This window comes from Lupinus angustifolius, chromosome LG15 (genome assembly GCF_001865875.1).
Source record: "Lupinus angustifolius cultivar Tanjil chromosome LG15, LupAngTanjil_v1.0, whole genome shotgun sequence".
Lineage (NCBI taxonomy): Eukaryota > Viridiplantae > Streptophyta > Magnoliopsida > Fabales > Fabaceae > Lupinus > Lupinus angustifolius.
In genome coordinates this window covers 2,760,021-2,866,513 of record NC_032023.1, presented here as the reverse complement: position 1 = coordinate 2,866,513, position 106,493 = coordinate 2,760,021, and the positions used below count along the sequence as shown (strand labels likewise).

Genomic DNA, 106,493 nt, shown 5'->3' with positions numbered 1-106,493 from the left:
TTAAGTCTTTAAAAGTCCAAAAATAACATTTTAAATGAATGTATATTTTTCTTTAACATCTTCAGTTGTAAATTAATGTTATTTAGAATTAATCAAGATGAATTTCTTATTGGTGATGTGGCTATTTATATGAAAAAATGAAATAACTAAAACTTTTACACATGATTCAGTAATCGATGAGTTTAAGTCTTTAAAAGTCAGAAAAGTCGCATTTTAAATGAATGTATATTTTTCTTTAACATCTTTAGTTGTAAACTAATGTTATTTAGAATTAATAGCAAATATTTATTTATGTTCCTCATATTTTTCTACATTACCAGTCCAGTTCTTCAAAAATTGAGAAACCCAAAATAGTTTCCCAAAATTTCAAATGTGGGTCAAATTAGTCTCTATTTGTTGTAAAACATGCTAAAAATAACAAATTTGACATATATTTGAAATTTTTATGACGATTTTGAATTCTTAATTTTTTGAGAGACTAAACTAGCAATGTCGAAAAACATTAAGCGACTAAAATGAATATTTACTCTAGAACTAATATGTTCTTTTGAAACTTTGAAGCAATTATATATATATATATATATATATATATATATATTTTATTGAGATCATAATCCTCATCATTCACTTCATTCATAAGCTTTAATTTTGGAGCTTGAAAGATTTATTCATCTTATTCTTTGTTTATTTGAGTTAGTTGATAATTTCCTAAAATAACTTTAGATTAGTTTATGTTAAGTTAGTTATTCCCAAAACTTTCCCCTTTTAGCTTTCTTTCTGTTTTAGCTGTTGGTTTGTTTTCACCAAGCTGGTTTTCTTCTTTGTATCAATTGGGCTTCTGTTAAGCCATAATCAATAAGAAATATATGATGTATACCTCCTCTACACTTTCCAAAATTCAATTTTGCCATTCTCCTCATTTTGATTCACTTGTTCCAGATCTAGTGCAATACCATAACCATTGATTGTTCTGATCAAATCACCATAGTAAAGCAAGTATCAAGGTTTGATATTCTTCATATTTCTTTTAAAAGGTTTCTTGTTCTAATTGGGTATCTTCTTATATTTTCTTCTAGAACTCCATGGCAAATTTTGGAATCGATGAATCAGAAGGGAATTCTTCCATTCCTTTCCTCAATGGTGATCCACAAAACCCAATTAATGCATATTACCTAATCCAGGGGAGAACCTGGGGCTATTCTTGTATCACTGCCATTGGAAGGTGGAAATTACCACTCATGGAGTAGAGCCATCAAGAGAGCTTTATCATCTAACAACAAGCTCAAATTTGTTGATGGTTCCATAAGAGTGTATACCTTCACTGACCCTCACTATGACACTTGGGAAAGATGCAACAATATGGTTGTGTCATGGATCACCAGATCCATTTCCCTCAGAATGCTGAAAGTAGTATCGATATTGACAGTGCATAAGATCTATGGAAAGACCTAAGATAAAGATTTTCAAAAGGAAACTACTTTAAAATGTCAAACCTCCTTCAAGAGATCCACTCCATCAGACAGGGTGAAAGAGATGTCTCGGGATATTTTACCATTCTGAAAACCATTTGGGAAGAATTGGAATCCTTGAGACCTAGACCTTCTTGTATTTGTGAGATACAATGCAGATGCAACCTTGTTAAAAGCATCAAGGACCACCGAGAATCAGAATATGTGATATGTTTTCTAAAAGGCTTGAATGACCAGTTTCAAACCACCAAATCTCAAATCTTGTTGATGGAACCTTTACCTTCCATCAACAAGGTATTTCTTTGGTTATTCAGGCTGAAGCACAATTAGGCACTATGCAGAATAATGAAACAAAGATCTTATCCAACAAAAGGGACAATGAGAGTTGGAGGTCTGCCATTGGAAAAGACAATGCAATGGTTCAAAGGAATCAAGATGATTCTTGGAGAACTACAAGTGGCAGAAATAATACTTCATCCCAAAGAGGCAGAGGAAGATTGGGAGGAAGAGGATACAATCAAAGATTTACATCCACCAAAATTTGCACCTATTGTAATAAAGGAGGTCACACAATATACACATGTTATCACAGGCATGGATTTCCTCCCAATTATACCAAGATTAAAGAGAATGAAGGTGCAGTGAACAATCTGGTTGAAACCAAACAGTTGGAGAAGGCCAAATAGCAACCTATGCTACAATTCAATCAAGAGCAATATGCTCAATTCACCAATCTTCTACAACAAGCAGAGGTTAATTCAACAAGTAGGAGTCAACATAATGTCAACCAGTTCAGCTACAAAATTATAGAAGGATGCACTACACAAAATGATGATTCTAATCATATATCCGGTAACATCTCCTCTTGGATTTTAGATAGTGGAGCCACTGACCATGTAAGCCCTTTCATCTCTAACTTTGATATATTAAGACCTATTAAAAATATAAGAATTAAACTTCCAAATGAATCCTCCCTAATTTCTAAACAATCAGGAACTGTTACTCAATCTGCAAACCTTATACTGCATAATGTACTATTTTTGCCTGATTTACAATACAACTTAATATCTATACATAAACTTACAAGATCATTAAATTGCAGATTGATCTTTGATAGTTCTCATTGCCTTATTCAAGATATGATTACCATGAAGAAGATTGGACATGTTGAAGCATTGAATGGTTTATATACACTCACAGTAACATCCAAGTTATCTAAGCAAGTTTTATGCAATGTAAACAGAATGATTGAAAATAGTAGTAACAATGTTTTTGACTTGTGGCATTCAAGACTTGGACACCCTTCTAATAATGTTTTTCATACTGTGTCTAAGCAATTTCCTTTTGTCAAATATGATTCATCCGTGATTTGTGATTTCTGCTATATGGCAAAGATGGCAAAACTCCCTTTTTCAAAAGGTACACATAACACTGAGTCACCTTTTGACTTTGTTCACATGGACATATGGGGACCTTTAGGTGTTCCCTCCATACATGGCCATAAATATTTCTTGACTGTTATTGATGATTTTAGTAAACACACGTGGATTTTTATAATGCAATCTAAGACTGAAACTAGACATCTTGTTCATAGTTTCATTCAAATTTTTCAAACTCAAATCAACAAAACCATTAAGGTCATAAGAACTGACAATGGTGTTGAATTTAATATGGGTGCCATTTATCAAAATTTAGGAATCTTGCATCAAACTAGTTGTGTTGAAACTCCACAACAAAATTCTGTTGTGGAGAGAAAGCATAGACACTTGCTGAATGGAACTAGATCTATTTTATTTCAGTCTCAATTACCTACCCCTTTTTGGTCATATGTTGTTAGACATGTTGCTTTTCTCATTAATAGGTTGCCTAGTCTTGTCTTGAAAAATAAATCTCCCTTTAACCTATTATACAATAAGGAACCTGACCTTGATGAATTAAAGGTCTTTGGCAAGCCTTTGCTTTACCTGAACCCTTAGCAACCATAGGACAGAACTGGACCCTAGAGTAAAAAGGTGCATATTTTTAGGGTACAAAATTGGGACCAAAGGGTATTTACTCATAGATATTAGTAAAATGGCCATTTTTATGTCTAGGCATATCACTTTCCATGAGCATGTATTTCCATATGCCAATACTTTTACTGATCATAACCAATCTGACTATATGCCCTCTACTGAGTCAAACCTTGATTTTCTTCTCTATGATGACCACACCAATCCTTTGCCATCAACTTGTCAACCAAACTTTTCATCTACACCAGACAATACTAAATCCCTTATGCCTACCCTTACCCCTGACTCTACCAATGAATCCACACTTCAACCTTGAAGATCTAACAGAATCAGACAACCCCCTCCTACTTACATGATTTCCACCATAGTATCCTCACCCATACTACCCTTTCCAAGACACCCAAAATTAAACATCCCTTGTCCATTGTTTTATCCTATCATTCACTATCTCCCAAGGCTCTCCACCATGCTCTTTCTATTACCATTGCAGCTGAACCCAAAACCTATAATCAAGCCATCATGTCTCCTCATTGGATTGAGGCTATGCAACATGAGCTTAATGCTCTTGAACTCAATAACACATGGTGCATAGTTGACCTTCCTGCTGATAAGGTTCCTATAGGGACCAAATGGGTTTACAAAATCAAATATAACTCTAATGGTAGCATTGAGAGGTACAAGGCTCGATTGGTAGCCGAAGGTTATACTCAAACTAGAGGTATAGATTTTTTTGATACATTTGCCCTTGTTGTCAAACTAACAATTGTCAGGTTAATTCTTGTTATTGCCTCTGCTCAAAATTGGACTCTCCGTCAGCTTGATATCAACAATGCTTTCCTCCATGGAGAGCTTGATGAAGAGGTCTACATATTGCTCCCTCCTGGAGTCATTGGTTACCAACCAAACCAGGTTTGTAAACTTCACAAATCCATTTATGGATTGAAGCAAGCTAGTCGGCAATGGTATCACAAATTATCTTCCACTCTATTTTCTCTTGGTTATAAACATTCACAACATGACCATTCTCTTTTTACAAAAACTATTGGTTCCAAATTCACTATAATTCTCATTTATGTTGATGACTTGATCTTAGCTGGTACAAATCAAGCTTAAGTCAACTTTGTCAAAGCTCGCCTACATGCCCTGTTCAAGATCAAGGATCTGGGGCCTCTCAAATATTTTCTGGGCCTCAAAATTTCAAGATCCGGCAAAGGAATCATCATTTCATAGAGAAAGTATGCCCTAGATATTCTACAAGACACATGTTTTCTTTCATCAAAACCTTTTCCTATACCTATGGTCAGAACTTCCAAACATCACCAACAAGATGGTTCCCGTTTTCATGATCCAGCAATGTACAGGAGACTTGTAGGGAGATTTCTTTACCTCGCCAATACAAGACCTGATTTAAGCTTTGTTGTGCAACAATTAAGCCAATTTATGGCTTCTCCAACTTCTACTCATACAAAACATTAACTAGAGTCCTCAGATACATCAAAGTTGCACTTGGTCAAGGATTGTTCTATCCTTCTTCTTCTTCTCTGCAATACAAGGCCTTCTCAAATTCAGATTGGGGTGCTTGTATGGATACCAGAAAATCCATTTCTAGTTATTGTGTTTTCCTTGGCAATGCTCTTATATCATGGAAATCTAAAACGCAACAAACAGTGGCTCGACCTTCATCTGAGGTAGAGTATAGAGCCTTGGCTGCTACCACATGTGAACTATAATGGCTGACATACCTAATCCAACATATACCTATTTCATTCAAAACATCATCCCTCATTTACCATGATAACTCATCAGCTTGTCACATTGCCACCAACAATGTCTTTCATGAAAGAACCAAACACATTGAGATTGATTGCCATGTTGTGAGAGAGAGACTTCAAAATCACCCTTTTCCATCTTTTACCTATTCAATCATCTGAACAATATGCTGACATTTTTACTAAGCCATTAGATCCTCAACCTTTTCACTATTTGCTTTCCACAATGGGCATTATTGACATTTATTCTTAAGCTTGAAGGGGCTATTGAGATCATAATCCTCATCATTCACTTCATTCAGAAGCTTTAATTTTGGAGCTTGGAAGATTTATTCATCTTGTTCTTGGTTTATTTGAGTTAGTTGATAATTTCCTAAAATAGCTTTAGATTAGTTTCTGTTAAGTTAGTTATTCCCAAAACTTCCCCTTTTAGCTTTTTTTCTGTTTTAGCCGTTGGTTTGTTTTCACCAAGCTGGTTTTGGTTTTCTTCTGTGTATAAATTGGGCTTTTGTTAAGCCATAATAATAAGAAATATATGATGTATTTTATTCAATGCAATATACATATAATGGAAATGTATGGATTGACAGTGTAAGAGTTTTTACATTGTCGTTGTATCATTTCCTTTTCATTTTCAATTATCGTTGACTACTAAATAAAAATAATATAAATGAACGACGGATGATGCATTGACGGTGTATAAGTTTTTACAATGTTAGCGCATAGATATTGCACTATATATATATTATAAGCTAATTTTGATACATTAATATATAAGCTATTTGTAAGTGTTTGGTAAATTACATGTTTATAAACTTGTATTTGATAAATTATTTGATGTAATCTGATAAAATTAGTAGCTTATTTTATGCTACATCTATCAAATAGTTTATCAGCTTGTCTAAAAAAACCAATTTAATAAGCTAGCTTATTAAATCTCAATTTCAAACTCCTAGCTTATATCTACTTATGTCAAACAAAACCGTAGTTATCTAAAACCTAAATAAATTGGTAATATGTGGATTGGGCAAGAAAACATGTATTATATAATTATTTTGTTAATTTTATAATTATATAGCGATAGTTGTACCATATGTGTATTGGACAAGAAAATGAAACTTCTCATTGAAGATTTTAAAGATCTGGTTTCGTCACTCATATAAAAGAGTTATGCTCTCAACATTTTTCTCTAGAAAACATGAGTAATTAACTGGCTTGAATTATTTATTTCCCACTATCTGAATTAGGTATCATTATCCATTCAGATTTAATGCACTTAAACTTGCTTATTTCCCTATAGCCCATTTGATGATCAAATATTGTACTTTTCATTAAGAATTTTCCTTTAATGATTTAAAATTTAAAATGAAAAAAAGACTTAGCTTATTTTAAATTGTGTAACATTTTATATATGTCCATTAATTAAGGTGGACGCACGGTTGTTTCAACATAAAGTAGGGTTGGAAACAAGCTGAGTTGAATTGGGGTATAGTTTGGTTCGACTCAATAAGAATTAGCTCATCTCAAAATTCGATTAGAATTCGCTAAAAGCTATTTTCCAACTTGAAGTCGACTCAATTTGAGTTCAAGAGTTATTTGATTGGACTCATCAATTCGAAGCAGTTTGGTTCATTAGGAGTTTATGAACGGTTTAGCTTAATGTGTTAGCTCAATTAGTTCAGTTCATCAACTAGAATGATTATTATGTATTGAATATGAATAAATATAAAGATTCTGTACATGTATATGTGTATATAATCGAGCTAGTTTATGAGCTTAACTAGTCGAACTCAAAGGTAATAAAATGTGTTGTAATGGTCAGTTCAATCGAAAATTGGTGAACTGATCCTCATATTGGTACAATATGATAATTATATCATACATATAATTAAGTTAGTTAATAGTGAAAAATATTGGTCAAATTGCATCGTATTGTATCAGTCAAAACTGATTTGTGAAATCAAAAAATATTTTTTTAATAAGGCAATAATGATTCAAACTTTGAACTCTACAATTGTATGTAACATACTAACATAGTGATTGAACCATTTCAATAATTGATCTATTGTTGCAAATAATATTTATATTCTTAAACTAATTATATTTATTATAATATATAGCTAAAGTGTCATGTGATTTAATTAGTAAAACCAACTATTATTTCACTATATCAATACTTTAAGGAGTGTGATAATAAATATGGTAATAATAACACTAATCGAACTATAGTTGACTCATGTTCAACTATTTTATCTAATGAGTTACATTTTTTTAGTTAAATTCAAATCATTTGATCCATGTATTAAGTTTATCAAATTAAATACCAAGTTGAATTTTAAATGATGTCAAGTTAATTTAGTTGATTGCATTCGCTAACAAAAAGGAGTTTGGTGGTCCTTCAACTATTTTTACGTTGTTATCAATACCATATCGGTCATCAAATCGGTTAGGGTAATAATATGGTGGTATAATAGTTCAATGTGTGATTATTAATTAAATCATATTAAGGCGAAATTATATATACATACATATTATACTAGAGTGTGATATTTTTTTATTTAAACCATTTATTAAAACAAAATGTATGACTTGGTGGTATACTGTATTTTAGAAGTATAAAAAGATAATGGTTGTGTGTTATTTTCAATGTTGTGAAATCTGAGCCGGACGTCAAATCGAAAGAGCTCTCGTATTAGGTTTAAACGGTTAAACCATTTTTATACATAATTAATAATTTTTATTTATAAATATATAATTATATACAAATGTAAACTTTTATATAATTAATAATATTTTATAATTACATTGAAGTAATATCTCTTCATCTTTTCTTTGTATTGGAGTAAAACAAAATATAAGAGTATTGTTTCATTTTTTAATTTTTGAGTAAATCGTCCGGTTTATTTCTTGTTTTAATCCCGTTTAACCGGGTTTAACACGGTCGAACCGAATTTTCCCAATTCAAAGCGGTCTAACCCTCACTCAATTAAAACGGTAAACTAGAGCTGTTTTCAAGTCCGGTCAGCAGTTAACCCGGTCGACCGTGGTTTTTACAACACTGGTTAATTCCCCGTGATACCATTTCGTTAAAAGTTAAGTCACTTTAATAAATAAAAAAATTAATTGTAAATGATAATCAGACGATATAACCAATGCAGATTAGACGAAAAGTAACAAGTTTTATCTAATTTAACTAATATGATTAGATGATCGATATAATTGGTGTGTCATACCAGTACAAGAATCATTTCACTAGTTTTCCAGATGACCAATAGTTAGGTTTTCATAACTAAAGTTGTTTAGCTTAACTAAAATATGTCCCTCCAGCCTTCACTACCTAACTAACGCCAAATCATGGGCCCTGGTAGAGTCGCGTCATGCATAAGGCTCCAATATTTATGACAATGTCTCTTTATGCCCACGCCCAGAAAAAAACATCACACATTCTTTCCCTGTGGTTGTGTTTTTAGAACCACAGATTTGCTCGGTTCTTTCATATTTAATTCGTATAACTTTAATTCCTAATGGAGGGATCGTGGCCCTTCTTCTATTCTTTTTTCCTCCTAATATTATAACCAAATCTAATATATAATGGTTATCCAATCTAACATAGCCTATGTGATTTCCTTAATGCGGTGTAATTAAAGGGATACCCACTAATTAACACTTTTTAAAGTACAAGGAAAAAGATAAATATTTAGTATCTTTTTCGGTAATAAAACAAAATGATTTCTTTATTATGCACATTTTAGCCATTGTCAATAGGGACCACATTGACTTTGGATGAGTCTGATAGTACACTTATGCAATCTCGTCTCATTCATTTATTTTTGGATTTAGATTCTTATGGATGACCATTGGATCTATTATTCGCGGTTTTTGAATGTACAACATATACGCGATTACCCATATATTTAGAAAATGTTCAAAATGATTGGGAATTTTACGAAGTTGCATATCTATATCCTATAATCTTATATATTACTTTAGATAATAATTAAAATAAAAATATTAAAAACTAATAAAACATAATTTAAATTATCAGATAAACACAATTTAGTTTACCCATACAAAAATTACTCCAATATTATGTTAAAAATTTATTTAGTAATAATTGTCAAGCAATATACCATTATAATTATCAATTAACAATGTAATATTAGTATTTAACAACATAATGAATTATCATGATTACAATTATGAATTAATAATATGTCATCAGAGTTATAATTAACATTATATTACATTTGTGTTATTATATGTATAAAGGAATTTCAGGTATGAATATATGTGTGGGTCTAAGCATCTTATTACTTCAGACTCATTCAATACTGAGTTTTAAAATATCAAATCTCAATTATTTGTGGATCTAAAAATATGAAGCCAAACCCAAAATATTACTAAGAGTTTGTTTGTGAGCTGATTTTTAGAGAGTAATAAAGAGAGATTGAAGACTTGAGAATCATATTATAAATGCATTTCACGGCTAAGTCTTTCCCTTCTCTCCATTGTCCTCTAGTCACCAACTCCCAAACAAATCTAAGGGGTATAAGCAAATCCGAATATGATTGACATCCCTAATTGTGGATTGTGGGGAAGAGAATAATTTGTGAGATAATTGAAAAGCTGAAATGCTTAGAGTAAAAGTATTTATTTGATATTAGTGGCAGGATTTAGCAGCATGCCTCGATGTTTCCCGTGGCTTTTAACCATTATGTTTGGAAACTTTTGTCTCCAGTAATAAAATATGGATACCTTTATAGTTTCGAGTTGGATTTTCTTCGAGGTGCATGCATGAAAGGAAAACAAATTAGTGATATTCATTTCACAGAATAGTGAGTGTCGTGTCAGCTATTTTAATGTACAATAATTGAACCATAATTGCTATATTCTTTTAAGTTAAATAATCTCTTGAGTAAATGCAAATAAGTTAGACAAGGGCAAAAGATAAAGAGTACTTGATCTTTGATCAAAGTTTCGAGAAGGATTCGTGTCTTAATCATTACCCAAACAATAACAAAATTGTTTTTACAAATTTATCTTTGTAACACGCCATTTTTTGCTATCTTTATGAAATTATGGTAAATGATTAATACATTAAACTGAAATTCTTAGAATCAGAATAAATTTGGGTTTTTTTAAATCATTTAAATATGTGGAATATTTAAAACAATTCATTTCTCAAACAAGGCATTATCCTATCATTAATTTAGAAATCATCACAATTACTTTTAAGTATATGTTTTTAACTATAGCAGCTGCATATAGATCCTCAGTCTCCAATCAAAAATAAATTCCATGATGTAATGTAAGACTTAAAATTCAATAATAAGAGAACCACAATTAGTATATAACTTATAACAAAAATAGAAGTGAAGCTAAAACCTATGAGATTTTCTCTATATCATAATCAATAATCTTAAACAATACAATCTGGAAGCACTTAACTAGAACAACAAAGAAGATCTCCAGGTCATAATCCTCAACATAGTGGTCCGTAAAACATCACTATCATTATCACTAACTGCATCCTCTAGGGCACAGTTCAAAAATAGGGGCACGTGAAATTTGAGAGACTAAGTTACCCCAATCCATAAAAATTGATTTATATTCTCATCCAATATACATACATGCAAAAATAACAATAAAAATAAAAATAATATTGTAACTACATTTTTTTTATTGACAAATATTAGAATATTATTATTTATTATCGATGAGACTTGAACTACAACCTTATTTACTTTATTCCTTAAACACTCAACTTTAACGATCGGACTATCTTTATGATATGACAACTACATATATTATCACTTATAAATATCTAACTATTAAACATATGCATATGATTCATGATGTGGAAGTGTTTTATGCCCAATGATTTATCACTTAACTGTGATTGCAGGTTGCCCTAATAGTGTAACAACAATAATTGTCAGATGTAACCAATTTGTCCATAAAAGACCATCTCCATTTTAGGCCATCTCACCAATCCTTAAATGTGCAAAAGGTTATGAGAGATAAATGATTATTTTTATTAATAATAGCTTGAGCTTTGTATTATGAGTGTAATATCTATGTACTGTGAGGATAAAAATTTATACATACTTATATTATTAATCATTAATTTGATCAATGATTAAACTTAAATGGTAGATAATATAATGATAGTATATAAAACTTGTATACTGTTACTCCATATATCCTCATCTTTTTTTCTCTGATATAAAAAATGATTAGGTTTATCCAAACTTATTGGTCAGACCATGTTTAATAATTGAAAATAGTGTACGATAGGTAACAGTGTATATCAGTTTGGCCACACAGAATCACAGACATAATTAACATCAAATGTGCTTAGTTTTGGTTTTTCTGCTATGTAGGCTCTCCCATGTTTTATACCAAAATGCCCTTTAATAATGAACTGATTTTTATAAGTGAATATCTATTTTTATCCGACCCAGAAAAAGTTCAAACACTTTTTAAATAAAAATAATAAATTAACTTCGTTTTTATCTATTTTGATATTTTTCGGAATTTTTAATGAATAAAAATAATAAAACTATTTTTATGAACTTATATAATTATTTTCAAAATTATCAAATTAAAGAAATTAAGAATGCTTGAAATTCTTTTTAGAAACTTCACTTTACACAAAAAATAAAAGAAATTAAATATAATAAAACAAAGTAATAATAAACAAATTAAGTGTCTAAATCTAAATAATTAGGTTATCTAAAAACTCAAAATAATAATAAACAAATCAAGTTCCTAAATCTAAATGATTAGGTTATCTCAAATTCAAAATAATAATAATAAACAAATGAAGTTCCTAAATCTAGATGATTAGGTTAACTAAAAATTCAAAAAAATAATAATAATAAACAAATCTAGTTCCTAAATCTAAGTGATTGGGTTAACTGAAAATTCAAAAATAATAACAAATAAATTAATGTTGTTAGGATTCCTGAACCCAAGTGGTTAGGTTGACCAAAGGTTCAAAACTAAAATAAATTAAGAAAATGATTTTAGGAAATAAAAATTTTAAATTAGGAATGGACCACTATGAGCTCATCTCTTTTTCTAAAAAGAGAAAGAAATTTTTTTTAATATATTTATTTTGATTTTTCAAAATTTTTAATATTAAATGTATATGAAATAATTAATTTTATTTTTATCCATATTTTATATACAAAATTCAGAATAATTTAAATAATTAAATACACTAACAACCTAATTTAAATTTGAAAATAAAATAACAGAAAATTATTAAAATAATATGAAAAGATAGAGTCAAACCAGTCTATTAAGATCCTTAAAATTAAGAGATTAAATTTATTCGAATTTAAAATTTTATTAACCGAAATATAGGATTTGGTAAAGTTCACAATAAATAGAGATCATGGTGAACATAAAACACTCAAAAACCTGTGTCAAAAACGGAACAACATGCCACTGTGAGAGGAGATTTTCTTTTTTTCTGAGCGATCCAGTGCAGCCACGCCCACAATTGTGTCATGCACTCTCTACGGGCGATAAGACGCGAAGAGCGATAAACCGCGAAATTCTCAACCATTAGATCTCCATACTTTCTTTTCCATCGTGTTGAATCCATAGCTAGCCCATAAGACGCGAAATTCTCACCCAGTTTCGCTGCACCGAGCCACACTAAATCACTGCACTTGTGGGAACACGAGATTCCCTACAGATGCGCCCATGACACGGTTCTGTACATCCTACTTCCTGCGTATCATTCTCCGCCATGTGTCCAAACACTACACACCCTCAGGCCCTGTCCAATCGCCTTCTGCCACGTGTCCCACACACCCAGGCAATTCACACCCTATCCCAGCTTCCACAGTGGTAGTAATTTTAATTTGTTTTAATTGATTCTAATTAGTTCTTTTGCATACTATATTGCCAATATTAAATTTACAAATAATAAATTCGGCGTAACAATTTACTAATTATCATATAAAATATAATAATGACATAATACACAAAAATGAAATTTTTTTTAAAAAAAATGGGTAAACATAAAATATAAATAGAATCTCACTATTTTTGATGAATAATTAGTGATCTGTTTTTTTTATAATAAAATTGCAAATCACATCTCTACAAAAATTTAACACATTTTAAATCAAACATTACAAACAAAAACTTTTCAAAAATAAATTAATTTTGACATTTAATCAAAGATGGAGAGAAAGTCGCTCTAGAGACTTCTTTTTTCTCAAATCATCTTTGAAATGTCACGTTATATCGCTTCTTTTCAATCGATTAAATCTCTTAATCAATTTAGTTCCATTTTTAATTAAAAAAAATAACAAATATTAATCAAATAAAAAGTTTTTTTCAATAATAAACAAAACTTACAAAATAGATATTTTGACTAAAAAATATATTATCTTTAATTAAAATACCCTCAACTAACAAACTTTTTTCTACTTAAAGAACTACATAAGCCTCGATTCCCTTAATAGGGATACATAGGATCGGGGTCAATCTTGTCAAGCACAATAATAAAAATAAATAATTTTTTTCTTCATAATAATTAATTAATCAGATAATTTAATAAAATAATAATAATAATAATAATAATAATAAAGTCATATATTTTAATGAAGGCGGACGGGTAGGGTGTTAATACCTTCTATACCTCGTAACTGACTCCCGAACCTGAATATCAAAAATCCAAAAGCCCAAGGTAATTGAGCTTAAAATATTTTTCTAAATTTTTAACTATAAAATATAGTGATGACTCTAAATAAGTCGTGCAGTCAAAAATCGAGGTGCGACAATAAGAAAATCTAGCACTAGGTAATCTTTATTTACCCGTAGTCCATTGTTTCAAATTAGGAACCAAATTTCCTAATGCGGTCATAGGATTGTATTTTTAGTAATCATCATAACCACATTACGATGTAATTGGATTACAAGATTATTGATAAAGAAACCCAAAAAAAAACACAAATTAAACCAGACTGCAACAACAACAAAGAAGGGAAACGCTGTAAAAGCAACAGACTATATCAAAAGGCAACAATTTTAAGTTAGCCAGACATTAATATTTGCAAACAATCCAACTAATGTTACAACAATAACGACATAAATTTTTGAGTTCAATTGTTCAACTCAAAGATAAAAATAAAATATTGGATGTAAAAATATCAAAGTTAGAATCAAATGACTAAGAGTTAACTTTACTTATGTGCCTTATGGAAAAGTTTTAAAGGTTAGAGGTTATGAGTGATACTTTTATGTTCATGGCTCAACCCAATCCGAAGAAAACAAAACCACCAGACAAGGCACCAAATATCAGGGAAGGTATACCGCAAGAGAATCTTAAGGTCTCTTTTCATGACAAGATGCTAGCAGATAGACAATCGGTCCCGATAAGAAAGGAAGTCGACTTCTTGGCAGTAGGTCTTGTGCGGGTGGATTTGATTGGGGGAAGTCATCTTCTTCCTTCGGTTACCTTTAGTGTCTGATTGAAAAGAGTGAAGCTGTGATTGCATTGGGATTTGAGAGAAAAACTGAAAACTAGAACAATGTATGTAAGGACACTTTGGTCCCAAACTAAGATAATCCAAACGCGTATAGCTTCTTGGAAGGCTAATCTTCTTAACAAGGCTGGTCGTTTGTGTCTTGCTAAGTCACTTATTTTTTCTCTCCCATTTTATACCATGTAGGTCATGTGGCTTCCCCAACATGCTTGTAATAGTATTGGCAAGATGACTAGGAACTTTGTTTGGGGTGAGACGTTAACATGAGTCCTAATTTGGTGAATTGAGAGACACTTACTAGGCCCAAGCAAATGGTGGGCTTGGTCTTCGGGATTCTATAGCTACTAATATTTCTATTATGGGAAAGTTGTGCTGGAATTTGTTAACTAGTAGTGACAAGATGTGGTGTAGAGTGCTAAAGGACAAGTATCTGGGAGAGAAGGCTATGTTGTTTTCTCCTATACGTGCATCAGTTTCTTATGTTTGGAGGAGTATGATGAAGGTCTCCCTTGAGCTTAGGAATGGTTTCACCCTTCATCTAGGTAATGGGGAGGATTCCCTTTGGTACTCTAGTTGGGCTAAGATTGGTCCTCTATGCAACTACGTCACCTTTGTTCACATATCGGACACCCAGCTTCAGGTGAAGGATCTGTGGAGTGAAGGTAACTGAGACTTTAGTAGGCTTTACACTATCCTGCCTATTGAGGTGACCGAGTTTATTTGTAGTAATTTGTCTCCAAGTTCTCTAGTTGCTAAAGATGGTTGGATTTGGGATGGCCATGCAACAGGTTTTTATTCTACTAAATTAGGGTACTAGTGGCTTATGTCTTCTGAGGATGACAATGGTACTATATCTAATGTATGGCGATCTGTTTGACATCTTTGAGTTCCTGAAAAGCTAAAATTTATGATTTGGTTGGAGTTTCATGACACCTTACCCTCTAATCGTCTTCGCTTCAACATGAATATGGCTATGGGTCCCTCTTGTCTGAGATGTCAGGGTAGCATGGAGGATCTTCTGCACCTTTTCAGAGATTGTCCTGCATCTAAGCTGTTATGGTCTAGAATTGGATGGACCTCACCTTCTTTCTGGGTTGCTCAATCGTTTCGTGGATGGATTTTGGAGAATTACAACTCTCCTAATGGTCTTCTCTTTCTTGCTGGTGTTTGGTGGGCCTAGATATGGAGAAATAACTCCATTCTTAGTGATATTCACTAGGATATTCATACTATTGTTGATTACATTCATCATGACTACTAGGATTGGTGTCATTTAAGGGGTAGTACTGTGTTGGATGTTGATCCCTCGTCCATTCATTGGTGTTGCCCGGAGGAAGGTTAGGTAAAGCTTAATATCGATGGCAGCTGTCTTGGTGCTTCCAAAATCATGGGAGGCGGTGGTGTCCTTTGTGACCATACAAGTATGTGGATTTCGGGGTTCTCTACCAACTTTGGAGAAGATTATCCTATCCTTGATGAATTGTTGGCTATAGGTCGGGGTTCACAATTGGCTTGGCATGTGGGTGTGAAGAATCTCCTTCTTGAGAGTGATTGTCTTGAGGCTGTCTAGATTCTCTCCGATCATTTTCATATCCACATTAATAATATCTCCACCATTGTCTCTAAGGTGCACGCTTGGTTGTCCCATGATTGGGTAGTGCTAGTTCGATTAACACGATAGCTGATAAATTGGCTAAGAAAGGGTCTCACTCTTCTACCATCTTCTCGCTTTGGTCTTCGGCTCCACCAGATTATTCTTATCTCGTTGACTTGGATGTTTCTTTTGCACTTTAGTTTCTTTTTTTTCATTTCCAATATACCAAAAAAAATGACTACGAGTTGGTCCAGAAATATGGATAAGATAATTTGGGATATAGGAAATAATATGCCAAGAAATAGGGGACACTACAAAGGCATGTGTAGTAAAACTAACTTCTAGTTGTGAGCTTCTAGTTGTTGGCTATAAAGGTAGTTAGAAACTTCTTATTGTATAAGTAGCTTATTAAATTAGAATTGTTCTATAAAATTAACTTTATAACTTGTTAAGAAAAATTAAAAATAATTGCAAAGTACATATGATATTTATTTAGTTATTGAAAAAATAATAATTAATAATTTGAGTATTTAAATACATAGATAATTTAAAATCAATCCTTTATTTTAATATATTTTTCTAAAAATACAATTAAGTTGTATAAGTTTATAGTGTTCTTCTATTGTTGACATTATATATCTAGTGTATTTTTTGAATTCAAAAACTATCTAGTGTATTTTTTGAATTCAACTTGAATTCGTGAAAGAAGATGATGAATATGAGAAAAGTGAAATTGATAAAATAGTTGATAAATAGATGACTAAATTGGCATTTTATTTGTTAGAGGATTAAATTGAAATACCAACAAATACATATATATATATATATATATATAATTCAAATACCAAAAAATGCCTAAATCAACTTGGAAATAATTATTTTACCAAGGTATCAAATACATTCCTTGCAAAAACATATTTCTTGTTTATATTGTTCAAAAGAATAAAGATCTTTTTTATTAGTAAGAGAGAGACAAATTCTTGATTTTATTTATATTTTTAATTTTAAAATATTATTTTATTATATAAAAGAATAAAAATATATTAATATTAACAGAGAGTATCTTTAGTGTCTGATTGAAAAGAGTGAAGCTGTGATTGCATTGGGATTTGAGAGAAAAACTGAAAACTAGAACAATGTATGTAAGGACACTTTGGTCCCAAACTAAGATAATAATAGTTAACAAAACACATGACAGTTTTTTTTTTTTGTATATAACAGATACAACGAAGATGGAGTGTCTGTTTTTGAATTGTAACTATGTGGAATGCCGAAGATTTCACCCCAAAATAAACTCTCACTTTTTTCCTTCTTCTCTTTCTCTCTCTTCTTCTTCATTTTCCCTCTCTCTCCTTCCATTCTCTTCCTCTGCCTCTCTCTCCAAAACCAGAGGCTCTGGGGAACCCGTAAGAAAAAACACAAACATCATTAAACCTTAATATCCTAACTGAACATGCCATGTCTCATCTCTCTCCTCTTTCTCTTCACCATTTCTCTCTCCTCCACAACCACCACAACCCTTGCTATAACCTCTCATTTCGTTTCTTTACCTGTTCCAGGTTCTTTATTCATTCATCTCATCGTTAAAGTTTTGATTTTTACATGATGGGTATTCTTATTTTCTTCATTTCTATTTTGGGTTTTTTTTTTGTTTTAGATGGTGTTGAAGGTTTTGGTGAGGGAGAGTTTAACGAGGAGCTTCCATGGAAAGCATCAATGAGATCTTTGACAGAAGGAGGAAATGTTACTGCAAATGAGTCTCTCATATTGGCTTCGAATAGGACCAACAGAAAGGACCCCACTGAAAATCTTACGCCTTACACCGGTGGTTGGAACATCACCAATACCCATTACCTTTGGGTTAAGTTCCCATATAACTTTTCTATAATCGCTTATAATTTTTGCCTTCAAAAAATTTGGCCTTTTTGTTTTATTTTGTACAAAAAAACAACTTTTTCTATTGGTGAAACCATACAATATTTCAAGAACTACAACTTCCAAACAATTTTACTTTTGATGACTCTTGCACAATGTTATGAAAAAGCAAGGATGTCTGGTTCAAATAATCTTCTCTATTTTTTGGACCAACTATTAGTTATTTGATTCTAACTTTGATCTTTTTACATCCTATATTTTAGTTTTATCTTTGGTTGAATACTTGAACTCAAAATTTTATGTTGTTATTGTTGTAACATTAGTAGGATTGTTTAGAATTATTAATGTTTGGCTAACTTAAAATTGTTGGCTTTTGATGCAGTCAGTTGCTTTTACAGCATTTCCCTTCTTTGTTGTTGCTGCAGTCTGGTTTGTGTTTTTTGGGGTTTCTTTATCCATAATCTGTCTCTGCTATTGTTGTTGTCCAAGACAGCCTTATGGTTATTCTCGTCTCGCCTACGCCTTATCATTGATTTTCCTCATTGTTTTCACCATTGCAGCAATGTAATTCACTCTATCTCTATCCCCTTTGAACCAAATCATCTATTGTGCTATGCTATGTTTGTTTCATTAGGCATTATAAGACTCTCTTTATCATATTTGTGTTTTGTTCATGTTAGAGCTGGATGCCTTGTGCTTTACACTGGTCAAGGGAAGTTTCATGAAAGCACCCGGGATACACTGAAATATGTTGTGGGTCAGGCTGACTTCACAGCCGAAAACCTCAGGAATGTGTCAGATTATCTTAGTGCAGCTAAGACGATTGGAGTTGATGCAGTTTTTTTGCCAACTGATCTTCAGAAGAATATCGATGATGTTGTGTCGAAAATATACTCTGCTGCTGTCACTCTTTCCACTAAGACCGCCGATAATTCAGATAAAATAAAAAAAGGCCTTTATGGAGTGTAAGTACATGCTTGAATCGTATTTAGGTTTTTGAAATAACTTCTTGCTAATAATCAACTGTTCTGCTCTGTAGGGGATTGGCTCTAATTATTCTTGCTGCTGTTATGCTCTTTCTTGCATTTGTTGGATTTGGTCTGTTTTTTCCCTTTGTTTTTTCCTTTTTTGTGTGTGTTCTTGTTTCATGCTATAGTATTCCTGTAATATTATCTCATTTGCTTGCATTTTGTGGTTAAAACTTTTTGCAGTTTGTTCGATTTTTGGGCTGCAGTGTATTGTATATTTGTAAGTACATTCTTTGAGGAATTCTCTATTTCCCCGTTCCTTCCGGATTTTTATTTCGTGCTGGGCTTAATGATGTGTTTGCCGTGGCTGCAGCTTAGTAGTTATTGGATGGATTCTTGTTGCGGTGACATTTATACTTTGTGGTGTATTTCTTTCTCTTCACAAGTATGTTGATTTTTTGTACCATCTATATTGAATTTATTTTAAATTTTACCTTAATGCCATGATAAATGTATCCTCGTCTAGTGGTACTATGTTTTCACCCTGGCATAAATCTAGGGTCTCTCGGATCCGGAGTTTTGATGGCACATTTGTGAAGAATGATAAAACCATTTTTTTAACCATGAAACCTAGCTACTTTTCAGCCTTTTGTAAATCCAAAATCATCACCGCTTACTGTAGGAATTAGAGTGAGATTGACGAGTTGGTAGATGATGCAGCACATGTATCATGTTACTCCATGTTTGTATTTTTCAATCATAAACGAAACAACTCCTTCCAACTTGAGAGCAGGGGAAAACTAGATACTTTTTTATTGCCATGGATGTTTTTTTTAGTGATTTGAAGATCTAATTTATGAATACTCATAAAAAAGGGAGGTCCAGTGTACGAGCTTACTGTTGCACCAAACTCAGCCTTACCCCCGTAATCTAATTTATGAATACTCGTAAGGATACCAATTTTAGTTGCATATCTCTGCCATTTGATGAAGTTCTTTGTTGCTATCATGACTTATGTTGCATATATAAAATATAATAAAAGACCTTACTTTACTGCAAAATTGCTAGTGTGGTTGGAGATACATGCATTGCCATGGATGAGTGGGTTCAGAACCCTACAGCACATACAGCTTTGGATGACATTCTTCCATGTGTGGATAATGCAACTGCCCAGGAAACGTTTTTACGAACCAAGGATGTGACATACCAACTTGTTACTATAGTTGAGAAGGTCATTTCCAATTTCACAAACAAAGATTTCCCACCTGTTGCTGTACCTTTGTATTACAATCAATCAGGTCCCCCCATGCCTTATCTCTGCAATCCCTTTCACGGTAATCTCTCAAGTCGCGAGTGTGCATATGGGGAAGTTACGTTAGACAATGCTACAGAGGTAAATGTCCAATTAATATTTTAAAAGTTTAATCTTTATCTATTGCCAAGAAAGAAAAGTCGGGGACAACATCTGGTATCCTGCAATGTGTGCCACTACCCTATGTCATGCTTTATGGCTATTCGATAAATATTTTATGTTATCATATCTCATCATTAATCATTATGCATTTAAGTTGATCAGTCGGAATGCATGGCACAAGGTTGTGGCACAAATTCGGGGACAATTATTGTCTCAGGAAAACTTAGTCAGACATTTTATTCCTTGAAGCCTTTTTACTATGATTTTCGGCCTAAAAAGATACTGTGAAGATACTAATATCTATGAAGCAAGCATTTTACCTGATTTAAGGTATGTGTAACATTCAGATTCTGTTTCAAGCAGGTATGGAAGAATTATACTTGTCAAGTTTCACCATCGGGCCTTTGTCAGACAGCTGGTCGGATGACCCCCACCATTTACAGCCAAATGGGAGCTGCAGTCAACATCAGTTATGCTTTATATCATTATGGTCCATTTTTGGTTGAATTACAAGACTGCACTTTTGTCCGGAAAACATTCACAGACATCAGCGACAATTATTGTCCTGGTCTGCTGCGGTATACTCAATGGATTTATATTGGATTGGTTTTGGTTTCTGCAGCAGTAATGCTGTCTTTGATCTTTTGGGTCATATATGCAAGAGAGCGGCGTCACCGTGTTTACACTAAATTCGTTGCCGGCTAAACATGTTAAGTTAGATACAATATCATTCTCATGTACATTTGAGTTAAGATTGTGTGCTGTTATTTATTTTACAGTTACATGTTCCCTATACCAGAGTATATATATCTATGTGATGTAAAGTTAAATATGTTACAACTACCTATTACCTATATACTTGAGTAAAGTCTTTCAACATGCAACGGTTTACTTGGTGGGAAAAAAAATGAGAATTTTATAAGCTATGTTTGTGATAACATTTCTTGTGTGCTATAGCCATGAAGGGTCTAATATCATTTTGAAAGGATCTCAATAGTTGGTGAAATATATGTGTAATAACTTTAGGGGTGTTTTAAGGAGCTGAGGTATTGTTTTTCTACTCTAATGGGTAGAAGTTTTGTGGTATAGAGTAATGGCTCCATATATGGTGCCCTTAATATCAAGAGTATGCTGAGGCTCCAATGAAGATTAATTATGGGGCCAAGATTGATGCCAATATGATAAGTTATCTTGAACTAGGCCGTTCGTGTGTGACATGATTCGGACCACAAAACTAGGGGCCCTCTTCATTTTAATTGTACCTAATACCCAAAACACACAATCTCATACATTAGGAACCTCTAATGATCAAATGTCTGCCCATGATGAACATGTGATCTCTTTTCATGTAATTCTAAAATGTTTACCTCTCAAACCAAACCATAAGTGACTTGTGTTTATTAAATTTAACTTAAAATGTAGGTTTATAAATTTTATCATAGTTGCATGAAGGGCTAGAAACGAGTCGAACCAGAGTTCAGCTCGGTTCAACGCGATAAAGATTGGTTTAGTTCGAAACTCGACTCGATTTTGATACGAGTTATGTTTTTAGCTCGAGTTCGGCTCGGCTGAAATTCGTGAACTGTTCGACTCACTTCGAATTGGTTCATTAACTCAATTAATTAATTTTTTTTAAAGAAATATTGTTTATATATAATAACAATAAATATAAAAAATAATGCCTTTTAATCCTAACCATCAATAATTGTTTGTAAGACCTAGATCTATTGTTCTCACAAATTTTATATGAGAACTTTTCTCACTTGAGTAGCTCATATATATATATCGAGCTAACTCATGAACCTAACGAGTTGAACTGTCTCCAGCTCAATTTCGGCTCGTTTATTTAACGAGCTCAATTTTCAGCTCAAATTCATCTCATTTGGTTCATGAACCAAGTTTTTCGAACTAAATAATGAATCGAATTTAGAACGAATTCCGAGTTGGTTCGATTCATTGTCAGCCCTAGTTGTAGGAATTGCCTTACAAAATGAAATTAATACATGAAAACTGCAAATGAGTTAATATTAAATGTTATCTACAAGGTGTTGCTTTAGTGGTGTAAGTCCTCACTGGTTTCTCAAGGTTGAAGTTTCGATTCTTGGAGCAACACTTATTGGAAGGGGCAGCCACGAACCCCAAAAGAGATTATTTCCTTACGCGAAAAGGTAAAAGATACTCTTGGTAGTACCAAAAAAATATATAATTTTCCAAAAAAGAGTGATTATCCTCACATTGTTACTAAATAAAACATAATTGTGTCATTTTTAATTGTGCAAGGATCAAGTAAGACTTATGTGCACTTGATAGGCAAGGTGAAAGTGTTTAACTGAGATTCATGCCACAAATTGATTTGAAAACTCTCTAGTGCTAGAAAGTCCAATACTAAAATATAAGAAAATATATATCTTACTAAAATTTTAAATTATTTTTGTTCAAAAAATAATTTAAAATTATGATCATTAAATGTTTATTTGTGTATGAATTCCCAAAATTAATTCATGAACTTTATAAAAGGAAGGTGGATATTTCTTGATGACAATACTTTTTTGTCCACTATTTTATTTCTTGTCAATTTTCCGTTGTTAATAATAAGATAAGATGGCAAAATGAGTTGTGCAAACTTCTGTAACCATAGTCTGGTATCATAACCTTTAAGATTATCATGAATGTGATTTCTTACCATTAATAAATGTCTACATCATTTAAAAAAAATTCATAATAAGTGAAGTGATGATCTAATTTTTATATAATGTTGAAGGGTTAGTGTTGGTACAGCAGAGCGATCGTTGTGCAATATTGACCATAAGCAATCAAATAAAGGACATAAGAATATATAGAGGAGAAGAAATAAGAGAATTTGTTAATGGAGTTCGGCCAATTGTGCCTACGTCCCGGGGCGCTGAACGGCTACCAAGATATTATTAGAGGATAAAAATTACAAACCCTAGCACACTCATGGGTCCACCTGCCCATGAGATGTTTCTGTTTGATGCTTATATCTGGTACACCTTACAACAAAGGACTTGAGTCCAATATATAACATTGATATTCTACTTTATTCTAATGCTAGACAATGTGAGACTTCATACATATTTTAAACAATACCAACAGTTAGAGTATCCTATAACTCTTTATTAATGATTTTTCCCCGGTTGATTAAAGAAAATATTCTAATAGGGGTGATTACGGGTTGTGTTATGTTAGATAAGATTTTTTCCTTACCCGATCTTAAATGTTAGTCGAATTATTTTTTGAACTCAAACTCGAAGACTAACCCGACCCTAATGTTGATTGATTCAACTTTTGAATCTAACTATATACTCGATTAAATATAATATATACACATTCTATACAAAGACTTCTAAATATTACTTATCATCATAAATATATAATTTGACATATATATTTTTTTTCTTTTTAATCCATGTGCATAGTGTATATATATATATATGATGAAAATTTGAAAAATCAATTATACTTTAGACTAAAGAAATGTACACAATAAGACAGATCACGTTAATCATATTTATCTCGTACCTAATCCTAGATATTAACCAAATTTAATTTTTTAATTTAAACATAACTCTAGATCTGATGAAACCTAAATATATTTGAGTCCGATAATAATCGTCCTAAACCTAGTAAACATTTAGAGAGCTGCTCACCCTACATTCAACTGCAGCAATATAAGATTTAAGTCTTGAAATAAAGCAGGTTGCAGTCAGAAAGCTGGTCATGCAACGTGTTATTGGAACACAGGTTCTTTTGGGAAGAAATGGTTGTAGAACGTTGAATGGAAATAGTTTGAAGTTTTGAACTGTGAAGGAAAACACATGCCGTGAATTGGGGTTACGTGTCTGTTATCTGTATGGTGAGATGCGTATTATTGACCCAATCATCATTAGAAAAGGACAATGTTGATATATCAATTCACTCCTTCATTATTTTCTTTATGCCACCTACGACAAGTGTCCCATGTGAGGGAAAATAGTTTGAAATTTGTATTTTATGTTCACATTTCAAAATTATCTTTTCAATCATTTATGATAAAGTATAATTATGAAGAGTTATCTTTAACTTGATTATTTGTTAGTACTATTAAATGTATTTCTTATTTTTTTTGGCAAGAAACTAATTCTTTCAGGGTTTATGGCCTCTTCCAATAACTATTGTCCAAGGAATCAAATCATTGATCTCTCGTTCATTATAGGGTCTAACTGGGTCTTATAGAACTATATTATTTGATATTAACTAACTATTAGAGTTATATATGTATATATTAGCTGAATTTTATATTAATTATTATTAACTTTTAAATAAAATAATAAATGATAAATTATATATTGGTGGTATAAAAAACTTGCAACTAATAAAACATAAATATTACCATCCTCATTTACATTTTGGAAAATATAAAGAGGAAAAAGGACGATTTGCATGAAAACTCAAGCAAAACGGTGAAAATTGTAAAACTAATGTGAGGACAATTGAGGAAGTTTTGCAGTAAAAAATATCATTTAATTTGAAAAATAAAAATTATAAAAATACAAAGTAATATTTTATATTATTTAATATAATATTATTGAATGATGACATGGAGATAAAATCTTTTTGAGATAGAGGATTCTATTCAAATTGATGCACCCTAATTGAGGTAGAAAGAGGGAAGTACAACACTTATTCTAGGTGTCACTTCTAGAGTTTTTCGTTTTCTTCTTTGATGATATTTATGTGAGGATGTTAAAATGAACAAATGGTAGCTTGAATTGTTTTATACAGTCAAACCAACAATTTTATTGTGTTATTTGCGTAGTTTGTAACAATTTTGAATAACACGAGATAATCTTTACTGACTTAGTCACGGCTAGGTCGCTCTCTTTAAGACGTTTCATGGTACTGCTAAAATTGTGCAAGCAGACTATCAATCATGTCATCCCCAGGATAAAACAGCTCAATTATTTGTTTATACGATTTCTTACTGCACTGTAAGAATCATTCTCGAATACACCCACAATACTGACTACTAGTGTCACTTCTCGAATTCCCACTTTGGCTGTCTGTGCCAATTCTTAAGTGTCATGGAAAGAAAGGGGGAGAAGGTTGCCGGAAATGTATCGGCGGAGTATTAGGGGAGAAAGAAAAGTTGAGAGGAAACGCCTTCAACTTGAGGTGCAAGTTCTAATGAGGGGAGGATGCCTCTATTCATAGCGTGAGGCCTCTAACGGATCCCTCATCCGACAGTCCAAAACGATGGTCAAATCTCAAATGGTCACATGATCTGACGGTTGGATACATTCTCCACGCGGATCATCTGAGATCTTCTCCTCCCACTCTTCAACCATGTAGACTAAGTCTCACACGTGTGACATGCATGTGTTGGGAGGGGTTTAAAAAGAATGTTTATTTAAAAATTAAATAAATATTTATTTAAAAAGAATGTTGGGCCTAAGCCCAAGTCCAAGCTCGACCCGAACACGAACCGAGCCGAGTCGGCCAGACAGTGGCAGAGGAGGAGGTGGTGGTGGTGCACGCGCGTGTGTATGGAGGAGTTTTGTTTATGTGAGTCCTCACTCACCTACAAAACTCATTGTACCCCTTGAGGCACACCCCAATGATGAAACTTAAGGCTTATAAAGCTTTCAAACTTCCTTCCTCCAAGCAAATTGTGGGTCTAGTGAATTTTCATTTCACAAACTCAAAAGTTACCATAAATGACATCATTAATGTGCATTAAAATCACTTCAAAAACTCATCATTTTCAACAATCTCCCACTTGAAATTAAAAAACGATTTCTGGGAATTTATGTGGTCTCAATAAGATTGTGCATAAACAAATGTGTCATACGACTTAAACCTTCGTATAGTGAACGCTATCCAGCATTTTCAAAGGTGTATTCTGTAAAGGTCATGCATTTTCAAAGGTGTATTTTGTAAATCTCATGCGTTAAAGGTCATGTACGTCTATCTAGTATATTGAACGCTCTAGAAATTTATGCCCCAAAATTTCATAGGAATCAGCCCCCACTTCCACATTCACATATGAGAGTCTATCAAGAGTACTCCTGTAGCCTAGGTACTCCACTCCAATTGGAGTATAGATCTCATTAAGAGTTTAACTCATCCTTATATATATTGTAGGAATCATGCTTCTCATAATTTTATAGCATGTTCATTCTCATATCACTTCACAACTTGTTATTACATATTGAACCTATTTCTGGGGATCTCCAGCCAGTTAGGTCGGGTTACCATCATGAGTGATCCTCGTTCTAACGGCAATAGTCCCATACTCTTAGAAGTATTATAGAATTTTTCTCTAGCTAGTCCTTTCGTCAAAGGATCTTCTAAGTTATTCTCAATGCGTACATGATTTACTCTAACAGCACATGTAGAGAGTAACTCTCTAATGGTGTTGTGCTTACGATGAACTTGTCATTTCTTACCGTTATAAAAGCGGTTCTCAATTTTTGCAATAGCTGCGATACTATCACAATGGATCAACACAACTGAAATTGGTTTTTCCCATAGGGGAACCTTTGCAAGCAAACTTCTCAACCAACTTGCTTCTTCACTAGTTGTTGTTAGTGCTATCATCTCAGCTTCCATAGTGGTTTGATCCAAAATAGTTTGTTTCTTTGACTTCCAAGAAACAGCCCCACCAGCTATGCTAAATATATAGCCATTGGTTGCTTTGGAATCATTTTTCTTAAGGTATCTCATTACCCTTTCTATAGCATACCAATGCTCCATACTAGGTCTACTGGTAAACCTGTATAATAATCCCACATCATAGGCAATGTCGGTCAAGTGCAATCAGTGGCATACCGAAGGCCGCCAATGATGCTAGCATACTCAGCTTGTCTTACACCTTCACTAGTGTTCTTAAAAAGTTTTACACTTGGATCATATGGTGTGCTAGCAGGTTTACAGTCAAAATATTTATATTTCTTTAGGATCTTTTCCACATAGTGAGATTGATCCAAAGAAATTCCTTCTTTTGACCTAGTAATTTTGATACCAAGGATTACACTTGTCTCTCCAAGGTCTTTCATATCAAAGTTGTTACTCAATAATGATTTCACATTATTCACAACATGAATGTTGGAACCAAATTTGAGTAGGTCGTCCACATAGACACATATGATAGTGTAAATGTCATTTTCTGATTTGTAATAAATGCATTTGTTACTTTCATTCACCTAAAACTCATTCGAGACCATTAAGTCGTTAAATTTTTCATGCCACTATTTAGGTGCATGTTTAAGACCATACAACGACTTATTTAACTTGCAGACCTTATTTTCTTGCACATGTATTATAAAACATTCAGGTTGTTCCATTTAGATTTCTTCTTCCAAATCACCATTTAAAAATGCAGACTTAACATCAATTTGATGTACTAATAAATTATGTATCACATCAATCGATATTAGTACTCTAATGGATGTTATTCTAGTAACAGGTGAAAATGTGTCGAAGAAATCTATATTTTCTCTTTGCCTGAAACCCTTAGCTACAAGGCAAGCCTTGTATTTATCCACCGTGCCATCATGTTTCAGTTTCTTTTTCAATATCCACTTACAACCAATAGGTTTGCAGCCAGAAGGTAAGTCAGCTAAATGCCAGCTCTTGTTAGACTCTAGAGAATCCATCGCATCATTTATGGCTTCTTGCCACAAATCAATATCCAAAGAAGTCAAAGCTTCTTGGAGTGTTGATGGATCATCTTCCAATGTATAAACCATATAATCAGATCCATACTCTCTAGCAGTCCTTACTCTCTTACTTTCTCTAGGTTCTATTTCTAACACATCGTTATTATGATTACTGCTAATCACAAGTATGTGACTAGTTATTGTGCCCCCACTATTCCCTAATGTAAAAGGGAATTTTATTTCATTGAAGTCAGCATCGTTAGACTTAATGATCACTTTTGCGTTAATTTCATAAAACATGTATCCCTTGTTGTTTACAACATACTCAATGAATATACATTATAGGCTTTACTTGCGAGTTTAACTCTCTTGGGGTCTAGTATCCGGACATAAGTCAGACAACCTCAAGTACTCAAATAAGACAAGTTTGGTTATCTATTCTTAATAATTTCATATGGGGAAATTTTGCTTTTAGTCTTTGGGATTCTATTTAGCACATAACATAAAGTTAATAAAATTTCACCCTACCAAGAGGGTGTTACACCAGAACTTAACATAATAGCTACAACTAATTCAGTTAAAGTTCTATTCTTTCTTTCAGCTTTACCATTCCTTTCAGGTAAAAATGGTGCAGTTGTTTCATGAATAATGCCATTTAATTTATAAAAATTATTAAACATGTTAGAGTCATACTCAGTGCCTCTATCGCTTCTGAGTTTCTTTATTTTCTTGTTCATTTGATTTTCAATTTCAATTACATATAACTTAAACATGTCAAATGCTTCACTTTTATTTTTCATAATATATACATAAGTAAAATCAGAACAATCATCAATAAAAGTGATAAAGTAACGTTTCCAATTTCTAGTTAACGTTCCATCTAATTCACATATATCTGAGTGTATTAAATCTAAAGACTCATATTCTCGATTAACTGATTTATGTGGTCTTTTTGTAATTTTTGCTTTACTGCATGATTCACAAATTTCAAAATCATTTTTAGATAACTTTGGAATTAAACCTAAGCTACTCAAATTTGAAATTGCACGTTTATTAATATGACAAAGTCTAGAATATCTAATATTAAAATCACACAACATGTAAACAGAATCAGAAATTTTATTAATAGAAACATCAACATTTAATTTAAAAATGTCATTAGTGACGTACCCTTTCCTATGGTCTGGGTAAAACCAGCCTTATTAAGAAAAAAACCAGAAACTAGATTCTTCCTCATCTCTAGAGTGTGCATCACATATTTGAGAATCAGAGTCTTCCCATATGTAAACTTCAGTTCCAATTAACCAGTTCCAGCAACAATAGTGGTGTGGGAGTCACCCAACAACACCTTCTTATCATCAGTATCTGTGTATGTTTTGAACATAGCACGGTCATAGTAGATATGGTGGGATACGCCAGTATCTACCCACCACCCATCAGTTCCTCCAACCATAGTGACCTCAGATAATACAATCACAAATGGTTCATAAACCATGTTGGCCTGTGGAGGACGATCCATAGGTTTATTTCTGCACTTGCATGCCATATGACTAGGCTTCCCACATTTGAAGCATATGAACAGGTTGTCAGAGTCATTCTTAGCAGGTGACTTAGCATATTGGACCTTTTGGAGGTTCCAATTCTTATTTCGACTGATATTCTTAGCCATATTCTCACTACGGTTCTGATTCTTGAAGTTAGTGCCATAAGGCTTCAGAACCATTCCTGAGAATTTCTTCTTAGTGCTATTGTTAGAAACAATCAGCACCCCATCTTTCTAATCTTGCTTATGAGCCTCTTCTTCAATATGAAGACGAGTGATCAGATATTCCAAAGAGATTTTTTTGGTATTATGTCTCAGAAGGTTTTTGAAGTCCTTCCAACTATGAGGCAACTTGTCAATTATGGCAGCCACATGAAATTGCTCATCTAGGGGCATACCCTCATAAATGATCTCATGAGCAATTTTTTGAATCTCGTGGGACTGAGACTCTACTAATTTATCATCAGTCATCTGATACTTGAGGTAGCGGCTAACAACATATTTCTTAGTCTCAGTTTTCTTAATATTATATTTTTTCTCAAGTGCATACCAAATTAATTTGGCAGACTTGTATGTGTTGTAGTATCCATTTCTTCTTTTTAAGCCTCATTTGACACCATTGGATATCAGTTTTCAGAACATGGGCAACCTTTCTCATAGTGAGGAAAAATTCCATCTTATGTTGTCAACGTTTGAAATTTGTCCCGTCAACCCGAAAAGGCTTGTTCAGGTCATAGTTGTTCGGTCCAGTAATATTATCTATGAATGTCATTACAGTCGAAACGTCTTAAAATTGTTGTTTGCGTAGCTCGCAACAATTTTGAATAGCACGAGATAATCTTTACTGGCTGAGTCAAGACCAGGTCGTTCTCTCTAAGACGTTTCGTGGTATTACTAAAATTGTACAAGCAGACTATCAACCACGCCGTCCCCATGATAAAACAGTTCAGTTCTCTATTTATACGATTTCTTACTGCAGTATAAGAATCATTCTCGAATACACCTACAATACTAACTACTAGCGTCAGTTCTCGAATTCTCATAGTATGGCTACTTGTGTCAATTCTTTATCCACAATACTGACTACCAATGTCAGTTCTCGAAATCTCACTTTGGCTGCTTGTGCCAATTCTTAAGTGTCACAAAAAGAAAGGGGAAGAAGATTGCCGAAAATGTATTGGCGGATTATTAGGGGGAGAAAGAAAAGTTGAGAGGAAACGCCTTCAACTTGAGGTGTGAGTTCTAATGAGGGGATGAAGCTCTATTTATAACGTGAGGCATGCGTGTGTTGGGAGGGTTTTAAAAAGAATGTTTATTTAAAAATTAAATAAATGTTTATTTAAAAAGAATGTTGGGCCCAAGCCCGACACGAACACGAGTCGGCCGGCCGGCGGAGGTGGTGTTGGTGCGCGCGCGTGTGTGGAAGGGTTTTGTAGGTGGGTGAACCTCTCACTCACCCGCAAAACCCATTGTACCCCTTGAGACACACCCCAACGATGAAACTTAAGACTTATAAAGTCTTCAAACTTCCATCCTCCAAGTAATGTGAACCTAGTGAGTTTTTTCATTTCACAAACTCAAAAGTCATCATAAATAACCTCATTAATGTACATTAAAATCACTTCAAAAACTCATCATTTTCAACAAATTCAACATATTGTTTTAAATATTAAAGAAGAGATTAAGAGGGTTTTGAACTAGTTTTTTCATGAACTATACTAACTCTTCAAAATTTAATTATATCTTTTTGGACGATGTAGGCATCATAATTTCTCTAGTGATATATGGTTTAAGCATCATAAATCTTTAAGGCACAATATTCTCCCCCTTCATAAAATTGTGAGACATAAAATGTGAGTTTCCCATTATAAAGTGTACACCTAGATTTTAAACTTTTATAACTACATAATTTCATGATATTTGTTACTAATAAGATATTGGTTTAATGGTTTAAGGATCTCTAAAATAATTAAAAGGTTAATAATTCAATTCTAAATAGTAACATTTATTATGAATGACAGACACGATTTTGAAAGAGATTAGTTCCTTAAGAGTGAAAAAATATAGTGGTGGTACATAAAGAAGTCATCTTTTGCTAAAATCTGCCTAAAATCTGCCTATAAAAGATATTCCTTATGATATAGAATAGATCTAAAGCAAAACATTACTGACAATCTAACGTTACAAAAGTAAATAGTACATCACTAAACCACAAATCATATACGAATTGAATCTAGTGCCTTCTTTGTAAGTATATCATGTTACGTGTCGTGTTTTTGTTTCCATCCGAAATGCTAATTATTTATTAACATATGCTGCACTTAAAATCACGTTTTATGCTTCAGAGACCCGATCTAACTTTATCCGAGAATTTGTTCTTTGCTTACAATCTCGCAACTCTCCTTTATCTTCAATGTATTTGATGCCAAACAAACCTAACTTTATTTTATCTATTTCTTTATGTATACTATATGATGGAACATACCCCACATAATGGGACGAGAAAAGAGTGTATGATTCTTAAACCACTTAATTTGTTAGGCTTACATAAATTTCAACTATTCCTGGTTATATAATTATCGCCCGATTCAATTGGAAAATGGATGAACTATCCCTATAATGATTAAATATATTGATCATATTAAATATACAATTAAATTGTCAAAACCATGTTGTACCGGTTTGCACATGAGAGAATTTTATATTTTTAAAATGAGACATCAAGGATTGGAAACTTAAATTTTATAGATTTTCCTCATCATCGGAACTTATGATATATAGAGTGCCAAACTTTATAGGATAAAAGATGTATTCTATATGGGCCGATCCTTCTTTCGTGTCATGTGTGTGACTACACCAAGTGGATTGTTAGTGAATTAAAGACTTTTATTTGAGTTGAGAAGTGCAGTTACACCTTGTTTTAAAAGAGTCCTTAAATATATGTTTGCGATTTGAGTTTTGGAGGGGAATGAATAATGAAAATGTAAGGCTTCTGAATCATCATAACAATATATTTTATGGTTCTCAAACATTCTTTTTTCATCTTTTTCCCTCCAACATTTAATTCGCAGATAGTTCCTAAAATCTCGCCTCCCATGTCATTTCTATTAACAGTCTAATAGAACTTAATCTAATTAAGTCATTCTCAGGCAGCTTATGATTGTAGCTCAATACAGGGGAAAATAAGAATCTTAGCACACTTGATATTATCAAACAAATGCAACCTTGATTTATCAGTGCCTAAATTCAAAGAAATACAATTTTATAAACCAGTTTCAGCCTCACCAAACCTTGTTAAGGAACCTGATAATTAAATAAAATGAGTACCACGGATCACGACTTAAACTTATAACTAAAGCCACATTTTCATCCCTAAAGAAGAAAGGAAAACATAAAATAGAGGAATACTCAATAAAAATATTTTAACCAATATAATTTATTTATTTTATTATATTTCAAACAAATTTTTTTTGTTATATATAAAAAAAAAGATGCAACCAATTGATAACCACTTTTATTGGGTGTTTAATCCAATCTATTATACATTTCTTAAAAAATAAAGGGATAAATATAACTTCTTCCTCCCAAATTTAAAACAACTACAACACTTCTATTTTTATTTTATTATTTCTATTTCGAAATAATTTAATATTAAATAATAAAATAGTGTTTATCCAATTTGTTTTCTTATGAAATAAAGGTACAAGTATTAACCTTTCCCTCCTAATTTTAAAAACCAACTACAAGCCGTTCTCTATTTATAATTTTTTTATTTTCGAATTTAATAAATATATTTCTTTTGAAAAGTTATTATTTGTTAAAAAATAGTTTTAGATTTTTTTAGGCTGAACAAAGCTCGATGTCAACAATAGTTAAATCAATTATACTTATTATTTTATAATATTAAATATAATAATATGTTGAAATATAAATAAGTTATGAGTTTAGTTTTACACCTACTGTGATATAGCTTGTTTTTTTTTTATAATTGAAATTGTTTTTTTAACCAGTGTCTTAAGCACCTAGCATGATAAAAACAAAAAATAAAATAAAATAAGTCATAGTTACTATTAATGATTTGTTTATAAGTCATAGTTCACTTCTTATGGTGGAGGAAGATTTGTAAGCTGATTTGATTATCCATTCTGTCATAAAAAAACACATATAAAATATATTATTTTACATACTATTTATTATATTTTCTTAACGTATATAATTTTTTCCTAAATATTCATTAATTTGTTCCACTAAGACAGAAATAAGAAAGGGGAAAACGTGAAATTATATAAATTATTCACATACTTATACAAATAACCTCTAATTTATCATCTATCTTTTCTTATACTTATATAAATCACCCGTAATTTATATACATATATAAAACAAATTTAAACAAACTTTTTCATCTATCATTATATGTAATTTTTTAAACAAAAATATATAATGAATGTGAGTAAGTTAATAAAAAATACAATATAATATGGAGACAAATTTAAATAGTATAAGTGTCAATATCTTTTTATTATTTTTGATTCGTTACAAAATAAATCATCACTACTAAGGAGATGTTGTTTAAATCATTCTTATATTATTCTGTAATGAACTAAAAATAATGATGAGACATTGACTTTTGTACAATTTGGACATGTCCGTACAATATATCTTATTTTGTTTCACTTAATTATATTCATCATCTTTTTGTTTAAAAAATTATATTTATACCTCTTGTGAGGGTTAAAGGTGTCAAATGGGTCAGTCCGCCAAAGTCCAAAAATCTATAAGCCTTGAGTATCATATTATGTACTTTTTATTGATCTGGACTTTTTAGCATGGACCGATCGAGCTTTATTAAAACCATGCTCAGATCGAGCTTACCCGGATGGGTTCGGGCTACCCATTTCTTATATTTTTAATCGTTTTTGGGACCTTTGGTTTGGTAATAAGTCATATGTGAAAATTATTTAACAAAATAACTTATAATAAAAATAGATAATAAATATTGTGTTATGGACTTTGAAGTTTGAATAAGAAAATAAAGTAATATCTAAAACAAATATTTAGAATTTACAATAATGTTAGAAAGTTAAACATTATATTATTTTTCCTATTTTTTAGGATATATTTTTAAGCATAATAACAAAAAAATGTATCTAATCAAATGAGAAGACATTAAACCATATAGATTCAATTTTTCCTTTCTTAATTGTGTATTTAATTATATTTAACTTCTACAATATAAAAGACAACATAATTGTTTATCATAGGTGTTAATGGATAAAGAAAATAACACACAAGATTTAATGTGGAAAAAATCCTCAGTGTGAGAGGAAAAAAACCACGGGCGATCAAGAGCAAAATTCCACTATGTAAAAAAGAAGAGTACAAGAAATCCTCTTATAATGATGAGGACAAATGACAATATTTTTTCTCACAAATACTCTCTCAAATGGAACAAGAATTCTCACCAAGAATGCACTCACAATATATGTGTAAATGAAAGAGATGTTGTGTGTTGTGAAGATGATTTTGAAGCTCTCTATATGTGTCCTTTTATAGGCAAGCAAAGTCTTGGTATCTTGGATTCCAAGCATTGGATGCTTGAAAACAAAGCCATAAAAGTGACATAAAATGCCCTTAAAGAGAGCCATAAAATAGTCATAAAATTCTTTTAAGGCATAGTAACGAGAGGCATCTAACAATAGGTAACTTCACACAACCAAATTTAACATAATAGTTCACATGAAAGTGTTGATAAAAAACATACAAGGGATTTTCAAACAAAATGTAAAAAATAATGATCATATATTATGATGATGATTATACTTTGACATATAGAGTTCATTTGAACTTGAGCTATCCTACTAATACTATAAGTCAAAGTGATATTATTTTTTGATATTGCCCAAAATTTTATATAAAAAAGTGAAGTTACAAATTATATTATCTTAAGGAGTAAAAGTCCCAAAGAAATAAGAGATTTGATAAATGGGTTAAGTTAAAAATCATATATTTTTTTAGTAAAAAGGAAATTATAAAACCACAAAAGCTAAGACAAGGAAGATAAGTCCATGTCCAAAAGATGTTGAAATCTAGGCGGGGCTAAGTGCCAAATCTTGAACGTGTATGAAGAATGTGACCCCAAGTTTGGCCATAAAATCTGCACCATATTAGCCTCTCTAAGAACAAACATTAACTTAACAATCTAGTCATGAGTAATCTAAGCATGGATATTACAGACAACACTCAAAATACTATGAATACGAATTTGAGACCTTTCTGAAATAAGTTGAATAGCCTCTAGACAATCACATTCCAGGATAACATTTTTCAGACCCAAGTTCCAGGCAAATTGAAAACTCTGCTCCATAGTCAACAGCTCTGCTAAAATAGGAGTTCCAACTCCAAAATTGACAGAAAATTCATAAAGTCATCGACTTAAGTGATTACGAGCAACATTGTCTCCTCATATAACATTTGATTTGACAAGCGTCCAGATAACACCAATGTGTCAATGGACTCCTCGGAGAGAGTTCCATGCCCCAGATGACGTCACTTCCAATAATCATGATAGATATTGCGGATAACCAAATTAATGTCCTAAATAGTGTCACCAAATATGATGTTATTTCTCCATCTCAAAATCCACCAAACACCAGCCAAAAAATTCATACCATTGATATGTTTGGTGTTTTCTACCAACCAGTCTTGAAAAGATTGAGTAACCCAAAATGAAGAGTTATACCAACCAAGTCTTGACTATAAAGAGGAAGACTCGTGACAATCCTGAAAAATATGCATAAGATTCTCAACACCAACACCACATCTCAAACAACTAGAATCTGTTGCCATATTTCTCTTAAACCAAAGCTCATTCGAAGGCAAAGCATTATGAATTCCAAGCCAACATATTAGCTTTATCTTTTCTAGTACACTGAGACGCCAAACCCATTTCCACATATCCAGCTGAGAAACACCCTAATCCACAAAAGATTAAAGCCAACAATAATCTGAATTCGCTATATAATTACCTGATACATGTCCATCCCAAATCCAACCAATATCATCTTGTTGCGTGCCAGGAAAGTATTGTTAAAATCCTAGTTAGCTTCATTCTAAAGATCTCTTATCTGAGGCTAAGTATTTGAACTATTGACATAGTTGACATAATTTCAAAGCTTGTCCAATATTCATACCAAAAGGACTAGTCCCCATTTCCAAATGATATGTGAAATCTTCCTCTGTCTTATGGGTAGCTTTCACAATGCTCTTCCAAGTATAAGACACGATCGCTTTACGTGGAGCAAACAACAAGGAATTATCTCCAAGGTACTTATTTGAAAGGACTCTACACCACAATTTGTCTTTACGACTAATCATATTCCATCTAACCTTGCCTAGAAGAGAAATATTTTTCGTTCTTGCATTCCTTAAACCAAGCCTGCCATCATGCTTGTGATTAGTAAGAACATCATAGCTGACCAGATTAAGGCTTTCCTTATTTACATTGTCACCCCACAAAAAGTTTCTCGTCATCCTGTCAATATCATTATAGACATTCTGAGGAGGCCATATGACCTGCATAAAGTAGATAGGAATAGTGGAGATAACAGATTTAGTAAGACATAAATGCCTAGCATTGTTAAGGAGATCCAGCTTCCAAGTTTCCATTCACCTCTGGATTTTCTCCAAAATAGAATTAAAAGTAGTCGTGCTAACCTTGCCCTGAATGAGAGGAATCTCTAGATAATTACCAAGATTGTTAGAATAAATACTCATGAACTTGTTTTCCCTATGGTTTGTAACAAGTTTTGAGCACATGAACTTCGATTTTGCTTCATTAACTTTTAATCCTGAAGCCTGACAGAAATCCCTCAGAGTAGAAGACACCAACCTAACCTAAGAGACAGTCGCCTTGCAAAAAAGAAGAACATTATCAGCAAATAGGAGATGAGATATAGGAGGATCACTTTTAGAGAGCTTGATAGGATGTCATTCACCAAGCTCCACTTTTTGATTGATATAGAGAGACAACTTTTCAATGCAAAAAGCAAATAAATAGGGTGACATTGGATAGCCTTGACAAAGATCTATGTTCGGTTTAAAACCAGGAAGCCTATAATCATTCCATAGTAAAAACACTTCTCCAGAACGAATGCACCACATGATAAGACTATCTATTATTGTAGGAAACCCAAACTGAAGAAGAGTAAATTGAAGAAAATCCTAGTTGACTCTATTATAGGCTTTCTCAAGATCCACCTTAAACGTCATACCCATTCTTAGCCTTGGACTTATGTAAACGATGCATCACTTCTTAAGCCAAAATGATGTTATGAGTCGTACCTCTACCAGAGATGAAGCTACTCTATAAAGGCCCAACAAGATCATCCAGAAACGACTTCAAACGATTCACCAACACTTTAGTAATAATCTTATAGACCACATTGCAAATACTAATAGGTCTTAAATCCTTCAAGGTAATAGGATTATTAACCTTAGGAATGAGAACGATTAGAATCTCAGCAATTCGAGCATGAGAACAACCAAATTGAAAAGCATTAGAAACAAATTTCTAAATACCATCATCCAACATATTCTAATACTTCTTTAAAAAGATAGGTTGAAAGCTATCATGCCTCAAAGCTTTAAAAGTATGCATGCTCATGATAACTTTTGTAATTTCTTCCTTCACGACCGGGGCAATCAACACATCAATACCAGATCGAGACAAGACTGGAGTGTTAACCTGACATTGCTCAATGTGAACCCTAGTGTTCTCACAAAAACAACTTTTTAATATACTTAAGTGTTTCATCACCTAACAGCTCAGGATCCAAGCACCAAGTTCCATCATCTAAGAAGAGACCATGCATGTTATTTCTTTTCCGTCAAACAATAGTATGTGTATGAAAATTTAGTATTCTTGTCCCAAGAGACCATTAAATTTATAAGTTTGTTTGTATTGGATATAACAAGTATGTTAAAAAATTATGTATTAATATTAAATGATATATATATATATATATATATTAAATAGATGAAATATATTAAAATTTAAATAATTTTTTTAGTATTATGCGGGCTAGCCTACGGAAACCGACAACCCACTTAGGGTGAGTTTGAACTACAATTTAATATATATAAATTCTATATGGATTTTTTATTCCAAACTCATTTGGATAGCCCATTTTAATTCTTTAGGGAGGATAATCAATATAATATATGTATATAAATTGAAGCAAAAAGAGGTGAATATTTTGTATAATTTTACTAAAATTTATGGGATGTGAGTGTAATTCACTTTTAATAAATAAAAACAAATCACCGGCACATAAAAATGGTTGAGAATCAAATTGCAATATTTGATTAAAGAAAAATGCAATTAGGCAAATTGGTTTTAATAAAATAATTAGCTATTAAATATCTATCAAGCTCACTCACAATCACAAGTAACCAAAACCCAAAGAACACAAAAAACAGAGAATTTTCAGAGAGAGAGAGAGAGAAAGAAAGAAAGATCGAATGAAGTTGATTCTTAAAGAAGGTAGTAGACCACCATGGGTGAGTTTAGGAGCTGCTGTTTGGGTTCAAATTGCATCTGGAAACACTTTCACTTTCCCTCTTTATTCTCATTCTTTGAAATCTGTTCTTGGTTTCAATCAACGCCAAGTTACTCTTCTTGGTGTTGCTAATGATATTGGTGAAAATGTTGGTCTTCTTCCTGGTCTTGCTTGTAATAAATTCCCTCCTTGGGTTATTCTTTTCATTGGTTCTCTTGCTTCTTTTATTGGTTATGGTATTCTTTGGCTTGCTATTAGTGGCACTCTTCATTCACTTCCTTATATCTTGGTAACTTCTTTTTCTCTCTTCTTTTTCTTTATTTTTATTCAAAGTTTGTTACTTTATTGCCTTAATTCAAAATTTAATCATCTATCTCTCTCTGGGTGTGATCTAGTTTTTATGAACATTCCTTTTTTGATCTAGTTTTTATGAAGCTTGTTTTTGGGTAGTGTTATGGTTATCAAACATGGTCATAGTGTAGACTTGGTAGTTCACTGATTAATAAAAATTAATCCATGTTCCGATTGATTTACCTGTAAGAGTGCCTATATTCCATGTTCCGATTCGTATCCTTGACTAGTGAACTAGATTCTTTACCTGCATCTATTCATGCAAATGCAGGAACCCTTGTTTATTTTTTCACTATACCCAGGAGGCGAAGCAGTGGTGCTTGCTCAAGTGACACTGTTCTTCGGCGACATAGAGCTTTACTTCCAGACAACAACTTAGTGTTAAAATTATCACATTGTTGACCCATATCATATAGATTCAATATAGTTTCGTGTTGGTTGTCTGTCTAATACAACCTTAAGCTTTTATAGGGGCTTAGGACCTGCTATGTATAGCATCAAGCAATGTTACTTAACAATGTTACTCTTCCAAAAACAATGGACTTCAAACTACTTTTAACCAAAATCAAGGTTATCCAAGATCAAGTTTGCAAACACACTAAATCAAATTTTTTATTTTATTCAATTTGGGTTCCTTCTGTACATATTATCATTTGTTGTTCTCTAAATATCTAAATAAATCTTAAACTTAGCTTGATTCTTGATACAAGATCAAAGATCTCAAGATAACCACTCCTTTATCGGGATATAAATTTTTCACCTTACCAATACCTGAAATACATTTATAAACTAACACACAGGGGTAGAGGATAACCTTGTGTTGCAGTAGGAATGGTTATCCCAAAATTCTTAGAAGCCAAGATTCTCACATAAACTTGGCCCCCTTAAATAAAGTATTGTACTTCTTTGGTTTCCTCAATAAAAATCATCTAGTTTTGCCTCTGCATCGATGTACAGTTTTTCACTTGCATGGCTTGCTCTTCTTAGGTCCCCGTGCACCCAAAAAAGCAAGTAAAAGGGGATAGGAAGAGTTTCTTTCATAAACATTTTCCTTATTGCAGATGGGCCTTTGAAGAGTTTAATGCTGCATTTTCAATCCAAAATGATATGACTGAAAAGGCCTAATGACAATTTACTTGTGTATCATTTTGCAGCTATGGTTTGCACTGGTTATTGCTTCCAACAGTAGTGCATGGTTAACCACAGCAGTTCTTGTAACCAACATGAGAAATTTCCCTGTTAGTAGAGGCACAGTTGCAGGAATCCTTAAAGGGTATGGGGGGCTTAGTGCTGCAGTTTTTACTGAAATTTACAGCATAGTGCTTCATAATTCTTCTTCCAAGTTTCTGTTGCTCCTTGCCATCGGTATTCCTGTTATTTGCTTCAGTATGATGTTTCTTGTTAGGCCTTGTACCCCAGCTTCTGGTGATGACTCTACAGAAAAGTGGCATTTTCTATTTATCCAAGGTTCTAGCGTGATCTTGGGTTTATATCTTCTTGCAACTACAATATTTGGTAACATTGTTACATTTAGTGGCATAGTTTCCTATATTTTGGTGGCTGTGATGATTCTGCTTCTCATGGCTCCGCTTGCTGTCCCTATAAAGATGACACTGTTTCCTAGGAAAGCTTCAAGTTCAGACTCGCCTGAGCAACGAGTAGGATCTTCTGACTGTCTCACTCAACGAAAAGATGATAACACTGAGCCGCTGCTAGCATCTTCATCAGCAGCATCCCTTGGAAGTTTTTATGATCAGGATGATTCATCTGAGGTTGCTATGCTTCTTGCTTTGGGTGAGGGAGCCGTAAAGCAAAAGAAGAGAAGGCCTAAACGTGGGGAAGATTTCAAGTTTACTGAGGCTGTGATAAAAGCTGATTTCTGGCTTCTATTTTTGGTTTTCTTTGTCGGTGTTGGCACTGGGGTTACAGTTCTCAATAATCTAGCTCAAATAGGTATTGCACAAGGTGAGGAAGATACCACAACCTTACTGTCAATTTTCAGCTTTTGCAATTTTGTGGGTCGGCTCGGTGGAGGAGTTGTTTCAGAACATTTCGTCAGGTCAGTGACCTCTATATATGCCATTTAAATTTAAAGTATATACTCATATCAGTTAGAATCTGAAGAGATCAATCATAATGATTGACATACATAATAGATGTCGACAACTATTGCTAGACGAACATGGCACTTGAGCATTGCATGAAATTAATACATTTATTACCTTCTCATATTTAACTGAACCTTATTAATGAGGATATATTTGCTACTATCATTCAACTCCAGGACCTTAATGGTCCATTTGCGAGTTGAGATTTGGAAGGGAAGGGAGGGAAAGGGAAGGCTTTAGAGCCATCTCACAAGTATGTTTCATGTCTCAAAAATTCAACTTGCAAACAGATCCTAAATGAACTGGATGCAAACCAACACGACAATTTAGTTTGTCCTGGAACTGAATATTAGTAGTGTATTAGTGCGCCAAAGAACAACCAACTTTCTCTGCATTTAATTATTCCAATAGTTTTTAATAACTGAGAGTAATTACATCTCACTTTTTACGATTTTCAGGACAAAAACAATCCCAAGGACATTCTTGTTGACATGCACACAGACAATTATGCTCATTGTATACCTCATGTTTGCCTTTGCCATCAAGGGAACCCTTTATCCTTCAATTGCATTTCTTGGTGTCTGCTACGGAGTGCAAGTTTCTGTGATGCTCCCGACTGTTTCCGAGCTCTTTGGTTTGAAGCACTTTGGCATATTGAGCAACTTCATGTCATTGGGAAATCCACTTGGTGCAACCCTTTTCTCGGCTATGCTAGCAGGGAATATATATGATAGTGAGGCAGCAAAGCAGATAGGGCTCATTGATCCCAGTCTTTCCTGCCTGGGTCCAAGTTGCTTTAAGCTGACCTTTTTCATTCTATCCAGTGTGTGTGCTGTGGGAATCATCTTTAGCATTATCCTGACTTTGAGAATTAAGCCTGTTTACCAAATGCTTTATTCGGGAGGTTCTTTCAGGTTGCCTCAGACGTCTTCAAATCACTAGATAAGGTAAAGTTAAATAATGAATAAAGCAGAGCACTCCTTAGTTCTTTTCTGTACCAATAGTGATAGTGTTTCCACCTGATCTGCCATTGTTGTAATGCATATACAGCTGAGCATCAATCTATTAGGGGACCAAAAATTTGGGCACCGGCGCGAATGACTATCTGTTTATTAAAGTACGAAATTTTGGTATCTCACGTGTGCCTGTTTTGGTGTGCCTGTTAGGCTGATATCGATTATACTGCCTGGTAAGAAGTGAGAAAGGATGAACTATCTGATATGATCTGTATAATATGAGGATTGAAGTGAATTTTAATCTTTTAGATACTTTTGAAACTCACATGTTTCAGTATGAGATGGTACAATTTTTGTGCTTTTATCTGTATCATATACTAGTATTACTCCATTTTACTCCTCCTGAGTTTTCTTCTTCTACTATTGGTTCAATCCGGAGTCCAACAACTACTCAAAGTGTTAAGAGATCTTTATTCATTTAGCTCTTGAAAACATGTACATTTTTGTTTAAATCCCAGGGATCCTCTACTGAACAGAAACAATTCTGGTCTAGTTGTGTAGGGCCATAATAGGCGGCTTAAACTCGAGACCTCCGATTAACTCGGCTAACTGTCTAACTCCTTATCAGCTGATGACTACATTGTCTTCCTCCAAAATTCAAGGAAGAAGATCTTTAACATGCCTCAAAATGACTTAGTCACAACAACATGTGATAACTTTTAATATCTTCATTGGTAGTGTGTGCTTGGTAGATATGATCAGAGAAACATGATAGGATGAGTTGAGTTAGAAATGTACATGATATGATAGTTGCGGTTCCTTGTTCTAAGAAAATCCTTAGTACAACAAAATTAAAAATAAAATCTTTAACTAATTAGCATGAATAATACTAGAGAATAAAGTATATTCTGGTATGAGGAGCCACTAAAATCATGACATGTGTCAGATTTAATATTTTCTACAAAAATATTTCTAAAACTAAACAAAATTACTTGTTGGAAGAGATAAGTTATTTCCTGATATGGATATGTAAGATTTGTGGGGTTACCATATCATCCCTAAGAATCTAAATAGTGCTTTGTACATATCAAACCCACTTTATGGTAGCATAACAAGTTGAGCTTCAACAATAATACTATAAGACTGTTGTCTATGTTTTATTAGGATGAAGCATATATTTTGTCTTAAACTTTGTATTATTCAATGTATCTCTTGTTTCTTATTTGATTATAAAATGTAAAGTTTATATTTATTTAATTTATGTTTTATTTTTTCGACTAATAAAAAATAAATAATACATAAAGTGATACAAAGTTTGAAATGGTAGGCAGTTTTACTTCCATTTGCACTAAACAATGATGAAGATATGGAAAGACAGTTGTCAATTTAACTTTGGGCACTATTTCTTTAAAAAAAGTTCAATGCACCATAGCATAGATGGAGATGTCTTGCCTCATAAAACATTTACTTAATCTATAAGTCATTTCACATGGTTTTGCTTTCATTCTCAACAATCAATCAATCATGAATTTTAATGTAATTGATATCGTTTATATTTCTTTCCCTTTTTGATATTTTTAAATTTGAAAAATAACAAAGCACTCTTTTTGTTTTTTATAATTTAAAGATAACAAATAGTATAATGGGAGCTTAGAAATGTTAAGGATTTTTCTGCTTTTTGAGAAAATTAATGAAAAAAGAGTTAATTACACTGATACCCCATGAGTTTTAGTGAAATTACACAAATTATCCCTCACTTTTCTACAACTACACAAACCTCTCATAGTTTTTATACTTCTTTCATTACACTGACCACCTCTGTATGATAAACAAGTGTAATATTTTAAACAAAAAAATGTGATAGATGCAATTATGTTAAACAAAACGTGGTATATTGTGAGGAAAAATCCAAATAATATACAAATCAATGTATCTTTATTATGTTTGGTTATAAAATGCATTAACAATTCTAAAGAGATATTGTTTAAATTGCTCTTATACTATATCGTAACCAACCAAAAACAATAAAGAGGTATCAACTCATATATTATTTGGACTTGTCTCCACAATATACCATGTTTTGTTTAACTTAATTGCATTTATCACATTTTTTGTTTAAAATATTACACTTGTTTATCATACAGAGGTGGTCAGTATAATGAAAGAAGTATAAAAACAATAAAGTGAGGGATGATTTGTGTAATTTCACTAAAACTCAAAGAGTATCGGTGTAATTTACTCATGAAAAAATGATCCACGTTTAAGATGGATCTAGAAAAATGTATAAGGCATCATAGAAGAATGGAGAAGAAAGGAGAGGGGGAGAAACTAAGAGAGAAATTGTATTCCACTTCTTAGTAAATAGTTTACAACTGGTTTTATTGATAAGAAATTCTAAATCCGCTAAAAAATCATGTTATACGTCTTTCTTATTTTATTTTTAGAAATATTTATATAGAAAATGGTTTAACATTATACATATCATAATTTTAATAATGGGGCGATGTAATTTATCTTTTGATAAAATGAGATATTTTATTCCCTATTTTTATATGTTTCCTTATAAACTTTGCCGGGAATACCCAATGGCACAAAACCATGGCTAAGGTAAAAACAATGATATATCAATGTAAAGATGTAGTTCTTTTGATACATTGGACATTATTCAAATAACCTATTGACACTTTTTGATCTAATTCTAGGAACTGGTCTTGTCAAATAAAATATTTTACATGTTTGTATTCATATGATTATATTTTGAGATGCATCATATCCAAGTTCATATGATGATACTTCATAATATATATAAAGCATTTGCATTATCAATGCAAGAGAAAAGTAATAAGAAGATAAAGTACAAGTAAAGAGAATAAAGTTAGAAAGTTAATTTTAAGGGTTGTTTGGTACAAGAAAAGGGAGAGAAAAGAGAAAGAGATAACTTTTGTTATATCAAATTTTTGAAATGATTTTGAAGGGTAAACTTGTATTTTATAAATGCAATATTTGCAAAGATAAATAAAAAGTAGTGGAATCCACCAGATTTTTCTACCACTTTTTTATCTTTTTATTTTCTATTCAATCAAATATGAGGAAAAAAATGGAATTCTTTCATTTTTTATCTTTTTTCTTCTTAAAATCACACCAACCAAACAAAGACATAATCATATTGTGGGCCAATAACTTGTCATAAAATAAAACATTATAGAGGAGATACTAGACATGAGTCCTATTTATAGGAAACGCTAAATCCCGTAACATATCAAATAATAAAATATAATGGAAGTCATTTACTAAAAGATGCATACAAATATTTCATAACAATTAGACAATTTTTTCTGCATTTTAAGAAAGTTAATGGAGAAAGTGTGGATGAAAAGAATATTCACATTTATAAATGGACATACGTGCAAGGGTTAAAAAAATTATATAACTCCTTAATTAAAGGGGACAGGTAAGTATTTTTAGTAAGGCTTGTTGAAGATTCAAAGGTGGGTCATTTAGAGTTTTGATTTTGAGTGTAATATTTATGCATTGACAATATAAAGATTTATACATATTCAGTGTATCATTTACCATTTATTTATATTATTTTTATTTAAGAGTTAATGATAATTGAAAATAAATAATAAATAATATAATAATAGTGTAAAAACTTTCGTACAGATATCTTTTACGTTTGATTTTTATGATGGCAGTATGGTAGGTCACCAAATTGATTGGCCTTTAACAGTTTACTTTTTGTTTTGGCCCATGATGCCTCTAACCTAATTCACTCCCTATTTAGTTGGCTACTATCTCAATTAAACATAGTAGAGCATCATAAAGACTGCCACAAATCTTGATCCAAATTTTTGTTCAAGTACCCTTTTTGTTTTCTTATAAAATAAGATATGGGCTCTTATATTTTGTTCTTAAGTATATTTTTTTAAGCATCGTAGATTTGTTCTAACCTAACTATTCTATACATTGATCCAACTTTTCCCTAAAACTATCATAATTAATCTGCAAGGTGTATAAGCAAAATAAAGATTATCATCTCATATTAGTTTTCTATATCATTTCCCACTCTAGGTAAGGTAGTGAAAAATAAAACTTTTTTTGTTACAACGGAAATGATAAGCAGAAACTAAAATGCAAAAGATCAATCCAAGGCAAGAAGATGAGAACAATCAGCTGGAGCTGAAGACCAGAGCGAGAAATTGGTAGAAGAGTGAGACCCTCTTTTAGCCAAGTCGTTTGCTACCTTGTTAGTCTCTCTAACAACAAATCTAACCACCACGACCCAATCATGGGATAGCTAAGCACACACGTTAGAGACAACAGTGGAGATACTATTCTCGTGGATCTGAAAATTCTCATAGAGTATTTGGACAGCCTCAAGACAATCGCTCTCAAGAATGAGATTCTTCACACCCATATTCTAGGCCATTTTCAAACCCCCGATCCATAGTCAACAATTCAGCTGGGATAGGAGAACCTTCTCCAAAATTGATAGAGAACCCCAAAATCCACATACCTTTATGGTCACGAAGGACACCATCACCTCCCATGTCATTGGAAATACCAATGCAGTTGTCATGACATTAAGCTTTACCTGAACTTCCTCGGGGCAACACCAACGAATGAAGGAAGGATCATCATCCATAGTAGTGTTACCCCCTAAGTGAATCCAATCCTAGAAGTCATGATGAATGTAATCGGCAATAAGATGGATATCCCAAGGAATATCACCTAGAATGGAATTATTTCTCCATCTCCAGGCCCACCATACACCATCAAGAAAGAGAAGGCCATTATGACGATTATAGTTATCCAAAATCCAACAACGAAATGACTGAGTCACCTAGAAAGAAGGTGAAGTCCACCCAAGTCTAGATCATAAAAGCTTCGAATCAGGACAATCCCTGAAAATATGCATAAGATCCTCAATGTTAGCCTAGCATCTCAGACAAGAAGGATTTGTAGCCATATTCCTCTTGAAGCAAAGATCATCGTAGGGCAAGGCCTCATGAAACTCCAACCAAATCATAAACTTCAGCTTCTCAGGAACACAGAGATGCCAAACTGACCGCCAGACATCAGATAAGTTATTACTATCATCCTCGAAATACTTAAGCCACCAATACTGTGACTTAGCGAAATATAATCATGTTGCATGGTCATCCCAAAGCCAACCATCTTCATCAACCGAAGAACCTGGAGATATATTACTACAAATAAAATCTATCACCTCAACAAGCACGATAGGTTAAAGCCTACTAAAGTCCCAGTTACCTTTAATCCAAATAGCCTTCACTTGTAGTTGAGTATCAGATATGTGAACAAAGCTAACATAGTTGCATAAAGGACCAATACTTGTCCAATTAAAGTACTAAAGGGATTGCTCCCCCATTACCCAGATGAAGAGAGAAACCATTCCTAAGCTCAACGGAGGCCTTTATCATACTCCGCCAAATATAAGAAACTGATGTGCGAATAGGAGAAAACAACATAGACCCCTCTCCCAAATACTTGTCCTTTAGTACTGTACACCACATCTTGTCATTGTTAGTTAACAAGTTCCAACAAAGCTTTCCCATAAGAGAGATATTAGAAGCTCTAGAATCCTGAAGACAAATACCTTTTTTGTGTGCCTAGTAAGCACATCCCAACTCACCAAATTAAGACTCGTGATGTTGGCATCCCCACCCCAAACAAAGTTCCTAGTCATATTGTCAATACTTTTGCAAACATGTTGGGGTAGCCACATGACCTGCATGGTATAAACCAGAATAGAGGATATAATCGACTTAGCAAGACACAATTGACCAGCCTTGTTAAGAAGATTAGCCTTTCAAGTAGTCATGCGCGTTTGGATATTTTCCAAAATAGGATTGAAAACAGCTATACTTACCATCCCATGAATGAGAGGAATGCCCAAGTACTTCCCAAGATAACTAACCACTCTCACAGAGCATAATGACATGAAGTTGTTTTTTTTCCTATTAGTCACCATTATAGAACAAGTAAATTTCGATTTATCAATATTAACCTTCAAACCTCAAGCACTACAGAAATCCTTAAGAGTCGAAGACACCATCTGAACTTGGGCATTAGAAGCCTTACAAAAGAAAAGAACATCATATGCAAAGAAGAGGTGAGAGATACGCGGGCCACCCCAAGACAGAGTGATATAATTCCACTCATCCAACCCCACCTTCTAAGAGATAAGAAGGGATAATTTCTCCATGCAAAGAATAAACAAGTATGATGACATTGGATCCCCTTGGCGAAGTCCCCAAGCTGGCTTAAACCCCTCAAGTCTAGACCCATTCCATAAAAGCGACATATCCCCCGATCGAACACACCACATGATAAGACTGACTGTAATAATTGGCAAGCCAAACTGCAAGAGAGTATCCTGGAGAAAATCGCAGTTCACCATATCATACACCTTCTCCAGATCCACCTTGAAAGCCATGAGACCCGCCTTGGTTTTGGACTTATGAATATGACGCATAACCTCTTGAGCCAAAATAATATTATTAGTGGTGCCTCTTCTAGGAATGAAACTACTTTGAAGAGGACCCACTAATTCATCCAAAAAAGGATGCAACCTATGAACCAGAACCTTATTGATAAGCTTGTAGATCACATTGCAAAGACTGATTGGGCGAAGATCTTTCTAAGAAGTAGGATTAGTGATCTTGGGAATAAGAACAAGAAAAGTCTTCACAATGTGAGAATCCGAAAACCCATACTTGAAAGCATCAGAAGCAAGTCTCCAAATATCATCACCCATCAACTGCCAATCCTTTTTGAAAAAAATTGGTTGGAAACCATCCAGACAAGGAGCCTTAAAGGACTGCATACTCATAACAGCATGGGACACCTCTTCCTTGTTAGTTAGTATATTGGAAAGTGTTATCATTACCACACTGGTTATCAAACCAATTATTGGACATGTGGTTCAATCGGCGATTTATCAATTAAATTGTATATCAACAAAATTAGATATACATAGATATTATATAGTCATTATGCTAAAAAATTAATAAGGAATATAATAAATATTTTTATATACATCATTTATTAAAATAAATGTGAGATTTAGTGGTATATTATATTTTATAAGTATCAACAAATGTAACGTTTATATATTTAATCATTAGAACTTTGGTAAAAGTTAAGTTACTTTTATAAAAAAAAATGAAATTTTAAATTAAAATCGACCAATATAATTATATGATCGGTATAATTGTATGGTAAACAATTTTCCATTTTAAGGGCTACCGGTAGCATTGTATGGTACCATGCGGTTTTCATAACCATCATATTAGATGATAAGTTAATGATCACATCGTGTAATTAAAGATCAACTTGTTAATCATTATATATATACATTATTAATCACAAATTTATGTATGATTAAGCAAGTATAAATATTGGGGTGAAATTAGTAAGATTGTTGGGATTGTAAGCAAAAAATATTACAAATTCTTGGTTGTGAGTATGTCATTCATCACTTATGCTCAACTACCGTCCAAGTTCCATTAAAAGGAAGGTTAATAATCAATTTACACGTTCTTTTCTGTGCTGCTATTTATTTAAAACAATAACTTGCAAATTTATTGTGAATAATAACGTATATGTATTGGCTAATTAAATGGACAATAAGTAGTTAAACCTATCAGTACACACTTGCTTTTTATGAAAAGTGTTATTATTTTTTTTGGTTTATCATATGCATCATTGCACTTGAGGTAATTTTATCCGAGCCGGAAACCTTCATAGATATGTTGGGCTAACTCTCTTAATAAATATATTTTTTCATCCATAAGACTTAAACTCGAGGTTTTGCTTAAAAAAAACATCCACTTGCATGAAAAGTGTTATTTGAATAGTTCTTTACAAATTTGGATAACTTTGTGATTTATAAGTATTTTGCTTTATGAATAGTAAAATTATTTAAGTTATTGGGAATAAATGTTTAGGATCCTACCACGTTCAAATGCAGAATGAACATTGTATAAGAATTCAACAAATAAAATTTCCATATTAGAAATTTTAACTTCAAAAATAACAAAATATATGTGAATCATTTTTGTACAAATTTTATTGGTTAGATCCTTAAGCAATGCAACTCTCATACTTGGGGATTGACAAACATATACTTGCATGCATTGGTGGCTACCTCCAAAATATCTTGTAATTGGTACCGACCATAATAATTTATACTAGATGATAATAAATATTATGATACATGTTATGTGGTTACTTATATTTTCATAAATTGTTTTTTATAAATTATATATAATTTTTTATTACTTTCATATTCTACCTAATTCATTTTATTTTATATTAAATTTTAGTAATGAAGCAATGACAAGTTTATTATGTGTATGATGTAATAATTACTTTTCTTTATACATTAATTATTATAAATTATATAAGAATATAATTAAACTTAAAAACTCCTATTTTTAAATTATGGATTGGGTCAAGTGGCTGCAAACTACAATATTATTGGCGCAACCATATCATACTATAATATATCTATACTGGATTACAATATAATTTTGTCATACTGAATTTGAATCATATTAAATTTAAAAATATTTATTTGATCATCATAAATCATAGTACAATTGTTAACAATGATAACAAGTTGTTATCATTGAAGGAAATAAGGAAGCTATGCAACTGTGTCTAAAACCAAATTAAATAGCCATTTACCCACCACATTTATACACAACCACTCAAGTCTTAAAGTATTCACCTCCCAAACTATACATTATAAATTAAATACCAAACCCAAACCTTAACAATAGAGAACCATCCCTTGTCTATCAATCAGCCATGGACTGGTTCTCCTGGCTATCCAGGACCACTCTAGAACCGTCCCTTGTCTACGAGTACGGCCTCGCCTTTTCGCGAAATGAACTTCAGTTAGAAGATGCTATCTACTTCAACCATGAGTTTCTTCAAAGCATGGGAATTTCAATTGCCAAACATAGGCTAGAGATTCTCAAACTTGCTACAAAAGAAGATGGACCAATAATGTTACTACGTACGAAAAAACTTTCTCTTGTCCTTAAAAAATGCCTAAGGAAGTGCATGAGCATGGTTTTTCGCGACGACGACAACGGAGAGGTAAAGGAGTACATGCCACAAGAGGCAAATTGGTATCAAGGGAAATGGAGAAGGGCATTGGTGAAAGGAGAAAAGGGCATGCAAAGAAGTAGAACTATAGCATTATCAGGACCTTTAGATGGAAGAATGCATGAGAAAATTATGAGCAACAAATTGTTGAAATTGTCTGGGCCTATTGATGGAAAGATGAATGAAAGAATGATGTATACAAATAGGAGTCCAAGGCCTATTGATGGAAGGTTTATGGGCACACCAAAGCATCCAACACTAGCTTCTGGTCCAATAGATTCAAGAGCAATGGTTCATAGTAGAAGTCCAAGGCTAATGAGGTCTTCAGATGAAAGGGGTGAGAGCCCAATGGGTTATAGTAATAGTCCATATAATAATAAGACCAAAGGTGATACTGATTATGATGATGAGTATGCTATGTGGCCTACACTGTTTGAAGATCTCAAACCTACTTAATCATTTTGTCCTTGTTTTTTTGGGTGTGTGCACTTGCTTGTTTTCTTCCTCTTTTTTTGGATAGTCAATGATATTTCCTTATCTTATAGATCCTATTGGATGTGTGGTTATGTCTTCCAACATGTGTTGCTCACATGAATCAGATCTTTAAACTTTATCTGTAAATCTAATGAAGGTTTTACATATCATATGAAACATGTTGTGTGCAATATTTTATCTCCTCATAGTTCTACTTCTATGTACATTGAACCACTTTTAGCATTTATTATGTACATAAATTCAATCATAATATCATCTCATATTAGCTGCTTTTCCAAATTGATATGGAATGTTTTTAAACAATATAAAAATAATAGGAATAAACAAACTTTTGCTATATATTACAAGCGTGAAGAAGTCTTTAGAATTAGGTAAAAGAAGTAAATGAGTTTAATAGCATATAATTGAATTGACTCATAAACGTAATGCCTTAAAGTTTTTGGTTAAGATGTGATGTCAAACTTATTTATATGTCTATTTCACTTAACCGATAAAAGAACACATTAACAAACTTAACCGATAAAAGAACACATTAACAAAGATATCTCATTCCTAACAAGAGATATTATAGCTAATAAACTCATGATGGAAGCATAGCCCAGTGCAACCCAAAATGGAAGAAATCCTAACAATATATGAACTTTAAGAAATAAGAGCATTTGTGCATTTAGGCGGTCACCACAGATTCTGTCCGATGTAAAATGAAAGACTAAAATAATTTATGTCCAAATATGTAAATATTTTCATGATAAACCAAATCCCACTTTTTCAAAGATCACCAAGGTTCATTTAAATTTCTTACATATAACAAGAATATATGTTATCTTCGTAGGGATAAGTCCATAAACTTAAATGGTGAAAACTATAGTTCGTAAAATATTGTACTTTTGAAAATAAATCCATCAAACAATTCTCCATGAATGTTTATGGTTCCTTTAGAATAGTTAAAATCACAATGTATCTTATATAAAATCAGGTTACACTAGACTTATGGGATTTTTCCTACATCAAAATTAATATTCTAATACAAAAATAAAGCGCACAGAACACTTAACTATAACAGAATGATCCATAGAGCATTGTTATCACTTTTATCTGCATCCTCCAAAACATTTACCAGAAACATTATGAACAATAGTGATCCTTCACAATTTGATTTTCTAAGGAAATTAAATGTATGTAGAATCTTAACTATACTTTCATGCTAACAACTTGTTCTATTCCCTTCTTTGGTTCTTATTGTGTGTATCTAAGTCATTGTTCTGAATCATCAACTTCAGAATCTGTGACCATAACAATCTCCATATTTCGGTTTTCTTGTCTCACTTTATCATCCTTCTGATCCTTTGGAAGCACATTACAGTCAATGGTGTGCCACACTGGTCTCTCCTCTTGAAACAATCTGCATGTAAATTAAAAGCATAACAAATTACTATATGGTAGGAAGATGTTAATATATGGGCATCGCCACGCACCCCGAAAGGGATTAGTTCCTTACGTATAAGGTGAAGGGATATCCTTGGTTATACCAAAAAACTACACAGAAAGATGGAAAGAAAGAAAAGGCTTACGGGTGCTTGCATAACATAGGGCATTGAACAGTAAGTGCATACTTGCAAGTGGAAATCTCTGTGATTGAACTAACCATTGCTCTAGGCTCTGAGCATACAAACCTCACCTGTGATAAAATTTTGGAATCAGTCTAATGAAGGGAGGATTAGAAAAATACTAGATTTTATGATTTCATACCTCGGTCTCTCGTGGTTTATTTGTAAGATCACATGTGGTTCCGTTAGTATATATGTGAGCATGATACCTGAATGAAAATAATGAAGTGATCAAGTATCACATCATTTATCATGTGAAACCAATTCAGGAATTTTATCACATCATATCTTCATGCTACTTATGTTATCTATCAGTCATTCAAAGAAGGTACCTTTGAGATAGATCTTTTGACCGGGGATCCTTCAATGTAGAAATGTCAGAAAGGTTTTGGTTAAAAGCAGATGTAGCCTCTGGATCATATACTCCCAAGACAAACTCCTGGACCACCTACAACAGAAAAATGTACAGTGATTATCATACATGATTATACCATTATACAGATCTCCAATAAAAATAAAAGCTCAACAATTATACACATCAAAGTTGCTAAAAAGCACTTCTATTGATGAACAAATATTAATTTTTTTTAAAAAGAACTGTACAATCACCACAAGAATGGTAACAACGGAATTTCGATCCTCTCTTTTTAGTAAATAACAGGAGAAAGTCCTGTTATAACTTTTAACCCAAAAAAATAAGCTTTTGTTAAAGAATTCAAGATGATACCTTCTCATCCTCCAAATGTATTTGCCGTAACTTCTTTTGATAGCAAAATTCGTATGACCACCAACCTTCTTGCTGCACACATACATTAACAACAGTAAGAAAATGAGTTGCAATAGCACCATATATCTAAAAAGGACCCCCGAAAGAAGCAAACTATCAGATCATAATGAATCCTTATTAATATATCACCATTCAAGACAAATAATGAGATATAGATACTAACTCTGATAAAGCATGGACCCTTTAACACTTCCAGCAGTTCATCTGGCGTCTTCTGTTTAATCCTCTTCTCAGTTCCAACAATCATGCTGCTAATATTGGTCTGAATAACAGGCTTTCCACTTTTTTCCTTTTCCACCTTAGGCAAGTAACAGATAAATTTCTGTCCATTTTTATCCGGTATGACGATAGATTCCTGATCATCATCCTGTAGATGAAGCATCCTCAGCACATATCAAATGGTCATGGGCGTAAAATATAAAAATGAGGCTGTCACTGCCCTCCACCCCAACCAACCCCAAAAAGGGGGCAATCCAGTGCACAAGGTTCCAACTTGGTAGGGTACGAGGAGGGATAGATATATGCAGCCTTACACTCACAAACGAGAGACTTTTTCATGAATTTGAACCCGTGAGGCCGTGAGCTCCATATCACAGGACAACTATTGTTCTGCCAAGGCTTACCCTCCAACCCAACCCAAAAAAAATTGTTTACAAACGAACTTGAAAGGTCAAGTATGACCACTAGAAGGTCATTTCCATAAATTGTAAGTTACTGAGCTATTCTAGTTTCAGGCTGCAATAGGCCATTAGATAGTAAACTATTTAGATCCTTAACCTAGCAAAACGGACCATGCCCCTCTTATATGCAATCACATTTGTCATGTTTGGACAACCATAGTTTTGATTCCGAACTAGCACAAGGTGGGTATAGTGTATACATTATTTCATTCATGTAACAGGCATAAAAAATAATTCAAGACAGACTCTAAAAACAAAATCAATTTGAATGTTCAACCAACACAATACTTCCTGCAACAGAAGTGTTACGACATGAAAATTTTGATTTCATTTTCAAAACTAAAGGGGAAGTAGTATCACACTACATTCAACATTCATTTCAAGTGTAATTTAACAAGTAAAAAGCCAAACATCACATTCCAACAACTCCAACAACAACCAAACCATTTTTCCCCAACAAGTTGGACAAAGTTATAATATTTTATCATAAATCATGTCTATAAACAAACCATTTACATATGAATCCCTCCTAATAATGTTGTGTATAGTCTTTCTTAGTGTCCCTATACTTGTAGTAATCGTGCTACCCGCCATCTAATCTACTCACTTTGTCGGGACTTCTAAAGGTCTCCTTCACTCAAGCCTAAACCACTTAATGTGAGGTTCTACCTTCATTTCTATAATAAGTGAATAGGTGACTAGGTACTACTTACGTCAACTTTCTCTCTCTGTTGCATTCATTCCTAATCCTATTCTTGTGTGTCTACTCATCCAACGCCACATTATGATCTCTACTACATTTAGTTTATTTTCTCGGCTTTTATCAGACAACATTCAATCTCATACAACATAGTTGGTCCTACATATGTGTGGCAAAATTCCGCCTTTAAGTATAATTTCCAATAAGAATGAATATTCCAAAGGAAATAATAATAAATTATAAATACGACACAATTATCATAACATAATAAGTTATTTCCTTCAGCCACTAGAATTATGTGTTCTATTTAATTATTTTATACAAAAATATTTCTAAAACTAAATAGGACATGTGTCATACTTCTAGGATCATGGTACGGTATGAGGAGATTTTATTCTCTTACAATGATATTGAAAATTAAGCTTACAGGAAGAAAAGGTGAATGTTGTTGATGGAATTCAATCTTATATTTGGGTTCATGAGAGCTTCCACCACCGAATGTGGTACCTGTTTGCAATATTGGTAAAGATTTTATTAAGCTTAGATTAAAACAAAAAGTGGAAACCTAAATGGATAAAATTGAAAATACCGAGATTAGCAGGGAAGATTTGTTGAGAGAAGACGTGAGTAAGGAAAACGAAGTAAGATAACAAGAAGATTAAGAACAGTGCCTTCATCATATGTTGAATCTTTAAACCTGAGAATTGGAATAGGAATAGGAATAGGAATTGGAATTGGAATAAGGATAGGGATAGGGATAGGAGTTGGAATAGGGATAGTAGGAGTGAATTGGGATGGTGATTGGATGATGGTGAAGACGAAGACTGAGAGAAATGGGAGATTGCATCTCAGGCTGCAATAGCTTCCACGTCAGCAGACCAATTCTGGATTGCCACGTCATGGAGATCACTAACAATTTGCTTCACCAAACTATAATCAAGGTTTTGTGTTGTGCTTAATGATAGTATAATTGTATATTATTTATATTTAATAATTAAATTAGTGGATATTAAATATGTATAAATTGTTAGGCACATTAAGTTTTAACTATTATCTTTTTTTGTTTAGATTTTTATATTGTCATTGCATCTTAGAATGACAATGGGCACGGGCGGGCACGGGCGGACAAGGGTAGTAGCTACCCGCTACTTGTTTCAAAATAGAAGAGTAATACTCATACCCGTCCGTACCCGTATGGGTACCCGTGTGCGGGTATTCGCAGGTATTTTTGGGTACCCACGGGTACAATGGATACATGCGGGTTTCCTCTATTATAAATAAATTTGTACTTCTATTGTGTTTCAAATAAGATGAAACTTAATTATTTTTGTACATTTTGATTGAATATTTAACAAAATGCTAGATTTATTGGTGTTTTCTATTTGTGTGATTTTTTGTTCTCATTTCTTTAACAAAAAGTATATATTTTCTTTGTAAAACATATGTGTTTCTACACATATAATAATATTTGTAGGGTGTTCTACCACCAAACTCAATAAAATATGTAAACAAAGTAAAGAGAAAAAATATACATAGCGTAATAAATGTTAGAATAATGTACTTTTTATTTTAATTAAATATAATATATTAATCATATAAATAACGGGTACTCGCGGGTACGGGTACTATAATACTCGTACTCGCCCGTATGTACTACAGATGTTTTTAAAAACTCATTTATAATATCTGCGGGTACCCTTTTGTGACTCGTGCCCGTACGGGTTTTACCGGCGGTACCTACAGGTACGAGTTTTTTTGCCATCCCTAATTACATCATTCATCACTCATTTTAATTATCATATACTTTTAAATAAAAATAATATAAAATAAATAATGATAATATATTAAATGTATATAAATCTTTATGTTAATAGTGTATAAATATTGCATTCTAATAATAAATATAATTAAATTAAATAAATCAAATAAATAATATATCTTAAGGTAGCTATTCCATGACCATCCATGGCACTTTCTTACCCACTAGTTCTAAAAGCTTCTTAGCATGTCATCATCATTAGAGGTGTTCAAACACATACCATTCAAAAATAAAATTGAAATTCGATCCAAAATAAATTAAAATCGTAAAAATCGAATATCATTGGATTGTGTTGACTTGTAGCATTATATCTTTATAGCGAATGTAAATAATATTGTGAAAAGATTGTAGCAATATTAACTTGAATGTCTACAAATTTATCACTTTAAAATATATTAGACTTGATATTTTAGTCATGTTTATGAGTTTGAAGTGTATGTGAAAGTTTAAACCGAATCAAATCGCATATAATATTTAGATCGAAATGGATCAGATATCCTAATGTAAACAACCTAAGTTGGACCACAAGTTAATTATGTGTTTGGATCTCATGATTTTTTGCCTAACAATTTATCCAAACCGACCACGAACACTCTCAATTGTCATTATAATTAGTATAAATATCAATTTAAGTCGCTCATGTTTTCAGTGAGCATTAATTTAATTCTTAATAAATTTAAATTACTATTTTTGTCCCCAACTTTCAAAATCGTTCATCCACGTTAAGGTGGAGAAATTTGATTTGAGATGTAGGATTCAAAATTTTGTTTACCAATAAGGACTAATATAGTACTTACACAAATCTTGAGAAGTAAAGTGAGTGTTTTGGTGGAGCTGCTAAGTTCACAAATATTTTCGAACGTGAAATCACCACATAGACAATTAACATGTTACATCAGCAATTATATTGCCATTAACTATTGCGGATTAACAAAAAGACTAACATGAGTCACAACTTCAAAAAAAAAATTGCCACATGGTTAAGAACATACATATTAAATGTGCATTATCTCTCTAAGTATAAAAAATAACTTCAAATTTTCTTATTTTGAAATTGATATCCTTCAAAATTCAATGTCTCTCTTTGTTCAATTTGACAAAGTTTAAATATACACAATATCACAGTGGAACTAAGTTTAAAAATACTTGCATCAACAACTTAATAACTTATTGAATTAGATTATAAATATTTTTACTTAGAATTAAACTCAAAACATACTCATTTATTTGATCAATAATTTCAATAGTTGATTCAAGTATTGTCCTTGTTTGTAAAATCTTTTATTTTTTTAGTGATCTTGTAGATTTGGATAAGTACTTTGAACTATGACATCTATTGGATTATTAAAATTAACAAATGTATATGTCATTGGATAGAAAATGACGTAGTTATGAGAATTGTAAAGAACAAATAAATAATATAACTCTAATTAATACATACCAATGATATTATATTTTTGTTGAAGCGATTATGTACAATTACTAATAGTTTATTATAATATTTTAAAATTGTATTCTTGTCTTGATTATATGTTTTCATCTGTACGGTTTTTACACAATAATATTTTAATGATCTGCAATGAATGATAGATGACACATAAAATAATTAAATGATATTAATTGAGAATAATTACTACATATTTCATTTACTATATTTAAAATATTTTTTCAAAGTTTGATAACAACTTTAATACATAATTTTAAAGTAGAAACTAAATCATCATAATTAATATCAATAATTCTTTATTTACAGGAAAAGATGCATTTCAGAACAATCAACTTTTCTTTTTAATTAGTATTAAAAATGATTAATTTTAATATATAAATTAAATATCATCAAATTTTCTCATTAATTGTAATGTTATAATTCATCTTATTAATAATACAATTGAATTACTGACATTAACTCACATTAATGATATTAAATTAGAACATTTAAGATCTATTTAAAATAATTAGTATTAAACATTGTTACTTTTATGAAATAAATTTATTATGTATCATTTTTTAGTCAGACAAAATAACAACAAATTTTGTTATTAATTGTAATATAATAACTCATTCTCTCTAAGTTTTCTGCTATTTAATTGTGTGGATATGAGTAGAACTACCATAGTTGTTAATACTATTTATTACTATAAATGCAACTCAAATTTATCACAAGGACAATCATGAGAAGGGAAACACCCTTACACGTCTTATTGTTTAAGGCAATTCTATACCATACTTCATCCATAATAGTCATTTCCTATTGTTTAAGTCTTAATGTAATGGGTACTTACACCCTATTTTCTATAAAATAATTAGCTTATAATAAAATACATGTTTAAAATTAGTAATAATAATTAGTAATATTTGTAAAGTAAAAGGAAAATAAATCAGTCCATTCGATAATTATAGCAATTAATTGGTGATATTACGGTGATAAGAAATAAAAATTAGAATATAAAAGAGAATAACGAAAAGAAAGAGGATATGATTTTATAATAACTAGCGTGTCGACAGACACTTCTTATTTCCTAATATTAAATATTTAACAGAATCGTATTATATTTTTTGCGATAAAAAATATAAAAATAAATTGTAATTCTTTTAAAAAACTACATTGATAATATGATATTTTTAGGTATATAACTTTCTCTAACTCCTATTAATATTTTTTATTATGTATAAAACCATTGTAATAATATTTAATTAGAATGGTAAAATAGGTAATAAGAAATTACACCATATTAAATAGTTATAAGATGTTTTGGCTTTATATATAGTATAGATATATTGGTCAAATTATAATACTTTGAAATTTTAATTAGTATTATTAATTACATTTTTCTCTCTAAAAATGATAAAAATAGATTGAGATAGTTTAATATATATGCAATAACAGTATAAAAGGTTTTAAACGTTTATATTATCATTCATCATTTATATGTTAATTATTATTAATTATTAAATAAAAATAATATTAATGAATAAAAAAATAATTGTATTAATAACTTTTTACTGGTAATACATATATATTACTCAAAAATATTGTTTATAATAAATTATTTATTGATTTTCCTCAATGTAATTATCTTTTCGTTATTTGTTATCTTCAAAAATAAAAAATTGTGAAAAAAATTATTAATATATTTTAAATATATCTAACCATAATTTCATTTTACATATTTTGTTAAAATAAACATATAGTAAAAATATGTAATAGCATTGATGTTCAAATATAATCCAATTATCTAAGCATTTTCTTTTCATATACTAGCAATATGTATGACAAATGAATAATGAATGCCACCGGATGATGCAATGGCCATATATTTTTGTTTGAAAATAATCATAACATAACTCAGAAACAATGAAATTGAAAACAATAATATTAATTAAATTTGAGGAAAAATACAATGATCCACTTTATGAAACACCAACCGCTATTCATATCATTAAAATAAAGTAAAACAAAAGCATAAGTTTAATATTTATTACTTCAATTTTTTATACAACTAATATATTATAAATCAATTATAATTAATTCATAAATAATGAATGTTCCATGATACATAGACTGTCTAAAAAGAACATATTCAATGTTTTTATAAGATATTTTACATTTTCTTTATAGTGTTACTCTTTTCACACACAAAATTTGTATAACTAATAATATATGATTTTTGTATTATTTTATGAGAAGAGGTGTATGAATCTCTAACGTCTAAAATGTCCTATCCTAACAGAATTTCTTCTTTGATATTATTATTAGTTAATTTTGCATCATAGATTCTCATTCTACATAAAATGGACCATAGTTTTTACATTATCTAAAACTTTATTTCTCTCTTCTGCTTTTGTGGCTTTTACGTCAAGAATGTGATATCTTACCCATTACAAAAGCACCAAACCTTACCTTTTCTCACGTTCCAAACCTTTTTCCTCTCTCACGGTACCTCAATTTTCCTCCCAAAGTTTCAACCTTTTCCTCAGAATTTGTCACCCAGATAAGTTTTTATTCCATTCCAAATTCTGGGTTTTGCTCTTTTTCCATATCTTATAATTCTTATTAGACCATAGAGAATTTTTCTCAACCTTCAAATCTGAGTTGGGTTTGTCCTTGTCCCTTCTCTGAGTTGGGTTTTGTATTACCATAAACAATTCCTGATTTGGGAAGAAGGATGAGAAAGATGCTTTTTTTGTATTAAATGTGTTCAGATTCCTTGAATTCTAGCCATTATGATAAGGACAACCTAGTTGATTATTCAGTAGTACACACCTTTTAAGGGTTTTGAGTTTGTTTCCTCAAACCTGTCACTGTTCTATATATAAAGTTGGTCATTTTGGTCATGTTGTTTTTGTATCAATTTCACTGTTGTGTGTATTTTCCATCTGTCATTGACTTTTGAATATTCAGCTGAGTAGCTTATCTGAACCTATTCCTAACTAAATTGTTTTGCTTTGGATTGTTTATATTGTGTATGCAATTGATTTATTTTGAAGAAAAAAAGTATCTTTCTTTCTTTCTTGTGTGTTTGAGTGGATTGAATTGTGAGTGTTTTCGAGTACGGTGAGAGTGATTATCTTGGATTGGTTTGTTTCAATTATTGTTGTTGGATTGCTGAGTCGAAAATGGGGAAGAAAAAGAAGCAAGTCGGAGAAAAAAGTGAAGATAGTGGAAATCAAAGCAAAGCTGGAGATAAAAGCCCGAAATCATATGACAATGATACTTTAGTATTTATATCCATGTCTCAAGAGTTAAAGGATGAGGGGAACAAGCTGTTTCAAAAGCGGGATGTTGAAGGAGCTTTGGTGAAATATGAAAAAGCTCTCAAATTGCTTCCGAGCAATCATATAGATGTGTCCTATCTTCGGAGTAACATGGCTGCGTGCTACATGCAGATGGGACTTAGCGAGTATCCGAGGGCAATTCATGAATGTAATTTGGCTCTTGAAGTAACACCGAAGTACAGTAAAGCTCTATTGAAGAGGGCAAGGTGCTATGATGCTTTAAATAGGCTAGATTTAGCACTGAGGGATGTTAGTACTGTTTTGAAGATGGAGCCAAATAATATAATGGCAACGGAGATCTCAGATAATGTCAAAAGGGCACTCGAAAAAAAAGGATTAATAGTAAACGATACAGAAATTGAGTTGCCTCCCGATTATGCTGAGCCTCCGTATGGTTTGTCTACCAAAGAAGTAGTGAAAGAAAAGATGCACAAGAAAAAAAGCAACAAAGAGAAAGTGAAGGCTCCTGATAAAATTGTAGAAAAGCAAGCTGAGGAGAAATCCGAAGAGAAGAAAACTGAGGACCGTATTGTTGCAAAGAAGGCAGAGGAAAGTATTGCAGAAAAGATGGCTGCGGACAACACTGTACAGAAGAAGGCTAAAAAATCAAAAAAGAAGGACAGGGAAATAATTGATGAGAAGAAGGATGATGTTAAGGAGGTTGTCGGTGAAAATAGTAATGGTAAAAGTGAAGTTATGCCTAAGAAAACAGCTAAACTTGTTTTTGGTGAGGATATAAGGTGTGTTGAATTGCCAGTCAACTGCACCCTGTTGCGGCTAAGAGAAGCTATTTGTGACCGGTTCCCAAATCTTGGAGCAGTTCTTGTCAAATACAAAGACCAAGAAGGTGACTTGGTCACAATCACTTGTGATGAAGAATTAAGGTGGGCTGAAACAGGATCACAGGGTTCTATCCGGCTGTACATAGTAGAAGCCAATCCTGATCAGGATCCATTCTTTGAGAAACTTAAAGTGAAGGATGGGAAAAATGTTGGCATTGTTAATGCTTCTGAGAATCATTGCATGATGAAAGCAAATGACATTATTAGCTCATCTTGCATCGAGGATTGGATAGTTCACTTCGCGCAACTGTTCAAGAACCATGTTGGATTTGAGTCTGACAGATATTTAGATTTTCATGAACTTGGGATGAAGCTCTATTCCGAAGCCATGGAGGAGACAGTTACGAGTGAAGAAGCACAAGGCCTATTTGACATCGCAGGAGGTAAGTTCCAAGAGATGGCAGCTCTAGCTTTGTTCAACTGGGGAAATGTGCATATGTCTCGGGCAAGAAAGAAAGTGTACTTAACCGACGATTCTTCAAAAGAGCATATGCAAGAACAAATTAAAAGTTCATATGAATGGGCACAAAAAGAGTATGCAAAAGCTGGAGAGAAATATGAAGCAGCCGTTGAAATTAAATCAGATTTTTATGAAGGCTTCATGGCACTTGGACAGCAGCAGTTTGAGAAAGCAAAACTTTCTTGGTATTATGCCCTCAGTAGTAATATAGATTTAGCAACATGGCCCTCCACCGAGGTTCTTCAGCTTTACAACAACGCCGAGAATAATATAGAGAAAGGAATACTGATATGGGAAGAATCAAAAGAGCAGCACTCGAGTGGAACCAGCGATCCAAATGATATTAGATTACATTTGCAAAAGGTGGGGTTGGCATCAGATGAAGCCGAAGCACAAGAAACAAAAATGAGGTGCCAAATAAACCTCCTGTGGGGTACCATGCTATATGAACGCTCAATCGTGGAATTCAAATTAGGACTACCAGTATGGCATGAATCTCTGGAAGTTGCAGTTGAGAAGTTTGAACTTGCTGGAGCATCTCCAACAGATATTGCTGTAATGTTGAAGAACCACTGTTCGAATGACACTTCCGTAGATGGTATGTTTTCCAGCTTAGTTAGAAATTCTTTAGCCGAATAGATATATATTCATATATACTAACACACTTTCTACCAACAGGTCTAGAATTCAAAATTGATGAAATAGTACAGGCATGGAATGAGATGTATGAAGCTAAAAAGTGGCACAATGGTGTTCCGTCATTTCGTTTGGAACCCTTATTTAAAAGGAGAGCATCTAAAATTTATCATGCTTTAGAGCTTGCATGAGTTGCATGTTTGTCTGCAAATTATTCAAGAAAACAAAGCCCAACCCGGTCTGCTTCTGTGCGTGAAATGCTGTTGTCATCATGAGGTAATCGAGTGTCTGAGTATCACACTTGTAACGCTCGTGTTATTTTTTAGTTTGGTTATTATTAAACTTCAATAATCTGCCTATTTGTCCATGTTATGTCCATATTTGTAGAATGAGGATCTATGATTGCATTATGCAAAAGCATCACAAAGTTCTAGATATGCGCATCGATAAGTGGCTGTAGCATAATACTGTTAGATTTAAACATGTAAATATATGGTGAACTCTACTGATTAGGTTGCAACTTAGTAGCTAGATTACCTCCTTAATTGATTATAATTATACCATAAATTAGATATCATTATGTAGCCAAATAAAAGACATTTTTCTCAGCATTCCTTTTCAACATAAATTAGATATTAACTTAATGATTTTCTAAGTAACCTTCAGTTATGTGTATGATTGGCATTGATTACTGTTACTTACTGCCTTGATTTAATCTCTTTTTTCTGAAAATATAATTATGGTTTAACATCTTTGATCACCTTGCTTCACCTTTTCTGCAGGTTTCTTTTTCAACTTTCAAGAGTTTGGATTCTTCTACATTGTACTTATAGAAAGATAGTATTCTTTACATCTCATATGTTACATTAACACAGGTTTGCAAGTTCCTTTAGGATCTGTTTTCGAGTTGAGTTTTGGAGGAGAATGAATGGAAATAGAAGGCTCTAAAGTCATCTCACAAGTGTATTTCATGACTCTTAAGCCTTCTTTTTCCCTTCTTTCCCATCAGAAACTTAACTCGGAAATAGACCCTTACAGGTTGGGAAGATGGAGTTGCAGGAATTGCCTTTTACTTACTTTCTGCCTTTGCTCATATTTGCTTCCCTTTTATGGTTAGATTTACAGTGATTGTGGTAGGAGATTAAATTTATACCAGAAGCAGTGAGAGAGATATGTTGTTTGTTTTTTCTTGTTTTCATTGTTCTGTAATTTATTCATTTTGTAACTTACTCCTTAAGTTAGTCTTTCTACATGAGATTTATATAGTTCACATGCAATGTCTTGTTTGGTTTAAATTTTACCTTGTGTGAATTATTGGTACAAAAAGAGAAGTTAACTTTGTAATATTTCTTACAATATAACATGTTTATTTTAAAGTGTATTATTGAATATGTTTAGATATTATTGTGATATGATTTATGGTGTTGTCTTTAAAGCATACATCAAAAAGAGAGAAAAATTGCATACTCTTTTGCATTCATAATATGAGGAAATTTAGCTCCAAATTAGATACATTGTTAATTGTCTGATAAGAAAGGTTACAGAAATCAAATTTATCCTTTTGTGATATTATTTTTTGTTAAAACCAAAAAAATATACAAAATTCTGGTCATTGAAAACTGGGTTTTGTACTTTTGTTTTAGTGTGAAAATATACTTATCAAAAATCATTGCCAATCTAAGTTCCATTAACATGCCCTGAAGAAGGATATGTTATCATAAACTATAGCTCAAATCCTGTCTTGATGGGAAAAGCTCAAAAAAGAAAAGAATAAACTAGCTATTAATATAGCTCTTTAGAATGAAAATAATTATCTTTGTAAGAATTTCATTTTGAATGATTTGTTAGATGATCTCTATGGTTACTACATTTCATACAAGTTTGCCAAATTAATTTGGTATGCATTTGAAAAGAAATATGATATTGAGGAAGTTGTGACTAAAAAGTATGTTGTTAGCCGTTACTTTAACTATCAGATGACTGATGATAAATCAGTAGTCTCAGTCCAATGAAATACAGAGAATTGCTCATAAAATCATTTATGAATGTATGCCTCTAGAGAATTAAATTTGCAAGTAGAGCCTATGAATGTTATTCATTGCGTATGCTACAAATAACAAGGCTTATAGGTTTTATGACCTTAACGCTAAAGTGATCATTAAGTCTAACAATGCTAACTTTAATGAAAAAAAATTCATTTTTAAATTGAGGAATAGTGAGAGCATTTCAACTAGTCACATACTTGTGATCATAGATAATAATAAAAATGAAAGATTGGAAACAAAAAGGGTAATGAGGTACCTTATGAAAACAATAAATCTTGGATTACATTACTGAAAGTTTCCAGTTGTCTTAGAAGGATTCAGCGATGCTGATTGGAACACTCTTTGAAATGATTCCAAAGCAAACCAGTGGCTATATATTTACCATAGTTGGTGGAGCTATTTCTTAGAAGTCAAAGAAACATATTATTTTGGCTCAATCCACTATGAAAACTGAGATAATAGCACTAGTAACAGCTAGTAAAGAAGCAAGTTGGCTGAGAAGCTTACTTGCATAGATTCTCATATAGGAAAAACCGATATCAACTGTGTTGATCCATTGTGATAGTATTGCGGCTATTGCAAAGATTGAGAATCGCTTTTATAATGGTAAGAAACGACAAATATGTCGTAAGAAACGACAAATATGTCATAAGCATAACACCGTTAGAGAGTTACTTTCTATAAGAGCTGTTAGAGTGAATCATGTACACACTGAAAATAACTTAGCAAATCCTTTGACGAAAGGACTAACTTGAGAGAAAGTCTATAATACTTCTAAGAGTATGAGACTATTGCTCTTAGAACAAAGATCACTCATGATGGTAATCCGACCTAATTGACTCTAGATCCCAAGAAATAGGTTCAATGAGTAATAACAAGTTGTGAAGTAATATGATAATGATGCTATAAATCTATGAGAAGCATTAGTGCTGCAATATATGTAAGGATGAGTTAAACTCTTAATGAGATTTATACTTCAATTGGAGTGAACTACCTATATTACAAGAGTATTCTTGATAGACTCACCTATATGAACGTGGAAGTGAGGGTTGCTTCCTATGAAATTTGGAGGCATAAATTTCTAGAGTGTTCACTATACTGAATAAACATGTATGGTTTTTAACGCACAAGCTTTACAGAATACAACTTTGAAAATGTTGTGTGTGGTTTGATATTGGAGATAGAGTTCAAAACTACGAGTTACTCTACTAAAATTTGGGTCTTACTCACTATGTAAAGGTTTAGTCGTATGACACATTTGTTTGTGCACAATCTTATTAAGACCGCATAAATTCTTGGAAATCATTTTTTAATTTCAAGTGAAAGATTGTTGGAATTTGCTTTGTCGGAGGCCATTTGTGAGAACTTTTGGGTGTGAAATCTGAAAAACTCTCAAGTCTCACATAGAAGAATTATGAAAAAACAACTCCCAAGTCCCACATAGGAAAGATGAGAAACTTGAAAAAAAAAACTCATGCTATAAATAGAAGCACCCTCTCTTCATATTTTCTTGTCCCAAGTTGAGTACGTTTTCACTCAGCTTTTTCTTCTTCTTCTTCCTCATACTTCCCTCAACGCATTTCTGGCAAAGTTCTCCCACTTTCTTTCCATGACACTAAGAATTGACACATGCAACTTCAAGAAGTGACACTAGTTATCAGATTGTGGGAAAAGAATTATCACTGGTAGTCATATTGTGGATATTTCGAGAGTTGACACTGATAGCTATATTGTGGTAGGTGTATTCGAGATTGATTCTTACGTGCAGTAAAAACTCTATAACATGAAATTGGATTGTTTTATCATAGGGATGATGTTGTTGATAGTCTGCTTGCACATATTGACAATGTCACGAAACGTCTTTAAAAAAGCAATCTGACTATGACTCAACCAGTAAGTATTGACAAAAGAAATCATATATTATTTTTCTCATTTTTTTTATAAAACTAATTACATTTCTTAATATTTGTGTTTCTTCTCTTTCTCAACAACCATTTTAAAACAAATAGAGTGTTGAAAAGGAAGGAGTACTAATAGTTGGTACTTTGCACACACTGTGTCTTATAGGTACTTAGGGGTGAACATAGGTTTCTCAATCGAGTAAAACTTGTTTCTTACCTGATGTAAATGTTGACTAGTTTTTTTAATTCAGACTAGACCTTAGACTTGAAGGTTAACCCGACCCAAAATATTGGTCGGACTAGTTTTTGAACGCAAACATGACATAGATTCGATTAAATACTCACTCATCTTTTAGTTAAAATATTCTCAATATTACTTATTATTATGATGAATATATAATTTAACATATGAAATAAAATGATATATAATAGATATTTTGTTAATCATTTACATACATGTATATGATGTAAAAATAAGAGAATCAATTATATATACATTGTGACAATTAATCATTTGTACAAGAGTGTGCAAAATAACTAGCCAAAAACAATTAAAAAAACACTACAAGATTACATTAATAGATAAGTAGTTACAATAAAATGCATCATTTAATTCTGAGTTAAAGAAATATCATTATTTTATACATAATTAAATATATATTTACAAACATAAATAATGAATAATCATAAGACATGTTGAGTTATATTTATTTCTTACGTGACCCTAAATATTGATTATATTTAATTTTTGAACATGAATCCGACCATATGACTCAATAAAACCCAATCACATCAATCTGGATGACTGAATAGGGTAGGTCCTCATCATACCCCTACTGTTACCTAATTAACCTCCTCCAATAAATTGTTGTGACAACAAGGTTATTATAGTTAGCTAGTTCTTGTCTAAGGAGCTAGACAACACATGAGAAAGTTGGCACTCTTTATCAATACAATTATCTTCTATTTTCACCACTCCCCATGATGCATATTCCAATAACAAGAGGCTAAAGTAACAATGCTAATAGAGGGGTCAATTAAAAATATTTTTAATTAAGAATATTAAAATACTTTCTACTAAAATGATTGTAAAATTTTGAAAACTTTACTCATTTTGAAACATACTTTTAATATTTTATCTAACAAATTAATCAATGAATAACATAATAATAATTTGATGCTTCTCTATTGATTATTCAATCATAAAATATGAAGTATGCAATTCCAATTTTTTAATTAATCGTCATAACTTTAATTCGTGACCATTCATAATTTTTAATTAATATTTTAGGACAAAATAACAACTATTTTATATGGTATAACATTGCGAACCGTAAATGTTATCATACTTGGAGAGAGGATAACATGCTAGCTAACTTTCTGTCCAGAATCAATCAAAATACTAATTGTGTTAAGATCTGTGGCTCTATGCCTCTAGACGCGGTTCTAAATCTTAATATTAACCTCCTACCCCGTTCTAGTTTTCTATTTCTTTCAAATGTACCAAAAATAATATTGCAATTTGGATTTGGAATAAATATTATGATGGTTTGCTAGGATGTATATTCTAGATCTACATCAACCTTTTAATTTATTTTTCAACAAACAATTATTAATTACTTCAACTATGATAAACAAATGAAATGAAAAGAAGTACCTACAAATTAGTTGAGAAGTAAAATCATAAATATATAACTACCTAATTGGCTAAATCTGAAACTATATGTTGAGACCATTATATCTTTGTATAACAAGTGGGTCATGTTGTTGTTTTCACTTTGGCTTTAAAACATAAAAAAGATGGTGTCTTTCACTATCAACAAACCAACCTTCTTTATGCTTTCCTTTAAAGAAAGCAGATTCTTATTCTTACCCCACTCCCAACTAAGATCACGTTATTCTAAAGTTCACTTGTAAAGAAATTCTTCATTACAATTATTTAAAAAATGTCACAATAGTTTTCTTCCTAATATATATATATATATGTATCTTATAATTGGTTTAAAAAATGATATACCATTTTGGAGAGTGGGACAATTTGGTTATTCTATTTGCCTCGGAGTTATTACAGTTGTCATTACAAATAACTCTAACAATTTTAATACTAAAAAATAAGAAAATAACACATGAAAAATGGTATAGAAGGAACAAAATAAAATTATATCATAATGAATGTAGTTTATACCTCATTACCCTAATTTAATTATTACTCATCAAGCTACACGTTCATCACAGAAACATATTATGAAATCAAAAGCATAAATAAAAACTCAATAGACACTCATTTCTCAAATAATATATCATGTCAATGTGGACTTCACATCCATAATCGAGGAACTCATAAGCATACATAATAACTCATCTATATTATATATAAAGTTAAAACTTAAAATAATTACTTCCATAATTCTATTTTTCTATTTTGCCCTTAATATTTTTTTATTTTTAAAGTAAAATCATATAATCCTAGATAACTATCATTAATACATCTCATTTTTAGTTAGATATTATAATAAATACAAAAATTATAACATGAAATACACCCAATAAAAAATATTCTAATTCTCTAAAATAAAAAATACAAATTTAATATTTAATATTATATAATAAGAATGTGGGTCGACAGTATCTGTCGACATGCTAGTTATCATAATACAAATACTTTGCATCTCTTATTCTTATGTCTAGAACCCAATTATCAACTTTAATTTTTTTTCTAGAAAACAACATGCCTACTTGATATGTGTTCCTAGGGTGAATGAGATATTTTCAACCTTGAATTTGCTTCCAACTCATAAAGTCTACCCCATTCTCTTGATTTCGGTCTCCTCTTCAATATTCTCAAATATCTTTTTAGGTTAATGTCGCTTTTTTATTTGTGGATGACTCTCGTTTAGCAGATAATATCGTAAATTTTGGGAATATTGATATGTCATTTTCACTGAACAAGAGTAATCCGAATGAGTAAAATTTCTAAATCTTAGTGAATGATTCTTCAACATGAAATTTGTTATATCGATTTTGTTGAACGAGAGCTATCTCACTAAGCAGAATGATTGTGTTTTTTTAAAAGGTCATTTGAAGCAATATAAAATCCCCTCTAGGGAAGGTAAAACCTTGTCCCAAAGGATTTTGATAGCTATTCTTCTCCTTCATTGAGATTCTTATCTCTTCCTCTCTTCTCTTGTAATTTGTGGAAGGTTTTGGCCCTATTATTGCTTATTGTTGTTGTTAGATATTTTCAACCTTAACTTTGCTTCCAACTCATAAACACTACTATTCTCTTGGTATTCTTCTCCTCTTTAATATTCCCAAATACCGTTTTAAGTTATTCCTACTCTTTTATCTTTGCTTCTACGATTGTTTAAACTTGGAAAAGTTTTCCATAGATTCATTTTTTAATGATCACTATTTTTATTTGCTTGAAATGTACTATTATAAGAAGGCAAACATTACCTAAGATTGAAACTTATGATATGTATTGGATTCAAATCTAATGTTGTAACAAATAACAATTAGAAACACACCATATTCATTGGGTTAGAACTTATAATACTTATTATTAATTAATATCTTGATGGTAACTCTATACTCTTTAAGATATAAACACAATTGATCAAGCTTACATATATAATTTTCAATCAATAAGATAGATCTTGTTTCAGTTGAAGGTCAAATCAAACTGTCTATAAAAGAAGGTTATGTGGATCCCAACATCAAAAGTTGATTTGTTGTTGAATCTCTATAGATGTTGTTTGATTGTGATTGTTTTTGTTTATTTTCTATTTATAAGTGTTTTATTCATAAAGTAGTTTGTTTCCATTATAGGCTTAATTTATTAAAAAAAACTTATAAACGAAAAAAGAAAGGGGGGATAAATAACAAGTTTAATTTTGATGGGTTGAATTATTATTTTTATCCCTTCTTCTGTCCATGAGAAAAGAATGCAAGATTTTATTGAAGTGTGAGAACAAGTTCAAATCTTGAATTGGCTTAAGGTAAGCTTTTGTCTCAAAGTTTGTATCATTTTATGTACATTTTGTATTTTATTGGTTAGAAAAATAAAACATAAATTATATATATAATTTTATATTCTTCGATCAATGAAAATGAAAGAGTACATGAAGTAGTATATATCTTGAGACAAAAGATGTTGTCCCGGATAATTGCACAATATACATGAAGGGAAGTTTCCTTGATTCCATTACAAGCCATGCTCTCAAGACCCAAATTGCTTTATCTACTAATTATGGCAAGTAAATAATGGGTAGCCTATCAAAGGCTCCTTTTAAATATTTAAGACCCTTTCATACAACATAATTCTATGTGGATAAAATAATAGGCACTTCTCATGTTCTAGGAGAAAAGCTTATAATCATTTTTGACACTAAATTTGTCATCATATCATATGGTCCTATCCATACCCATTTTTCATATCTTATACTCTAAGATATGAGGAAGATTAACCACATTTTGAAGCATATTAAGAGTCCCACACTTCATCCTATAACACTATCTCCTTAACCATCAAAAACGAGTTACACCGACTCTTCGTTTCAAATGATTTGGAGGTATGTAGGCTAAAAAAATTAGAAGAACTAAAAGGGATGTTATCAAAATCAGATTAGATGGTTCGATCGATTCTATTGCTGATCGAACTAGAAAACAACTTTAATTTATAATCTTAACCGAATAAGGAGTTAGATTGCTTTGAATCGGAGAAATTCCGATCCGACTATACTAAACCTAGTTAAACCACAAGAAGACGAAAAGTAAACCTAACAGTTCACGTAAATTTTAAAATAAAATGGAATACTCCATAATATTTTATTTTACTTCAGTCCAAAAAAAGATAAAAATATGCAACTTCAATATAAATATATATAATTATTAATTATATATAATGATGTATTCATTTATTATTGAGTAAATTACTCTAACACGTCTGAGTTTTAGTGAAATTACACAAACCACCCCTCATTTTTTTACACCTACACAAACTTCCCCTAGTTTTTATACTTCCATTACACTGACCACCACTGCGTAAGAAATAAGTGTAATCTTTTAAACAAAAAATGTAATAAATGCAATTAAGTTAAACAAAACATGATATATTGTGTAGACAAGTCTACATAATATACAAATCAATGTATCTTTATTATTTTTTGTTACAAGATGCATCAACAATTCTAAAGAAATATTGTTTAAATCGCTCTTATAATATAGTGTAACGAACCAAAAATAATAAAGAAATATTGACTCATATATTATTTGGACTTGTCTTCACAATATATCATGACTTAATTGCGTTTATCACATTTTTTGTTTAAAATATTACACTTATTTCTTATGTAGAGGTGGTCACTGTAATGAAAGTATAAAAAATGAGGGGAGGTTTGTGTAGGTGTAAAAAAATGAAGGGTAGTTTGTGTAATTTCACTAAAACTCAGGGGATGTCAGTATAATTTACTCTTTATTATTTGTAATAATGATACGTTGTTTTTTACTCTGCTTTAAGATCAAAAATTTATGCATACTCACTATTATCGACCAAAATTTTCCTAACACATAATAATTACACAATACATAAATCGAACGTGTGACCACATGCTATAAGTCACTATTTGAGCTTTGTGGTCAATATTTCCTAAATGGTAATAATAATTAAATAGAAATAGTAAATAATACAATAATGTCTAAAACTCATATATCTTCCATTTATATATATTTTTTTCTATTTCTTATTCACAATTCAATCAATTCTAAAAGGAGCCAGTATACATAAATTAGGGGTGAGCATCTCCTTGACTAAGATGAATTAATGTTTGTTCTTAGCCGATGTTAAATGTTAGTAGAGTCATTCGTTTGAATTTGGACCTGATCTTAACTCGAAACTAATCCGACCCTAAATATCGATTAGATCAACCTTTAAATTTGAACCTGACTCTAGACCTGATTAAATATAATGCATACTCATTCTATATAAAGTCTTCTCAATTAGGGGTGTAAGCGTTTCTGGTTTAAACCACGAAACCAATTGAACCGAACCAAACCACAAAATGTGGTTCGGTTCGATTTGGTTATTTTTTAAGGAACCGTTTATGCTCGGTTCGGTTTATGGTTTTAGAAATTTAGGAACCGTTGGAACCGAACCGAACCACATATTAAAGAAATATATACTAGGGATTAGGGAATAATGTTTTATTATTGTTTAAATCCTTCAACCAATTTTCTAGCTTGAATTATCAATTTTTGTGTGAATTGTATGTTATATATGTTACTAAATTGTTATTGAGTTAATATTATATATGTTATTAGTTACTAAATTGTTTCCTAGTTCTTATGATTTGGAATATATTTTCCAACTTATGTGATATTGAGTTTGAAACTAACATATATCATATATTGTTATACATGTATTGTTACATGTGTTACTAATTATGAGATGTAAGATTATAAATGTAACTATTATATATTTTACTAATCGATATATATATATATATATATGTTATTAATCATGAATTGTATTGTTATATATGATTCATAATACTAACGAATGTTGGTTCAAGTGGTACATGCTTAATTCCGCTTAAGCAAGAAACCGAGTGGAACCGAACCATTCAAGAGCGGTTCGGTTCTTATAGTTAAATTTGCGATTAATTGAGTAGAACCGAACCATATGTTTTTGATCCGTCCAGTCACTAAAATGCACCAAAAACCGAACCGAACTGAATTTTTACACCCCTATTCTCAATATTATTTATTATCATGAATATGTAATTTGATATATAAAATGATATATATTATATATTATTAATAACTAAAGAATCAATGATACTTTCGACAAAAAATGTGATATTACTCTAGACACATTTGAATATGGACACATACAAATATGATGAGTGAGTTGCCCATGGGACGGGCCGAGACATGTCATGTTTCGTCTCTACCCATCCCTAAATATTGACTGAGTCTAATCCCTGAACCCGACCATAGACTCAATGAGACCCGACCTTATTCGTGTTCAATCATGATTGAGTCATACCGAATAAGTGTAAAATACTTTTATACTATCACTGCATCATTCGTTTCTAAATTATTATTGACTTTTAAATAAAAATAATACAAACGAGTGAAGAATGATAATTGTGTATAATCTTTACCATGTAGGTACGTAGATTTTATACTCAATATTAAATGCTGTATTGTACATCAATATTACACTCACATTGAATCATCTTAACAATTTCTCCATTATTACATGTATATGTAAGATCCAAATTCACATGAGGTGTGTCTCTTCAGATAACAATTTATAAAAAAGGTAAACCTACCTAGCTAAAATAAAGAAGTAAAGAACACTTGTGTATTATAGTTATTAACTTATTTTCTTTACATGCAGTGAATCCATGGCTACCTCTTCAGTCCTCACCCATTAATGAATATAGACAAAGATCTTGAATTTACTTTGTTCTGAAAATGGGTTCAAAGATTAAGCTTCTGGGTATGTGCATATGGCTATTTTACTTGCCAAGTTTCACCTTCATTGTTGTGAAAACACAGGGTAATGAAAGTGAAAGAAGTGCAACTTTGAAGGGTAGTGTTGTCATTAATGGAAGATCTGTGATTGGAAATATTGATGTTGATTTTGTTTGTGCAACTCTTGATTGGTGGCCCCCTGAGAAATGTGACTATGGAAGATGCAGTTGGGGTCTTGCTTCACTTCTCAATTTGGTATTGTTGTTATTTTTCTTTTTATCCAAATTGTTTTTGAATCTTTTAAGGTTTTTTTAAGAATGTTTCACTACTGCAAATTATTCTATGACAACATAACTATAAGTAGGTTTTATTGTTTGTTAACTAGAAGTGATGTTTTTATTTATTTTCCTAATGCTTGCTTGGGATCTATTGGCACAGCTGCAAAATAATTCCTGTAGAAAAGTTTAATGTTTTATTTTTATTGTTTTCTTAAAAATATATGTTATTATCTACTCATTGGTGAGGATCTGAGGCTAAGTTGATAATTTTATCACCACATAATGATGAGATAATTGCTACGTTTTTTTTTGCCTTTGGCAGATTATGTTTAACAAAAGGATAATTGAAATTAACTTTTGCTGAAATTTCAGGTTTCAATCTTTATTTTCCTGTGTTCTTTAATTAATTAGGTTGGGTATATAAGTGCGAAGCCCCAAATTTGATATAAAGGGATGAGTGAGAGAGTTTACAAGTGAAAAGAACTCGTAAAATCATTGCCTTAAGGTTTTTGGTTAATGTGGTATCTCATTGTAACTCTTTACTCTTCCAATGCCCCAGTGACAATGGGACTCCTCAGTCGTTGGAGGTTCCCCACATACGGGTCTAACGAGTGGTATTAGAGCCAAAATGGCTCGGCTGGGACAAGGTGAGCATGCCGGTAAGTGTATGGTACCCACACTTGAGGGGTAGTTTTTCGGTATGTTCAAGTGTGAAGTCACACATTGGACATTATAGATAATTGGAAGAGTTTATAAATGAAAAAGAAACATGAGATCATTGTCTTAAGGTTTTGGGTTCAAGATGTGGTGTTTCACTTGTGGTTGACTCTTCACTCTTCTCATGCTCGATAACAATGGAACCAACCGGTAGTTGGAGGCTCTCTGGTCGTAGTCGGGTCCAACAAATTAATTAATTGTTCTAATAATATATTGTACAGTTTGTAAAGGGAAGAGAGAACTCAAATCTTATAAATATTATCTCATGCAGGACCTCAACAACAAGATTTTGTTGAATGCAGTGAAAGGTAAGAGACAATTTTGCACCTCTACAATTGTCATTAGCAATTTACTTGTCTCTATGTAGACAACTTCTTTGAGAGCTTAACAAGGTATAACTAATTGCTTTTGAATGTTTTGCAGCTTTTTCACCTTTGAAACTTAGATTAGGTGGAAGTTTGCAAGACAAGGTCATATATGAGACAGAAAATGATCAACAACAATGTACTCCTTTTCATGCTGACACTACTCAAATGTTCGGTTTCACACAAGGGTGCTTCCCATTGAAGAGATGGGATGAGCTAAACAACTTTTTTGAAAAAGCAGGGTAAAATTTGATTCTCCTTATTGTGTTCATGTGTATCTAGGGAGTGAAAAGATTCTCTTAGTTGAGTTGGAAACTATGTTTTTAACAAGTTATCATTATTAAGCGATTTGGTTTCAGGGCTAAGATTGTCTTCGGATTAAATGCTCTTGTTGGAAGAACTATATCTGGCTCTGCAGTTGGACCTTGGAACTACACCAATGCCGAATCCTTTATTCGTTACACTGTCTCAAAGAACTACGCCATCGATGGATGGGAACTTGGTAAGTGTATAATGCGCTTATTACAAATGCCAAATTACTAAAATTGGAAACATGATCTTTATCAAAAGGAGTTTTTTTTAATGTTGCTATAAATAAGATGTCTTCATGAATGTTGATGCAAATTTCAATTACTCTATTGCAAAGCATGATGAATGAAACTCTTGCTTTTTGAGTGCATTTTTATCTTGACTAGCAGCATTGAGCTCTTTTTATTCGCAGGAAATGAATTGAGTGGGAATGGAGTTGGAACTAGTATCTCAGCAGACCAATATGCTTCTGATCTAATCGCTTTACGAAACATAGTTTACAATGCATATGAAGCGATTGATCCAAAGCCACTAATCATTGCACCTGGAGGTTTCTTCTCAGCAGATTGGTTCAAGGAGTTTATAAGCAAATCCGACACATCTTTGGATGTGGCTTCCCACCACATTTATAACCTTGGACCAGGTACTTTTTCACCGAACAGACTAATATTTATCATGGTCTCCAAATTTCCATGAATTAGATTATATTCGAAGGCTACTTTTTATGCAGGAGTTGATGAGCACCTTGTGGAAAAAATTCTTAATCCTTCCTATCTTGATGGAGTGGCAAGCACATTTAGAGACCTCAAAAATGTACTTGAAAGTTCAGGAACCGCAGCAACCACATGGGTTGGTGAGTCAGGAGGGGCTTACAATAGCGGCCATCATCTTGTATCGGATGCATTTGTTTACAGTTTCTGGTTAGTGGTAGCTCCCTTCGACGTATATACTTTAGTGTTGAGGGTTCCTTAAAACTGTTACTAATGTTACTATATCACAAACAGGTATTTGGATCAGCTTGGCATGTCAGCTGCATACGATACTAAAACGTATTGCAGACAGAGCTTGATAGGAGGAAACTATGGTTTACTTAATACCACTAATTTCATTCCAAATCCGGATTACTATAGGTATCAAATATTGAATTTCATAGTTGCTTAAGTCATTCATGAGTTGGTAAAGTTGAAAAACAAATATGCAAGCAAGACGTGCATTTTTCATTGGGATAACATTTGCTGTTTCACAAAGTGTTCCACGTTCTTGAATAAAATGCTTTATTAGACCACAACGTTTCATGGCGAGGATTATAAATTTTGTGGTAATGTGCTTTCTTTGCAGTGCTCTTCTTTGGCATAGACTCATGGGAAGACATGTACTATCAACTACCTTCTCTGGGACAAAGAAGATAAGAGCTTATGCACATTGTTCAAAGCAATCTGTGAGTAAAACTTGTGTCACTATGATTATGAAGTGCATATTTATGTTAGAGATTAATTTAAATGTAGTTTTAGGTTAATGTTCTTTATACTATTAACCAACCATAGATCATACTTATGAGGTAGTTATCGTGTAAGTCAAATATCGTTTTTTTTCCTGTCATCGAATGACAGTGTAAAAATCTTTTACATTACCGAATGCACGCAGAAAGGAATCACAATACTATTGATCAACCTGGACAGCAGCACGACCGTCGAAGCCGATGTGACCTTGAGCAGCACCAAGAATTTCTTGCATAGAAAAATGTCTGATGATTCAAAAGTAGTGAAGCTACCTCTCCATTATGCAACAGAAACAGCAAGAGAAGAGTACCATCTAACTCCACATGATGGGAATATACATAGCCAAATCATGTTATTAAATGGAAAAACTCTAACAGTAAACTCAGATGGGGACATTCCTTCTTTGGAGCCTACATATGTAAACTCATCAAACCCAATAATTGTTGCACCTTACTCCATTGTATTTGCTCATATACCAGATGCTGTAGTTAAAGCTTGTAGTTAGTAAGTGGCACTAGAAGAAACCAAGAATTGGTTTCACTTGGTCATTGATAGAACTACATGGGAAATTATCTGTTTCAAATTTATTGTTGAAGAATATAGTGCTGAAAATTTGTGTTTGGCACTAAGATTTAGATTGTTTTGTTTGGTTCTTATGGATAAGATTGAGTTCATTATCATTACAATTTGCAAATTGAAAGATTGACTTCACCAACCTTGGTGAGCATCTAAGACTCAACATAATCTTTATTGGACCAAGTAATATTGTGGTTTGAGTCGTCGTTTCAACTGTCTCATATCACAATGTCTCGTATCGCAATTGCAGGTTGACACTTGATCAATATTTTATGTTATATTAGGTTTGATCATCATCCACTAACTATAGTTTTCAGATTTAAATATTTTTTAATTTAAACTGTTTTATACGTGAATTAATTTAATAAATTATTTACATTTTAAATTAATACAATTAGACAAAGAGTGTTATATCTATGTACTAAAGATGTATATATGATCAGTGCATCATCCATCATTTATTTGTATTACTCTGTTTTTTGAAAAGAAGTCAACAATGATTGAAAATGAATTGTGGATGATGCAGTGACAATATAAAAAACTCTTACATTATCAGTGTATACATTAGACAAATTATACACTATCAAATTTCTATTTACCAGAATTTCTTAAAGTAGGCCATATTGTAAAGTTTATTTGTAGTGTTGCATGGTATATGTGGGAATCAATATTCTTCGAGAATAAATGAAAGTAAAATTAAATAAATGCTAGCTTGAGAAAAAGGAAAAAAAGAAAAAAAAATGGTGGGGTATTTGAACTATCCATTAGATAGCAAAGGATGATTTTGCCCAAGATTTAGAGTTAAACATTTTATTTCCTTAGTATTAGCCTTTCAAATTTTCTACTGCCAACTTTATTTGTAATTATTTAATAAGATAAATGAAGACTTATAAGTTAGTTAAAATCTTATAAATAATGTATTGAAAATTAAGAGTCCATAAACTAAACTGATAACTAACTTATAGGTATAAAAAATTATACTATATCTTAAATGTTCATAAGCTACTCCAATTCCAAATTTCAATTTTTAACTGTATACACAAAATTAAAATTTAATTTCCCAAAAGTGCTACTATAATTTTTATTCATTTGTACAAGATTATAATATATTATTTATAAGCTACCAGATCTGGCTAATAACTCTAGAAAAATCTAATAGTTTAAATTAATGAGTAAATCTAAACTATTAGATATCTATAGAATTGATTACTAGAGTATACAGAAATATAAAAAACTTAATAAATGGATCTCTATTCATTATTTAATTCGCTAATGCTAATTGCTTTTGTTTTGCGGTAAAAAGAAGAAAAGGTTCTACCCGAGTCGTGAACTCGGTACCCAACTCAGTTCTAACATTCTCCTTTTTTCACAAGCCAAGAATATCATTGTTCCCTTTACCCTAAAATTCTTTGGTATTCGAATCTAACATTCTTCAATTTCCATTTCCTTCTCTCAATTTTTACCATTTCTTCACTCTCGGTATCAACACAATTCTCCAGGTAATGCCGTTTTTTTCCTCATTGGGATCTACACCAATTTATTAATTATTATTATTATTATTATTTTTTTCATTGTGAATAATAGTTAGATTTTAATTTAGTTATGTTAGAATTTATAAATGAGGTTCAATTTGATTGAGTCATGATTATTAACAATAAAGTCTCGTATGATTAGCACCGGGTGGTTGGTTCAAGTGATACATGATTGTTTTCTTGTTTTCAGTTAAACGAGACTTGGGTTCGGGTTCGGGTTTTGTGTATGGAGAAAAATCCTCGGGTATTTTTCTCGGCTCGAATAGTATTTGTCTATGGTGGAGTGAAGATAACTTTTTAAATTTCCTTGTTAAACCAAAAAAAGTGCCCTCATGTGATTGAGAATGAAGATAGCTTGTTATATTTCCTTGTTAAGCATGTAATCTGCAGTTTGAGTTTCTCTATTTTTGTTTTCTTTGCCTTTTCTTCCATCAACTTACTTAGTATCAAGTGAGGTGTGATATAAAGCCTCACTAGATCCCCAGGTATATCATACTAGGCCAAAGGTCAAAGTTCGATTTCTGATAGTGACACTTGTTGGAATGCATCCCGAAAGAGATTATTTTCTTACTAATAGGATGATAGGACTCCTTGGTTAGTTGGTTATACCCAAAAAAATATACATGTATTTGAAATGAAGTAAATAGGGATAGATATCCCTTTGTTTTTTTACAAGGATTTTGGAAAGAGAGTGTGATGCAGGTTTGGGTTTCAAGTCATGCAATTTTTATTAGGCTTGGCTACGTTACCCTGTTTTTATCTAACATACAAAAGTAAACAAATTGGAGTTAAGATAGCATTCATAGTACTAAAGATTGTCTTGTATTATTTTACTGCATTTCAATTACTGAATGCATATGTTTAAACCCCCATTTAGTATTGAAGATTATCTTGTGTTATTTTACTCTCTATGTGTAATTCATGCTATATATAGATAGATAAGAGGTGAAAGTTGTGTTAGGTAGTCGACAACCAATGTGAAACTTTGTCGAACCTGTATGATATGAATCTATTACTAAATGCAAGTTCTGATACAAGCTAACTAAAATGGGCATAGGAATTGATAGATATCTAATTGAATTGTAATGCAGTGTTGGGCAGTGCAAATTGGGTAGTTCATTTGTGGAGTAACACCTTTGAAACTTGGGGAACTGTGACATGGACCTTGATGAAGGGAGTTCCTCAACAGTTAACATAGTACAGGCAATTCCAAGACGCACAACACGACATAGTGGTCAGTTTCCTTTCTTTCTTGCAGGTTTTTATCTATTTTTCTTGGTATAGGATGCAAAACATTTGATTTCTACATGAGCAATGTTAATTACACACATATCACCTCAAGTCTGTACAATTTCCACTGTATGATTACAAATTTGCCCCATCTTGTTTTTCACACTCCTACACTGATCTTGCCACCTCATTAACGAATGATGTGCACATGCCTTTATTCGATCTGCATGGATGATTGTCTCATCTTACTTTAGCTGCAATTGATTAGAAGTTGTGGAAGCCCATTGTTTTTTCTACAAGAAACCTTCCATTTCACATCTTTGTTTTGCGGATGACTTATTCCTCTTTGTTGAGGCTCCCTAGACTAGGTAGATGTCATTGAAGGTTGTTGGATATTTTTTGGGCAAGTTGGACAAAAATTTAATTTTTTAAAACACTAAAAAATGGTTTAGGGAAATATATTGCAGTATGCCCCTTTTTTATGAGTGAATGAACTAGATGGATTCATACTCCTTTTCGCTGACTGACTTACAAAGAGGCTTCATAAGTAAAGGTTAATTCACTTTCTCGAATGGGTAGGTTGATGTTATTTAACTCAGTATTACTTATGCAATGCAAACTGCTCTCATTCCATCTTCTACTTGTGAGGATGCGGACAAAAGTTGTAGGCAATTTCTGAGGTTCATCAGCTGATTAAGAGGGATTAGCCTAGTCAGTTGGGAGATGGTTTGCTTTCCTAAGATTAAAGGGTTGTTTATGGGAGTCTGGGGGTTGGTATGTTTAATTTCGGAAATGTCAGTGGCTGCGGATAGTAAAGTGGGATGTGGTGGTATTAGTTTTGATTCTACTGGGATGGGCCACTAGTTGAGGAATAAAGATAGTGAAGCAGTGTATGGTGGTATTATTCTTGATGCTATAGGGAAGTATTCTTCCTTCACATGCAGCTGCATCTATTGTGCATAGAATTGGATCTTCTGGAGTGTGATCATCGTTGAGTGACATAGCCTTTTGCCTTTTGTTTTCGTAGTGGTTTCCATCTGCTTTCTACCCAAAAAATAGATTTGGTGTTTATATTTATTTACTTGTAAAAAATTGTATTGCATCCATTTAGTAATTATTTTATTAAATTGTTAAATATCTAGCTTGGTGCTATGAAGCTCCCACTGTGCATGGAGTTCGGGAAAGGATTGGACTTACTTTGTGGGTCTATAGTTGGCAACCCTACTTAAGTTTTGCAAGAGTTTGATATCATGGTTTGAACCAGTGTCTTCTAGCTTACATCAGTTACATGTAATCAACTCCAACCCTTGAACTAAAGCCCCCTCCTATTGTCATTTATTTATGTACTTAAAAAATTCACATATATGGTCTGGCACATGCTACATCCTAACTTCTGATCTTTTACATCGTGACATGATTATGGTATGGCCTAATACATAAAAATTGTAAAATCATTTTGTGGAAAAGGCTTGAAATTTAACTATATATTTTTTAAATCATCAAATAAACAGTCTTCTTTTTTGTTTTGTTTCAGAGATTATCCGATTGATATTACAAGTTTGTTTCTACTTTGCATGATATTTATTTTTTGGAAACTCATCTGGAGACCGTTATCATTATTCATCAAGATCTCTTCGATCATTTCTCTTTAATTCATATTTTTGTGGTTTGGAAGGTGCATTATAATCACATTGCACTTAATGATTTACTCTTTACACTGAAAAACAAACCAGAGTCTAACACAACTACAAGGGTGAAAGGGTTAAAAGGAAAAAAAGAGAGAAAATGTGGTGTATGCCAGTCTGGAGAGTCTCCACAGATCTTTTCAATAGAATCATATAGATGCTCAGCTGTTGCCCTACAAATGCAAACATGCTTCATCCGTATTATGATTTCATGAGGATTTGAGCAACATATGGTTTGGGTCCTCATTTCTATAAGCTGACTTTGCTGAGGGTAGTTGGCTGGTGGAATATATTAGGATCTGATAGTGCATCCTGAATCCTGTTTCAATGCATTTTATTCATTTGCTGTCTTCTAATTGAAAATTGACTTTGCATCAGAAAAAATCAAACTTTTTATTTGGCCTTTTACATAGACCACAATGTCAGAATTGTCCTATAGAATGAAATTTGCATATGTTTCTTCTTTATACAAGCTCTTTGTATTTAACTCCTTTTTGCTTTATATTTTTTACCTTCTTAATTTACTAAAAGAAACTTGTACTGAATGTAATTGTGGTGGTTTTGCAGCATACTATCAGTTTACACAGCAGAACCTTCCAGCATGTAAACCTGTCCTTACACCAGCAACAGTTAGTTCTGTGACAAATCCTGAATATTTAATGATTTATTATGCTATAAAATGAGCATGCTAAATGTTAATCGTATTCTACGCAGATAGTTGCTACATTTCTGATGATCGGTTTCATTTTCATTCCTGTTGGATTTGTTACACTCCGTGCTTCAAATAGTGTATGAATAATTTCTACTTGCTTTAATGTTATGCAGTGAATGTTTCCCTTTCTTCAAAATCTTCATGCTTACTGCAATATATATTTTACCTATGGTTTTGTAGGTTGTTGAAATTGTGGACAGGTACGACAATGATTGTATACCTGAAGAATTTAAAAATAACAAGGTTGCATTTATCAAAGATGACTCGCTATCCAAGAACTGTTCACGATTGTTAAAGGTGATAATTCATTTTTTCTTTGACTGTTATTGTTCAGTGATTACCACTGCAGTTTTGTTTGAGCTTTCTGACACGTGCAGTTTAGTGTCACTTAATTCCTTACTTCTCCCCCTTTGACTGAGTGGTTGGCTTGCCCGTAGCATATTGCAAAATTGCCACATAATTCACAAACCTAACTAGTAACTGTGTCTGTTTTTTGCTAATTATTATTATTGATTGAATAATAACATGGACACAAAAATTAGGTGAAACAAACGTTGATCTCATGTCTCTTTTATAAAATTACTAGTTATTATAATCTCTGCTCTCCCTCGACCCTGTGCATCACGGGATCCTTATAGCACTATGCACTCTTTTTGGGATGACAGTCCGTCTGGTGGGGTCGCTGGTGTGAGAAACGACAGCAGTAGGCACTAGGCAGCAGTCAACAGTGGCAGTGATGGTGACTGCTGAGCACGATGAGGGTGACAACCAACAATGAAGGCAAGCTAGGATTGAATGTGGAAGTAGAGTCTCCCACATCAGGAGTTTTGGTACCAACTTCAAATTGTGGAAAAAAAAACTGTATAACTGTTTCTCATTTAAAATATTACAGTTATACTCCATTAATTCTATCTTTCCTATATTAGGAAACCTAATCTTCACAAATATGAAATAATATAAAAAACTATATCATTTATACGGTAAGGTTTTGAGTTCTCGTGTTTTTGTGGTATCATCTGCATTAAGAATGAGGTGAATGTTTATAATGTGGTTCTGAGGATGGGAATTTTGGGAGGAAAGAAAAATAAGAAAATATGACAGGGTAGATAAAAACTAGGATATAATTTTCACTCGTTTTATTGGAATGAAAGTTCGTGAAAATAGACTGAAGAGACTTAAAGTTTTGTCTGCTTGGAAATGAATACAAAAGCAGCAAATACATCAATCAGGCTTATCCTAATAGGTGGGGTCAGATGCTTGGAAATGAATTGATTTGAGTAAATGCTTGAGGTAACACTAGAGACCATGTTTATGTGCTGTGATATTGCATCCTAATAATTTACTGTACATTTTTTTGGTTCAATCAACTCTTGTGCTTTGTGTACACAACTTGGACTATAGAAACCTTCTAAACTTTACTATAAAAAATTGACTCGTGATAAGTTGTCGAAGTTAATATTGGCAGACTTCTCTTTGATTGAAAAAGAAAGTATTTATTAGAGAGAAGAGGGAAAATAGAAACAAGTAATTGAGCAATGGATAACCTATCCTCCTAAAAGAGATAGGAAGAACTAAGAATGAAACAATGGGTTCTTATGATTTGGTTTCTATATTGTAACCATTTCATACAGCAGAAGAAAATTTGAAAAAGATGAGGAACATACTGTCACTTTCAGAAGTGGCATGGAATGATTGTTATAGAGTCGAGAAGACTTCAATACTGAAAATGGAAGTAATTAATTATTTGACACACCCATCTTGTTATTATAACCTTATCGTTGTGTCAAGGCTTACCCTGCCTAGACCTCACTGGGTGGAAGCCTCTTGTACTGGGCCGCCCACCCATCTTGATATTACAGCCTCTTAAGAATGTTACCCTTGAAGAGAAAAGGATAGGATAATATGAATCATGGAAATTTTATATGGTAATGGATGGTGATAGCTTATGTCATTGCTTGAAAGGACATCTTATTTGGGGTGGGGTTACTCTTTTGCAGTCTCTTTGGTATTCTGCTCATGATTGTTTTAGTGGTATTTCCTTGTTAGACATATAGAGGGGTTGGTATGCTTCGCTGCATGTTAGTTTATTAGGTTTTAGCTGTTAATGTTTGTTTTGTCTATGAGGATGCTTTATCCTCTTTCTTTGTAACCTCCTCTTATTTTCTAGTAGTTTAGTGTTTCTTTTTCTGTAAAAAATATATTTCCTTACTTGCTTTTCTGCTGTTACTTCAGTTTCAGAACATACTTCACTTGCTTATTTCTCCATCATTTTAATCGTAATGAATTTTTGGTTGGTACTGAACTGCTTATGTCTTTGCTGAAAGAACTGCTAAGATTTATGTATTTAATTTCTATTGATTGTATCTACAACTTGTTTATAGGTAGATAAGCCAATGAAAGCACCAATTTATATCTATTATCAGCTTGACAACTATTACCAGAACCACCGACGGTAAGGATTCTTCACTTTATTCTTTTAAATGCTCTGATGAACTGTTGAAGAAAAAATAAATATATTTGTATTTTAAGGAACTCATTGCCTAACTTTTCCTTTTATGATTTTTCCTTGTCCCTTTCACATTAATCTCCTTTAATGTAGATGTTTGTTTCTTGGTTCATAAATGGTCTATATATCATTTACTGGTCCCTTCAATACTCATGATAATTTGTTTAAAGGTAGTGCTCTATGAATATATTCAATGGAGGAAAGCTGATTGTTTACCCTGTTATGAGATCGATGGGTTTTCTTGCTTTCATTATATCTACCTGATCTATTTTCATTATTTCTTAGGTTGTATTTGGATTTTGGACACACTATTTCTCGAAAGTAATTCTGGATTTGTTTTCCCCGTGTTTGAATTTCTATCTCTGTTAATTTTATGCATCAATTGTTTGAGTTGAAACAGATCATCCCTCCCATTCTTAATTTTTTTTATAATTATTTCTACCCATGTGGTTGATTTGGCTTTGGACTTTAATATCGTGTACCGTGTCTGAAGTATTTTAGGCCTTAAGAAGGTCTCTTTAATTAGAGTCTATGAAATATATGTTTTCTCCATTCTTGCTTCATTCTTTTCCACCAATAACGAACCTTCAACAATGTTTCCAGTTTTACTTTTCAATTACATTATTTATTTCTCTTCTGCTCATTCAAATCTTCAAATTTTGTCCAGGTATGTCAAAAGTAGAAGCGATCAGCAGCTCTTGCATGGACTTGGATACAATGACACCAGTTCTTGCAAACCTTTAGAGTCCTCTGATGATCTTCCAGTTGTACCTTGTGGGTTGATAGCATGGAGTATGTTCAATGATACATATAAATTCAGTCGTGGGCCATCAGAGTTGAAGGTCAATAAGAAGAATATTGCATGGAAGAGTGATCGCAATCACAAATTTGGGAAGGATGTTTACCCATTTAATTTTCAGAATGGGACCTTAACTGGGGGTGGCAAGCTGGATCCAACTATTCCTGTAAGTACTAATATTTTGAATTGTATATTTTTTTTAATGTTATATGGATCCAAGTATTCCTGTAGAAAGTGTTATATGAATTGCATTATTAGAGAGTGCATGTAAAAGTGAAAAATTAATATTTAGTAGCATATTCTCCCTCCGGACCTTATTATATGGTGTCCTTTAACTATATTACACAGACCAAGGAAGATAGTTGTTTTTCTTGATTTTTTTAAAAAGATACTATAACATTACAATTTTACCCCTTAGTTGTTCTTGGAAATTTTAAAAGAAATATTGTTTCTCATTAATGGCAAAGAAGAGAGAAAAATAAATAAATGCTGCATAGAAAATATGAAGTGTCTTATAAAAAGGACAAAAGAAAACTTCTAGAATGTGACTGATAAATAGGACTGGAGGGAGTAGTAGCTTAAACTGAAGTTCAAGTTTGGTGTTCGGGTGGGTGTGGCATTGGGAATATGCATGTCTTGTATATTACTTTTTTCCTCTTTATTATTATTTATTGTTTTTACATCCTGATTTCACCTTTGAGATTTTCTTCTGCACTGATTCTAGTCAGTTTTATCTGTTGGCTGTCCCGATCCCATATTTCAGCTTAGTGATCAAGAAGATCTCATAGTCTGGATGCGGACTGCTGCTCTGCCTAGCTTCCGAAAGTTGTATGGTAGAATTGAAGTGGATCTGGATGCAGATGATGTGATAGTAGTCCAGCTAATGAATAACTATAACACTTACAGTTTTGGTGGAAAGAAGAAGCTTGTTTTGTCAACATCAAGCTGGCTGGGTGGGAAGAATAACTTCCTTGGACTTGCCAATTTATTTGTTGGCACCTTTTGTATATTGATCTCCATCATCTTCCTGTTGCTTCATGTGAAAAATCCTAGGTAACAATAGTGTTCATAGTTGCCTAAATCCCTTTTTATTACTGTGGGCCTAAGATCACTTTATCATGCAGTTGCTTGGAGGGTGCCAAACACTGCAATTGTTTAGTTTCTTCATCTTGTATAATCTACTGCATGATAGCATTTCGATTCTTTTATGTTTGTTTCCTTTACTTTTGCTGATCTGTTAAGTTATTAAGATATTCTTCATTGTACTGTCAATAGACAAGTGTTAAATCATCGTAGTAATCAAGGCTTGTGATTTAATAAAAGTTAATAACATTTTTTTAAACTGATGGTGTCAGTGTCATAAATTCACTGAACCTAGAGTGTGTCGAAAGATTAAATCCTGTTTTCTGTGGAGCAGAAGCAAGAAACCTCGTAAATGAATATGAATAATCCAAGACTTCAGAAGAAAACATGCATGGATATGAGTGACATATCTATACTAGTTATTGTAATTGTAAATTAGAACTGTATTTTTAGTCATGGAATCATATGAAACTGAAAGCATAAAAACGTATGGCATAGAAAAAGAATGAGAATGTGCATAACATGATCATGAAGAATGCCCAATAAAGATAGCATGCTCTGCTCATTTTTTAAATTTATTCCCCCAAACAATTATTGAGCCTTGATGTTGTTTAACTTTTATGTATTTTTTCTCTTTTGGCAGACCTTATGGGGACACAACCTACTTATCTTGGAACAAGAAAAGTATTGCTAGCTTATAAGGTACACCTACAACAGTAAGATTGGTATTCTTGTCAACAATGCTATTGTATTTGATTGTCAATAGTAAATCAGATCAAACATCTCCTTTGGGTTTAACTATATTGGAAATAGAAACTATGTGTTCATTTATTTTGCAGCGTGTTTTTACAGCGCTGATTTGGTTTATTAAACCTTAAATGCATGGGTCCCTTTCACATAACAATCTATAGCAATGAAAATTATCCAGATTGTTTGATAGTTTTGCATCACATTATTTATTATTTTGCGTGACAGAGCAACCTATTTCTAGGGGTGGAAATTGAAGGGCCCTTTAGTTTTTGGTTTTTCATTTATAGTTTTAGCCGATTGAGTAGATAATGGTATCGCCACTTTCTACACTATCTACTATCAAACATGATTTTGAGTTTGTTTTTCATAAAACTGTGATCAGTGAACAAGGAATTATAGACAAAAAATTAGGAGTGTCATTATCTTCACCCAATAAAGTATCTGCTGAAGCTTGTAATATTTTGGAGAAATTTTGCTTCGAGTTTCGATCTCTTTTATATAGACTCCATGTTTTTATACTGAGTGCATAAAGTAGAGGAGCTGATCAAAGACCAATGACTGCTTGTTGACAGATATGAACTTCAGTCACATTGTAGGAAAAGGCATTTATATGATATACCATAAACCTAAATGAGGTATATACATACAAGAACCCTACAACTATACAAAAAAACAACAAATTCGTCTACTAATTATTTCCCAAGTAGTTGCCCCTTTAAATATTTCCGAATTTACTGTCTTTGTTATGCTGTTAACAGCTGACCAATTGTTTCATAAGCTATATACTAATTATGTTAATCCTGTCAAGGTGTGTACAAGTCTGTTTACTTGTAACTGCATTCTGCACAGAATCAGGGTTCACTTCAATGTGTTTTCCACATGATTGGATTACTTGCAATATGAATTTATTTATGCCTAGCTATTATAGTGGCATAGTCATAAGATTTTCATATGTAGCCCCAATTCTTTTGGAATAGCCTTAAACCAAATTAGCACACAAGTAATATAGTAGTATGATTTGGACACTATATTCAGCTTCAGTGCTCCATCTAGAATTGTTTGCTTCTTGCTCTTCCATGTTACTAATTACCTCCTACAAAGGTGCAAAAACTCAAATGGTTATTCTTTCTAAATCTACCTTGGAATATGGTATTGGAAATGTAAAAGTTGTATTGTCATTCTTATTCTAGAAAATAGTGAGTTAATATTACTTAGGAATCAATTTTTTTGTGGCTTAGGAGTTATCTAAATGCACTGCATTCATTTTTAACTGTATAAATAGATCAATCTGATAAGTGATTTCTCATTTAAGCATTCTAATACCATAATGTCCCAAATATAGTTAGTCCCTCATAAACAGCCACCAACCAGCCTACCTACAGAGAACCTTCACTTTAAACCACCTCAAAAATCTCTTGACAAACCTGACCGGTCAAGTGGCGCCATCGGAATTTGCCTTATATACTGCCAAAGCACAATCGTGTTATCAGCGCATCTAGGCTACACGCAGTCCTATCGTCGTCCAAACATCATGCCACTGGTTCTGATCAACTTGTCACCCTCTCTTTGACTTTGTCTAGGTGGTTACATTCTCGGTCATTTGTTGTTTGGCTAATGGGTCTGTTCCCTTCTGTGGTTGCTGTTTTATGTATTTTGCTTGTTTCTGTACTTGCAGTTATATGGCTTCTGATTCTTTGATGACTCCTCTTAGCTTACATAGAAGGTCTAATACTTTCATCTCTATTCTAAAAATCTCATTTTGGTTGGTTACAAATGTATTAATAATTTTAAGGAGATATTGTTTAAATATACAAAAAAGAAGAATAGTTTCATAATCCAAATTCTATATGGAAATTTACAAATGATCAATTTATCATAGCTAATATATGATTAATTAATTTAGAATAAATTGCATCAAAACCCTTTAACTTAATTACATACATTACCATTTTTTGTTTAAAAAATTATATTCATCTCTCTTATAAGGATAGTTATTGTAATTATGTATTCAAATTAGGAGTATCAGTATAATTTACTGTAGGATATTAGTATAATTTTACTCTAAATATTACTAACAATCCTCTATGTAATGGTTTTATTGTTGTTTAATTATACAAGAAAAATAGTTCTACCCATTTTCCATGTAATGCATACATTTTGAATGATTCAAAGAATAAATTTAGAGAATGTAGTTAAATTTAGAAATTGTGTTAGGCTCCAATTCCAACCAATAATTATGATAAGGGATGTGCATAGAATGATAGGGAATTAAAATTAGAAGCAGTATAAGTATTTTCCTTATGTAATATGCATAGTGCATTTACGGGATATGCTCTTTGTGTATTCCAAGTGCACCGTCTCAGCAGCAAAATGTGTTTTAAATTATAATAAAGAAAGAAAGAAAATGTATAGTGGGTAGTGTAACGGTTTTATATATTGTTAGTTCATATCGATTATTAATTTTTAATTATTATTAATTTAAAAAAAAATATAAATAAATGATATTGATTATGGTGTAAGTATATAGATGTTATACTATTATATATACAGTAAAATTAGATTTTAATTTAGGTGGTGTGTAGTTGATAACTTAAGGTTTATTTTATAATACAATTATTTGCTGTGGGCAACGCATAGGACTCACTATGTGGCATTGTATTAGAGTGAAAGAATTCTGTGAACATATATAGACAAATAGTAAAATATTGACAATACAATAAAAATACAATAAAAATATAATTATAATTAAAATTTAGTTATAAATGATAACATAAAAATATAAATATATTTGTTTCTAAATATATATTGTATATGTGTTCAGAAGTTTTTTCTGTGTATTAGGTATGTTTTTTTTTTCATTTTTTCAAAAGCCACGTGGTACCTTAACACAAGTGCATTGGAAAATAAAGAAATTGATTATGGCACTGGAGGGTAATGTTGTAACACCGCCCCATGTAATCATCAAACATATTCTATATATTTCCATATTTAATCCTATAATCTATAATACCTATCAATATCAGGAAATAAAAAATGGCTATCACAATCTTGCATTGTAATGCCATTTCATCTCATATATTTTCGTATTTCATGCTGTTTTCATTAGAAATTCATGTTATAATATCCATCACAACCGTACAGCATTGCAATACTGTCCCATATAATCATAAAAACTTATTTGCTAACTATAATGCAATCAGAGAGGAGCATTTTATATTACAAATTGTTGTAGAGAAATATTAGAAATAGATTCTAGTAAGATATTAGAAATATTGTGTTTCATCCTGCTGAATATATATTTATCATGTACAAATCAATACTCATAAGTAAGAGTTACCAACTTATATTTAATGGAGAAAACAATTGTTCATAGACATGAAATGCTCATACCTCAAAATATTATTGTTGATGAGAGGGAGAAGATCTTTGTTTTCCACAGTCTTGATCTTGATTACGTACAGAAATCTTGATGGAATAAATTAAGTGTTTTTTCTTGGAGGTTTTGTGTCTTCATTTTTTTATAAATATTTGAAACGACATGGTTTCCTAAGTTGGCAAAGTTTTATTGAAAGATAGTTAAAACTCTCAAAGATACTATATAACACTAATTATTTAATTAGAAGGAAAAAAATTGAATCATTTTATATTTGGAGTAATACCCTCAGATCTTTACCTGGTGTAATACCCACCAAAAGGTGTTAAATTAGTGTCTCACCTTTTGAAAGAGTTGCGGTTATAAAATACTAATTCAGTTTTGATTCACTGCATCAATAAATGTGATTCCAAAGTGGGTTAGAATTAACTTTTCTCCCAGAAATATTTCTATCTCTATAAGAGCGTCAATACCCGGGGATATTTTTTACGTGGTGTAGCTGTTAACATTAACATGGTTTTATGTTACAGGGGAACAAAATGTTAATTTAAATTTATTTGAGACTAAATTGATAACATCGAAAAATTTAAGAAACTGAAATAAGTAATTACTCTGTGATATAATATAACAAATGATTGACATTTCCCTAGAAAAACTTGTGACAAAATAGACTAAGGGACGCAATTTTCATATATTGTCCACCCAATTACAAAAGGCTTCACTCTTATCGTTAATACTAATTCTAGTTCTGATAAACAGGAGAATATCGTTAGAAGAATGTAAGCTTGTTAAAATATACATTCATTCAAATTTATAATTGATGTGGCATGTCCACTTTCAATATCAATTAAGATTACATCTACTAACAAGATGTTGGTCTAGTGATATAAAGTCTCTTTAAATCTTAATGATTTAGAGTTTGATTCTTGGGAGGATGCTAATATACTATGGCTAGACACAAATAATATTTGTTTTGCAAGCTCATTATTATTTTTATGTTTATATTTATTTCTTAAAAGCTTTAAGCGGGACCATTAGACTTTAAAAAAATATCCAAATATGGCAGTTCATTATATAAATAATTTATTTATGTAAAACATAGTAAAATTATAAGGAATTAATTATTTCGCCGAAGAAAATAATTAACTTAAAGTAGAAGCAAGTGTATGTCATCAGTTTGTTGAATTTGAATCTTTACTTAATATTAGTAATCATCATTATTTATAATAAATGTAATATATATGTATCGACAATTTAAAGATTTATACATAGTCAGTGCATCATCTATCATGCATTTGGATTATTATTTTTTTTGAAAAGTCAATGATCATTAAAACAAACGATAAATATGCACTGACAGTATAAAAAACTCTTACATTATCGGTGTATATATCTTTTCTCTATTTATAATAGGTGATGATTGCATTTTGCCATGAATGATGGATTGCATTACCTATATCATTAAATTGTTTGATCAATATTTACTCTAACCTTATCTGGGATATGTTGGTTAATCTAGCATTCATCATTTCACATGACAGTAGAAGAGATCCATGTGCAAAATTCCACCTTCTTGGAACACAAAATGTAGCATAATCAACCTTTGTCTCCAATGGTGTATTATTTTTATATTAATTGTTAAAATTTAATTGGTTTGAAACATAGAATAAGATACCCTTAGAGATATGTAATATTAAATATCATACGAAATAATAGGGTTAATTTTAAATCACAATTTGAATGTGGTAAGAATTTTCAGAATGGTATGATAATTGCAATGCGACTATATTGACTGTATTTTCTTGCAATTATAACGGATACAACATAATCACAAATACCATTCCAATTTTTTTATTACTATTAAGGATATTTTTCACTTTTTTGGTTAATGAATTAATCTCTTACAGAATTTGTGGCTACCTCTCACAACAAGTGTAGCTCCCAAGAATTGAACTCCTGACTTTGGAGATTTACTAAGACCTTACACCAATAAACCAATGTGGTTAATACAATTCCAATTTAAAAGCATTTGTTGTAAGTTATGACCACCCTCAAAGTTTTAGTCACACTTTAATTATTAATGTTTTTTAAAAATGCAAATTCTTTCCCTAATCTTCAATATCTTTTTGACATTTTTAAATAAAAATGCCCTTACCACAAATGATTTAATAACATTCATGTTTTTTATTCCTCAAAAATAAGTAGAATCCAGTATGGAAGGAATATCACATTTTGAAGATATATAATATGGTAAATTTACTCATATGGTGTATTTTGACCGTAAAATTATAGTCTTAGTGCACCTTTTGCACTATTTACAAAACTAGTGCAACCTTTACAAAATCGGCTACAACATGATCAGTTCTTTTTTTTCTCTCTTAGACCCATCTAAATCGGCAGCTTAGGTCAATTTTTATTTATTTTTACTTTTCGCCATGAAAATCGGCTCCCAGGTAGGAGTTTTACTTTTTTGTATATCCTCTCTCTTAAATCGGCACTAATGTTGGAGTTTTATTTGTTATAATTTTTTTGCCTTTATTACTCCAAAATCGTTCACTATTGTGGAGTTTTACAATTTTTTTGCCCTAATCTCTCTCCTAAATCGCCCACTATAGTGGAGTTTCTTTTGTTTTTTTGTTTTCTCTTTCCCCCTAAATCGGCAGGGGGAGTTTTTTGTGTTAATTTTTTGTTTATATATCACATTATTTTTTACCAAACCCTAACTCATTCATGCACACCCCTTATTTCCTTTACATGTAATATGATAATATTTTTTTGCAACATTAATATTATTAAAAAATAAAAATATTACAATATTAAAATTTTATAATTTATTAAATCCCAATTTTTTTTAATGAAGTCTATGTGATGAAGTACCACATGCAGGTGGTTTTCTTCTTCTTGATGGTTGAACTCTTAATTGTTGTTCATTCAATAGCGATATTCTCCCTCTACCATGTGTCGCCAATTGTGGCTCCTCCTCATCCTCATAATATTCATCTTCATCATCAACATTCTCAACCACAACTTTGTCATCAGTATGTTGCATACCAAAAATGTTTGCAAACGACATAGTAGGATGATAATACTGTTAAAAATTGTATGCTGACAATGATGTAATTGAAGTAGTAGCAAACATTGATGATTTTTAAATAAAAATGCCCTTACCACAAATGATTTAATAACATTCATGTTTTTTATTCCTCAAAAATAAGTAGAATCCAGTATGGAAGGAATATCACATTTTGAAGATATATAATATGGTAAATTTACTCATATGGTGTATTTTGACCGTAAAATTATAGTCTTAGTGCACCTTTTGCACTATTTACAAAACTAGTGCAACCTTTACAAAATCGGCTACAACATGATCAGTTCTTTTTTTTCTCTCTTAGACCCATCTAAATCGGCAGCTTAGGTCAATTTTTATTTATTTTTACTTTTCGCCATGAAAATCGGCTCCCAGGTAGGAGTTTTACTTTTTTGTATATCCTCTCTCTTAAATCGGCACTAATGTTGGAGTTTTATTTGTTATAATTTTTTTGCCTTTATTACTCCAAAATCGTTCACTATTGTGGAGTTTTACAATTTTTTTGCCCTAATCTCTCTCCTAAATCGCCCACTATAGTGGAGTTTCTTTTGTTTTTTTGTTTTCTCTTTCCCCCTAAATCGGCAGGGGGAGTTTTTTGTGTTAATTTTTTGTTTATATATCACATTATTTTTTACCAAACCCTAACTCATTCATGCACACCCCTTATTTCCTTTACATGTAATATGATAATATTTTTTTGCAACATTAATATTATTAAAAAATAAAAATATTACAATATTAAAATTTTATAATTTATTAAATCCCAATTTTTTTTAATGAAGTCTATGTGATGAAGTACCACATGCAGGTGGTTTTCTTCTTCTTGATGGTTGAACTCTTAATTGTTGTTCATTCAATAGCGATATTCTCCCTCTACCATGTGTCGCCAATTGTGGCTCCTCCTCATCCTCATAATATTCATCTTCATCATCAACATTCTCAACCACAACTTTGTCATCAGTATGTTGCATACCAAAAATGTTTGCAAACGACATAGTAGGATGATAATACTGTTAAAAATTGTATGCTGACAATGATGTAATTGAAGTAGTAGCAAACATTGATGATAGTGAGATTTGAGAACTTGATGACAAATAGGTGGATGAATAATTAAAACTTCTGAACCCATACGATTGTTGTTGTTGATGAGTAAGTATGTGCTTGAGAATGAGTATTCGCTTGAGTTCGTTGTAGAGACTCAGTTTCTGGCATGTGATAATGATGAGGATTATGAGCTTCATCAATGTGGATAGAGTATGATGGAAGTATAGTTTAACCAATGCTCCCATCATTTCATGGCAAGATGAGAAGACGTGAGATAATAATTGTATGAGATTTACTAAAGAAGCTGGAGAATGACTCTGATTACACATTCTTTTTGCAAATGTATACCGAAAAACAATTAGAGAAAATTAGGAATAAATAATACAATTAAATACAAAATTTAATCACTAAAAAAATGTTACAATTCCATTAGAGTATGCTTCATCTCGAGATATGTATCTTCTAGTCCTTTTTAAGTATCACTACATATACTCAGAGAAGTGATTCAAAGCGAGGGCATTAATGGGTAAACCATCGACTACAAAGTTTTCCTTATTATTCTATATTTGAATCCAGTGATGATTCTTATATGACCAGTCACAATCACTTTTGCCACATAAGTCTACTTTATGAAGCTTTTCACAATTCAGTGGTCAAAACTAAATTGTCTCATAAGCCGATCAGGAGCATGTCATTCCACAATTGCGAAACAAATTAGTGGCGCATGTGATCAACATATCTCCGGGAGTTCTTGTAGGAAAGGCAAGAGGAAATATGACATTCACATAAACTAATAGAAATGTTAATAAAAAAGTTAATATAGATGTCATATATGATGTAAACTGATAAAAAATTTAACTGATAAAAATGTTAATAAAAAATAATATATATATCATATAAATGTGATATTAGATATAAAGTAGTATACATATGATATATGAAGTAAAATATATTCACCTCATTCTCTTACAAACAGCATCATAAATATTTTGCATGTTTATTTTTTAATATTCACATCATTCTCTTACAGACAAAATCATAAATATTCACCTTATTTTATATGTTTATCTTACCAACAGAATTAGAGAAAATTTCAATTCATGATAACTTGACAAAGATGAATTGAAACTCACCCATCAAAATCAATATAGTAAATGTCACATTTTCTATTATTAGGATGGGGCTCTAAGAATATTTCATTGAACCATACTTTGTGTTATTAATTCTATAAAATATTTATTTAACTCTATTTACCATATGATGTTAGATGCATTTTTTAAATTGATGTATGTGAAAATAAAGTATTGGAAGAGATCAATTAGTTTAAAGTATTGGCACTTGAAGTATAAATAAGTTTAAAATACAACAAATTAAGGATCAATTAGTTTTAGCTTTTTTCATTGAAAATCACTTTTAGCATTTACATATATATTTGGTTTGACCTTCACTAATAAATACAAAAAATATACTTGATCTACACGCAGATGAAACATTGTACATATGATATTAACAGTATGTCCAGAGATGTTAGTCTTGATCAAATATTGTGACAACTTATTATTAATCATAATTAGTAAATATATTTGAATAAGTATTGTTAATTAAACATTTACATATAATACTAAAATAAATGTATACCATTTGACCAATGGAAAATAATGTATAGTTGGGTTGTGCAGTCTTGGTGCAAATATTGGAATGTGATCATATGCATATGATTGAAAAAGTAATAGGCATCCTCCAATCTTTTTTTGATTATTGATTATTGATGCACGACAAAGTCTACGATAAAGACAAGCCAACACAGTTGAGCCTCATCGTTAAGTCCTCAAGCAAGGGCAGATACATAAGGTGGACTCAGTTACCTGACGCATCCGACATGAGAAATCCCTCGACGATTCTCAAAATAAACGTCCTTGCATGTTGTTGAATAACAACTTGATTAGCATTATCTGGAAGTTCATGAAATGTCCTCTCAAGCTAAGTGAGTTTCACTCTCTGCCCTATTAATTCATTGCCTATTGTGATAACACCCAACAAATAGAGGCAAAATGCTTCCCAATCCATACTTGTCACTTCAGTAACAACTTGTCCTTCAATCGCAATGTCAAGTTGGTAAGCAACATCCATGAGAGTGACAATGCTATCTCTACATGGAAAATATAAAGTATGTGTTTGCAGTCTCCTTCTCTCGATCAATGCTAATAATATATTATTATTAATTTCTACTGCTCCAACTGTCAACAAGTTAGCAAAAGCAGTGTTACAGATAACTTGCAACACTAGCTTAAAAAGTAGGGATTGTCATAAACAATATCTAGGCCAGATACTACATTCTATTACAATTTGAAAAATCACTTCATTCTCACGGATTCATAAAAATGATTGATTTACAAAGAAGGCTATAAGTGCTATATATATTGAAGCATATTGCCTTGAAAAAATAGAAACGTAACTAACTGGAAAACAAACTCTAACTAATTCTCATAGCTTTGAATATCAAGCTATTACAAATGTATTAACCGACTAATCTTTTGTATGCTACTCCAAACTAAGCCATCATCATACTTTCAATACATTTAATCTCATTCTAGACATTGTTTGATATATGATCATTTTGTATTGTTAGTAGAGAAGTATTTATTGGCCCAAGAATAAGGTGCTCCATTATAAAGACTTAAATAAAATACTAGGAAGTGTTAAGAAAGTGTTTGAGTATGTGAACGGAGAGTGGATGAAAATGTTAAGAAATATGTAAGTGAAGATTTATAGTGAAGGTAAATATGAATGAGTGAGTGATGCGAATATGAATATGAATATGAATATGAATATGAATATGAATGAATGAGTGAGTGAGTGTGAATATGTGAGTGAGATTTTTGAAAAATCTACCCAGCTTATGAGAATATGTTGTACATGTAAGTCATCTTTTTGAATGGGATGTAAGCCATTACTACTGATTGCAACTACATCTCTTTGACTACTCACTTTACATGGCTTGTTGGGTCTTCATATGTACTGATCATAATAATATGCTTTGATTTTCCTTGAATATGTGCACAATAATCGGTTACTATGTAATCGATTTTAATTCACAAAATTAATACCACAATCGACTACAGAGTAGCCGATTTTCTTTAAAAAAAATTGCATAAAATAATCGACCCTCCAATAGTCGATTTTGATTCACTAAAAAATTGCAATATGTTAATTTCATTCATTATTTTCAACACGTTAATTTCATTCATTCAGTAATAATTTCATCCATTCATTACACATTAATTTCATTCCTTCATTAACTTCATTCATTATTTTCATGACTTCATACACGTTAATTTCCTCTTGGTCAATGATTTATAATTGGTGTAAAGAATCTACGTATTTCACATGCTTTTCTTCTATGCATTTCATAAGGAATCTCTACATTTCATGCATTGGTCGTTCACTCACATGTGAATGCATCTGCATTTCTCTGTATTTCTCTATGACATTCTACTCACTCACTCTCCATTCACATGACTTTTTAGTATATATATTATAGTACAAATATTTTACATTATATATATTTTATAGTATATATAGTTAAAGTATATATATTTTATAGTATATTTAGTTATAGTATATATGGTTATAATATATTTGGTTATAGTATATATAGTTATAATATATATATTTTATAGTATATATAGTTGTGATGTTTATTTTTGGAAGTAATATATATTATGTACTAATAATTTGGAGTTTTAAAAAAATGTAATGTATGTCTACATTACTTTAATTTATGATAATATTAATCTACAATAATTACTAAATTAAATAATAGGTTCTAGGATAATGCATAATAAAGGGTGCATACTAAATTACTAATACTTACATGTATTCTATTCAATATTTTAACATATAACACTTTTATCAAAACCCTCCAAAACTTAACAGTTTTTCTCAATTTTCGGTGAAGCATTGTGTAAAAGTACTTTGTGTAAGACTAAACACATACATTGTAAGACTTGGAATATATTCTTGTTCAATTGAAATGGTATTTGTCTTATTCACACCCATGTTCTTCTTCACGGGTAAGGCCTTTGATAAAGTCTAGTTTTTTAAGTGTGTTATGTATTAATTAATTTACATAAGTGTATAATGTGTGGTAAGTTATCATCTTATAAGTCTTCATTTAAGTAATTGACATATCAATAGAATCACATAATAAAAATAAAGAATAAAACATAAATTACTGATTATCGAAAGGTTGTCTAGAACTGTCACCAAGTTCTCTAGATCGTAGAGGACATGTCTTCCTATTATGCCTCTCAGTTCTACATCATCCATATTTTTTAATTTGTTCAACATGAACTTCATTCATCTCATTATGAATGCATGTAGTCTTCGGTCTTCCACTTCTTTTCCTATGCATAACAGGATTACGAATGAATGTTGGACCTGAATAAGCGAGTCAATATTCTTCATTACCAATTGGTTGAAACTCACATCCATATGCATTAAGAAGATTATCCAGCCGGTAAATTGGTGAGATAAATTGGTCGCAATCCAAAGACAATGGAGCACATGCTGCAATTGCATGAGAGCATGTCTATCTCAATGATTGAAATTCTCCACAATCACACTAACTATCGGCTAGTTTATTAGTGTAAACCTTCACTTGGTGACCACCAGATCTAGATACAACTTCAATCTCAGAGACTCTGGTCTTCCGTGAAAAAGTACGAACTAGTTAACAAGTAGATTGTCGCTTATTTTCTTTAATCACTTTTGTCAACTCTTCACAATATATATGCCATACCCTAATCATGTTAGAAGCTTCATTTTGATGTTGAATGAACCATTCATTTAACCTATAATATGTTGCTCTCACCAGGGCTGCGATAGGAAGAGCAATAAATCCTTTCAGAATATCATTAATGCATTCTGTAAGATTTATCGTCCTATGGCCAAAACGTCTACCTTCGTTTTATGCTTGGCTCCAATTTTCTTTCGGAATCTGGTCCAACCATGCACCAACCCTCAGATGTTTTTGCCACAACAAATTCAACATTCGCTCGAACCAGGGTCGCATCAACTCATAACCTAAAAAATAAATATAAAATTATATCAATCCACAACATAAAAAATAAATATACATCAAAATATAAATAATACAAACCCATTTGTATGACTTTGTCTTTGAGATTAGAATCTCGGAATTCCTTATTGAAGTTACTAACAAGATGATGAATACAATAAATTGACTGTGGACTAGACCATCCTGTCATCCCACTTTGGAGTATAGCTAATAAACTTGTCCCTCTATATGATATGATACATATGTTTGGTTGAGGGGTAACATAAGTCTTAAGATTGTAAAAGAACCACTCATAAGCTTCTTTCATCACTCCTTCAATAATGGCAAAGGCAACTGGAAATACTGGTTTGTTTATGTCTTGTGAACTCGCTATAAGCAATGTTCCAGTATAATTCCCAATAAAAAATGTTTCATCCACTTGTATAATTGGTTTGCAATATGCAAACCCTTCAATGCATGGTTTGAAAGCCCAAAATACTCTATCCAGAATGAATCGACTAGGGTCTTCCATGCCATCTAAAATATGGTGATGTGCTTGATATTTCACAATTGTACTAGGAAAGATATATTGTACAACATTAATCCAACATAGTAACTCATTGTATGATCCTTCTCAATCACCATAAATTTTGGCAAAATTTGTTTTACAGTCCACGCCTTTCTATACGTCACTGTATAACCAAAATGACTAGCAACCTCCTTCATCGGTGCTTTAACTGGTATACTCGGATCTGCAGATACCAAAATAACAACAAGGTCTAAAATGAATGATGAATTTAATTGATTGTGATCTTGGGAAACCAACATAGATACACAACCATGTGTTTTATTAATTTTCTTAATCTCTCAAATGTCACGCTTAACGTTAAAAGAAGTGTGGATTCCCCACTCACATCTGACACCAAAATGTATACATTTGCCAATATATCTATCTTGTCTAGATTCATCAACAACATAATTGAATGAATTTTAATATGAAATTTTCTAATTGCATTTATTGTGGCAACAAACAAATCATTGTCATTATTATTTATTAAACCAGTTGTATGACCAAAATCACGACCAACTTTAGAATTTGTGTTACAAAAAGATGACGATGGAGTACTATATGTCATCCTACAAGATGAACCAACATCAAATTCGACATCCTCCTCATCACTACATATTTCAATGTCTTCTTCATCACTAAAATCGCTAACAATATCCCTTAGAATGGTCATCTACATTTAACAAAATAAGAATATTAAAAAAATTAACAACTAAATATACTTTAAAAGAATGGGATAAAATATAATTGCTTCAAGTGAGAATACTAACATCTAATCAAGTAACAATGTGTATGAGGTAAATAGCTCCAACTGAGAACAGTGTTTGAATTATAATGTTCAACAACAAAGAAAGAGTACTTCTATGCACTTGAGGAAGAAGATTCAGAAAAATAGATGGTAGATTTTATGATTTTAGGTGAAGAAGATGAGAGTGTGACTTTAATATATAAGTGAAAAGGAAGAATTGGAAATTAGATTGTCGATTTGTAATAAGAAAATAAAAAAGAAACAATGAAAAACTCCATTTATATGGATGATTTAAGAGGATTAGGGCAAAAATATATATCAATAACTTTATCATAGTGGATGATTTTGGAGTGATGAAGGCAAAAAAATTATAACAAATAAAAATCCAATATTAGTGTCGATTTAAGAGAGAGGATAAACAAAAAAAGAGTAAAACTCCTACATGTGAGTCAATTTTCATGAAGAAAGGTAAAAAACTAAAACTTCATCCTAACTATCAATTTAGGTGGGTCCAAGAGAGAGGAAAAATTAATCGAACATGTTGTAGCCGATTTTGTAAGAGTTGTACATTCAAAGTACAAAATGTGCACTATGACTGTAATTTTACATTCAAAGTACAACATGTGAGTAAATAGTCGTATAATAGTTGAAGATGATCAAAATTTGTCATTACTGACCAACCATAAGATCCATTTGATAATTATGGTGATGATAATAATAATGTTCTTCTATACTGTGGAGATCGAGTTGGAAAGTTAATACGTCTGCTGAATCTAGACAAAAGTCAACCTTAACTTACCTGGGTGATTATCTAAAAAGATACTCAAACATTCAAGTGAGTATAAGTGAAGATATGTTGAGAGAATCTAAGGATGCAATAGTGTAAGTGAAACTATTAATTTCCTTATGAGTAGTCTTCTCTATTTATAGAGGGATTGAACATAGTATATTACCTAATAAGATGTTTTAATAAAGACAAGATGTATTGCGAGGTCTGCCCCACACATGTATGGGCTACTTCATTTGTGTTGAGCAGCCCTGTCATGCTCAAGCTCTGGCTGATATAGTGTTTTATTCAGAGCGAGTCATTTTGTCGCATGCCCAGGCTACCGTAGCCATATATTAGGCATTTTCTCGCCGTACGATAGAGGCTGACTAAGTGTTCAGATGATGTGCTCAATTCTATAGCAGTATATGTGTTGGTGCAGCGGAAGCGATTGTTGCGCATCATTGACCTCAAGCAATCAAATAAAGACATAGAATAAATAGAAGAGAAGAAACAAGAGCGGCTACCAAGATATTATTAGAGAATAAGGATTACAAACCCTAGCACACCCATGGGTCCACCTGCCCATGAGGTGTTTCTATTAGGTGCTTATATCTGGTGCACATTATAAGAAGGGACCTGAGTCCAATATATAACATTGGTTACTCTATTTTATTCTAATACTAGATAATACACAATGTGAGACTAATACAATAACATATTTCAACCATTCCCAATAATATGTGACGTTCATGTGGCATGACAATCCTATATAAGAGGTCTTTGACTCTGCAGGTGCTTACTAGACCATGTCTTGTCATTGTCGTCTTTCCCTCAATTAGATGTCTCACCTGAATAATGAAGAGTTTTTATATTGTTAATAATGTAAGAGTTTTTATATTATTAATATATTAATCATGTATTGATATTTAAATAAAAAGCATTATAGATGAATGATAAATTAAATATATAAAAAAATTAGGTGGAGAGTTCATTCATGTTAAACTTATAACAACACAAATGCACCGAGTGTGAGTGATAATTACCTACTGCCACATGACAGAAACCTCAGACAGTGAGAGCCCAATCCAACGAACTGTGACACAATTGTAGGTTGCACCAACATGAATGAGACGTATCAGGGAGGGAAATATGTTAGGTATCAGTGGTTACAATACACCTAGAAGGGAGGTCGAATAGGTGTAGCGGTTAGAATATCCGCTTTTCGAAACTCAACACTTAATGTTGAATCACCCCTATTTAATCGATTAAAAGAATATGGATAATCGATTAACGGATTTGATTTAATCGATTAAAACAGAAACAATAAGCTTAGGCAGATTCGATTACTTGTCCTCTCTTCAACATTCTCATCCTCATCCTCATCCTCATCCTCATCCTCTTTCTATCCTTATCCTATCCTCATCCTATTCTAATCCTCATCCTTATCCTATCCTCATTCTCATTCTACTCCCAATCCTCTCTTCGTCCTCATCCTATCCTCATTCTGATTCTCGTCCTCATCCTATCCTCCTTCTCATTCTCGTCCTCATCCTATCCTCCTTCTTATCCTCATCTTTATCCTCATCCTCATCCTCATCCTCATCCTTCTCCTATCCTCATCCTCATCCTCATCCTATCCTCTTCCT

At 32.0% G+C, this 106,493-nt stretch overlaps 7 protein-coding genes and 1 long non-coding RNA gene across 13 annotated transcripts; 6 read left to right on the top strand and 2 right to left on the bottom strand.

The window, feature by feature from the left end:
* LOC109328568 (transmembrane protein DDB_G0292058-like) lies at positions 17,686–21,466 on the top strand. Its single transcript, XM_019562087.1, has 9 exons — positions 17,686–17,912; positions 18,011–18,213; positions 18,611–18,792; positions 18,909–19,193; positions 19,268–19,326; positions 19,440–19,476; positions 19,570–19,641; positions 20,265–20,589; positions 20,974–21,466. Exons 1-9 carry the CDS (start codon positions 17,807–17,809, stop codon positions 21,313–21,315), a joined length of 1,611 nt encoding a protein of 536 aa, XP_019417632.1. The 5' UTR covers positions 17,686–17,806; the 3' UTR covers positions 21,316–21,466.
* LOC109328343 (protein NUCLEAR FUSION DEFECTIVE 4-like) lies at positions 25,275–43,150 on the top strand. 2 transcript variants are annotated; one of them, XM_019561763.1, is made up of 4 exons: positions 25,275–25,281; positions 39,305–39,660; positions 40,877–41,781; positions 42,289–43,150. In XM_019561763.1, exons 2-4 carry the CDS (start codon positions 39,334–39,336, stop codon positions 42,770–42,772), a joined length of 1,716 nt encoding a protein of 571 aa, XP_019417308.1. In that variant the 5' UTR covers positions 25,275–25,281; positions 39,305–39,333; the 3' UTR covers positions 42,773–43,150. The 2 variants fall into 2 exon arrangements, with proteins under 2 accessions (XP_019417308.1, XP_019417309.1); XM_019561764.1 differs by lacking the exon at positions 25,275–25,281 and having other exon boundaries at positions 39,269–39,660; positions 42,289–42,777; positions 42,881–43,150.
* On the top strand, positions 51,601–52,470 carry LOC109328139. The gene has a single exon (XM_019561445.1). It carries the CDS (start codon positions 51,625–51,627, stop codon positions 52,381–52,383), a length of 759 nt encoding a protein of 252 aa, XP_019416990.1. The 5' UTR covers positions 51,601–51,624; the 3' UTR covers positions 52,384–52,470.
* Positions 53,328–71,491, bottom strand: LOC109328140. The gene is made up of 3 exons (XR_002105399.1): positions 71,481–71,491; positions 67,903–67,905; positions 53,328–53,424 (listed from the first exon to the last, which is right to left on the bottom strand). It is a non-coding gene; the product is annotated as an uncharacterized LOC109328140 (long non-coding RNA).
* LOC109328138 (protein OS-9 homolog) lies at positions 53,532–57,081 on the bottom strand. The gene is made up of 8 exons (XM_019561444.1): positions 56,786–57,081; positions 56,624–56,703; positions 54,980–55,183; positions 54,757–54,828; positions 54,362–54,477; positions 54,172–54,238; positions 53,994–54,100; positions 53,532–53,824 (listed from the first exon to the last, which is right to left on the bottom strand). Exons 1-8 carry the CDS (start codon positions 56,874–56,876, stop codon positions 53,677–53,679), a joined length of 885 nt encoding a protein of 294 aa, XP_019416989.1. The 5' UTR covers positions 56,877–57,081; the 3' UTR covers positions 53,532–53,676.
* Positions 61,845–65,991, top strand: LOC109328137 (HSP-interacting protein-like). Its single transcript, XM_019561443.1, has 3 exons — positions 61,845–64,691; positions 64,772–65,005; positions 65,512–65,991. Exons 1-2 carry the CDS (start codon positions 62,633–62,635, stop codon positions 64,918–64,920), a joined length of 2,208 nt encoding a protein of 735 aa, XP_019416988.1. The 5' UTR covers positions 61,845–62,632; the 3' UTR covers positions 64,921–65,005; positions 65,512–65,991.
* On the top strand, positions 75,906–80,031 carry LOC109328476 (heparanase-like protein 3). 4 transcript variants are annotated; one of them, XM_019561958.1, is made up of 10 exons: positions 75,906–75,999; positions 76,078–76,409; positions 77,421–77,457; positions 77,573–77,756; positions 77,874–78,016; positions 78,236–78,466; positions 78,554–78,743; positions 78,828–78,953; positions 79,162–79,261; positions 79,468–80,016. In XM_019561958.1, the coding sequence occupies exons 2-10, from the start codon at positions 76,155–76,157 to the stop codon at positions 79,825–79,827; spliced, it is 1,626 nt and encodes a 541-aa protein (XP_019417503.1). In that variant the 5' UTR covers positions 75,906–75,999; positions 76,078–76,154; the 3' UTR covers positions 79,828–80,016. The 4 variants fall into 4 exon arrangements, 3 of the variants coding, with proteins under 3 accessions (XP_019417503.1, XP_019417504.1, XP_019417502.1); XR_002105440.1 differs by lacking the exon at positions 75,906–75,999 and having other exon boundaries at positions 76,024–76,409; positions 79,468–79,890; positions 79,933–80,031; XM_019561959.1 differs by lacking the exon at positions 75,906–75,999 and having other exon boundaries at positions 76,019–76,409; positions 79,434–80,000.
* On the top strand, positions 81,188–91,125 carry LOC109328615 (putative ALA-interacting subunit 2). Of its 2 annotated transcripts, XR_002105458.1 has the most exons (11): positions 81,188–81,397; positions 82,522–82,664; positions 84,913–84,974; positions 85,060–85,134; positions 85,238–85,354; positions 87,439–87,509; positions 88,231–88,528; positions 89,126–89,415; positions 90,089–90,147; positions 90,421–90,502; positions 90,960–91,125. XR_002105458.1 is itself a non-coding variant. In XM_019562166.1 (9 exons), exons 2-9 carry the CDS (start codon positions 82,589–82,591, stop codon positions 90,144–90,146), a joined length of 1,047 nt encoding a protein of 348 aa, XP_019417711.1. In that variant the 5' UTR covers positions 81,188–81,397; positions 82,522–82,588; the 3' UTR covers positions 90,147–90,389. The 2 variants fall into 2 exon arrangements, 1 of the variants encoding a protein (XP_019417711.1); XM_019562166.1 differs by lacking the exons at positions 90,421–90,502; positions 90,960–91,125 and having other exon boundaries at positions 90,089–90,389.

What these genes read in the sequence shown, in the direction of transcription:
- LOC109328139 (XM_019561445.1), top strand. Translation starts at nt 51,625, where the DNA reads ATGGACTGGTTCTCCTGGCTATCCAGGACCACTCTAGAACCGTCCCTT.
- LOC109328476 (XM_019561958.1), top strand. Translation starts at nt 76,155, where the DNA reads ATGGGTTCAAAGATTAAGCTTCTGGGTATGTGCATATGGCTATTTTAC. An exon ending in CATTTATAACCTTGGACCAG is followed by an intron (nt 78,467 to 78,553) that starts GTACTTTTTCAC and finishes CTTTTTATGCAG; the next exon opens with GAGTTGATGAGCACCTTGTG. An exon ending in CCAAATCCGGATTACTATAG is followed by an intron (nt 78,954 to 79,161) that starts GTATCAAATATT and finishes CTTTCTTTGCAG; the next exon opens with TGCTCTTCTTTGGCATAGAC.
- LOC109328568 (XM_019562087.1), top strand. Translation starts at nt 17,807, where the DNA reads ATGCCATGTCTCATCTCTCTCCTCTTTCTCTTCACCATTTCTCTCTCC. An exon ending in CGTTTCTTTACCTGTTCCAG is followed by an intron (nt 17,913 to 18,010) that starts GTTCTTTATTCA and finishes TTTTTGTTTTAG; the next exon opens with ATGGTGTTGAAGGTTTTGGT. An exon ending in GTATTTCTTTCTCTTCACAA is followed by an intron (nt 19,642 to 20,264) that starts GTATGTTGATTT and finishes CAAAATTGCTAG; the next exon opens with TGTGGTTGGAGATACATGCA.
- LOC109328615 (XM_019562166.1), top strand. Translation starts at nt 82,589, where the DNA reads ATGGACCTTGATGAAGGGAGTTCCTCAACAGTTAACATAGTACAGGCA. An exon ending in ACGCACAACACGACATAGTG is followed by an intron (nt 82,665 to 84,912) that starts GTCAGTTTCCTT and finishes GTGGTTTTGCAG; the next exon opens with CATACTATCAGTTTACACAG. An exon ending in TATTACCAGAACCACCGACG is followed by an intron (nt 87,510 to 88,230) that starts GTAAGGATTCTT and finishes AATTTTGTCCAG; the next exon opens with GTATGTCAAAAGTAGAAGCG.
- LOC109328343 (XM_019561763.1), top strand. Translation starts at nt 39,334, where the DNA reads ATGAAGTTGATTCTTAAAGAAGGTAGTAGACCACCATGGGTGAGTTTA. An exon ending in ATTCACTTCCTTATATCTTG is followed by an intron (nt 39,661 to 40,876) that starts GTAACTTCTTTT and finishes ATCATTTTGCAG; the next exon opens with CTATGGTTTGCACTGGTTAT. An exon ending in GTTTCAGAACATTTCGTCAG is followed by an intron (nt 41,782 to 42,288) that starts GTCAGTGACCTC and finishes TACGATTTTCAG; the next exon opens with GACAAAAACAATCCCAAGGA.
- LOC109328137 (XM_019561443.1), top strand. Translation starts at nt 62,633, where the DNA reads ATGGGGAAGAAAAAGAAGCAAGTCGGAGAAAAAAGTGAAGATAGTGGA. An exon ending in GAATGACACTTCCGTAGATG is followed by an intron (nt 64,692 to 64,771) that starts GTATGTTTTCCA and finishes TTCTACCAACAG; the next exon opens with GTCTAGAATTCAAAATTGAT.
- LOC109328138 (XM_019561444.1), bottom strand. Translation starts at nt 56,876, where the DNA reads ATGATGAAGGCACTGTTCTTAATCTTCTTGTTATCTTACTTCGTTTTC. An exon ending in AGGGTCCATGCTTTATCAGA is followed by an intron (nt 54,829 to 54,979) that starts GTTAGTATCTAT and finishes GTATGTGTGCAG; the next exon opens with CAAGAAGGTTGGTGGTCATA. An exon ending in ATAAACCACGAGAGACCGAG is followed by an intron (nt 54,101 to 54,171) that starts GTATGAAATCAT and finishes ATTTTATCACAG; the next exon opens with GTGAGGTTTGTATGCTCAGA.